The sequence below is a fragment of the Pezoporus occidentalis genome, unplaced genomic scaffold, assembly GCF_034315485.1.
Source record: "Pezoporus occidentalis ecotype Australia unplaced genomic scaffold, CSIRO_AGI_Poc_V1 ctg104, whole genome shotgun sequence".
NCBI classification, from domain to species: domain Eukaryota; kingdom Metazoa; phylum Chordata; class Aves; order Psittaciformes; family Psittacidae; genus Pezoporus; species Pezoporus occidentalis.
In genome coordinates, this window is record NW_026912822.1 from 1,493,327 (window position 1) to 1,634,652 (window position 141,326).

The following is a 141,326-nucleotide window of genomic DNA, read 5'->3' on the forward strand; positions in this document are numbered from 1 at the left end:
ACAGAAACCAGGAGCTGGACATGTCCTTCACAGGGAGCCCTCAGGAACAGTGCCACCAACATGGATATCCTCACTTACTTACCCACCTAAATCTCCGTCTCCGTAAAGCCTCACCGGACACCACTCTCCAGTGCCTGAGACACGAGCTCCCTAAGCGCCGGTGTCCAGACCCTACTCCTAAGCCTAATGAGTTAGAACAGAAAGATATAGCTGGGCATATTCTACAGAGGGATCCCTCCAGAACAGCGGTACCGACATCTGTATCCTCACTTATTTACCCAACTCACTCTCGATCTCTGTCAAGCCTGAGTAGACACCACTATTGGGTGACCGAGACACCAGCTCCCTAAGTGCCAGTGTCCAGACCCTGATCCTAAGCCTAATGTGCTAGGACAGAAAAAAGTAGCTGGACACATTCTATGCAGGGAGCCCGCCAGAACAGTGCCTCCAACATGGGTATCCTCACTTACTTACCCACCTCAAACTCCATCCCTCTAAAGCATCACTGGACACCACCAACCAGTGACTGAGATACCAGCTCCTAGTGTCCAGACCCTGCTCCTAAGCCCAATTTGCTAGGACAGAAACCAGGAGCTGGGCATATCCTACATATGGGTCTTTCCAGAAGAGTGCTTCCAACATGGATATCCTCACTTATTTGCCCACCTAAAACTCCATCCCTGTATAGCCTCACTGGACACGACTCTGGTGACCGAGACACCAGCTCTCTGCGTGCAAATGTGCAGACCCTACTCCTAAGACTAATGAGTTAGGAGAGAAACCAGGAGCTGGGCACGTTCTACACAGGTTGCTCTTGGAATAGTGCCTCCAACATGGATATTCTCCCTTACTTACACACCTAAAACTCCATCTCTCTAAAGCCTCACTGGACACCACTCTCCGGTGACCAAGACACAGGCACCTGAAGTGCAAATGTCCAGACCCTGCTCCTAAGCCTCATGTGTTAGGACAGAACCCAGGAGCTTGGCTTATTTTACACAAGGTGCCTCTGAAACAGTGCCAGGACCATGGATATCCCCACTTAATTACCTGTCTATAACTTCATAGAAAACTCTCTAGAAATCCTCCTTGGATAGCACTCTTTGCTTAACCAGAAACCAGCTCCCAAACTGCGAACGTCCAGAACCTGATGCTAAGAAGAAAATGCCTCAACAATTCAAACCTCAAATGACTGTTAGGAACAGCAAAGACATCTCTGTATGGCTGAATGGAATAGAGGAGCTGTTCTTCTCCCTTCTCAGCACAACACGTACCTTGATCCATAGGGCACCCAGGGGAGATACAGCCTCCCGAGGGAGGGGTCTCCTCTGCACTGGTCACTCCAGGGCTCTCGCTCCTGAAATACCCCACGGTCACCGTGGTGGCCCCGTCACAATGGGCTTCTCCACTGCAACCGCCACAGCTTTGTGATGGTGGCAGCATCGTGCCGGTGGCCGGTGGGGGACCAGCCTCTGCCCAGCCGGCTCACGGAGGTCCCTCACGGGCTGCTCTTCCTCAGCGCCTTTGCTCCGGAGGTGGAGCATGCGAGGGGTCACAGCTCAACCTGGGCAAGCGGAGCGGCGCGGGGGGCCCGGCTGGGCGGCCGGAAAGAGGCCTCGGGGGCTGGGGGGAGGCGGGGGCAGTATCGCTGGGGGAAGGCTCCGGGCCGCCGAGAGGTGCCGCCGCCGCCCCTGGTGCTGCTGCCGTCGGCCGCGGCCCCGCTGTCAACGGCTGTGCCCCCGCGCTCCCCGGGCGTCCGCTGCCACCGGACGGAGCGGCCGGGGGAGTCCGTGGAACGGCGGAGGTGGTCCCACCCAGCCCCAAGAACGGGCCCGTGCGACCCCCTCCCTACAGCAGCATCCCCGATGACGAACAGCGGCGCTCCCGGTCCGAGCCCTCCGAGAGGAGCCTGTTTCTCCCTTGATCCCTTTACCCTGCGGCCTCGCCGCTTCCCGGCGGTGCCCGGCGGCCCGGGACCCCGTCCCTCCCGCTCCCCACCCGCCGCTGTTATTCATCGCGGGCAAACAGCTGTGTCGTGTCCCCCCAGCCCTCCTCCGCGGATGGCTCTGTCCAGCCTTCCCCGTCCTGGCCTCGGGGGCTGGTCCTGAGTAACGCTGCTCGGCGCCCTTTGAGGGACCTGCAGAGTCAGCCTCGCTGGGAGACCAACCGCTATGCCCAGCAGCAGCCACGCTGTGCTGTCCAGCACCTCGCGCGCTCGCAGCATCCTTCATCCCGCAATAAAGGGATGGCTCCATCGCATCAAGTGCTTCCTCTTATTTCAGTCTAAACAAGACTTCTGCATTCCCTACATTGTGCACTATTAACACAAACCCTGGCGGCTCAACACGCGGTCCTGTGGCCAGACCCAATAGCGCTCTGGGGCCAGCCGTGAGCAAAATCATGAAAAGAAGTTGAAAAGCAAACCTGGAGCAGCAAGATAAGATGGAGCAACATCTGTAGAACTGTCGTGGTTTAAAGGGGACAGAGCATAAGTCTAGGCAGGGGAAAAGAACACTAACTAGCAGTGATGCACAATACAGGTGCTCAACACCCGCTGACTGATACCCAGTCTGACCTGAGCAGTGATCTGAGCCTTCTGGGTAACTGTCCCCAGTTTCTATCCTGGGCATGACGTGCTGTGGTATGGAATACCCGTTTGGCTAGTTTGGGTCAGGTGTTCTGGCTTTGCTTCCTCCCAGCTTCTTGTGCCCCTCCTCACTGGCAGAGCATGAGAGACTGAAAAGTCCTTGAGCAGGGTAAGCAATACTGAGCAACAACTAAAACATTGGTGTGTTATCAGTGTTATTCCCAGAATAAAGCCAGAACACAGCACTGCACCAGCTGCTGGGAAGAGAATTAATTCTGTCCCAGCCAAAAACCAGGACAGTATCCACCCCTTTCATGTCATGCCAGGTCTCACACTTCCCACCATCACCTTCCCTGCCTTTTGATAGAGATACACACACATATATATATATACATATATACTTATGCACATACAGAGAGGTACCATTCCCTTAGCCTGTGGAGCATCCCTATGGAAGCTGGTTGAGTTCATTTGGTGCACAACTCGTGGCTCTCTCTGTCACTGAAGTCTCACTGGGCAGGAGAGATGGCTGGTATGTGCTGTGGGATTGCTGCACACTGAGGCCAGTTCCAGATTCCATCACCACTGCACTTAGCTGGTGGTATCAAAGTTGGTTCTTTGTTACTGTGGTGATCTAAAGGGAGTCAGGTTCAGACTGTACCAGCTACTAGGAAGAGAATTAACTCTATCCCAGCCGAAACCAGGATAGTTTGTACCCTAAAATGAGGGTTTGGAGCCCCAAAAGGAGTCTTTCAACAGCAGAATCTGAGCTTTGGACCCTAAAAATGAGGCTTTGGGACATAAACTGGGGCTTTGAGCCCTACAAGAGGGGTTTGGACCCTCCAAATGAGGGTTTGGACACTCAAGATGCTGGTTGAATCTAGAAAATGGCTGGCTGGATCCTAAAAAAAAAAGAAACCCTGGAATCTGAAAAGGAGACTTTGTAAACTGAACCTGAGCCTTTGGACCCTGCAAATGAGGCTTCGAAGCCAAAAATTAGGCTTATGAAGCAAAACCTAAGACTTCGGATAGTCAGAAGGAGGCTTTGAAAGGAGGCTTTGGACACTATAAAATAGGCTTTGGACTCCAGAAAGGAGTCTTTCCTTTTCCCATTTCCCTCTCCTCTTCTCTCCTTCCCTTTCTTCCCTTCCCCTTCCCTCTCCTCTCTTCTCCTTTCTGCTTTCATAGAATCACAGAGTAGTTAGGGTTAGAAAAGACCTTAAGATCATCCAGTTCCACCCCACCCCCCCTTGCCATGGGCAGGGACACCTCCCACTAAACCATCTCACCCAAGGCTCTGTCCAACCTGGCCTTGAACACTGCCAGGGATGGGGCAGCCACAGCTTCTCTGGGCAGCCTGTGCCAGCACCTCAGCACCCTCACAGTGAAGAACTTCCTTATATCTAACCTGAACTTCCCCTGTTTAAGTTTGAACCCATTACCCCTTGTCATGTCACTACAGTCCCTAATGAAGAGTCCCTTCCCAGCATCCCTATAAGCCCCCTTCAGGTACTGGAAGGCTGCTATGAGGTCTCCACGCAGCCTTCTCTTCTCCAGACTGAACAGCCCCAACTTCCTCAGCCTGTCTTCATACAGGAGGTGCTCCAGTCCCCTGATCATCCTCGTGGCCTCCTCTGGACTTGTTCCAACAGCTCCATGTCCTTTTGATGTTGAGGACACCAAAACTGCACACAGTGCTGCAAGTGCGGTCTCATTCTTTAATGGTATTTGTTTTGTGAGCATGTGTAAGGAGACAGGACAGGGCAGGCGGGAAACCCTTTGGTTTTCCAAAGGATGAGGTGAAGACACACACTTACAGACACCGGGAGGAGAAAGCTGCACCGGCACCCGCAGATGTGTGAGGGTTATTATGGCCATTCCTTAAATACCGCTGAGGGATAACTAAAGCGGTGTCCTGACGGCTCCCGCTGATGGTTCGGGGGCCCATCCCCACCCCGGCGGGGCAGCACCCCCCGAGCACCGCCACCAGCGGCTCCCGGCTGCCCCCTGCCGGCAACGCGGGCCCCGCCACAGGGCCCTCTGCAGGCGCCATGCGCGGCGCCCTGCCCCTTCGCTGCGTGCCCGGCGCCATGGCGTGCCCGGCCGCCGGGATGGTGCCGGTGTTGCCGGGGCTCTACGTGGGCGGCGCGGGGTCGTGCTCGTCCCCAGAGTCGTTGGCGGCGGCGGGGGTGGTGGCGGTGCTGACGGTGGACGCGGAGGAGCCGCCGGCCGTGCCGGGGGTACGGGCCATGCACGTACGGGCGCTGGACGAGCCCTACGCCGACCTGCTGAGCCGCCTGGATGACAGCGCCGCCTTCATCGGCGCCGCACGGGCGGGTGGCGGCGCTGCCCTCGTCCGCTGGTGAGCGCCGCGGCGGTGGGGGACCGGTCGCTTCCCTTCCCTCCGTGCGGCGCTCCTCACAGCCCGACCTGTCCTGTCCCGTCCCGTCCTTGCAGCCAGGCCGGGGTGAGCCGCAGCGTGGCCGTGGTGACCGCCTACCTCATGAAGACACAGGGACTCGGCTGGGAAGAGGCCTACGCCGCCATCAGGGCCGCCAAACCCGACGCCGAGTGGGTCTCTTGTCCCCGCTCCCCGGCCGCCCCCCGCCGCTCCCCGGCCGCTCGCTGTCCCCTCAGCCCGCTCTCCTCTCGCCCCGCCGCAGGATGAACCCGGGTTTCCAGGCGCAGCTGAAGCTCTACGAGGCCATGGGCTGCGCCGTGGACACCAGCAGCGCCCTCTACAAGCGGTACCGGCTGCAGATGCTCACGGAGAGGTACCCCGGTGAGCGGCGGGGCCGAGGTGCGCCTCGGCGGGAGTCGGCCTTGGGCTCTGGCGGGTGCGTGGAGGGAGGCTTCGGGCAGTGTCCCGGGGAGGGTGGCCCCTGTGGGACCAAGTCCGCCCTAAAGGGAGCACAGAAGGCCGTGTCGGAGGTGGTTGACTTGGAGCGTTGTGCTCAAAGCAATTGGGTTGGCTCGGCAAACAGTCACATTGTGCTGGCCCTAAAGGATTCCCGCTCATCAGTGGGGAAAAATGTGTCTCTGAGAGATGCCTGAGAAAAGAGGTCTGTAAGGAACCGCTCTCTTCAGCAAAATGCAGAAATGATAACGGTCAGTTTGATTTGTTTCCTGATTTTTATGTACCTGGCTGATCAAAGTGAACATCCTCTAAAAAGAAGTCAAGAATAACAAAACTGGCAAATGCAGAACTGAGATAGAGCTCAAAAATCAAGATATGAAGCAAACTTGTATACTTTGATTTGCCAGGGGTGACTGCAGTAGAAATGTGTGCAGATGTGTAATCTTATAGAACAATCATAATCCATAGCTTTTTTGCAGGATCCGAGTGTTGCATATTCAGCATGACAGTGCTGTCTCCCCTTATGTGTCATTCTCCTTAGCAGGCCCTGTTCGTGAGCTGACTTGTGTGCACTGAAAGACTGGCAGAACTGTTCTAACTCCTTCTCTGCCTTTACTTTCTAAGTAAGAACATAAAGCAAAATGCAACTATTTCACCCTTGTTAAGGCTGAAGTCTAGATCCTGGTTCCTTGTATTAAGTGAATCCCAGTCTTAGGTGTGGTGGAGCAAGGCTCCTTCATTTTTGCCTTATCTAATGAACTTGGTGTGTGGACAAATGGATGTGATGAAGGTGAGTTGTGCATGCTGGGGCAGAGGTGTAGCGCTGTCCTGTCCCACATGCAGCACAGCTGCATCCCTCTGATTCACAACTTGGTACTGACACCTCTGCAGAACTTCAAGACTTGCCCCGAGAGGTCTTTGCTGTTGATCCAACCAGTGTATGTCAGACTCCAAACACAGAGGTTCTCTACAGGTGCAGGAAATGCAGGTACTGAACTTTCTCTGTTTCTCCATAAGATGTAATTTTGTAAAGGACTCAAAAGAAAAATAGTCTGTGTAAAGCACTGTCATTGATAGGACAGGGATGAGCTCTTGCCCAAGGTTCCATGCCGTGTGTGCCTCCAAAATCAGACAAATCTTATGGAATAGAATTTCTTGTTCCTTGGGGTTGTGTGCCACTTGTGCAGCCTGATTTGCTGCCTCCTATGGACCAGCATAATCCCACTTGGCTCTAAGCCGCTTGCTCTGAGACCATAACTTCTAGTTTGTTTTTGACAGTTTCTCCAGAAGAAACTTCCTGTAAATGTGTAGATTTACTGCATTTTAACTACCTTTTATGGCTTGCTTTAAGTGAAACTGAATAATCCTGCTGTTTCCTAGGTGTAGGTTTCTTCAAACATATGAAGTTTTTGTAGGCAGGAATTATTTGAAAACAGGTCTAGATAAAAGCATAGAAGTGGGGCAGAGCCCAAAGCTACACCAATCACTAGATGTGTCAAGAGAGAAATCAGTGCCTTCTAGACTAGACGAAAACAACCCCAAACCATAGGGTTTGCAGTCGTGTTTATTTACTGGCAGGAGGTCCTCATCCTTATTTCCTGTTGTCTATAGTTTCCCTAGTAAAAACCCAATTACTTTACTTCTTTTTCCCCTCTGTGTCGCCGTGTGCAGGCGTGCTCTGTTCCGTAGTTCCAGCATCCTGTCCCACACAGAAGGAAGTGGCCCGACAGCCTTTGCCCACAAGAGGATAATGGACTCTGCTCAGCTTTGTGGTGACACCCGTGAGAAGTGTACCTCCTACTTCACCGAGCCTGTGCAATGGATGGAGCCAGCATTGCTTGGAGTAATGGAAGGACAGGTGATGGGCAGCATGCGCTTTAGTCTTGGATTTTACTCTTTCTAAGAGGCAGAACAAATTGTTTCTGTTTCCTGATGCAGAAGCCCCCACACCAGGACCTAGGTCTACCAGCCTTTCTGGCATGAATTTTCCAGCTAGTGAATAGATTCTTACATATGCTTTTACAAGGAAAGGAGCTGTTGGTTGTGTTGGGCCGAGACCACTACCCAGGGTGTTGGGCAGGGTTTATCTGCTGTTTGGTTTTAGTGTAAGAAGACAGCTTGTGGTACTTAAATCTGCTGTGGTCTTGCACTGACTTGAGGCTCTCTGGAGACTGGCAGAACTGTCCTGGAACCACACCAGGTCCAAGTAGCTGCATTTCCACACCCTCCCTTCTGCCAGCAGAGCTGCCTGCTATAGCCTAGGGCTAAACAGCCCTGCCAGGTTAGCTTTTTTTGTCAGTTTTTCACCCCATTTACCTTTTCTGAAGTGTTAAAGGGAAGGACCTGGCTCTGCAGAGGTTGTCACAATGACTGTGCCATAGAAGTACACTGAAGTAGCTCTCCATCTGCACGTGCCTTAGACTGGGTCATGCTTTCTTCTTGCAGCTGCTGTGTCCCAAATGCACGTCGAAGCTGGGCTCCTTCAGCTGGCGGGGTGAGCAGTGTTCCTGTGGCCGCTGGGTGACACCTGCCTTCCAGATCCACAAAAGTCGCGTGGATGAAGTGAAGACACTGCCGGTTGGGAACTTCCACACTGCCAAAACCTGAACTGCTTGCTTCTCTCATTGGATTTCTTACTATCCACAGAGAACTGCCAGGCTGCAGTTGCCAGGGCTGAGCTTGTCACCTCCACCCCTTTGTGAGACAGTGGAATTACTTGCATATCTGCTCTGATCAAGCTTGCTGTATCTCTAATATGTATATAAAAATAGCAAAACACTTCCATCAAAGAGGTGTTACACACTGGTCCAAACAGGTACAACAATGCCTCAATACATTGTTTTGTGTGCTGCTATTTACAGGTGGGTTTCAACACCTTATTGAAAAGGAATGCTAACTTCTGGGCTTTGGCCAGCAATGCCACAGTGATCTTCCCATCCAGAGGTCCCAGTCACTTTGTCCAACATTCATATTTAGAGATTTCAGGAGGTATATTCCAGAGCAGAGAAATACTTTAAAGAAATGCCTAAAATGAAGTAGTAAGGCTTTAAGCAAGCTGTGAGCTGTCCTGATAGTATGCTGTGTATACCACAGGGGCACAGGGCTGGTTTGATGTAATAAAAGAGGACAGACAAAACCTACTTTAAATCAATTTTATTTTCATTGACTTCAACGTATTTTTTTTTTTTACTTTTCTTTTTTACACAATTTCCTGCAACATACATTATGAAATATACAAGATAAAGTAGGTGGTGGGGTTCTGCCCATCTTTTAGTTCCTCCCACAGCTGTGGAGGGAGGACCTACAGGACACAGTGAACATCAGAATCTCAACACTGAAAACAGACACAAACCAAAAAAGACAAAAATATATATGAAACTGTTTGAACTGGTCACACTTCAGGGCCAGGTACAGCACAATAAATATTAGAACTGCATTATCATAGACATCTTCTGTAAAGTTTTTAACATCCTCTATTTAAAGAGATAACATCTGGTTTCTAGCATGAAATGCTACATAGTACAGTGGTGAGGGGTACAAACAATGAGGAATCCAGCAAGGGCTTGGACAGTGACTACTCATTCACACATGCTCATTGGTAAAATAAGCAGCATACACCAGAAGTTCAGTGAGCTGTAAACTTAACCATTCGCTACCAGGATATCGGCTGGAGGAATACGTGCTTTTGGGAGGACCAGAAGTAGTTAATCCCTTTAACTTTCAGCCTGGCTCTCCCGCAACAAACAGCAAGTTGATACTGTAATGGAAGTGGCAGCATTTGGTCCGTAGTGCAAGATCCCTTTGCGTCACTACTGTTCAGAGCTGGCAGCAATACCTCAGCGCAGAATTCATGCGCAGCGATGCCACCCGCATGGTGTCACCAACACTGGGTACTGCTTGGTGACATAAAGCAGTAAAAAACATTATCTGGAAGCCAGCTGGGTGCAGGCAAACAGCACTGGATGCCACCCGACACAAGTGAGGCAGGGACTGGAGAGGATGCAGGCATTTCTGTCTCCACAGCAGTGGGCCCCTGGAGTGTGACAGAAAGGCTGCCCTATGTTCATTCCCCACCTCTTACTAGTTTTGCCAGTCAGCAAGCCCAAGAAGCAGCGGTTTCAGCTGCTTGACAAGAGTGCTTCCAGAGCACAAGGCCAGAGTCACTGGTTTCTCTTGCATTGCCATCAACGCGGCAGGAGTAATTACATTTTGCACTTTCCAGCCTTCCCCCTGATCATCCCCCGCCCCCAGTTTAGCATCATACATTCCTCTTACATGAGAACCAGGGACCTTCTGTGCCACCACCAAACCGGCCACGTGAGCACAGGTGGAGGAGGAAGGCTGGGCACACGCTTTCCCTTCCTTAGCACCATCTGGGCATTGCACTGGGAGGCAGAGCACCACCAAGGAAGGACTGCCTGCCTGGTCCACATGCATGGCATCTCCAAATTTACCATCTACATCCTGCAGCACATGGCAGCAGTCACAAGCTTCACTAACTAAAGCAGCTGAGTGTCATGAAATCTTACGGGGTGAGTGGGAGGCAAGAAGGTCAAATTCTTTTGGAAGCTGAGCACCTATGGCTTTGATTTTAGCTGATGCAGAGCCCAGCAGTCCTATCTGTATTAAGTAGGAAGATAAAACTCTATTTCTCCAGGGTATGGAAGTACACTGGTCACTTGTACGTGCTCATCTTCTAGACAGTCACTTCTTGGAGAGATGTAGAACTACCACGTTTAAACACCAACTGACTCGGCTGAGGGCTGCAGAAGGGAAAGAGTAGTGAAGAACTTCTGGTTGTATCAATGTATCAGCAGAACACGGTCAAAACCTCTTTGAGAATAGGGAGTTCTACGTCGTGATAGTCAGCAAAGCACCAGATGTAAATGCCCTTACCCCTGCCAGCTCAGAACGTACCGCGTGACTGCATTAAGATGTATACCTCCTCTGCCAGTACAGCTCAGCTGGATACATCACAAGGTGAAAGACCAGTTACCAAGAGAGCTGGGAGAGGCAAAGTGAAATTCTTCCCACCCTAGAAGCGTACAACAGCATTTCTTCACTCAGCCAGGCCCATTCACACAACACTCACCATTTCAGACACACAAAGCAATGCCAAACACAAATTAGGAGGAATGTTTTGTAAGGACACTCTCTGAGTATGAACAGGGAAAACATAGGGCTATTTATCAACTCAAGTACTGTTGCATCATTCTTGTAAGGTAGGGAAGCAGAGGAGCTGAGATGAGGAATTGAGAGGACAAACTGGAGTGGTCACAGAGGTCAAGTCTAGTCTTCCAGACTGCGAAACGCATTCTGCATATCCTCAAACAGCTGAGCATAGTCCGCCTTGATTTTTGTTTCACCGTCTTTGACGGGGTCCTGAAAGATAACACAGGAAGTGAACAGCTCCATGAGGAAAAGCCTTGGGTACTTTAGACAACCCTGCTTTGCCAGTGCTGTAATTTCTTGCCCTTGGGACTAACCCTTGCCAACTGCAGAGCAAGCATTATAGCTCCCGTCTGTCTCACTGACAGCCACAAGGTTTGAATCTCATCCTCTTGCCACATTCAGGGAGCAGGCAGAATGGATCCTGGACAGAGATTTTCTTTCATGAGCAGTGGTTACCTTATTGCAAAGCAATTGATTTGGAGAGGATTCAGTAATACAGAGGGTCTTGGTTAATGCTGTGTGACTGAAGAGCTGCAGTGGTTAGTACAAACTCCTATCCCCAAACCAAGCGGAACAAGCCTCACTGTGACTCAGAAATGCTCTGCTGTACTTTCTGGGGTGCATCCCCTACTGAGTGAAGAAGCTACTTTGCCATCACTCGGAGGTCACTTGGTTCCAATTAAAATCTTATTGTGCAATCAGAAGCTCAAACCCCTCTTTGCACAGCTTCATTTTCTCAGAATACTTTTCATGGAAGACAAAGGCAAAAACGTTAACAATCAGCTTTGCTCTGAGGCTGCAAGGCCTTCCTGTGAGAAGCAGTAACTGCCAGGCTCTGAAACCTGCTCAGTACCTTCACCATTCCCCTCTCAGCACTACATTTCTCTGGGCCAATGCAGCTCTTGGGAAACACAGAGGACCTACATGCGTAGATGCAATCCTCGTTCGTTGTCTCTCCAAAACACACAGACTGCAGGATGCTGGGTATTTAAATTCCCATGCCTTTTAGCCTGTTACCCAAGAATGTAATTTTCCTTTCATAACTACTCCTGTATTAGAGGGCCAGCTCCCCTTAACATGCATTCTCCCCCTGGCTTCCCTTTTTCAGTCCACCATTCTGTTGTATGCCAGACGTCTTCTCGTGGCCATGGTTTGTAAAAAGTGTGTCACTTCCCCTGTCTCTATACAACCAGCCCTCAAAGAAACTCATGTCCATAATGTGCATCTTGTTGTGTTCTTGATGCTTTGAGAATATATACCAGGGATCTGCTTACTGCAGAAACAAGCCAAATAAAAAACCTCCAGGAACAGAATCCATTGGCACACCAGAACACTTAAATTTAACATAATTTTATCCTATGGTACTTGAAAGATTTGCAATGATGGCTTACAAGAGTTATAGCAGAGTAAGCATTATTCTTCACAGAGATTATTCCTTAGCTACTTTAACATCAGTTTCTTGGCATGTTTAGTCAGCATCACAGGTTACTGTCCTACCAGGAGCTGCTCCTACACCAGCATGCTCTGGATCAGTTTTAGGAAAGCCGTACCCTAAGAAGATGGCTTCTGAAGTTACCCAGAGCAGGTGCTCCAAGGCACTTGTTTTCCCTTCAGCTCACATTGAAGTCACTTCTCCCTTCCCCTCCTCCTAGTTACCTGCCTTAAGTCGTGAAGCCAAACACAGCATACATCATGTATTGCTGCAGACTGGCATTTCTTTCCTTAACTTCCATTCAAGAGTATGCCATCAGCATTTCTATCATACACTTTTTAGCACATTCCTGGATTTAAACTTGAGGCTGCTTTTATCTGCTAATTCTCCTTAGAACATATTATGATTTTTTACACAAAATTTTATCACAAATCCCCCAAATAAACAGGAAAGGTACTTGTACTAGTACCACGATACACGTCACATAGAAGAGGCTCTCCAAGATGGGAGTGCCAAGGCTATGCAGCGTGCATCACCTGCCTGGTTTCTGTACTGACCATTCTTGTGCTCACAAACTAAAACCAGTTCTTAAGGGCATTCAGAAAGTCTCTGTTCACAGACCTTTATGTGAGGCAACTGATGACCACCTTTGCCTTCCAGAGGCACTGGAAGCTCACAAAAAGCAGCACAACCCAGTTCCTTCCAAACATACCTTGAACTTCATGGAGGTAAGTCTGTAGAGGATCTCGCTCATGTTCTCTCGGATGATGGACCACGTGATTTTATTGTCACTCTGGGCTGTGGTTTCTACAGCACGGCGTGCCATGTCATAGAATGCAATCATATTGGAAAGCATTCCCACTGTTTTGTAGAAAGGGCAGAACCTGGTGGGATGCAAAAGGATTGATCAGGCATCTTGTCACAGTTAACAGGACTTTGCTCCAGCCTTCACAACTCTGAGTTCTCACCTGACAGAAGGGGCACTAGCCTGCTTTACTCCAGGCATTTTGAATATACACTGCCAAAAGACACGTTTTTAAACAAGCAAATCATAGACTAGGACAATCATATTGGAGGGAGGTTTCTGAAGTAGCACCCAAACACTGGGCAAAATAGGAGAGAACAGGAACCATGGCTGCAGAAAGTCTCACTTTTCAATCTGTGCCAATGCTAATAAGAAAGGGAAAACACCAGAGCAGCCAACGGAATTCCTCCTTCCTGTTTTGTCCATCATGGGAGCAGACTTCCTCCGAGCAGCCTGGGATGACCTGACAGCTCTGCAAGTTTCTTTGCTCACAGGAAAAGGAGTGTTTCTATGACAAGAACACTCCACATACAACCCCCTTAATTCTTAATGGGTGGATGACTGCCATGGAAGATGCGTCATTATTATTTATACCCTGCAACACCCTACTTCATCTGCTTCCCTATCACTTACAAGCATGCTTGCCCTAGTAACCTAATCAAAGGCACGCACTGCTACAGAACAATGGACATCTACATTTTTAGTGATGAAGTACTTAAGACCTCCTGATCTACCTGAGCAGGGGAGCGAGATGAAGTACAAAAGGCCCCTTTGTAAGGCTCTTAAAAACACAAAGACAGCATAGAAAGCAGCAAAGCAGACAGGGATAAATATCACACTAGGGAAAAGATCCAGTATTTTTTTTCCTATGGATCTAATTTACTCAGGAATTACGCAACAGTAACTGAAAGCAGATTCTTGCAATCCCCCATGTACGGACAGAATAACCAGGAAGACCTTGGATGTTGTCTCTGAAAATAAAGTGCTCCTCTCCTCCTAAGGAGGACATGCTATGGGTTAACTGAACAACAGATGAGGGCCTGAGAAACTCAAAGGGTGTGACAGCATTTGGAAAAGGTCTGCATACCTTGGGTAAGACAAAGTGAATACACTGTTCAGTGGCCTACCTAAGCACAGCTCTTCCATTTGCATGCTGAGTGCAATTTCCAAGTACAATGGCTGTCTATGCGGACTACACAAGCCCAAGAGGAGAGAGCAGCCAGTCAGATCTCACCTGTCATAAGGCGTATAACCGTTCTGTTGCAAGAAGTCATCTTTTATCAGCTTGGCAACCTCCAAGGTAATTTTATCTGTTTCTGCCAAGGAAGCCTAGAAAAATAAGGCACACTGTTAGTTTAGTACTCCATTCCATGAGGACATGGTACGTCCTGGCCAAGAACCGGTATCTTTCAGTACTTGTTCTCTTCCCACCCTCTTAAGATGGCTTTCAGCAGAATTCTATCTTTGGGGTATTTCTCACTCCCTGCTCTAGTCCAGCCAATTTCATTGGTTGCCAAACTAAGATGGGCCAAACAGTCACCAAGTATATCTGATGATAAACAACAGAAAGGAAGTTTCCTTTAATATAATGGGAAAGCCACCAGACAGAAAACACATGGCTTTGCTACAAGGTACGTTGAACCATCACCTTCCTACATAAAGAAATCAATTCATTTTTACCTTCCTGAATCCTAATGTCCATGGAAGAAAAACTAGATCTCACTAAGTAATCTTAAGGATTTGATACTAGCCTCCACAGCCACCAATGGGGTTTCCCTGTCTGGCATTCAAGAAGAGCAAAAGAGTTCATGACAATGCCTGTCATACTTCATGGGACAGCCACAGCCCTGGTGCACACTGCTGCTGTTGGCACCACAGGTCACTCCTCTACCTTCACTGTCCTTTTGCTAAAGGGGGCAAATTGAGTTTCGAGTACCTCAAGGCTTGCCTTCTGCACAGCAAGTCTGGACCTTCTTTCACAAGAAGACTAACAGAAATCAGAGCTAATAAGAAAAAAAAGTATCTGATTGTTTCTCCACAATTTCCCCTTTCTAAAGGTTTGTTGCACTTTTTGGCCAAGCCCAGGCTTCAGCTGTTAAAGGTGCCATCTTTGAGAATAAGATCACCAGTTCCAGTACTTCTATCATGGGAATAATGCCTTGTTGCAGACACTGGCTTATCAATATCCCCTCCCCACCAAGGAACCGATTCTACCCTGCTCTGTAAACTAGTCTTTTAGAACATGGTTTTGTAAATAGAAAAGTGCAGAAGACTCCAAGATCACATCTCCTTTTCTTCAAAGGCACATCTAGAGAACTCTGCCAAGCAAGAGGTAGTGAAGGCCTCATCTTGGTTGGGCTGCATCATCAGTGAATAGAGAGAAAACTCCCTCCAAATAACAGTAATTAATACAAAATCCCACACAGTACTACGAGCCTGTAAATCAGCACAGTTCACCCAAACCTCAGGGGATTAAGTTACTGTCAAGTATGTATTGGGCACCTGTCAGTAACTGTTTATAGTGCTAAGCTGAAACACAAGTTTCCACTAGGTCCCTTTTTTGAGGGTTCTCAAGGGAAATACTCCTATCCAAGTTCAGCTTTCTCTCCAAAATAGTGAAGCAAATGAAGGAAATTAAAGAATGCCAGTAAAGTGGAGCCATATGTCCTGTCACAAGTTTCCAGAGAAACTAGGGAATCACCAAGTCTCGGAAAAAGCAGGCACTGCTTCTGTTTCTTACAGGCCAGCTTGTAAATGCCAGCACCTCTGTTCTGCAGCTGGCAACACGGCTTCTAATAAACTGTAACCTTTCAGATGACTTCAACAGTCAAGATCAGTTTGTGCCATTTCTCTTGCAAAAATTACTTACTACTGTTAAGTTACAGTAATGGATGTTTCAGCAGAACAGGAGCATTAAAGCAAGAAGCTTCTTAACTCCAGCATTAGATGCTCTGCCAACTAATTTATATGAGAAAAGTAGCATCAAGCCAAGGTTCATCCAAAAAACTCTTTTGTTGTTAGAAGTCAAAAAAGAAGAAAGTTGGAACACAGTTAGGGGCAGGAGAGTCTGACATCTCCCAGTGGCCATCTGCCTTTTTTGCAAAATGCAATAACCATCAAATCTGATCTAAGACACGATCTAAAGCCTGTGCTAGTGGTAAGGAAATGAAGGATGGCTCACTGACACCACATTTCCTCAGAGCTGGTTACTCACCTTCCCCACAAGCTGCACAATCTCTGCAAGATCCTCTTCCTCCTGTAGGATCTCTTTGGCTTTTGTCCTGAGAGGGACAAACTCTGTAAAATGCTTGTCGTAGTACTCATCCAGGGCACGCGTGTATTTGCTGTAACTGATCAGCCAGTTGACGGAGGGGAAGTGCTTGCGTTGTGCCAGCTTCTTATCCAAGCCCCAGAAAACCTGGCAGAAGCCAGAAAGACGAACCAGTGTTCCAAATAAAATATGAACCAAACATAACTGAAGGCAATAAGTACAGAAAGCAAGTTTGCACAAAAGCAATATGGCAAAGGCTATCATAAATGAAAGCTTCAGAGAGAAAAAGAAAGCCTTCCTTATATTACCTATAGCAGTGACTTTCAAACACACTTCTCAAGAAAGGATGTACCTTCTAAACTGAGTTCAGACTTACTCAGCTTAAGACTCCTCTTAAGGAGGAAGAAGTCAGCCAATTACAATGCCAATTCCGGAGTCTAATTAAGTGGGGACCTATAAGATGTAACTCCTTTTCCTTAAGCAGGGCTGCAATCAGCGGCAAGACATTAATCTCCCAGTCATCTGATCTGAGGACTTTTCTGTGGTTTCAATGCACCTATTAAGAGTGATTCACCTTCCATCTCGGCCAACAGCAGCCACATTTGAAGTGCAGCTCAGTGGGCAGCAATCAGGAAGCATAGACAGTCCTGAGCAGTTGGCACTGGGATGAATTGCTGCCTTCACTTCCTCTTCCAAAGTGATCTCAAACACGTCAGTTCAGAGACCATCTTGCAAGGTCACCTTTTACACTGTTAGAACATTTTGCAAAGCACCCTAACAAAGCTGCCTGTGTCAAACCAAAGCTTCCACACCCCTGCCACTGGCACAAATGCACTGAAGCACGATCATTTTGGGATCAACGAAGTGGATGGAAGAGCTGAAACATTGTGGGACATACCTGAACAATGCCCAGTGTAGCAGATGTGACAGGATCAGAGAAGTCACCACCTGGGGGAGACACGCTGAGCAGGAAGAGATAAGGAAGAATCAGAGTTGCTTTCACAGTTTAAACTGAAGTACCGAACATGAGGCTGCACAGCTGAGTTATTACAGAAAACACAAAAGCCAACGTGATCTCAAGGAACAGATCACAATCTTCCACTGCAGAAAGTGTTTGATGCATACCCACACGGGTGTTGCATCAAATAGACCAGGAAATACAGCTGTATCAGTAACTCAGTGACAGTATCAAGGTATGATTTCAGTCGCCTTAGCTCCAGGAATTAACTACAGCTTGGATTATCAAACCTAACTCTATCGGAACAGATTCAGCAAGTGTGCTGAGAGAACACTGTGAAACACAGTGTAATGATTATGCTACAGAAAACTATACCCCAATTTGAAATTATTTGAGATATTCACCTATACAATAACCACTTAAATTTCATTTGGGCTTGACACCTTAATATATGCCTCAGAGAGAAAATACTTAACATCTGACTCAAAAGCACAATTCATTTGTGTATGGATGTTGTAGGCAGCAGAACTAAGCAGAGCAAAAAATGGACTCCAGATGTTCTTACAGATGCTGAAGCATCTCCTCAAAACATGTGGTGGAAAGTTCACTTGCCCACAGTATGATATACCTATATGTCACCTATAACAATGTCTGGGGACCACATGCCCATGGCAGCTTAAGATGTGCTGCTCTATGTAATACTACTCTATTTAAGCAAGAGAATCTCTTCCTGCTCTAATTGCCCCTTCTTTCCTGCTCTGAGCATGGTTTGACATACTTTTCAGTGACAGCTCTAATGACATTCTTCCCTGAGCCATTTGCTCCAGCTGCTGCAAGTGACTGCAAGTCTGCACCTCACAGAACTACCTGTCCACATTCATTCTTTCTGCCCCCACACATCATTTAGCAGCAGCTCTGGGGGAACAGAGACTAAATATCTACCTACTCAACCATGTATTTTTAGTCCTGCAGCTGCACAGAGCAATGACTTTTTTTATCTGAAAAATAGGTACTTTGAGATACAAAAACACAGAGGAAGAGCTGCACCCAACACAAAGCAAAGTGATGCAACACTCACGCTCCAACAATGCTGACACTGCCTTCCCTTTCAGGATTCCCCAGACACTTCACTCTGCCAGCTCGCTCATAGAAAGAGGCTAGACGGGCACCAAGGTAGGCTGGATAACCACTGTCTGCAAACAGCAACACACAGAAATGGAGTCAAAGGCTCAGAGTTTAAAGGATGCTTTTACAAGACTAGGCTGAGGAAAGACTACTCACCAGCTGGCATTTCAGCCAGTCGCCCGGAGATCTCTCGGAGGGCCTCAGCCCATCGGGAAGTGGAGTCTGCCATCATACTGACATGGTAGCCCATGTCCCGGAAATACTCAGACAGGGTGATTCCTAGAACAAAGACAACAGCGTGATCAGCATAAGGCTCCGGAAGGAATTCTACGCCTTTGTGTTGTCACCAAGATGCAAATAAGCCAAATTATATCCAAGTTCACATCTGGATGGAAACAGACACTGGAAATTAATTCTTTCTTCCCACTAGATCATGTCCTTGCTGTTTTTTATTATTTCTTCTCACTCTTCCCATTTTCCCTTATGAACCACTCTGGCTCATCTTACATTCCCGTGTATCTCTTTGAAGCGACATGGCAATGTCACTGATGTTACTCCTTGCATCACTGAAACCATGAACAAAGCCTCTTCTTATTGTAAAATGTCTTCTTCCCTTTCAAACTACCAGAATACAACAGTGAGAAAAGGTCATGTTTTATCTTAATGATCTGACAAGTTTTCATAACCAAGAACTTAAAAGAGCACTATGAGAGGTTGCAAAGGAAAGCAGACTAACCTGCCAACTCAGAGACTCCTAATCCTGCCCAGTAAGTGGCTGTACTTGTCAGCAAAACACTAGTCATAAACAAAAGCTTGCATAATTAAAACATGGAGACAAACCTACATGAGAGCTTGTGCAGTACATTCACCTTATAAGCAAAATCTACTCAATATTCAGAAATTATAAGTATATACCAAATTCAATTAAGATACTAGGACTTCATGCAGGCAAGGTCCAAAAGGGTTGACTTCTGAAACTAAGCAAGTTTTCTTGGTGCTGACCATCTCAGGAACTGGAAACGCTCCAGCATTATGGCTTGGCTCTATACACACAGCTTTTTCAGCCTCCTGTAAACCTTACCAGTATAGATAGAGGCTTCTCTGGCAGCCACAGGCATGTTGGAGGTATTTGCTACCAGAGCTGTTCGTTTCATGATGCTTTCTACTTTGCCATCAACTTCCATTGTTAGCTAAAATGCAAGAAAAGAAAAAAAAGGTAATGGTAGCAAAGTGTTTGTTGTTGTTTTGTGGGGTGCCTTGTTTTCACAGTATTACTCCCTTTAAATCAGGATCCTCTCCTCACAGCTACTCTACCAAGAGCAGAGACTAGAGGATACTATGCTGGTTTGCCTCCCAGATTGCACACATCTTAATTCTTTAATGCACTGCCTCATTGCATCTTCTGCAACTGGCAAATCTCTATTGATCCCATCCAAATGAGTAATGATAAACCCACTGCATCAGGAAGTACATTATCCTCTCTCAGCTTACTAGGCTGGAAGAGCCAAAAAGTTGTATCCTACACCTGTATCCTAAGACCGTTAGGAATCAGGCTAAGACCGTTAGGCTTTTTTTCCCCACCTAAAATGATCCAAGTTTGCCTTTGACAACTGGACATTAAACCACATATATAAGCCCAGCGAAACCTTACGAACACCTGAACAGAATGCATATCATGACATTTGTATAGAATTCCACTTATGAATACACTGGCATTTCCCTTTTTTCATGGCCACCTCATCTTGACTTTCCCATCTTGTAACTAACCAACACATCCAAGCCCTTTACCCCTTATTTCTGACAATGGAGTTTTCCTAACGGTTCAGACTATGGCTTCTTTCCTGTATTTTACAGAAGAACATGCCACAACTAATTCACTAACATGTAACAGGTAGAAGGATTAGTAAACCCACTGATTTTTTTGTTGTTTAACCAGGCATTTTCTACTTCCTTCAGAAGGCATTCCAAAGCCTCACGTCACACTATTATCTAGCAACTGTATCGCCACCCTGCACCCTTTAAATACAGATGCCACATTTGCTATTTATGGTTAAGTTAGAGATGTTACCGGCAAAAGATAAGGTGCTTGTAACTGTGTTTGTCTTGGCTTTATTTTAAAACAAGTTAGAAGGTACACCCAAAAACTAGTCCAGAGTTGTACTGAGGGGCCACTGAAATAATTCCTGAATGAGTCAAAAGAGATTTTTGCTACTACAGCCAGAACTTACAGCAAGGAGGCAAGAAGGTCGTTTTGAGTCACTCTGCCGATATAGTATGTTATTCAGTTACAATACCAGTACAAAAGCAAGTTTAGTCTCCATGAATTCTCCATACTAACCTCAGGGAAATCTCTCAGTACTTCAGACATCTCATTTCCTCGTTCTCCACAGCCTACATAAATGATGACATCACTGTTGGAGTATTTTGAGAGAGACTGAGAGATCACAGTCTTCCCACAACCAAATGCTCCTGGAATCGCTGTTGTGCCCCCTTGTACACACCTGAGTAAAGAAAAAGGACTCTGATTTGCAAGAAACAAAAACTCAGCTCTCTCCTATCTTAAAATACGTTTTCCAATAAACTCATAATTGAAAGCAGAACGACAGGAGCCATATTCAGTGTGCTGGGTTAGAAACACAGAGGTATTTCACTAAACCAAAAGACTAAGGTTATAAACTATCCTTTCCTTCTCCTGCCCTTGAAGTACATGAGTTATGCTGGTAAAACAGCTAGACCTTCAGACTTGAAACATAGCAGTTTTCACAGCTGGAAGCACGGACAGAATGCAAACGCTAAGAAAGGAACAACTGCACTTAGCTGTAACAATAAGCAGCACAATAGTTTAGGACCAAAATTACTGAATTCAGTGTCTTCGAAGGTAGCTGCTTAAATAAGCATTTTGCGCTACAGCTACATGCAACAGTTTCTATAAGTGGTGACCCCATAATCACTGCGAACTGTGCATCCTCAAGACCATGGAAAGCAATCCTACCGATGTGTTCAAACGGAGGTATCAAGCTTGAAAGTTGTAGCCTTTCTGTAGGCTTGGCACGATTATGTTAAGTTTATGCTTGTCCATTCTTTTCTAGATTAATGCACTAGAACTATCTTGTTAAACTTATCCTCCTTTTTCCACTACTAGGATCTCCTGCCAAATACAGAAATACGATGAATTCAGCTAAATATTTTTTTAAGATCATGCTGTGAACACACAGTGAAATCTTCGGGTCTGTTTGCCCAGAAAAAATTAAGGCCTCTTGCCTCTGATTCCCTCCAAAAAAAAGAGATTTCTTACATGCTAGAAAAGAAGAAGTAGTACTTACGGGAAGAGGGCATCCAGGACCCGCTGGCCAGTTAATAAAGGATGATTGGCTGGTAACTTCTCAGTAACAGGACGGACTTGACGTACAGGCCAGACCTGGACCATAGTGAACTTCTCCTTCACACCTTCAAACTCCAGCTCTAAGACAACATCCTAACAGACAGCACCAGACATCTGAAGTAAGCAAACAGCTGCACTGGACCAACATGCAAATTCTTGTCTCAACTACCCTGCACAGCTAGGTGTTTGACACCACCACCAACTTCTCCGAACTTCATCCGAGGTGAAAAGAGGATGATAGCTCTTTCCCATATCGTATTTACAATGCTATTGAGGGAAAAAGACATGCAAGGCAAAGCGTCACCTAAAAACATGCTTCTGAAGAGCAACTGAATTTTACATATTCATAAGATAGCGCAGATCCCCACAGGCCAGAAAATGTGGCATACTCAAGTGCCATTGGGAAGCCATACATAGAATATAATTGCACAAGATATTCATGTAATCCCTGCAGTTAGGTCAGCAGAGGTGAGCATTAACTCAAGACACTTTGTTGCATGAAACACTTTTTAGTTGTCATCATGCAGAACAGAAAGAATACATCAACCCTATGAGAGAGACATGGAATATATCAGCAACTGCTGTTTCGGAGACTTACTGAAGTGTCATAGTTTCCTGGCGGAGCAATGTATGTAACTGTACCCCTGTTCCGTGGGGGCAGCATGATTTTGTGCTTGATAAGGGAGTTTTCATTCACAATACCATAAATATCTCCACCAGTGATGTGGCTGCCAACCTGGAATCAGAAGAGGTGTATTAGTCATAAGCAAGAACTCCAGCTTTAAAAAAGAACCTTAACCTTAATAAAGTAACTATAGCTATTAAGTCTACCACTGTGATTACTCCCTTTGTAAATGCATTGTTAGAGCACAGTAACCCATTTGCATACATCATTACATTAACAGAACATTGCTAGCAACACTATCTGGGTTGAGGTGCCTTTCAAGGCTCAGACAGTAGCAATTACTGACTGATGCAAGGAATCTTCCTTGTTTCTTATACACCTCTAAGCCTAATGTGTTAAGTAGAGAAAGAATAGCATATTCTACCCTGTAGGCTTGGAAAAAAAAGATGCCACCAAGGGCTAAAGCCATGACTCTTTCCAGCTCTAAGGCTACCTTCATTTGCAAGATGTGTTCCACAGTCATTCCTTTTATTTAGTGCAATTCCATGAGCTTCTTTACAGTTTTGCAAACATATTAAAACTTTATAAGTTTCTCAGATGCAGCAGCAACACTCTGTAAGTCACACAGAGTAAGTTTTGGTGGTCCCCATCCAGGCTCATACATCACTACCACCTCCCAACACAAGCTGCATAAACCATAGCTCCCAGCAGTCCCAGCCCTGGCACTCTGCTCCAGCCCTAACTCTGGGGGTAGAGAAGCAAAGGGGGGAAGGCTTGTGAGAACCTACCCGCAGATTCTTTGAAGGTGTGAATTCCCATTTGATATCTCGGCTCAAAGCTGACACGTTGACACCTCTAGGGATATAGATACTTTTGGTCAGAGTGCTGATGTCTGAGAGAGGCCTCTGGATACCATCAAAAATAGCTCCCATGATGCCAGGCCCTAGTTCCACTGACAGGGGTTTGCCAGTACGGAGTACAGGATCTCCTACAGAGACACCAGCTAAAGATTTGTTGAGGAAAAGTTCATCCAGAGTAAGGGGAAGAAAGTACCACATTCACAACTTCATCATCTAGAACCTCCTTTCTGACTGTAAGGTCATATTTTTATTACTTTATTAACCATCATCATTTGAGAAGCATGTATGCTTTATACTCAACTCAAGCTGAAATTGCCAAAGCAACAAAGCTGCTCATTCTAGGGGTAAATACTCTGCTTCATGATCATTAGTTCAAGTCAACTGTTTGGATGAGTTTGCTGGAGTGCCAGGCATCAGGATGACAAAACATCAAGCATTTCTTACATCTTCAAACCTAGAAAACAGGTTCGATTGTTAAAGTCAGACAATGTTATGAAATATATAGATTTTTGTTTGTTAGAGAGCACAAATGTTTTGACCTTGAGCCTTCCACAGCCTTTTTGACAGCAGTCTAATTTTAAAGGGAGCTTGTCCAAGACCAGCATTATTTCCTTCCTTTCCATTATTATGTTGTCCAGTCTATGCACTATCTAACTCCGAAGATACACAATGGACTTCTGTGCAAAGGGCCAGCAGCCTGGGAAAGACCCTGCTAGAATACAAAAGAAAACCCCAAAACCCTATGCAAGACTGAAGAGATTAAATGCAAGCTGACTTCAGAGAGCCCTATGGCAGACTCCTCCCATGAGGAACTTAAGAGTAAACTATATTCAAACTTGCTTCATGTACTATTGGAAGGTTACTAGGTATTACAATGGTGATGCCATCTAAAAGGATAAATCATTAGGTACAAAGAGGAGCTAGTCACCAGTTTACCATCCAACTCCTCAGAATGAAACTTTGGGAGCCAACACAGGTTTTACCCCTAGCCTCTACAGATAGAGCCAACTCTTTAAGTTTAAAAGAATACAAGGAAAAAAAAAAGGTCTGGCTTCAAGTTTTATGACTTCTTTTCTGACATTCTCTCATTTATGTGTAACAGAAAATATATTTTATGTTAACTAGATTTTAGGATACATACTGTGTTCTAGCTGGACCAAGATTCTGTAAGCACACTGCAGAAGCAAAAATGTAACCTATTATGTCTGGCAAAGTACTCTGCCCAGAAGGCAGCAACCTGCCCTCTTACACAAGCATAGCTTTCAAAAGCAAAGAAAATAAATGCAACAAATACTGCTTGTTAGTTTTGTCATTTATAGCTGACGTTTGTGAGACAACTTCCTTAAGAATGAGCTCTACTATTTAAACTAAAATTAACTTAAACTCTAAAGCACACATTATTTGATATCCACTTGAAATCTCCTCAGCACACAGACAGGCAAGACAAGATTTACCTCACAGCCATCAGCATTTACCAAGAATGTGCAGAACAGATGTCCTGCTGGCACTGGAAGTACCCAGTGCTGGTCCCCCTCAGTTCTGGTCACCGTCTTCACCCTCATCACTCCAGTGCTCTGGACTAAGTAGTCTGGCAGGCCCAGAGGGATCAGTGGAAAGGATACATGTTTCTTCATACACCTGAACAGTTGCCAAATCACCTTCCAGCCGGATGATCTCTCCCACCAGTTCACTGTGGCCTACTCGTACCAGTTCGTACATAGCAGCGCCTGCCATGTTGCACGCCGTGACCACTGGAAACGACACGCATGTAGGTGAGTCTTTTTCTTATAGCTCAGGAAATTTACCCATCAAAAGTTAGTAATAACTGCACAGCATAAGTCTGGGATTCAACCGAATCAGAAGTGCATTCTTGATTTCACAAAAGGGGTAACTAGGCTGCCACAAATCCTGACATTTCTAGTTTAAAAGACAAAAGTTTCCTTATACTTTTCACACTGTCCCTTTATGCTCGGTAAGAGGACACTATCAGAATGTAGTAGGTCACAGACAATTCATGCCATCATCTCTTATCTGTCTTGACAGATGGTGAATGTTTAGAGTTTTAGAGACGCAGTGACCCTTGACAGACAAGTTACACAGACACTTCTCCCTTTCAGTGAGCTAGGCCACATTCCCATCTGACCAAATTAAAACATACAGGAAAATGGAAAAAGCCCACCTGATAGTTTCATAAACCTGTGGTTGGGGACTGTAATTTTCAAGTCACTCAAACTCCTGTTTGCCTTGGTAGCATTTGGATGCTCACATAATCTATTTCCATGTGTAGATCAAGCCAAGGTGCCTGCTAAAGGCAATACATACCCTTGTATCTAGAGTGGCAGACACCTACAAAGCTTTAAAGGAAACACTATTTTGCTATTTTATTTTGTAGAAAAGTGGTATGAGGGCACTTAACTTTCAACGGAAGAAGACTGTTTTACAGCATGTTTCGGGCCTTAAAACTGTTTTGGGTTAGATTTCGGCAGGTCACACATGAGGCCTAGCTGCTTTAGGACAAAATTTATTATGTCTTTTATATTGTAATCTCAATCTTCCACACAGGGTTCACATATTTACATAAAAATATATTTCCACTTTTTAGGAAATAAAGCTGTTGGTTTTAAGTAGCACTTCTGCAGTTAAGGAACTGGCAGTTAAAGAACAGGTATTTATTTAGGTAGACATAAGCCAACGATTATTACTCATCAAATAAGCTGCATTAACAAAAATACATGCTATTCTTCTGTTCTCACTTTCCCATCCCTTTCTTTACCTCTTCAAGAGCAGAAAACCTGGTAGAGTCTGCATGTATTCAAAAGCTGTTACCATCAGAGTGTAAAGAAACTATTTAAGCTGATAAAGGAGGAGGAGTCCTCCTCCTTCTCCCAGTCTTACTACCACCACACTGTGCTACGCTCCCTGACCCTTACAGCTCCTCACTGAGCTCCTCCAACCTATGGTGCAGTAACACAGAACAGCCTGACACTGGGAAGGGACTGAGTATTCCAGAGATCATAGGGTCAAACTTCATTTCAGTGAGACTGGACTATGCATCTCTCACCCTTTTAGAGAAGCACTGGGCCTGCAGATTTCTGACCAAGTGGCTTTCTCTCATACAGAAAGCTTACTACCTTTGATATTATTATCATCATTATTAAACCTGATTCTGCTCATTACATCTTTAAATAAGATGAATTAGCAGTAATATCCTGTTAGCATATTTCTTAATATTTTATCAGACCAATCAGTGATCCTTTTTAAAAAGCCTGCTCCTCCCCCACCCCAGGAAAGAGGAAAAGCTCTACTATACTTCTCCACTTCCAAGCGAAAAAGATTAACAAGACATTAGATTAAACAGATCCTATGAAATACCCACCAGGTCCTGAGACTCCATGGACATAACCAACAAAAGCCTCTCTTTCCTCATCACGGATTTTGGGTAGCTTGGAAAAGTTCATTTTGTCTCTTCAACTGTAGAGAAGGAAAAAACAAGAGTCAGTCCTGATGAATACACGTTGTAAGTTCCTCCTCTTCCTCCGTCTGTTCTCTCCTTGTTTCTAGTGAGAAAGAATTCCAAACTCACACAACCTCAAGCACCTTAACCACACTGATTTTAAAGCTATAAAAAGTTAAAAGGTAACTTATTTAGGCAAAGAAAAGAACTAACTTCCCCCACTGCAGAACACCAAGAGTGGAACATCACTCCATAATATGCTCCACAAAACACTGCTGAGTGAAATAGCTACACTCCAAAAGTGTCCCAACATTGCTGGACTGTTTCCAACCCCAATAACAGGATATTTAAACAATGGAGAATCTATTCTATCTTCCACATCTCATTTATTCTCCTTCAAAATATGGAGTTTCTATGATCCTGAGCATGAGAATGTTCTGGTGCTGCTTTACTGCCAGGGTCTCTAAAAGCAATATTATAAACATTAATTGTGAAACTTCTTTTTTTGCTATCTTAAGCTGCAGGATCAACAGCGTTCAGAAGAAGAAATACACATTTCCACAAGCACACAAACATGTGAGCTCTCTCTAGATGCCTCACAGTGAGGTATTACACAATCCTTGCTCTCAGTGAAACCCATGGAGCATTACAGGAAAATTGTGCTGAATAATGGCCCAAAACCCCAACTTGAAACAGTTAAAAACCTGACTGCCATCTCTTGCCAGTCACTGTTCAGGGAACAGGAAAAGCTGTTTTAGAAGACCTCCTTCATCCATGTTTGTCTTGTGATCGACAGTTGGGCTGGCCTGCTTCTGGTGCCGATAAGAATAATGGTTTTGCTTTGTCAGCCCTTATCCTGCTTTGTGTTACCTTGGAAACTGATTAGTGTTAGAGAACTGTGAGACCATGTCTACCACCCAGCAGTGGTGAAAGGCACAGTATGGCAGCCCCAGTGTACAATGATGTGGTTTGGTGACGTGAACCAGGTGAAGCATCTGTTGACACTCACAGTCTTTGCAAGCTTAACCTAAGCCAGCATCTTCTGCAAGGCAGCATATACAGTGGCATGCTCAGGCTTGAAAACCTGACCCATCTACTATGAGGAAAAAGACAGCTACACTGCCACCCTATCCACCATCATTAAAGGATGCTTTTCTGCCTGCTCTTCAGGAGCAGTAGGTAACAGACATCTGCTATTCTTAAAATCTTGTAACTGTTTCCCAGCTTTTTAATACTACACTAACAAGACCTCTGCCCCTCAGCCTCTTCCCCAATCTAAATGTTTTAAAAACATTGGCTCTGCTCTGTGAGAAAAAGATCAAGTGATGCCAAACTCCTATTCATCCTGAAGAAATAGCTTCTTCCAGGCTCCATGTCTCATTGGAGTGGACTGTGTTTAACATGGCTCCCACTGATTCATTTCACAACAGCCACCCTAACAGCTGATCACAACCACCAAGGAGTGGAACTGCTAACTGTTCTTAAGCTCAAAGGCAGAGTCAGATGTCAGGTATCTGTTAGACCCCCTTCCTCTCCATAATGATAGTTCAGCATTTAAACTTGTCTAGGCCCAGAAGACAATGTGAATTTCACTGCTTATTTCTCAAAAGCATCCTCTTAACAAATGGCAGAGGGGAGGCCCTTGCAAAGCAATCTGCAGTTCCTAAGGAACTGGTAAGAGTTACTTCAGATCAGACTAACGTAACTACCTCAGCTTTTTTGCTTTTAACAATTAAAACGTTGTAAAACTGGAGCACAATTACTGGTCATATGAAAAAGCAGCCTGCCTTATAAATCTACCCAAAGCATTTACTTCAACACACCACACAGAACACTCTCGAGTCCTACCACCAAAATCTTCTGTGTGAATAGAGAGCTAAACCAGATTCTCATAACTGAATTAACAACACTGTTTGTCAGTGAGACAGTACAAGGGCCCATAGAGAAGAGCTGCTTTATGAAGCAAGAAGAGGCAAGAACACCAGCCAGTTTCAATTTACAATAACTCTTCTTCCTATCCAAACCCCACAGCTCAACTGACCACCACTGCAAGCAGCTGCTTAGCTTCCAGGCAGGCAAATAAGAATCTCAGAAAAGTCATTCTGCAGTTAAACTGCAACATCCTGACACCCAGCGCCTTCAGCTCCTGTTGCTGTGGCTGCTCTGCTCACTCTCTCTTCCTACAGCCACTTTCCCAAATGATTGGCTAAGGCAGGTAAAAGCGAATAGGATTCCTCTCCTAGGCCACCTAGCAATGCACCAACAAACCCTGGTTTTGTCCTGATCTTTATCACCTGCACCAACTGCTTTTAAACACACATTTATTAACTATTCCAAGTATAAAAGGCACAGTGAATTCATCCTCACCTTTCTGTGCTCCATCTCCTATATACCTCCAAACAAAACAGAGTCTAAAAAGCCAGTCCTCACCCAGACAAGCTGACCTCTTTTTTTAATGGGCTACACATCATTTAACATTGAATGCAAACTAAGAAAACAAAATGCTGTTATTTATCTCTGCATAGTTTTCTTGTGCTAGCGTATTAGCACTAACAGATTTTCATTTTATATGGAAAAGTCCTTGAGGGCAGAAACGTTGCCTTACCTACCTACACTGTTAAATGTTTTCAGTGTTATTACTCAGATAAAATGGAGCTCCCTAAAGCACGTCAGGATTTGCTAAACACAACATGATGTATGTGCAGGCAGCATGTACTTACCCCAGAAGCCATGGTAGTTAGCCATTTTGGAAAGCTACTGAGCTCCTGTAGACTTTCAGAGGCCTATTGCCAACATAGAGTATTAGGCACTACACGCAATCCACTCCTACAGAAGTCCACTAGCACACCTACACAGGATATTAGCTTAATTTTAATTCCCTTATGAGCAAAGATGCATCTTGCATCCTTTACAACTTACATACCTGAATCTTTCTCATCTTCGACAGTTTACCAATTGATTTTAAACATGCTCTTATGCTCTAACATGGACATATTCTGCTTAGCAGTGACAGAAATCAACATATTACTTGCTGAAGAACCATCTCTGACTGAAACGTGATTTATTAAAGTAATATTTAGTCATAATTAAACAAGAAAGGGCCAACAACCCAAGTTTTCTATCTTGGTTTCAACCCCAGCACACCAATTTGGCGACACAGTAACCCCAAAAATATAACTGTCTAGCTCTCAATGCTGGAAAAACCTGTTTTCTGTTACAGTTCCTTGGTTTTGGTTCAAACATTTGATCAGACCCAGAATTTACACTATTAACTGCCTTACCATAAAGATCTCTTCATAATTAAGACTCCAGTGAGATTTTTACAAGGAGTCTTCTCACAGCATGGAAGAAAATCCATCACTATTTTATCATGCAAACAGAGATCCTTACCTTATTCTGCGGAAACAGGGAGTAACAGTGCAGCAAAGCCAGAATTCAGCAGTTAAGCACTACCACTTAGGAAATGATTGTCCTTCTCGTGCCCCGACACAGGGATGAGAAAGCCTGCTGCAGAGGGGAAAGCAATTTCTGACACACAGCAGAGGCATAACCACCTGACTTGGTGAGTCATCAGTCTCTCTCTCTCCCACCAGCACTCAGGAATGCCGCAATAGCAAATCAAGCTTCCCAGAGCCCAGCTGAACTCCCATCTGTGCACTCCTCACTGCACAGGACCCGCCAGAAGAAATTCAGTGTTCACATTAAGGGCCCCCCACAAAGCCAGTAAGCCCAATGGTGCATACTGCTACATAAAAATCCTTCAGAGAGATGCTTTCTGTTGAAATCCGTTTACCCCCCCAGCCTCCAGTCTAATATATCCATGGCAGTGAATGCTCTGTTCTGGAAGAGCTTAACAGAACTGCTTAATAACAGACTGCACAAGGAGGCACTGAAGACACTGTAATAATCCTAATTCCTTGAGTATGTAGAACAGGTATTGAGTGTCAAAACTTAGTCTTGTGGGGCTTACTTCTGCTAAGAGCCCCTTCCCCTAGTTACTGAAAGCATTGGTGAAGCTGCACAACATCCAGCACCTTAATGAAGGAGACTGATGTGCCACCTTGAGTGACAGCCAAAGCCTGATGGGCACTGACAAACTGTCCCGTATGTGGTACAGAAGACAAGCAGTTACGCTGCCTCTCCCCCAGGAAGCTGCATGAGTTGAAGAGTTCCCTGTAGTTTTCACAGCTTCCCAAGACTATCTTTGCAAGTTCTATCATTAGCAACATATCAAATTACTTAAATATACTAACTAAAATTGTAGTAAATAGCACAAGACCAGCAATTCAGAAGCTGCAGCATTACATTACTAAGTCACCAGTGCTAGCATTAATTTTGCTGTAGTAACTTCTAATTGCACTTATAGAAATTTACTAGATCTGAAACAGACTAACGTGATTTGACTTCCTAGGGTAGAAAAATTGAGTCAGAACATAAGCCCTTACCTTCAATATTCAGGGAAGCTTAATAAGCATACACATTAAAATGTAGCCAAATAAAGTTCTCCAAAGAAAAGCCCTCCTCCTCTTCATAGTAAAAATGTAGATGTTACAGGATAGTAAAGATCAGAACCCACACAGCACAGTCAGCTTAGCGTTGCATTCAAGACATGCTTTAGAATGAACACTGCCAACACACACTGTGTTCACCAGAGCAGACTTTGGTACATTGCATAAATCCCAGTGTCCAGCTGAACAAGGGCCTCACAAATAATAGGATAATCACTGTCACAGATTTCCTGTAACTTGGGCACTTTATACTTCCCCCTCCAACAGACTTTTTTAAGAGGAAGTATTAAAAAAATAGAGCCTAAGTTACTAGTCAAATGCAGAAGTTTGGCAGCATTTCTGCACTAGCGCAGGCAATTCAGGATATTGTTCCAGAAGAAACAGTATGCCCAGAACTCTAACACAGGTCACCTAGAAGGGAAGCCAAACAGGAAATCTGCACCTTCATACTATGCAGAGTTATAATTTTACTATAATACAGCAGAGAAAATTGTTCCAGATTCCAGCCACCAAATAACAGAATCACTGAGAATCACTACGGTTGGAAAGCATCTCTGGAGATCAGCTAGTTCCAAGGCCCTGCTCAGAGCAAGCTAGAGCAGGCTGCTGAGGGCCACGTCCAGCTGGGTGCTGATTACCTCCAAGGATGACAACTTCCCAGCTCTCTGGGCAACCTGTTCCTCTGTTCAGGCACAGTAGAAAAGTGTTTTCTTATGTTTAAAGGGAATTCCCTGTATTTCGGTTTGTGCCCGTTCCTTCTTGTTACTTCAGCAGATAGCACTGAAAAGAGTGGTGGCTTATCATCTTTGCTCCCTCTCATTAGGTATGTATATACATTAAGTTTCTTAGAGCCTGCTCTTCCTGAGGTTACATAATCCCAGCTCTCCAACCCTCCCCTCATCTCTCCAAACTTCAGCAGTCTTTGTGGACCTTTTCTGAACCCACTTCATTAAGCCATGACGTCCTTCTACTGGAGAACCCAGAACCAGACATAGCACTCCAGATGTGGTTTCCTCAGAGCTTAACTGAGGCGAAAAAACACCTCCCTGCACCTGCTAAGCAATGTTCTTCCTAATGCCAGGATAATCTGGCTGTCTTTGCCACAAGGACACATTCCCAGCTCACATTCAACTTGGTGGCCATCAGGAACTCTGGTCCTTTTCTGCAAAGCCACTTCACAGCTAGTCAGTCCCCAGCTCAACACAATGATATGGCTTAGTCTTCACACAAACATCACGAAGCTAATTGTACCAACCTCCTGCAATAAACTCTAAGATAGAAGTATCATTGTTTCTTAAACAATACTGACGTTCTTTCATTTAATTATTAATACAATTCCAGTTGCCACAGGGCACCCTGAGGCCGCCTCTGCTCTTGATAGGCCAGGAATCTGCTTAAGGCATGCTCAGCTACTCGCTGTGGATCCATCTGCAGCCATACAAGACAATTCATCTTTCACACCACTTGTTTCTTGAGTACTATAAAGCCTCTTCCTTTCACATGAAGTTTTCTACGCATAGCAGGGGGGTTGTAACTAGATGATCTTAAGGTCCTTTCCAACCCGAACTATTCTATGATTCTATGATTCTACTCAGTACATGTACAGGCAAATCCAAATGCATTCAAGAAAAAAGACAGGAAACAGAATTATACTGTCACTATCAGCAGAGCAGACAATGGCTGCAAAGAGAGGCTGTGCAACCTGGCAATTCATGAAGCCCATCACAAACTCTCACTGCCTTCTTCCCCAAAACGGATGCAGACTTACTTGTGGGTATGCCAATACATACAAGTCTAATACTTCAAGCAAACATCATGCCTTGCACACAAGCTAAACACATATAAAATGTATTTATATGCAGTAGATACATACAGCATGAACGACTTTCCCCTCCCATGAAGGAGTGAAGGCTGTGCAAATTCCATAACCACCAACTGTTATTCAAGCACACAAGCTTTTATTCAGAAGCTTAGGAGATTCATTCAGTTAGCCCAGAGCAGGACTAGAGGAAAAAGTGTTCAAACATAACGTGGTTAGCAGCAGCAATAAAAACAGGGAGAAAAGCAGGCAAGGCATTCATTGCAGAATTGTTTTGACCACTGAAGATTTGATCAGCTCAGACAACCGGCATTCTGTCTTCAAACGCTACTGTCATGCTGTATCTAGAACTGATAAAGATCCCAGTTTTACCTCTTACAATACTCCTGTTATTAGAAAAAAAAACACATTGTTCGTGTGGAAAAGAAAAAAAACCAAAACCAAATCATCAGCTGACTGTTTGCATGCCACAAAGTTTCCATAATAGGGTTTTCTACATCAATTCTTTCCTCTCAGCCCAAAAGGCTTCTCCAGAGGAGCTCTAGAGATGGAAACAGATGAGCCACCCCTTATTTCTTACTTCCGACACTGCTTCACAAGTTTCCTACTGCAAAAAAATTTGCTATTCCTTTCATCCTGCTACACATCCTGCCCTTGTTTGGCTTGATACACTTTCACACAAAAGATCCGAGATGGCTACTGAGATCCAAGCCATAACACAGAATACTAATACAATATTCATTTCTGTGTCCCACAGCAGCTGCCTTGATCCTGGATCTAGCTGTTAGGGCTGAAAAGTCCTGCAGCCATCTGCTTAGTGCAGTGCTCAGTCACTTCCTCTGGACAAGCAACATTTTCATTAACCTCACTAACTTACAGCAAAGATAAGATCTGCCCTTGCTTTTACTAAATGAAAGTCACTCTACTTTTAGGTGTATTTGGCATTGTTACTTGAAACACTTCTCACTGCTCTAACCTTTAAGATGACAAACATCAAAATGAGACGAACACAAAGCTATAGGTGATCACAGCCGCAACTTTACTCCAGTTTAGTAGTCATTTCTGAAGAGCTGAAGATTCTTACCAGACAAAGGTGCACAATTTCCTAACACAATTACTACTAGATTTGTAAATCAGGCTCCATTTTACATGCAGAAACATATTAGCAATTTGGGCTCATGAAAACGTCCGAGCCTCGTCATGTAACTCCTTGTACCTAAATGAAATAACTAAAATACTGAGCACAAGTTTGGAATAAGCATTTTATCATTACACTTAAGTTTTCAGATCAGTCTTTAAAGTTGGGATATTACAGAATCTTGAGTTTATTATCTGAGGTATTTGACAGCTAGCTTTAAAAGCTGATCCAGGAGTAAGTTTGCATGAAGGTCTTTGAGAAAGACTTAATACCCCGAGCAGATAGAAGTAGTCTTTTACAGCACACTGGTATAATGAAACACCTGGTTGGAATCACCACACACACTGGCACTGAATTCCAGTAAAAGGAAATTAAACTGAGGTCAAATTTTCCTGTAATGGAACGCATCATCTTTATGTTTTAAAGCAAGTTATGCCACATTTGGAGATTTTACGTTCAATCACCTTAAGTACAGCTTCTTCAGAATAACCAGAGCCCCTCCAACATACTACATTTTAGCCGTGTTTGAACTACATATTGTGATGGTTGCCTGAATACCTACCAGATGATGCAAATTCATCTCACAATAAAAAAACCAACTCAAGATTTCAAGGATCTAGAGGAAATTCACATAAGAAGAATCAGCTTTAGAAGGCCTTACCAACATTATCTCCAGTAAGCCAGAAATACCATTTTGAGATTTTTTCCTGAGGAGCTGCTTTTTAAGGTATTATACTGAGAAACAAAAGAATAATATAGCATAATAATGAGAAGGACCAAATGTTTGTCCCACTAACTGAACTTCATGAAAGATGCAGTTTCTTTCCTAAAACAGTAAAATTAGGAAAAAAAAGAATAGGAAAAAAAAGTCAAATCATTCTTCAGGCTCTTAAGGAAAACTCTCACACCTGACAGCTTCTGTCCTGCTATAATAAATTATTCTAATAAGGGCACAGTCTTGACACTATGAAGTTAATACCTTCTCCCATAACATTTCTAATCCCGTATCACACCTGACCATCCCAACCGTGACAGGACTAGTCTTCATGCTTAGGGCACAGAATGCAGACCAGCAGCACAGGCACCTCCTATCTTCTGCATAGTCTTAAAACAACAACCTGCTCCAGTAAGCAAGCATAGCTTATAGCATCCTAAAGATGGGATGCAGCATGGGAACATGGCATCTTCACAGTGCAGATTTCAGTGTTTTTCCTGGGATGCCATGTGGCAAAAAGTTATACAGCTTGGTCAGCTGAACATACCAACGTTTCATCTTAGCCATGAGAATCCTTACAATATAAGCACTCTTCAACTGATTGAGGACAAAGATAAGACCTTCACATTACAGAGGTACTTAGGAAAGCCACTTCTCTCTTAAACAACTGCAATGAGTCTATTTTCAGCAGACTTTGTAGTTCATTTAACTGTTCAGCAGGACGAGCCTCGCTTAACTGGGGTAGCAATGGTCTTCAAAATTATTCTTCTCAGGATTAAACAGATATCAGGTAGGTAATGCAGAACGCCCAGCACTATAAAAACATTTCCACGATGGCAGCTGCCCATACTAGTTTTAGTTTTTCCCAGTTACTTCAGATATGACCATTTTAAGACACCCACAATGGACTCCAAAATTCTGGCAAAATGAAAGACCTGTCAGAAGGCAGCATGCATGTATTAGATAACTGCCAGAGAAACCTTTCCTGAAAAGAGCAAGCATTAACACTGACATTTACTGTTACAAAAGCTCAGCAGGGCAATCGAGCTGATGAACAAAGAAAATAAACTCAACAGCTAAAACTGATTTTTATCTGCCATTTGGTTAAGTCACAGTAAAGTCTGTTAGACCGTGACTTGCAGGATTTAGCCATACACATCTTACTGGTTTACAGAGTAAGGTAATCCTTTCAGTAAAGACAGACCTTGTAAGGCAAAGTTTGTTATAGCAGCCATATAATACATAGAAGTCTAAAAATCTTGAGGCAAATAGTCAATCCTTGGAGAAATGGAGGCATTTAACTTGAGAATTTGACAGAACCAGGAGAAATAAATGCACAGATGAAATAAAATAACCAAACAAAAATATTTGTGAGATTGTAGAACATATGCATGCAGCATCACCAAACTCAAGAATTTAGAATAAGCTTAGCTTCCAGTTTCAAACAGGGCATAATACAAAGAACAAAAAAAACATTTTCAGAACATAGAATAAGGTACAACAATGACAACCATAAGATCAAGTCTAAGCCAGTTTTGCATGTTAGGCCTTTAGGTGATTACTGGCTTAATCTGTCCAGGAAGAAAAGGTTGAAATGTTCAGATTCATTCCACTTCCTCTGCTGGAGTAGGTCCCCACTTATTTCTCTCTCTGTCCAGCTGGAAGGTTAAAGAAGTCACATGTTTTAAGATGGTGAGTAAGAGTGAATAAGCATGATATATTCCAGTTGACTACATCGTCTTTTCCTTGGTACACTTCCAGTCTAAAAGCAAATCATGTGGATACCATTGTTGAACAATACCTCAACATTTCCAAGTCTAAAATCCCCCAAATTTCTTTGTAACTAATGATAAAGGTATGAAGGAAAAAAAACAACTATTCCAGCTCCAGGCAATGTAGCATTGGATTATTCTGTGGTTTGTTAGGGTTTAGAGGGAAAAAAAATAGAAAGAGAATGAAAAAGAGGGATTATTACTTGGCCAGCAATAGCATGCAACATCTTATGGTCAACACCAAAGTAATCAAAAACATCATACAGGTTATCCTGTAATCATTCTACTCTTTTAAAAAGCGTAATTAGGAACACATCCTTGGCTCACAAACAGGCAATATAAGAGCATGAGGGAAAAACACTGGTAGGAATTTTCAGGACTCAGGAACTCAAAGGACAGTGTTACGGTATCAAACAAAAGAGGTGAAGTGCAGTGCCTCTAAATATATCTCCAGGGGAATCATCTAATTATCTGCTGGTCTACCATAGCTTTGGATGATAACGGCCAATACCAGTACCCATGTTTGTCTGGAAGATGACTGCACAAAGTCATACTAGGAAAAATTTAGACAACAGCACACTGAAGCCTGCAAGCTCTATAAGTCAGGTTGAATGAGGTATAAAACAGTTGATATATACTTAGACCAAAAGAAGAATTAAATTTAAGCTAATGCTGTCTAAAAATTAAGCAGGTAGTAATAACCAGTCATTAGCACTATCCGTAGAAAAGGGTTCTTGATTTAGAAAATGGAAAGGCTGCATTTACAGGAAACAGATCTTGTATTACTATTGCAACACAAGACTGCAATCCCCATTTAAATAGTCAGCTGATCCCAGCAGTCATTTTCCAGCACTGTCTTAATTTCTCCTTTCCCATTCTCTCAAGTTGATGTCCATGGTGGTTTATCATTTCTGAATGCCATGCTTTGTCCCCCGATTGTAGAATCAAGACTAGGTTTTTCCCTACATAAGAGGGTAAAACTGATTTCAAGAAGACTTGACTTAATCAACTGACAGGCACAGCAAAAGTAATCTGCAATATTTTTGGTAACAGTAGACACTGATCTCACTTCACATATTCTGAAGCAGAAAACAATAAAATGTAGATACGATTATTTATGCTTGCTGTTAACTGAAAAGGCCTTTAAAAGTACTGTATAGAGAAGGTGAACATTCAACTGCTGCAGACCGGCGGAGTGCTAAAGTCAGCCCAAGTAGAGCAACTTACGATATGCTGAGGATCTGTCTCAGCTATTCAAACTTCCACTTGCAAACGCCAACCTACACTCAACACAAAGAACGGGTGGGCTAATAAACCACCTTTAGCGGTCTGTCAGCAGGTTTTCCTCCTTTTCCACCCCCTCTCCACTTCATCAAGCAGTGTTTGCTAAAGTATTGAATTACAGTGAGTAAAACTATCACCAAATTGCTTTTACTCCCAGTTGGAGTGCAAATTGTCTGTGCTGAGCTATGAAATCTTCAGAAGAAATCACTATGGGCAACTGCATTGGATGGATAGATCTCCACACATGTCATATACTCTGATGTCACAGCTATCTGTAACATGTACAATATCATCTGGAACATCGTCATGTAAAACTTCCTTCTTGCCTCTTAAGTCAGCTGTAAGTGTTAATCTATATCAGGATTATGTTACTAGCAACAGGAGTAGGAAACATTTAATTTACCATCAGCATTTTCAACTGCAAAAGAACAGGTGGACCCTTTTACTAAGGAATGGTTGCAGTCAGAAACCAACAGCAACATTTGTGTTCTATAACTTTTCTGCTCACTCACTACGCCTTGACCATAGCTGCAGGGCTATGGTCAATGCACAAAACAACTGCAAGCGGTGAACCAGTGGCACATGTTGCCCAGAGAAGCTGTGGCAACTGCATCCCTGGCAATGTTCAAGGCCAGGTTGGACAGGGCTTGGTCTGGAACCTAGTCTAGTAAAAGGTGTCCCTGCCCACAGCAGGGGGCTGAAACTACGTTATGTTTAAGTTCCCCTCCAAACCAAACCATTCCATGATCCAGTTCCACCCACCCAAAATGGTGACCCAGCACAGAAACCCAGCCACTATCCCCACGTCTCTTTAAAATGGATTCTAATACACCCATGAGGTACATCTGCTTAAGCATCTTCGGGAGTACTCAACAGGGAATAGCTTTGCTTTTCCCAGGCCTTTTCTCCAGCAGAAACGCGACGAGGAAGGCCACCGCCGCAGACAGCGGGCTCTCCCACTGCGGAACGGCTCCGCAAGGACAACGCACGCAGCTCTGCGCGCTTCAGTAGCGACAGAGGAGGCGGCAGGCTCGGCCTCTGCAAGCAACGCAGCCCTCCGCCCTCATCGCGCCCTGAAGGTCGGACGCCCCCTCTACAACCTCCCCCTCCCGGAGCCCTAGGCCGCGCGCGCTCCCTCAGAAAGCGGCTCGGCACGGAGACCACCGGGCAGGTAACGGCCACGGTTGAGGAAGGGGCGAGACGACCCCCCTCTCCTGCACACCGCCACACGCCAGGCGCATGGCAGCCTCCAGGCGTGCCTCGGGACAGGGGAGGACGGAAAGAGCGGAACAGAAACGGCCGGGGCGTCTCACCTGCGGCCGGCGCCGGCACACCCGAAACCCTTCTCCTTCCTCCGGCAGCGGCGGTGCTGGATCAGCTGATGCCAGCCCCCGCGCGCATGCGCCACTGCGTGCACCGGAAGCACCCCAGAGCGATGCGGCGCCCCCCGCGCGCGCGGGCTGTGGCGTGAGGTGAGGGGTCACGGGGGCGGGGCGGACGGGCGGGCGGACGGAGGCCCATGTGGAGCGGGCGCGAGAGTAGGAGGCTGAGCCGCCCGTGCTGCCCGGGCCGCGGAGGAGGAGGAGGCGGAGGAGGCCGGAGTTGCACCGTTAGGACCTGCACGCAGCAAGCGCGGACGTTGGTGCCGGCCAGGCCGTGGTCGCACCATGAAGGGGTGAGTGCGGGCCCGGCGCGCCCCACGGGGATCGGCCCGGCCCGGCCCGCCTCGGCCTCGCCGACTCTCTGACTGCCGAGCGGAGCGGGCCCAGGCGCGGCGGGCTGAGGGGGGGCGGCGGGAGGTGGAGATGGAGGAGCTGAGTAATGCCGTTGGCGCCTCGGGAATGGGACGGGATGTCGCTGCCGTCTCCTGCCCTCCGGGAGAGCGGCCGTGGTCTGCACCGCGCGGGGCTGGTGTCAAGGGAAGTGCCTTCGAGGGAGAGAAGCCGGCGGTCACTCGGCTTCCCTGTGGTGCTCTTCCCACTCAAAAAGTGTTCTTAGTAGGAGTTTTCTCGCCCTGAAATCTCTTCTGCTGCCGTAAGGAAAACTGATGAGCCGGTGGGACGCAGCGGCTCTTCGTGCTCCGGAGTGATTAAGGCTTGCGGACTCGAACGATCGGCAGGACGAACGGGGGGAGCAGTCGGCGCGGGGCATGCTCCTGACTGGTCGTTCGTACTCGTCTGGACATAGCAAAGAAGGGCTGTTAGGTCTGTACGAAGCTGCTACTCTCGGACGAGTGGTTTTGCTGCGCTGTTGTTTGTAACAACCTCTTGGTACTTTTGTTGGTTTAGATCTTTAGGTATTTGCGTGGAGGCTGTACAACGCAAATGGGTGAAAACGAGCTGTGTTTTGTGTCTGATTTCTGTAGCAATGCTTCTTTGGGCCTGGCTGCACTTCTCAGTGGCTCTTGAAAACCTAGAGATTTCAGACGTGGCTGACTGCAACACTCGGTTTCCTGCTCAAGTGGAGGCAGTGAGGAGCAGTGATTAAACAGGAGACAGAAGGCCTTTAGAGTCACGGTTCTGCTTAGGTGTCAGATGACCTGCCTGACCTTGCACAGGTCACATTAGGACAGGTTTTTCAATGTTGGTTAAATCACCTAATGTTTATCAATGTCAGAGTCATCTGTGTGCCACCAAACATGAACCTTCTGCTCCATACCTCAGTTCCTTCACGTTTGCAAAGGAAACTTTACAGAGCTATTTCTCAGAGGAGTATTTAACCAGTCCCCTTGAAACTGGTGTTATGAAATGCTGGGTATTATTATTCCAGTTTGGCAGCTTAAGGCAGGGTGAATGGAAGCCGAAGCATTTAAGCTTTTACTTAGAAATTATAAGGGGTTTAGCTTATTAGCAGTCATTGTGAGGTCACACAACAACGCTGCTTGGTAACAGATGCTTAGCTGTTTCTTACAGTGTGTAAGCAGCTTCAGGCATTGCAAGGTGTTGGCAGATATCTAGAGAGAAGTTCAGCAATGATTTGCAAATAAACTTACTCTAAGCTGAGACGACATAGGTGTGTTTAGGATATCAGTAAATCCTCTATTGGCCTGCGCCATCCTGCGTGAAATAGGGTGCTTCACCTCTTAGTCGCCTTATAAAGAGGATGACTGTGAGAAGAGCAACAGCAGATGAAGATGAAGTGGCAGGTGATGTGGTCACTGTTCAGCAGTGCTCCTGACGAAACCAGGTTTCTTTTATCCTCCGTTGTCAGTCCTGAGTTGAGGGGGTTACTGCGGTGTGGAGGTGTGAGGTGGAAACCGGCCCAGGCATGTCAAGTGGAAGCCGTGGAGGTCTCCTGGCAAGTCACAGCCAGGGCTGTCCACGATGCAGTGGCACTGCCCAAGGTACGTGTACCCCTCTTCTGCTTCCAGAGCACCAAAACCTTTATTTCTCTTACTTTGCTTTCACTTTGGGCAGGTTTAATCCTGATTTGACTTCAGAACCGATGTCTTTGGGTTCTGTAGTTGTGTATTTCTGCTTTTCTGATACTCTTTCATCTCTTTGAAGAGCAGCATATTCCTGTCAAAACTCTGTTAGTGCCACGCAGCAAATTTTTGTGCAGAATAAAATCTTCATATTGAATCCATGTGTTCTGTAAAAATCAGATTGGGGCACATAGGATGATAGAAACTGAAAAATAATTTAAATACAATGAGAGAATCAAAGGACTGGGTGAAGTTTTCAGAAGGAATATATTAAATTACATAGGGATACTTTGGAACAAAACCAAACTGTTTGTCAAGCTGCAAAGACTGGAGAAGATCCCTAAGAAACAAGTAGTGTCAGAAGGTGGGTCCAGATATAGATCTAAATCTTCGACTTCCAACATACAGAAGCTAATGTGCTGTTTGAAGGATTCTGATCTTTTTGAATCTCCTTTGAACAAACTGATTCCATCTTGAGTATTTTTCCTTGGAGTGTATGCATTGCATATTAACCCATGCTGCAAAGTGCAGAGAGAAGTTTGGGAGCACTGAAACCCGTAACATCAGCTGTAATTATCAACGGTCTACTTTGGCAGAGAAAGGATGACAAAAGAAACTAGCAAGTCCGCTGACAATTGGAAATTTCAGATGTGAATGTGTAGGCAACACGTTTTGCTTGCAGCCCTCCTTCTTAGCTCTCTGAATTCCAAACAGCACATAGCAATGGTAATAGTGCATAGAGAGTTGTAGAGTCTCTGTCATGGGGGTGTTTGAGACTAGGTGACTTTTCCAGAGGACCTCTGGTTTCAGGGAGGGTGAAAGATTTGGTTTTTTTGCTTTCTCAGCTGCTTTAAAATTTTGTGGGGTTTCCTTTGTTTGATGAGATAAAACCCCAGCTTCTGAAGTGGGTATTGCTTCCTTGCTACTTGGCTTTGTGTTCACTCGTTCCTCATCTTGTGAATGATTTTAATAGTTTAGAGATGAGTTAAAAAACTGAGGTAATTCACTGCTCTGTTGGTGAACTTCATGATTCTCTAGAGATTCATTCGTCTTTTTATTGTATTCCTAAATGTTATTATTGTTAGCTCTGGAATTTGAAAATCTGTTTTAGAATTGGTTTTGCACAAGGAAAAATTCTAATGGAAAGAGCTTGTTTTCTACTGTCCGTAGTAATTTGTCTGGTTTTGTAGAGCAGATGTAAATAATACTCCCTACACCTTCATGCCTTTGCAGTGTTGAGTCACTTGTTGCTCAGTGGTTTTATATTTTCAGTACAGTTGTTATGCTACTAGTTTTAAGGAAAGACAGTGGAAAATCTTGCATTGTTTCTTGAGTGTTTGCTGGTCACTGTTTGTGGCCTTGTGATGTCTTACAATAAGGGTGGTTTACTGACCCATTTCAGTAATGTTCAGATGAAGCCTGTGAGAATAGGTCATCCAGCCTTTCCTTGCTGCCCTTACCTAAAACCACATTACACAAGGGGAGAAATACAGGGTGCACATGCTCTGTCATATGCTTCTACCTGCTGTGTGACCAGGAGTATCAGATACATAAAGCATGTATCATATATAGAGCGTGTAGTGCATGTTACAAGCAGGGCCCGGTGCCTGTGATCCTGTACATATGTGTTATTCTGTCACATTGGCCAAACCTCTCTCCAGTTTTGATGGGAATGTCATGTGGCAGCATGCATGGAGCCACGTGATGAAAGATGGATTGAACCAAGGAGCAGAGAGCTGTGTGTTACACCACTGTCTTACAAAGTAACAGGGCACTACTGTTGTGTAAGGAATTTGTTAGGAGACTGCCTCTAAACTTTTATGTGTTTGCAGTGAAGTCTTAACACTTTGTAGTTTCTAAAGATCCTGACTTGCTGTGGAAAGAACCCTTCAGACTAGATGCTACACAACAGGTAGCTGCTGCCACAGAGAATTTAGTAATCTAGAGGCTCTGCAGTCTAGTGCTGTTCTAGCTTCCCTTGTAGAAGAGACACCACAGCTGGGGAGTACCAAGATAACAGAAAAACAGTAGTGGTTTTTAAAGTAGGGTGAGTCGCTATGGGTTAGCTCTGATATCTCTGTTTGTTTGGCCGGGATTCACAAAGTAAAACTCTTCAAGGTCCTGAAGTTGTGCATGTTTCTCATGAGAACAGGGAGATGTTTTTCTCTCCTGAATTAGTTTTACAGAGTTCATACTGAACTGCCGATGTTTTTCCAGTCACAAAGCACAGTGCTAAGCTTAACGTACATGAGAGGAAGTTCCAAGTTTAGGAGAAAACTGCTGAATTGTCATATACACGGCTGGCGGGACAAAAAAGGTAATTGAGCTTGAAAATCGCTGTTTGGTTTTAGGATTTTTCTGAACCTAGAAATGTCCAAGCATGAGCTATACTTTCCACATTGAATTTCATGGATGGTAAATCTAGACCTTGCCTATATGCATGCTTACAAATGGCTTAATAGCTTCTAAATTAGTCTATAAAGACTCAGTGCAGTTTATTACAGGTACTTTAACCTGATTTATAACTCTTACTGCTTTAATTCCATAACCAGATTAAGACATTCCACAGAGTAGGAAGGATTGGGAGTATAGGAAGGTAGCATAGGGATTGTAGGCGTTTTATTGAAGTACTTTAGAACCCAGTCTTAGTTTTTGAGTGGTGTTTACCCATTCACTTCATTTCACATGAGTGGCTTGTTAGGTTGTGTGAAAAATGTAGTTAATGCCAAATGCCACATACTCTGCTGCCATCTCCTGAGGATGAGGGAAATGATGCATCCTCCTTTGCCACAGTAAATCTTTTCTAAAATGGGAAATAATGGGCAATGGTTGAGCCAGAAAAATACTTTTATTCAGTGGAAATGATTCAGAACTCATAGAGCCTGCCCATTTGGCAAGCATTACAAGTGTTCAGACCAATAATCTGAGAAGGTGCTAGATATTTTTAACCACAGGAGGAGAAAAGGACAGGAGAAGTTGTGTCTTTTCATTTGTTTGGGAATTGATAAGAGAGAAGTGCAGTACCTCCGCGCATCCCATTTGCTCTAAGTGAGCAGGCAGTGTCAGGATTACTTTATGCTGCCTGCTGAAAGAGGGGAAGGGAAGAAGTGACCCCTGTGGGAGTTTTACAACAGCAAGTTTGTCAAGATAGAGGTCTGAGGTGGGGAGGAGAGGGGTTGAGAGAAGCAGTCTGTGCATAGAAGAATTACTGGTTGTTTGGAGACTCTTGGACTTGAAGACCTGAGAGTGGAGAAGCACGGCATTGAAATGGGGTAACTGTATTTGTTTCAAAGGATATTGAATTAATTCATTATGGGAAGGGAATAAAACAAGGCTTTATAGGCCTTTATTGGCCTTCGTAGAGCCAAAATCATCTACACAACACCATCACTAGGTGACTGAGCTAAGGTGTTTGAAGTTTCCCGAGAACAGAGTAATTTATTTGGGGTTTTTTAATGGATTGAAAATATGATGCTGTATGTTAAGAGCTTGATGCATGAAGTGCTTCCTGAGCTCACTTGGCCTTCGTCCTTCCTCTCCCTGTTCTTTTCCAGGCTCCATGTGTTTTTTTGGCCCATAGGAGACTAGAATCTTGATCCCTGAAAAGAAATCCCATTTTCACCATCTGACCATTATATTAATCTTCTTTTGAGAAGATGGGGTGAGACTCAGGGCAGCACTGGAAGGCTTGTGAAAGTTTTTTCTACATAGCACTTGGATTTTCTTGTCAGTAAAGATCACAAATTAGGTTGAAAACTGCAATTATAAGAGACTTGTTTGGGTTTTTAGCTTTCAGTTGAGAAAAAAAGTCATTGTTATTGAAAATTGGGAAAAGGGGAGGAGGGTGAAATAGGTTGTTGTGCTTGATAGCTTGCAATGATTGTTCCTTTAGAAGTATTTGAAGGTAGGCTCATAAAACTGACGGCGCTTTCTGTTATTTTTCCATGGTATGTTATTTATATAATGCATGATTTGAACACCTCAAACCCCCCACCAACCCTAGGGGTGAAATCTGGAGGCAATCAGGAGACCTAGAATGACCTGCTGTTCTTTCTGTACTGACCTGATGGACACGGGCATTTGTAAACAAAGGTGTTTCAGTGACCCACGGGAATAGTTTGTGAAAAGCAGCAAAATGCCTTTCTCCCGATATGTGAGTTCTATAGTTCGTAACCTAACATAAGCACGAGAAGGGCCCCTGAGATATACAGATGTATGTAAATAAGGCACTTTTTGAACCCAGCATCCTTTCTATTCTGAATTGAAAGGTAAGTCTCTGTTCTTATCATCAGGCTCTTCATCAACACTGGTTAGCAAAGGTTTATGTTCTCCTAGGAGGCAAATAAGGTTTTAGAATTGTTATGTCCAGGGGCACTGTGGGTATGGAAAGGGGCAGTAATTTATAAGATGTCTCAGGCCATTGGTAATGGAGAGACAACACTAATTTTGAGCTAAGTTGTTTCAAACTCGTGAAGTACTTCTGTGTTGCAGTCGTGGTTCAAAATCTGAATGTTCTTGTGAGCTTAGTTGACTAGTAAGTGTCTAGACCAGAAATGGAGAATTAGGCTTCCAGGCAGGTCTTTATCTACTGTATGATCACATGCAAGTTGTTTCCTCTTTCACCTGATTTTGATGCATCTGGAGTAGGCAGGTATGAAATCTCAGCCTTTACTTCATGAGGTGCTCTGAAACAGCAAAGTGTTATGGGCTACTGATGTACATATGGCTGCTTCTCTGTTCTAGACCAACTGCATTTATTTCTGATATATTGGGACTTCAGCCATTCTGTCAGCTAGGCATGGTGATTTCTGCTGTTTGTATCCAGCTGCAGAGGGAGAGAACTTTTAGTTTTCTTGGGAAAGGTTATTTTTCTTTGACACTTGTTGAGATTACCTCACTGCTTCTGCTTTGCACTTGCATACATCTGAGATGCTTTGTGATCTTCATAACTGTACTGCTACTTCAGCTTTAGGATTGTCTGGTTTTGAGATTGTTTTGAGCTTAGATTTGAAGTCTAGTACAGCTCTCAAAGAACAGGTTTGAGCTGGGAAGCCTGTGAGGCTATTATAGCATAACTTTGCTTCTTGCAGTCCAGTTTTCTGTACAATGGTCAGGTTTTTTAGGTTGAAACAGGGTGAATTATCTAAATATAATGAAGAAACCTTGAATGTAATGTGCTGTAGTTTTGGTGGGTTTTTTTTTTCCTTACAAAGGAGAGGGGCAAGGAGGGTCTGAAGTATGTTTTTGCAGAATGAGGAGGCATGCCAGTGAGACCTGTTCACACTGAGATGCATTTGAATCCCAAGTCTTCTGTGAATTCTGATTCTAAAATTGCTTAGCTTTCTTCTGACCATCAGTATGCCCTTCTACAGCCCAGCACACATCTGGGGGTAACTTCCAGCAGGGTATCTGGTATCATGCAAAGAGAGGTTTTCAGTAGTGGAGTGGAGCTAAAGAGGATTGGGGGGGGGGGGGGGGGGGCGCAGAAGCAAATTGGTAAGACTTTTCCGCATGTTAGGCTTGTACTTAATCCTTTTGGTTTTCTGACAAGTGAAGCAAAGTAGATTTACAGCCCACAGATCGTCTAGATAATTGGAAACATACCGGTCTGTCCACAAGAACTAGCCTAACTTGTGTGCCTAGCAAGACAGCTCATCTGCTTTCAAAAAAACCAAACCACCCAAAACACTAGAGAGGCTCTTTTGGCTTTGGAGTTTAATCTAAACAAAGCCACACCCTTCAGGTCTATAGCTTTCATAGCTCTGGTTTGGTTTTATTTTATGAGTGGATTATCCTGTCTAGACTCCTGCTTTGACTTGGAAGCCAAAATAGAAGCAGTAAAGCTAGCTGGCTGCTTAGCGGGTGACAAACCTTCTCTGAAGTCCTCTTAATTTGTTAGGGCCCTTTTCTCCTCTGTGCTCCTTCTCCTGACTGTTTGGTGATACCTCAGTAAGTCTTACAGGCTGCAGATACAGCTCTGCTAAATTTAGCATGCCAGATGCATTCAATAAGCCTGAGCCCAGCTATCAGTTACACTGAGATCTGTTTCAGTCAGGCACATCCCTCTCGGGAGAGACTTGCACTATTTAAAGTTGAATGAGACTGAGATTCTTACAGCATTAAGAAACTCAAAATTCCCCCTTTTTCTCCCTGATGTTGATTCTAAACTGATGTTCAACACTTGCTGTTCCCTGGGACTGAGTTTGTGTTTTCTCTTGAACTGTAACTCTGGAAATTGGCCTCCTCTTGAGCTGTCATTCTGTATAGCAGCTCTCCTTCATTATACATCAAGAGGCAAAAGGCAGCCTTAGCATAAGCAAACACTAGTGTCTTGTTTATTCTGTGTTGCTTCCACTAGTATAAATTTAAGACAGTTTAGGGAAAATAGACTGTTCAAATCTCAGCCCTGTTGTGGGCTGCAGATAGAGGAATGCAGCTGCAGTAGGACTAACTGGATTGCATTTGGTCCTACAGAAAGTGTGAGCATTTTTTTTAGCAATTGCCTGAAGGATCTTAGGGCACCAGTATGCAAGAGCAGGAGTGTTAATGCTGATGTTCTAGGCATGCAGCCAGCTTCATTAACTGCTGCATGTCACCTCGCTGAAGTTCCACTTCCATTTGGATTTTGTGGATCACTTCCACCCTTGCATTGCTGGACAGTGTTGGCTGTGTGTTTCTGAAGAACATCAGCCTCATGCACCAGAAACCCGTTCTCCTTGCTAGTGACGTCTAAGTACGTTTTTTTCCCCTGGTAACCGAGTCACAGTATGTTGTAGTTATAAGAAATGCAAATATAGTCCTAGGATATGTCAGGAAAATGCTTCTGGGAGAGATGGGGAAAACTTTCTGCCGTTGTACAGGCAATAGTAAGTACTTGGGGTGCTGTAAGCAGTTTTGGTTAGCCATGTTTAAGGAAAATTAACTTTAATCTGAAGGAATGGAAAGAAGAGCTAGTATGACAATAGTAAGAATTAAGTGCTAGTCCTAAAGGAGGAGGCCAGGAGTTTGGCTTTAGTTAGAAGTATAAAGAGATCATGGTAGCTCTCTGGAAGGCACATGGGATAGGCTGTGTGTGTGTTTATCAACACTCTTAAGTTAATGAGCAACAAGAGACAGCATATGGGTAGACCTTGAGTACCTTTAGGATGAAAATTAGAAGAAAGCCTATCTACAAGGGTAATGGTAGCTTGGGAGCAGCCTTGCAATGAGTGATGTTTAAGTGACTTCAGAGGGATGGAGCATTCACCACTTCTCTGGGCAGCCTGTTCCAGGGCCTCACCACCCTCACAGTAAAGAACTTCTTCCTTATATCTAACCTGAACTTCCCCTGTTTCAGTTGGAGCCCATTACCTCTTGTCATGTCCCTACAGTCCCTGATGAAGAGTCCCTCCCCAGCATATTTGTATGGATGCTTCAAATACTGGAAGCTGCTCTGAGGTCTCCATGCAGCTTCTCTTCTCAAGGCTGCACAGCCCCAGCTTTCTCAGCCTGTCTTCATATGGGAGGTGCTTGAGACCCCTGGTCATCCTCAGACTTGCTCCAACAGCTCCATGTTCTTACGTTGAGGACGCCAGAACTGCACACAGTGCTGCAAGTGAGGTCTCACGAGAGCGGAGTAGAGGGACAGGATCACCTCCTTTGACCTACTGCTTGCACTTCGTTTGATGCAGCCCAGGACACGGGGGTGGTTCTGGGCTCAAGCGCACACTGAAGCCGTCTCATGTTCAATTTCTCATCAACCAACACCCCCAAGTCCATGTGGGGTCTCATGAGAGCAGAGTGGAGGGGCAGGATCACCTCCTTCAACCTGCTGGTTCCACTCCTTTTAAGAAATGAGACTGGTCTGTAGTTTCCTGGGTCTTCCGTTTTCCACTTCTTGAAAACGGGGGTTATTTTTCCCTTTTTCCAGTTGTTGGGAACTTCTCCTGACTGCCATGATTTTTCAGTTATGATGGACAGTGGCTTAGAAACTTCATTTGCCAGCACACCTAGATGATGAATGATCCCTGTGCTCCCCTTGCGTAGTACTTCCAATTTAAACAGGGGCAGGTAGCGCTTCTGCTCAGAACGACTCTTTCTGCCTCTGGCAATTGTTTTCTTTAAGCTAGCAGAAGACTTGTGTGGTGAACTCAATCAGGAACCGATGTGGGTTATAACTAAACTTTTCTTTTTTTGGCTAGGTTAGTTTTAATTGGGTTGGTTCACCACATTGTTGCACACGTTTGTGCCATCAGAAGAATGGAAATGAACGACTCAGAAACACCAAGACTGATGCTTTTGGCAGCAGTGCAAGCTTTCCCCTGCTTATACTTAAGGCTCTAGTGGCACTTTTGCCACAGTATCCTTGGGCAAAGTGATGAATTCTCATGATTTGGGTTCTCCTTTCCATGTCCTCATTTAGTTTATTTACTACATGTTTTTTTGTGTAATAGATGTGGTGCTGATTTAATCAGCTAGTGTTATACATTAAAGTAATTTGTGGTCTAAGTACATACTATTTAAACAGACATATTTAGCATATTGATTAATGCTTCCTGCAGGAGGCAGGCAGAAGGAGATGGCAGGAGGCAGCAATGAGTGTGGCAAGTGGTGGGAGATAGAGTTGGGGAGCCCAAGAGCTTGAGGAAATCTGTCAACAGCACCTTTTAGCCACCTACTGCTGGAACTTGTTTCTCTGGCCTGATGCCAGCCTTAGAGGTGATGTTTTGGCTCAGAGGCTACGAGCAGCCTTAGGCTCTGCTTCTGCACTTACTTATTCTCTGCCTGAAACCTTCTTGGTGAAGGTCCATCTTCTGGCCATGGTCCCTTTCTCATCTGTCTTGTCCTGGATGTCTCTGACAATATGTCTTTGCTCTGTTGCACTGTCATCATTAATATTCCATAGTGACTGCCTTCTAATGCCTGATTTCTTGCTTCATTAATAACTAATTAATTTTAAAATAATGTTAGAAAGCACACTGCTTGATAATGTCTGTGTCAGACTTGCTCTGTAACGGCTTTGCTGTGAGTTCATCCTGAAAGTTCATGCTAGTGTTACTGATCTACTGAAGCTTGCATCTACTGATAGAAAAAAGTATCACCAAGGTTAATATACTATTAAATCTTTTTGGACAAGAGATTGAGGCTTTCAAGAGACTGAGTGTGAATGTGAGGTTTTTTTTCTTTCCTTATTGACCTCCTACTCTGTAGCTCATCTGATCTAACTGGGCAGCTGAGACCTTCTTTGGTTTCCACTCTGATACAGACTGCAAGAAAGAGGCTGCTGGGCGTTTGCTGCTAGCATGTTACTGGGGTGCTCTACCTTAGCAAAACTCTCTCCCAGCCACAAATACACCTGGAAATCCACATGCCAGTTTTATTCCTACCCTTTGTGAGGAAAAGATAGCAGGCTGAGATTGGTAAAGGGGCACAACTTGCCTTCTGTGTGCCTGCAGAAGCCCTGCTGTGCTAGGCTGAAAAGGTGGGCATAAAGCAACTACTAAAGTTACCACAGCATCTGATAACTTTGATAACATGATTGTTTACAATGGGAGTCCTTCTGTGATGTGAGGAGATGGTCCTTACTAGCACAGTACTTACTTCATTTTGGAATATAATTATCAAAGGGACTTGGACAGATGGTGATACATGAAGAAAGGAATCTTGAGAGCAAAAATAATCTAGGAGATGGAAAAGGCTGTGAAACAAAGGGCTGCTGATGGTGGAGGTCATGGAAAAGAGGTACTGCAGAGTATTTTGAGCACAACAGTTCAGTGGTTTACAGCTAGAAGCTTCAGAAATATATTCCACTGCTGTTGCTTGTAGTATGCCTGGGTATCTTGGCATGAGTGAGATGCAAGAATATGGAGGCTGTTGCTTTTTCTGTCATCCTTGAGATCATTGTTGTACTAAGTTCTAGTGAGATGTCTCTCAAGAGATTGCTGTACAATAACTGGGCAGAGCTCGGGGGCAGACTACAAGGATTAGTTGCTTTATAATTGCCCTTGCAGTGGGGGAGGAGAAAGACTGACAAGTCCAGTGCTGTATAGGGGCAGATAGATGAGGAGCTCCCTGGAACAGTTTGGAAGCAATACTGGCATGAGATGCTTCACACCAGGGGGCTTTCTAATCTCTTTGGCACAAAAGGTTAAATTCTGGAGTCAGCAAAGTTCAATATGTAAATACCATCCATTAATTCTAAGTAGTAACTGGAACATAATAATCTGATGGAGAATTGCAAAATCATCTATTAGTTAGTTGTCCATTAGTTAATACTAGATGGGTCTCTAAAAGGTGCTGTGTATCTCTAACTCAACATGCATTGGCTTTTTCCCTTCCTGCCTATTCTGGTGACCATCTGGGGAAAGAATTTTATTATCTTCTTGTTTGGGTTTTTTTCATTCTTGTAGTCGTCATTAAACCTGCCCAGCTGCAGCCAAGAAAGTGACTTGGGAATATGAACAACTAGTGTATGTGTGTGTATATATATATTTTTTTCTTCAATATATATATATATTTTCTTCTATGTAAGCAGTGTTTCTGTCAGGAAGTTAGTCTTGGAAAAGGGAGAAGAGTTTGGTTTGTTTCTTTTCAGTGTAATTCAGTGCAGTACTGGGTATCTTAAGGTTGTGATTCTGCTCTCTGTCAGCAGGAAGAATATTGATACCACCTTGAGAGTGGCACACTTGCGTATTAGGCTTCATATGAGTATGCTGCACACATTACTGTTTTTCAGATAGATGTCTAGTTATACTTTGTCCAAGTATAAGCTTTATATTGATAAGTGGTAAAATTAAGGCTGTCTTGGAAGCACAGATAAGGACTTCGTTTTCTTGGTCTCTGTTCTAGCCTCCTGTTCCTCACATCTTTTCTCTCTCCTCTCCTACACCCCTTCCCCCAGTTCCCACCCTTTTCCCAATCTTGATGAGGAAATTAATGGGATAAAGTTAAAGCTAAGACTCCTGCAGAAACTTGTGCTCTTCCTGTCTTCCATCCAATAAACCCACACATATGCTATGGTACGTCATTATGGTACATGTGTCCTGAGAACCTTCTGACTGTATAGTACAGACTGAAATTGGGTTTGGGAGTAAATAAGCCACCAATGGAAGACTTAATTGTACAGGTTGAATGTTGCAGTTCAAATATGTGTCAAGCTGATTTTTAGCTGAGACAGTTCTCTAAGCATAAATAAAATCATTAAGTTTAGGTGTGTATCAGATGTTAAGCATGTTTTGATTTGTTCCAGTAGCCGGATCGAGCTGGGAGATGTGACGCCACACAACATTAAGCAGCTGAAGAGGCTAAACCAGGTCATTTTTCCTGTCAGCTACAATGACAAGTTCTACAAGGATGTACTGGAGGTTGGCGAACTAGCCAAATTAGGTACAAATGTTCTTGCCGGTAACTGTGGTCTGTGGTGGCAGAAGTGCTCATCATTGCTATCCATAATGGTCTTGAATAGCATATTCTTCTATTCTGTTGTTTTACATAGTGAAAAAGAACTGTTTGGGAACCTCAAAAAAGCCCCAGTCTGAACATCAGAGGGTTTGTGTTCTAAATAGATTCCACTTTACTGGGAATGGGCAGGTTTTCTGTTATGACAGAAAACCTGTGATGTGTGCTGCCAGCTTACATCCTGGTGTCACTGCTAGCTGGTTTGTCAAAGCACCATTGGTAGTGTAACTCCTAGTGTTAAGCCACAAAGTATGATATCCCACTTGGATGGGAGAATTAGCAAGAGGGAAGGAAGGAAATAGGGTGTAAATGAAGGAGCTGTATGTACAGTTTGAATTTGTGACTGGTAACATTTTGTTTCCTTCCCTGGCAGCCTATTTCAATGACATTGCAGTGGGAGCAGTGTGCTGTAGGGTGGATCACTCGCAGAACCAGAAGAGACTGTACATAATGACACTCGGATGCCTGGCACCCTACCGAAGGCTAGGAATAGGTACGGAGGATCTTCTTTTGTATCTGAGTCTTCAAAGAAATCAGATTGCTGTGCAGCCTGCTAAATGCTTTTTGACCAAGATCGTTCACTTTCAGGCCACTAATTTCTCTGGAAGGGACTTTGGGGAAGGGGTATGATTTATGATGTGCTCCTTTTTCCCTGCCTTTCAGAAATGGGCTTTTTGTAGAACTTTCTAATTCAGGATTGCAGAGTATTTTAATCATGTTATCATACTGTGAAGTAAATACTCTGCTTCTGTGGATGTGAAAATTGATGCACAGACACATGAAATAACTTGTTAGAGGTACACAGCCAGTATGCAAGTCATGTATAAGTAGAACACAACATTCCTTCATTAGGTTTCTAAAGGGAAGGGGTGTTTGTATTTATCTTTTTCAATACTGATTGTCACTGCTCAGGGGCAATACCTGCTTTCTGTCTATACTGCATTTAGCTCTTTTCTCCATGTTGCAGATTTATGGGACAGACTAATCAAGACCTTACAGTAACTTGTTTGCTTTGACAAGCCGGAATGGAAAAATGACTTTATTTTAAATTATATTACTAGGTCTTTACTAGAAAACTTACCAGTGCTCTTACTGCTTTATACATTGTTTTGACCCCATAGTTGAGGCGAGTTTAGGACCTTGAAGCTAGTGTTTAAATAAGCTGCTTTATACATGTGCTTCTGGGATGGTGTTTTGTTGTTGGCTTGTTTGCATTTGGTTTTTTTTTTTCTCCAGAGAAACAATAAATTAGATTTTTGTGAGCAGTCAGAAACATAGTGAAATACTTATAAGCCATGTTTTATTTGCCTTGCCTAGTTCTCACAAGCTTGGTCATTTTAACCTATCTGCAGTTAACCTCCTTCTCCTCAAGAAAGCCCTTAGCTAAGTATAGACTTTATTGTCCACTTCCAGTTTTCTTAAGTATCTCTTTACCTTTTGGCAGGAACTAAAATGTTGAATCATGTCTTAAACATCTGTGAAAAAGATGGCACTTTTGACAACATCTATCTGTAAGTAAATGAATTCTACTCATGCATTTTTTTGAGAGATGATAAAGGCAAATATGGGAGCAAAGGGAGGGAGATCCAAGAACATGTGGGGTCACATTCTGGGCTTGTGTGATGCTAAGAAAACTAAGCCTTGCTTGCTTTAGAAGGGCTTCTGCAAATTTGCTGTATTTGGATGTAGTTTAGTTACAAATGACTTTCTGCAGCAGAGTAATGAGTATAACAAAAAAATGTGGAAGAATTATTCTATTTCTTTTCTTACCATACAGTGTCAGCCACAGAATGGAAAATGCTGCAAGTCTTGCATGCAGTTTTGGTGCATTTGCTGTCTGTCTTTTATGGCAGTACTGTGTGGGTTAGAACCCCAGATCAGAGGTGCTTGCAGGCAATATAGGTTCATGTTCAGTAGCAAGGCCCAAATGCTTATTCCTGTTCTTGCACTCTGCCAGGTCAGCTGTTTATGCAGCAACACAGTAAAGCAGGTCAGTGCCTGACCCATCTTGGGAAGCTGTTTCCAATTTTGATTCTGGGTGGGGCTGGGTTTGTTTTGTTTTTTGTTTTGTTTTTTATATCAACTGCATGTCTGCATAAACATTTGGTGTGATGCAGACTTGAGAACAAGGACTGGGGTAGAGGACAGAACTACTTAAAAGATCACTGCCGTTCTAAAGAGATCACCATGGAAATAGAGCCTGAAATCCATAGATGCCAAAGCTTTGTTTTCCCCTTTGCTGCCAGCTGCACACTTCTGCTTCTCCCAGCTCACTGGTATCTGTGTGATTACCAAGTGCTCACTTCTCTCGTCCGTCACTGCCAGTTTATACCAGTACAAACATGGTGCACTGTTAGGGATAGATTCACAGCAGGTACAGCTTGAATGGACTTATGCTGTCACAGAACTGCGCCTTCAACACTTGCTTGGACTGCTAAAAATGCTAGTGCTTGATACACCAATATCAATATAAATGGAGTGACTTTTTTCTCAAGTTTTTCCCTACTCTGCCAAGGAGATGCAGTCTTCCAAGTCCTCTACTGTTGTAGCTTTCAGCCATCTCTGTAAGAGGTGTCTTAAAGAGGAGTCTGAGTACAGCTGCTTTTGGCTTGTATTCCTGCTCTCCTGCCTCTGAAGGAGTGGTTACAAACTCTCAGATGCCTGCTAGCTGGCACAGGCTTTCATTTCTACTTTTGCATGTTTGTGTGTGCATACTGAAGAAACTGTTTGCTGGTTTTAATGCAAAAAAAAATGGATCCTTCATAATCCTTTCCACTTCCTAGAGTAGGATTCTGGGATGGTGATAAGTAGGTCCCAAAGTTGGGCATAATGAAGTTATTAGATTTTTATTACTGTCTCTGCTGCATGTGCATCTTCTGTCTGAACATACCATGTAGCTTAGCACCCAATTAGCTATCAGTGTGTAAATTTGTCATTATTATAAAGTTCCCTTTTAGCTGTTTTGTGTTTATTTGGCTTAACACTAAGATCTTTTGTTTAGTTCTGCTGTTGCTCCCAAAGTTGCTTTGGTTCTATGGTTAAGCAGCATGTTATCATGACAAAGTGATTCATGAGCTGGTGCAGTGTCCACTGACTTTTGGGAGTGTTTAATGAATGCCTTTTGTTGAGCCAAACATCCCTTTTCTCTTATTTTTATTTCAATAGAACTTGTGCAAATAAATCTCCTAGTTGCTTAGGATTAAGAACTGGTGGCTGTTGGTTTTGGAGGCCTTGAAACTCTTGGAATATGCTAGCAAGATCTGTAAAACTCTGGGGGAGATAGGTAAAAGGGGAAAAGGACTTTGTAAGTCTGTGGGGCTTTTTTTTATGCTTCCATAGCTTTTTGTGAGGAGAGAGGGGGTACTTGGAAGTGAGAAAGAGTTAAAATTGCATCATTGCCAGTTTTGTGTGGCAGCATGTAGGGATCAGCAGTCAGACAACTGTTTTGGTCACCTAAGAAGTGTCACTACAGGAAGCTAAAATTGGCTCTGCAGTCAAACTTTGTAATATATTTCCACAAAATCTCTGTCACTTTCAGATTAAGAAAAATTGGAATTATCGAGCTATTAATGCTGTTGTCTGTTATTTGTGTTCCTTAAAAGAGCTTTAATGAGGGAAAATGTTTGCCACTTCTCAGAAAGATTACTACAGCCCGTCCAGGAGCTGTGCGTTAGTTCGGAATTGATTTGGGAAGACCAAAATTTCTAGTCCTGATTTTCCACCAGCATTCCTGTCTCTATCTAGGCAGCTCTTTTCCTTATCATGTCTTTGACAGTTCTGAATGTGGAGGCAGAAGACCGAACCACAAAAAGCTCTGATCTCTGTCTCTCTCTCTCTCTTCCTTTCTGTCCCAGGCATGTCCAGATCAGCAATGAGTCTGCGATTGACTTCTACAGAAAGTTTGGCTTTGAGATCATCGAGACGAAGAAAAACTACTACAAGAGGATAGAGCCTGCAGATGCCCACGTGCTGCAGAAAAACCTCAAAGCCCCTTATCTTGGCCAGAACGCAGATGTGCAAAAGACCGACAACTGAACAAACCCCCAACGAACACTTTCTTGCACTTGCTTGTCGCCAAATAAGGAAAGAGAGGCCTCTTGAGTTTGATTTTTGGTTTTAACTCCACCCCTTCATTCTCTTTAATTTTTTCTTCTTGACCTCTCTCCAACAAAATGTAATGTAATGCTTCTTCCAAGGATTGTCCAGTCATGTTTGGGGTTGGGGTGGGGTTTTGAGCTCTCCTTTCTGATACGTTAGGGGTTGATTTTGTTGGGGTTTGGGGGTTTTGTCTGCATTTTTCTTTTTTTTTTTTTTTTTTTTTTTGAGGGGTGTGGTTTTGGGTTCTTGTTTGTTGTATTTCGTTCTTTGTTGGGGTGGGAAAAGGTGTGTAGATCTAAGTTTGAGGTGTGGAGGGCTTGAGCAGGTTATCCTGGTGACAAGCTCCCTTCACAATTATTTCTTTCAATAAGCAGAATGTAAATCCAGTGGGGGGGGAGGGGAAAGGAAAAGCAATATCTTGTCCTTTGACTCCCACATTATTGTGTTTTTTATAACCTACAGGGTACTTTATTCCCCCCCCCCCCCCAACCTTTGAATGTTACTTCAGTACTTCCCACTCTTCCTCTTAATTCCTCCCACCTCAAAAATATGTTTAGTTCTTCCCAATATTTTCGAGTATGGCTTTTTCCTCCATCTTTTGCTGAGAAGGGTGGAAGGGTGGGCTGCTTCACCATACCTTTCCACTCTGCCTGGCCTGACCTTTTTGAACGCTTTTGTTTTTTAACTACTCCTTACCCAAGCTGGTGCTACATTTCTTAACTGACCGACAGGAGAATTTAGAGTGGTCTTTGGTTTTCATTTTCATTTACCCAGCTCCCAGCAGACTTTTGCCAGAGTAAGAGCTACATCTGGTGTTGGCAAGAGTAACCTTGTAAAAATACACATCCTGAGGCAGTACCCTTGCTTTAAAAATGGGTGAAATGCTGTAGGGCTTTGATACCAGCTTTGATAACATAAACCACATTTTTTACAGCTACTAAGTGTGTGGTGACATCTGAGATGAGGCAAGGGTTGAGGAGACCAGGCAGCACGGCTGAGAAGGAAAACATAAATCCAACCCTAATCACAGAGGTTTGCAGGGGTTTTCTGGATTTTGTTGGGATGAGCTTGGCTTCCTGTGTTTATATGTTCCTTTGGGAGGAGGTGGTGAGGAACTGCACAGTTTGCCCTGCTGAAAACGATTTTCCCCTTGCCCTGTTCAGTGGTAATAATGCAGTTCTCCTCTCTGAGAGCATGTTCATGGAGCACCAGAGAAAGCAGCCTATATTAGAGCATTTTATGGGTTTGGAAAATAGGCTGACTGGCTTCTTCCTAGTACTGTAACCTCAAAGCTACAGTAAACTCTACTAAGCCTGCTTTGCATCTTTCCATGCTTTGTTTGCGTGAATGTCAGTGCTCCTTTCTATGCACTGTTGCCAGCAATCCTGTGTATGCCAATACAAATACCAACTTGAGCTTGGACTCTTCTCCAAGCACATGGGAAAGTGCACTGAGCTGAGACAACATCAACCTGCCCCATCCCCCAAGTAGATATTGAACTGCATTCCTTTCCTGTTTTTTTAAAGTCGAAGACTGCATCTCAAATGCATCTGCTTTGAAAACCTCCAGCCTCTATAGTGTGCATTGCAGCATACATCTAGTTAGTAGGTGCTGTCCTGTCATTCGAGGGTGACTTGGGAACTAAGGATTTCAAGACAGGGAGTTGTGGTGAGGCAAGGGATGGCACCCCTCATTGCACATTGTGGTCTTTGATACCCAGAGGGGTGACTATAGCTGCTCCAGAATTACTGCTCCTTTCCCAGAGGTGTGCAGTCCTTGGTGGAGTACATCTTGACAGACCTATGCTGGAAAGTGGATACTTTATTTGCTGGGTTTGCACTAATTGGGTCGTGGGGTTGGGCAGATGGCTAACAACAAAAGCCCCTCTGCATGGCCTGAGCATCTGTGTTTGCAGCACTCTGTGGCAGACTCTGGCTAGAAAGATGCAAACGGTTTCCTCAGCCAGAGGCAGCCTAGTTTTGACAAAAGCTTATTTTTAGTACTGCTAGGACCTGCTCGCACTGGTTACGTTGGCAGTTTCAGCATCTTTCTAGAAGGGGGTGTATTGAAGCACAATTAGCTTGTCATATGCCAACATAGTTTCCCTGGCCATCTGTAGACCAAACCGAGAGAAGTATGTGCAGGGAGAGGGATAGTATTGTATTTGAGGATGTTTGTGCAGCACAGCTGTAATTCAGACCATAGCTGCCTCTGGTGCCAAGCAAAGTGCTCTTCATTCTAATAGAACTAAGTGTTTGGGTTGGGTAGATGGGTGTGGGGATATGAACTCTTAGGATTTGCTGTTGTCGTAGGCTTCCACAAATCGGTGTGTTTCACAAACAGTTTTCCTTCAGGTTTAAAAGTATGAGTCTGATGTCTGAAGTTACTTGGATTAACCTTTGTTTCTGTCTCTTTTGCTTTGGGCTGCCATCATTCTATGAATGTATCCCTGAAAACAATTCTTAAAGCTCCTATTCTACAGCAAACCTGCCTCATTGTAACTCCTGTTAAAACATTTTGTAGGAGGTAGAAGAGAGAGTGACCACAAATCTAAGACTCCTTTTCCCAGGCTATTAATTCTGGAAGCCAGTTGTTTAATCTTGAATACAAGGTTTAATCTGAATCTCATAGAAAGCTGTGTTCCCTGTACATGGATAAGGGCAGGTGAAGGTCAGTAGTTCTGGGTGACAAACAGTTGTATTTTATTGGCATATCGGTCATGTTGAGCGTGGGAGGAGAATGCTGTATCTTAGTGCTGTTACCCAGAGGTACTGAAATTGTGTGAATTGTCTGCTTACTGCAGGGACCTCCAGTTAGTTTGGTCATTGCTGCAGCAGGACCTCCTTTGAGTTTGGAAATAACAGCTTATGAACAACTGAATTTTCTGAAAGTTGGGAGAAAAAAAGATATTAGCACTTCCTCTTCTGGATGAAGATAAAGCAAGAAAAATGTATGTAACTAACAGCTTTAGAGTGTAAATTGTGTATATACGAGTTATTCCTGAATCTCTGCAACTGGTTTTGTCATACATCAGTTGAAGGATGAAGATGATATCCACAAAAAGACTCCTATTAGAGGAAACCATGGTACAGGGGAAAAAGAATCATCCAGGAGAGATATCCCTCATTTTTGGGAGGGGAAAGGAGAGAATTTATTTTGTGTATACAGAAGCCGGTTGAATTTACATGATGCAGCTAATGGTTAAACCTGCCAACTAAATATGACATACTGTTACCATTGAAATAAACTTACGTTGTATTTCGTTAAATCTTGATGGTGCCCTGTGTCTAATAAAAATCTGATCCCCTGAATTGTTCTTTTCTCCCCCATGTTGTAATCCGGGTCAGCTGCTATGCACAAAGTCTGTGTTTTGTGAAGTGTTTGCTGACTTGGATGTTTCTTTTGAATCTGCAACTGCTTCCTGATTCATTTGGCTAAGGACCCCCCCCCCTCCCCCTTGGTGTCTTGAGTTAAGATTCACTAAAACTGTATACGGTTTGCAGATGCATTCTCAATGTTACAAGTTAAGTTGCAGGGGGAACAAATTCTTTACAATAAGGTGGTCCATTTTTAATCTGTATCATTGCCCTTGTACATCAGGAGCATGTTTTTGGTTTTTTCTCAAACTCTTTAGAAATACTGTTCAGAATAAACGTGCACTATTTGAGTTATGTCATTTACAATTTGTCATGTGCACTTTCTTTGCAGTCCAGCTGTTTCCCTCTGAAATCAGATACAGAATATTCCTCAGATGTTTCCTGAACTCTGTAACTGGGAAGATTTCTACCATGTACTGTGAGTTGGGCTGCTGTGGTGAATGCCATGGGTGTCTGACAGCTGAGGAGACTGGGGTCTGGTTGTTTCCCTGAAGCTATGAGTCTTTCCTCAGAAATTCTCTGTCGTGTGAGGTCAGGGGGAGGAGAGGAAGAGGAATTCTCCTGGAATAGTTTTGCATTGACTAGTGAGCAGTCTTGGAACAAACAGTCCGGGCATTAAGAACACTGCAACTGGTTTGGGGCTGCATAGGTTATATATTTGAAAGCATTCAGACGAATTGCTAGCTATTGCAAATCTTCACAACAATCTTTGATAAACTGTGATCTGTACCTGTGAAAATAACTGGTCTTAAGATGCAGTGAGTACTATTCTGCACTGATTTTTCCCAGGTATTGAAGTAAAACTCGTCTCTCTTCTTAACTATTCCAATCTCTTAAATCCATTGTTTGGCTGTAGCTCCTTTCTGTGCCTCTCCTGCTTTGACATGCCACTTACAAACTGATCAAGTTGTGCTGTGGTACAGTTTCTGGGGGGAAAAAAAAAAAATGTTACCCTTAATACTCTATCCACTTATTTACATTCCTGTGGAAACTCCTTGGTCAGTAGATGGAGTTGGTTGCGTTCATTAGGAATAGGAAAATTCATTGGAAAAGAGTTCCAGAACAGCTGCGGAAGAAAACAACTGAGGCTGGAAGTGAAAAGCTCTCTCTGTCTTACTGTGACTAGTAGTTGAATTGGGGGTTAGCAGGGGCAGAGCTGCTAATGACTGAGCCTCTAATTTAGAGGCCAAACCACCACTTTTCCGGTCAGATTTAATTCAAAAGGAAGGCGGATGAAGGGTTTCGTTCCCCAGCAGTGTCGGGAAGCTTGCACTGGAACAGCTGATGCTGCTACAGAGCCGAGGACGGCAGAGAACGCGGGCAATGCCCCTTTAAGTACCTCTGCCCGCCTATCGCCCCTGCGTGCTCCCCTTCCCGCTCTCCCCATTGGTCAGCTGAGGTGCCAGTCTCCGGCAGTTCCTGTTTCGGCCACCTTAACTTGTTGACGGGTCTCACGCCAATCTCAACCTCCGCCTTCCCTCGTCTCGGCCTTTCTGATTGGCCTCCGCGCCTCAGCCCGTGCGCTCGGATTGGCTGCCATGTGCCGCGCGTGCGAGCAGCAGGGTGGGCTGCGCGGAGGGGGGACTGGCGCGGAGGCAGCGGCAGGAGCGGAGGATGGTCCCCGCCGTGGGGTCGCCGCTGCTCAGCCCGCCCAGCCCCGCTGTGAGTGCCGGGGTGAGCCCGCTGCCTGCGCTCGGAGCGGAGCCTGGTGAGCGGGACGGGGGAGGAGGACGAGGAGGAGGAGCGGGCGCGGCAGCGGGGCCGGGGCTGAGAGGGAGCGGGCCGGGGCTGCCGGTGGCTGCCGCCCGCCCCTCCTCGCCCCGGTTGCCGTGCGGAGGAGGTTGGCAAAGGGGCGCCTCCACCCCGCGCGGGATTTTGGCCTTGTCGCCGTGGCGACCGAGGGCCGCGGGCCCTCACGCAGTCCTCTGGGAGCCGGCTGGGGCCTCCTCGCCCGCCGGTCGGGCCGGGGGTCGCTCCCCGCCCTTGTCGCCCCGGGCCTCCCCGGTGGTCCCTTTGTTTTGCCCAGTGTGCCCAGCTGCGCCCGGCCAGCCCGCGGGGGCCTCGGTAGGGGCTGCGGAGCCCCCGGCGGGAAGGCGGCTGCTCCTCTGGGGCGCCCGCCGGCACCGCCGTGCTGGTGCCGGTGACGGCCGGGGTTTGCTCCGGAGAAGTTTTGTTGTTTGCGTCGTGAGGGTTGGCCCCGCGTGAAGAAATAAGGTCTGGAAGTGCTGGTGTGTGTCATCGGGGAAAGTAACGATGGAGGGATTGCAGGGCGGAGTGCTTGTGGGTTTGAAATGTTGTGATCACACACAAGTGACCAGGAGTCGCGGTTCAGTCAGAAAGTTCACGTCGGAGACAGCAAAACGTGGGCGCTGCTTCCCGACCGCAACATCTTGTCAGCGTAGGCCAGGATACAGAACGTGCTGCGCATCACCTCTGCGTGCTGTTGTTGGGTAACAGCTCGTCCTGGAGGTTAGTCAGCTTCTGAGCGCAGGGTGAAAGTCCAGCGGTTTTATGCAGAGCTCTGTCCTTCCAAACTAACTCTTCCTTTTGGGTGTGTTTGCAGCTTGGTCTCCTAAGGAAAGAAGGCTTGTGGATGAGCTCTGTCTGTTCCTTCTCCACCTAGAGATTTGATTTCTGTGGCCTATTTCAGTCAAATTTGTCAGCAGCAGAGGTATTAGAGATTGAAGTCTTTGGTTTTATGGAAATCAACATCTGTCAAATGCAGAAGATCCTATTTCTTGTGCACGCTAAGGGCAAGGCACCTAGAATCCAGCTTCTTGTGACAGACAGCCCAGGTGAACCGAGTCCATCAGCAAACACATGGCTGAATACAGCCCTCCGTTACTATGCCCTTAGTCCAGGGAAGCTTGTAGAGAAAAGGTGAAAATAAGGTGAAGAAGAAGAGAATAGTGATGTGTTGAGTCATTGGCCATAGATACATAGAAAATCACACATCTTTATTTCTGCTTTTCACATAATAGCTTGGCCTTCTATCAGCCTCCACCCAGATATGTGATTATTAAATCATTTTAGCAAAGATAACTTAATGGTTGCACAGTTGAGCATTCAGGAGTCATGGTGATCTAATAGCTTGATTTGGAAGTGTGATGTTATCCTTTTTCATATACAGTGCATTGGGACAGTCTTACATGATTATGTTACATAGCGCTTTTGCATCCTGCAGTGTTGTCACTCATGAATTGTGTGCAGTAATCAGACGAATAGGAAGGAAAAAACTTCCCATGAGGAAATAGTCATTATAATAAGGATTTAGAATTTTTGGTTTTGACTCTCAACTAGTGCCATAATAATAATCCAGAGGCACATTTTGAGGTGAAATATGTTTGAGAACTGAAAATACATTTGTCACTGAATGGGAAATGAGCTTAGAAGATTCTCATGTTGTGAGTGTGATTTGAAGATGTGTGTATTAATAATAACGTATTGGTTATGTGAAACAGTAGGAGAACATGGCTAACTTTGAAAGATTTGGATACTTATTCCCTTAGAAACTTACTTATTTCCTTAGATTATGGATACATGGGAGGATTTTAATGGAGTAGATGCAAAATCGTGGTGGATCCTGGAGGAGTGCAACAGCTGCAAAGAGATAATCAGGATGTAAGTGCTTGATAGTGGCTTTGCTGCTTTGATTCTTGGTTTCCCAAGTAGTGTCCCCAGGAGCTGACAGGGGACAGACCAAAGTGACTGCCACTCAAGTGGTGCTGTGTTGCTTGCGTGGCATGTGCCTGCTGTGTACGCTGTTGTTTGTAGCTGAAGTTTAGTTGTAGTCTGAAATTCCAAAGACATCCTATGAACAGGAAGGTGAAAGTTCAGTGAACGTGTCCTGCTGACACCACTGACTGAGCTACTCCAGCTGCTTTTCACCTTGGTTTTTCTTGGGTGCTTCCAACTTTTTTAAAGGGTAGAATTAAAGAGCTGCCCGGGTGGTTGTGGTGGTGGTGATGGGTTTTTTCCCCCCTGTGGATGTTGAAATCATAAGAACACCTCTGGCTTTGAGGTATTGAAGTATAACAAATTAGGCAACAAAGAGATTGGGAGTAGTGAATCCCAAACATCCAAGCATGTTTTTTAATTTGCAAAGTGTGTTGATATAACATATGTGACACTGTAACCAGTCACATCCAGCTTGGATGTGAATTAATAGAGACTGTGGTTGAAGCTGAGTACTGTACAGGGTGGAAGAAGGAAAGAAAGGAAGAAAGAAAGAAGGAAAGGAAGAAATACATAAGGAAGTCAAAGGCTGGGTTTGACAAGAACCATTTTGTTGTTTACTTGTTGTGCAGTAGTGTTTGGGGTTTTGTAATAAGTGTTTAGATGCAAAATGGTCTTAAAAACAACTTTGTAAATGACATGTGCCTGAGGGGAGGGATGAGTAGCATAGCATTTGGTATGGAGGGGTTCTCAATGTACCATAGCTATTTGAACTGGAAGAACTTGGAAAAAGTATTGTGAAGTCTGTGCCACTTTGAAGGATAGGGAGTAAGTACCACAGCAGTGTTTCAGCTGAGACAGTTTTCAGTTAAAGAACAGTTCTGAATGTTGTCCCTGATTATAAAACACCAGTGGAGATGTGTGCCTAGCTGTGGGTACAAACCAGGAGATTACATGAAAATGGATGTGTAAAACGTGTGTGTGCATAGCATCTGACAGCTTTAGTGTTTCTAACCATTTCATAATGGGTCCAAGGATAGTCCTCAGGCTTCTGAGGAAGTGTTATACTTATCTCTGGACTGATTGATTGCTCACCCATAGTATTGCCAGTCACCTTACAACTTAGTTCCTGTGCTAGCATTTGTCATCTCAGTCACATTTGTGACTCCTTTATTCAAGTTAAGTCCCTCAGGAATGCATTTACTATTCTGAAGGGTGTCAATCATAATGTGAGTTGTATGTGTGTGTTGTGGAAAATCAAGTGACATCTCAGATAGAATGGTTGACCTGTAGGGCTTTCTTTGTTTCAGATTGTAGTAAAACATGTAAAGGTTACAATTCCTTGCTGTTGTGTAGTCTCCAGTTTATATAATGCTGACTGGTTACTTACTGGTTAACATGCAGGTTAAAATACAATTCCAGCTTTCCTATGTGCACATGATGTATCCAAAGTGTACTCTGGTTTGACCTTACAAGTGTAGCACTATTGTCATACTCTGAGTGATTCTGCTGTTTGCAGAGGATTGACAAATTGTGTGTAAACTACATTTGTGTCTTGTATGAAAAGCTATGGCATCGGGCTTTTAAGGTGAATGAATGAGTTACTTTTGCAACCATGACATATGATAGCAGTCTTTTACATCAGCCACGCTGTGTGCCATTGTGATTCACCTAAGAAGGAAGTAGCAGCCTGTTAAAAACATTTCATGCTTCCTGTTAACAAGTGTCTTTCTCACCCAGTTACCTGAGCTTCTGTCAGGTTAAGTGATCAAAGTGGAAGAACATGAAATGAGATCAGTGTCCTCTAAAAGCACATCTCAGTCATGTCGGTACTCTGACAGCAAAATGAGTTCTTTGTGGTCCATCTCTAGAGAGGCTGGAATGAGCAGAGTATGGATGTATTAACTTCTAGGCCTAAATACAGATCTTGTGATCTGAATGTCATTGGTGTGGTGGGCAGCATCATGAGAAAATTACCAAAACCATTGCTCTTTAGGCTGCTGACACTGTTAAAAGCAGTGTATATGGGAAGAGGAGAGCTTAACCGTGAAAAGTTTGGTTTCTTCTTCAAGTAACTGAAGTTTAAAGTGAAAAGAACATCTCTTTGGGGTGTCTGCCTGCATCTGCACTCTGGACTGACTGGTTGGCTTAAGGGACACTTAATTCATGCCAGCCTTCAACCTTTGAAGTTGGACTCTGCCTTCATGCATCAGTGAAGTTGTTAGGTAGAAACTGAATACAAATCTTGGATGGGCTGGAAATCACCTTTTGCTGCTTCGTACTACAGCTCTTCTTGGCACTTAATACAGCAATGAAATGGTGCTAGCCCAGCACTGAGCAACTCCAAATCAGCAACAAGAAAAGGAACACCATTTCATTTTTCACTGCTGAAGGATCCATAATATTCAGAGATGCTGTTTAAATATGATGTATCTGCAGTTTAAATGCTTGATTCTTCTATGGAAGTGTCTTGCTTGTAAATTCTGAGACTTTATTGAAGAAGTTTCTCTAGTTTTGGCATCATCTTGAGTCATAGTTACACAGACATTAAGCCAGTGCTGCTGCTGCAAGAAGCAACCTTGTACCAACATAAGCATCTTCAGTGTATTTGTCAGTGGAGGATCCTTTGTAATCCTTCTGCAGTCAACTTCAAGCTGAAATAATGTTCTCATCTGGCTTCCTGTGCAAGTGCTGATGAAGTGGGGGAGAGCTTAATTTTGCATGATTTTGGAGTGGGTAGGACAGTAGGGAAGGGTAACCCTCTTACTGAGTTTCTTATTACTGCTGTGAGGGCAGTTTGTTAACTAAAGAAAGTTAGGTAGCTCGTTTCACGTATGTTGCAGTATAACTCATCGACTCTGTTAGCATTGAGATTTGATAAAATAATACAAGCAAAAAGAAATCATTTTTGCAGTGCATCAGGTTGCAACTGTTCGTTGCCTTTCAGAAGCCTGTAGCTTACATCTCAACGTAAGGAGAGTTAGACTGAGGACAGGTTGAATGGCCAGGCACAGAGGGTAGTGACCACTGGCACAAAGTCTAGTTGGAGGTCAGTAACCAGTGGTGTACCACAGGGGTCAGTACTGGGTCTGGTCCTCTTTAGTGTCTTCATTACTGATCTGGATGATGGGGCAGAGTATGCCTTCAGCATATTTGCTGATGACAGCAAACCTGGAGGAGTTTCTCATATGCCAGAGCATCGTGCTGCTGCCCAAGGTGGGGCCTCAGCAAGCTGGAGAATTGGGCTGACAGGAACCTCATGAAGTTCCACAAGGGCAAGGGTAAAGTCCCCTGCCTGGGGAGGAACGATTTAATGCACCAATATATCCTGGGGGCCACCCAGCTGAAAAGCAGCTTTGCAGGAAAGGACCTGAGGGTCCCGGTGGACACCAAGTCGAACGTGAACCAACAATGTGCCCTTGAGGCAGGCGTGGTGAGTGCTGTCTTGGAACAAATTAGACAAAGTATTGCCAGCAGGTTAAGGGAGGTGATTCTTCTACTGTCTTCAGCACTGGTGACGCCTGTAGTCAGTTCTGGGATCTCCAGTAGGAGAGAGACATGGATGTACTGGAGAGAGTCCAATGAAGAGCCATGAAGATGACTAATTAAGATACTAGACCTTATCTCACCCTAGGAGAGCCTGAGGGAGCTGGGACTGTTCAGCCTGTAGAAGAGAAGGCTCAGGGTGGAATCTCATCAGTGTGTATAAGCACCAGAAGGGATGGTGCAAGGAGGAGGGAGCCAGGCTCTTTCTAGTGGTGCCCAGTGACAGGACCAGAAGTGACAGGCAACAAAATGGGATGCAGGAGGCTCCATCTGCTCTTCAAGAAACACTTTCTTACTGTGAGAGTGCCAAGCACTAGAGCTGATTGTGCAGGGAGGTTGTGGAGTCTCCATCTTTGGAGATATTCAGAAGCTGTCTGGATATGGTCTTGGGCAACTGGCTCTAGGTGGCCCAGCTTGAGCCAGAGGAAGGAGGACCTGCAGAAGCTTCTTCCATCCTCAGACTTTCTATGATTCTGTAACACCATAACATACTTCACAACCTAAGAAACTCTCAGAAGAGTGCATAAAACTAAAAGCTGACAGTATTTATAGTGCTGTAGTCACATCTGGCCTACGTGCCGTTGCTCTGTTATTGCTGTCTTTAGTTGCAACTGCAGCACTTACCATTTGTATACAAACTAATAAAAAAGGATAATATCTATTTGATGTAGTACTTACCAAATATAGTGTAAATACAGTGTATTCAGTCAGCTTGCGTGTGCTCTGTACTTCTGAGTTGCGGTTTCCTTGCTCTGCAATGTTAGCTGTGGGCTGCAGCTCTGCCTTTGTACTTCTAACCAGTGGTGCCCGTAACACCTGCACATCCATTCTTCTATCTTGGTCTCCATGGCTCAAGTACAAAGCTTCTGTTGGAGGCAGCTGTCAGGCACTTAGCTGCTGTCTGTGTCCATTTAAATGAAAGTGGGGGGAATTTGAGGGCTTCTTGGGTTTGCTTTTGTTGAAGTCTGTGAGCAGAAGTGGTGCTCAGTCTCAGCTGATCCTTTGGAGTATTAAGTATTGCCTTTATGTGAAGCAGTGATATCTGTCGAGGTCATGTTTTATACTTGCTGTGGTTGGCAACTATAGAGTGTCCCACCTTTAATTGTCTCAAGAGGCTTTCCAGTCCATCTCACTCACTTTATCTGTGGTTTTCTGGTTTACTCTGGGTGGGATGGGAAGACCCTGTGTTTCTTAGCTTGGAAACATTAACTGTCAAAGCTGTCCCTTGCAAAGCAACACAATGGAGATCTCCCACTTGGAGCTTCACTTTAAGATACTCTTGCAAAGTCAGTGTCAGGTGGCAATAAGGAGGTGATTGCAGACAATTACAGAAAAAAAACAAGATGGAGGTAAAGGCATTTTAATGTTATGGAATGGTTTTCTAATGAAGTAAAACTTGCAGGATCATGGTATCAGTCTGTCCCTTCCCTTTATTCATCCTTTTCAGACCTCTGCAAAGTAGTAACTTGGAAATCTGGCTTTAGTTTCTGCTCCATTGTCAGTTCTAAATTTCTCTAATAGTCTTATTGCTTATCTAGTGCTTTCAGAGCTACTTATTTACTCCTGGATGGCTCATGTACATTAGTGCTCCTAAGCTGAATAAGTAGTTCTGAAAGTGGTGGAAATAATGAATCCAGGTTTCCTATGGATATGGTTCCTAATGGTTCCATTTTCTGGTGTCTAACATACATTGATCTTGCTGTTAAATTTCCTCTTTGGGAGAGTTAAGAAAGTGTGCCCGCTTTCCCTGGCCAGCTCAGCTCAGGTATCTTTAGTTTGGACCTCTCTGTTAAACCTAATTGAAATAGTTTGCAGCTTTATCGCTGCCAGTGTTATTCAAAACTGTCAAACATCCAGATCACGAGTCCTTTATTCCTGGAACCGAAGCAATTGCCCAGTGGGTCCGCTTTATGGAGAAAAAACTCTGAAGAGCAGAAGTGTGAAATAGCATTGAGATTGTGAAGGAGAACTGAGCCCCCTTGTGTCCACTAAAACCCTTGGAGAGGAGCCTGGAATGAAATGTACATTGCAGATTTCTGGGGTTTTTGCTTGATTTTGTTGAGTTTGGGGGCAGAGCATGTGCTTAAATTTCATTACCGCTCGTAACAATGAAAGTACCACTGCTGGAATCATCTGCTGGCCGTCTCTGAAGGACGTGGCAATACGCTGTCTGAACGAGTGCTTTGGAAGTGTTTTCATATTGTTGCCAGTTTCCACAGTTCTGGAAGTTGATGGGAAGTTTCACTAATTCTTGTAAAGTCCACATGCTTGGAAATTATGTGTCTGAACAGTGGGGTTGTGGGGTACGTTTAATCACCGTATACATTAAAACTGAAATATTCTTTTATGGTACCTTCTACCTCAGCCGTTTTTGCCTTTAGTCCCCAAAAGATTCCTAGGAAAATCCTTTACCCTGGAAGGTCTGTGTTTGTAACCAGATCTCAGGATGGATCTCTTCTGTGTGTTGTAATGGGGCTTTGTAGTGAAGACCCGTACAATATTACTTCCTGTACCACGAATCCTTGGCAAGTTCTTAGTTTGTGTCATATTTCTCAGACCCCAAGCCTGTAAGATATTCAAGAACTTGACTGTGTTATCCTTTGTAACTTAACGACTTAGAGCTAAAAAGATGAATTAAACCCCCTGACGTATGAATTCTCTGGATGGCCTGCACATTTCAGTTCTAGGATATTTTGCACTGCTTGTTAGTTAGGGTCCTCAGGAGAGAGCAGCAAGCCAGTTTAGTGTGTGCCTGTGTGTCTAGTGTAGCTATTGAAGAATCACTTGATACCTCCTCAAGATCTTACACAGCAGGCTGAGAAAACTGAGGCTGTTCAGCCTGGAGAAGAGAAGCTGCGTAGAGACCTCAGAGCAGCTTCCAGTGTCTGAAGGGGGCTACAAGGATGCTGGAGAGGGACTCTTCATCAGGGACTGTAGTGATAGGACAAGGGGTGATGGGCTCAAACTGAAACAGGGGAAGTTCAGGTTAGATATAAGGAAGAAGTTCTTTACTGTGAGGTTGCTGAGGCGCTGGCACAGGGTGCCCAGAGAAGCTGTGGCTGCCCCATCCCTGGCAGTGTTCAAGGCCAGGTTGGACAGGGCTTCGAGCAACCTGGTCTAGTGGAAGGTGGCCCTGGCCATGGCAGGGGTTGGAACTGGATAAGCTTTAAGGTCCCTTCCAGCCCAAACTCTTCTATGTTCTTATACAATAGCCTTACTGAAACTTCATTGCTTTAAGTGAGCAAGAAAAAAAGAAAACCCAAACCAATGTATTTGAGTTTAGATCGTGCAAACAAAGGAAGTAAATTCTAAGAGCACTGATTTTTTTTTTTTTCCCATCTGTTATTTGTTGTTTATGTTTTGAAGAGGAGATTTCATGAACTAAGTTGCTGAGTGATACCTGCAAAGATGGGTGGTAGACAAGAAGACTCTTCAAACCAGTTTGGTTTTGAGTTTTCTACCCTACTTTTTCAGAACTATAGAGGATATTGGATTAAGTTAAACTTAAATCTCCAGAACGCAAAAACTCTTTTCATTTCTGGGGATGACACTGCATATAAACTGGTATTTCATTTTGACACTGGAAGAGCTACAGACAATATAAAGCTTGAGGGAGCCTTGGTACTAAATAAATATGAATGTTGTGTTGCTTCTGGTTCATCTGGCTAAAGAATTTGGAATTTGCTACGTTCTCTCTGCAAAAGACACTCGGCTGAGTCAAGTGAGAGTATTAATGTGAGTGAACTTAAAATGCATTTGCCCTTGAGTTTATAAAGCAAATACATACCTTCTGCTTTAGAGAATCAGTGAAGGAATCTCTCCATGAAGAAGTAAAGGTAAACCCATTGTCAGTGCACTAGTGATGCAACAGCTAAGAGGAAGAAATGGAGACAGTATAAACATTATTTGTGAGCCCACAGAAGTCTCCACCCAGTCAGAGCTTTGTCCTTAGAGAATAAGAATAGGAAAAAACCTTCAGTTCACCATGTTTCTTAGGGTATAGTCTCTCAGTAGAAACCCCAGAGTTGTATACAAGTGCCGTTTAACAAACTTAACCGCCTCTTTTCAGTTAGAAAATCAGCACTTGAAATACGCTGGGTTAGTGAGATAACATATACAGTCTTGATTTTTTCTTATCAGTCACACAAACCTGTTTTGAAACTTTAGGGGAAACATTGGTTGAATGGTAGACTATGATAAATTTGACTTAAATTAATTCCACATTGAAATGAAGTTAGAATAGTGTTCACTGCATTCCTGTGCCCTGTCTTCTATGTGAAATGGGCTGTAGATCCCAGTGGAACTGAAGCATATCAAACACACATTTACAGTTGTTTATGTTTGTGAGGCTTACACCCTCGGCATGTGGTGGCATCTGGCTTAAGATGTGCAGGGAATGGCATTGCTCAGAAGCAGCTCATTGACAATTTGAAAGAAGGGCAAGGGAGGAAGAAAGAAATCAGGGTTCTTTGACCCATAATAAAGATCCATTTCCTAGGATCAAAAACGGTTGGAAGCTGTGTTAATAAATTTCAGCACAAGTTACCACTAAGGCCTTGCTGATCTTCCTAAATACTACGTACAGTATACTGCTGAATCATTTCAGGGTTCTGCTCAGGGGGAAGAAATAATGGAATGCAATGGAAAATTGCATAGATCATAACTTTGAGAGATAGAGATGTCCCTATTAGGAATAAGAATTTTGCTGACTGGATATGGACCCTTGGCAGAAGCAGCTTGAATACTGGAGTATGGGGAGACTGTGTTGTTAGGGAGAAATGGGTGCTCTGACTTGGGGCACAGGGAGGATGTGGTTGTGGATGTGATCTGGACTGTGTGTTCAGAGAGCACATGGAGCCAGGACAGCTGTGTCTGTTTTGGGGAGGGTATTTGTGGGTGGGTGCTTTTTTATACCCTTTACCTTCACACAGTTGTGCATTCTCTGTAGACTTGCATGGTAGCTGGCCATCTAAATTCATGTTCTATTAAATACAGTGTATTACAGAAATGGTCCTTTGGTTCTGAAGTTGTATAAATTTGCAAGATTATAAAAGCGTGGTTGCTTGGTGAATACGTTAGTCCTTAAAAAATGCTAAGTTTACCAAAACTTAGACCTCTTCCATCTCTTTGCTCTGATTTCCAGTATACTTGGCATGGTCTAGTAATGGCCTGTAACAGATACATCAACTCTGTCCTTACAGATGGTGCAGGCAAGTAAAGAAACAGGGTACATGACTGCCACACAATGCAATCCAGCACGTTCCTTTTCCTGAGTGTAATGTTAGTGAGCTTCGTTGTACCAGAATCATATTCACATACTCTGTGTGCACATCCTTACCTCACTAAACAGAAACAGTGCTGTGTACACTAAATTAAATGGCCCCCTTTGCCCCCTTGGATAGCTGTTCTGTCTGATACATAAGGTATCATCTTAGTGATGGATATACAAGAGTGTAGCAGTAGTGGGTAGCTGCTCTGCTTCTCATGTCTTTGCTGGTAGCTTTAATGGATATAGATTCTGCTGGGCTGCTTTGACACAACTGCAATGAGGTGTGCTGACCACAGTCTCTCAGTGTATGTGTGAACATCTCTGGTTGCCAACAGTGTGAAAGATGGCTGGGCTTTAATCAGATCTACTTTTGAAGTAATCAGAATTGCACACCTGCTAAACTCTCCCAGCTAAACCCTCCATCATCATCTGATACAATGAATGCAGCTAGAATAAGTAAGTACTACTTACCATCGCCAGTTATGCACAGGAGGGATCAGTTACAGATGCCTTGGGTGGGAAACTGGCTTTCCTGGCTTTCCGAGGTGTGAATTTTCACCAACTTGGAGGACCTAAGGTCCCAGCTGGAATAGTCTTATGGTGTATAAACAGAAATAAACCAGTGAATTAAGCTAAATGGATTTAAAGGAGAAGAAATCTTGGTTTTAAGATAAAGTAACACAAGGTAATTTAAAAGAGAGTGAATGAGTGGATGAAAGCGCTGATGTTACACCACTACTTTCTTTCACAGTAAAACAATGTTAACTCTGTCAGTGAGAATGGAGGAAGCAAACCTGTGGCGAAATACAAATAGAAGATGATGCACTGCCATTGATGGGCTGGGGAAGTCTGTGGTGATTGTTTCAGATCAGCTGTGCTTAACACCCAGAGGAGTGGTGTAATGCAGTAACTCATCTCAGGGAGGATTGTGTCTAATTTTATGGTGGTGTGAACACTGTTGTGTAGGTGGAAGAGTTGAATCATGCTCCTGAAAACTTCAGGACTTTGAGTTCCCCAAGCTGGATCTATTTGCAGGATTTGCTTTACTTTAAGGTTTGCCAACATTCCCTTATTGTTGCTTTCACAGGAATAGAGGAAGTATTTAAAGAAGGGATAGAGTGGTAAACAGCATCAGCCCTGATGCTTCTCCCCAGTTAATCTTTACTGAACAAGAGCACCCTTGTTTTTAGTTAATCTTTACTGGACAAGAGCACCCTACATTTTAGACTGGAGAACAGCACCCAAATTCTGTGCTGGCACAATACAGATTATTTCTGTTGACTTTACACAAGCATGCATGCAAGCGTGTGTGCAGAGCCCTTTCCAAAGTGTGTGCTTCAGTGCTTTGGGAGCCCTATCTATATGCGGCTGGCTTTCTGTTCATAAAGATGGTGTTTTGGGGGTGGTTTTAATGTCAGTTTCAGTAATGCTCGGTTTACATTAAGAACTGCTTGGGTTTGAAAGTTATATTAAAACCCACCCCCACTTCTTTCCAGTACAAACAAACCCCCTAAAGATATGAAGCCTTAAAAGAAGCTGATGAGCTTTCTACGAGGAACCAGGGAGAGGTGAAGCCACAAGCAGTCTGAGGGCCCATGGAAAGAGTTATAGTAACAGGTTGGTTGGTGAAAGAAAGAGCAGAAACATGGAACTAAATACTTTGTTATTAGAGCTCTGCCTTATCAAAAAGCAGATTTTTGGGGGTTTTCCTGTTGTCATCTACAATATACTCTATGTTACTTCCTCTCTAAAATGAATTCCTCTGGTAGATACATGTTCAACCATCATTGACTTAATCTCATCTTTTGTTTATTTTTTTCATATTGTTTTTGTTTGTTTAAATACAGGCTCCTGATGTGTTCAAGCTGAGGCTGTTATGTATAACTTTATTTCATAACTTTAACTGAATTTTACAGACCTGACAACATAGGGTGTCATTTTTGGCCATTTTAAGATGTACATTATTCAATAGTAAGTAGATTTTGTAATTTGCTACATTAACAGCACTCTAAATTTGTATTTAATAAAATGTCCTCATTGTATCTTGTACTTTGCTAAGCATTCATGTTTTATTTAGAGCTGGGAATTGAACGCATATTCAACTAAGAAAGGCTGATGGAAGAGAATTCAGCTCTATTTCCTCCTATTCAAAGATCAATCATACACTCTATAGTTTTCCTTCCTGCTTCCTTAAAGTAGTTGGGACCATAATTGGTTTGATATTTAAAGTAATTGAGGAAATGCAGACCAGTTCATCATAGACAGGAGGGCAGGTTCACAAAACTACTCACATGAGTACTCACATGTGAGTTAATACTCACATGACCAACTGCTCTACATCAAGGTGATGGACCTGTGCGTACACTAAAGTATAGACCTGTCCTTGTGGTCAAAGGCAAAATGATGTAACAAACAGCATGTGCTGAGAATTCAGAAGAGTGCAGTTGTTAATTCCTTCCCCAATTTTCTTCAGGCTCTCTTCTCCGAAACCATGCCAGAGATGACAGAGAATGAGACACCTACCAAGAAGCAACACCGGTGAGTTGTACTTCTGTACTCTGTGGTCATGTCACAGGTGTGAAGTTTCTAGCTAAGAGTTTGCAATTGGGTATTGACAAGCAGTTCTGAGGGTTGACCAGGGTCATTATACCGTTTCCAGGTTTTTGTTCTTTTGTAGTAGCACACTGATCTAATACCTGATTGGTAGGGGAATCCTTCAGTCCCTGGTTAAATAGAGCATTCATCCTGTGCTAGGTACCCATGTAGGATCTGATTTATGATTGGAGAGAACATTGATTTGTCCTAAGATTCTTTTTCAGTATTCATGGATTTTGGGACTCTTTCTTACCCCACTAAATAGTGGTTTTTTTTGTATTCTGTATTGGTAGTGAGAATCAAAGGGCAACTGGGTGTCTCCATGAATTATTATTAGAAACTATTTAATACTAATGTCTAAGACCAGTCCTTGTGAGTGTGACTTCTGCTACATCCTTATTCACAGAGCAGAATATAATATTTAGTATTTTTACCTGTAAAGAAAATAATAGGAGAAGTATTTGTTTGTATACAGATTTCTTTTCCTTTCTGTTTCACATCACTGCTTTCCCTTTGTGTTTCACAGAAAGAAAAACCGGGAAACACATAATGCAGGTAGGAACATTATGCTTTGTTGTTTGGTCTGGAAATAAGCGCTGATGCTTTGAACTACTAAAACAGATCCTGCATGGAGAAGGTTCCTCTGAAGGAGTTTACTGCATTTAAAACCCCACCCTTCCAAACACCTTTCTGTGTCCTTGCATATCTGTGTAGAAGGGCATCTTGGTTGTTTGCTGTTTTCCATAGTACAGGGTTGCAGTAGCACACCCAAGTATGAAAGCAGGACCATCCCACTGGCTTTCCAATGCTAGTGAAGTAAGAATTAAACAATTTCAGTTGTATTTAATTCTAAAGGGAAATAAATGCACAGCATTCACACGGTAATGTGTGAAAAAACAGAGACAGATACCTGACCTGAGAGCTTCAGGGGTTCCCTGTATTAGAAATATTCCCGTAACCTGTCCCTGAGGCACCCATCTGGATGTTGGCATCCCAGAAATTCTGTACACATACTGGCTGTGTGTTGTAGGAGTTGCATCCCTCAGGCTGAGTCCTATAAAACTCAGTTTGAAAGCAGTATCAAAACCTGACTTTTGAGAGGTAGTAACAATTCCTTTCCACAAAGGAATCCAGAACATCCCCACCTGTTAAAGGTATTGCTGCTTATGTTTACAGCTCTTCATTCAGTAAGTGAGGTTTACTTTAGAGGAATTTTTTTCCCCTCTCAAGTTACTGAGGGTTCCAGTATCCCATGAAATAACGTATTTATGAGTCTTTACACTGGTACTAGTTGTGCTGCTGTTGTGGTGACTTGCCCAAGCAGATGACACAGCATGTGTTGGTTTTGCTTAGTGGAGAGACATCGAAAGAAGAAGATTAATGCTGGGATAAACAGAATCGGAGAACTCATTCCCTGCTCTCCAGCACTTAAGCAGGTGAGTGTCCATTCAGAGGTGTGTACAAGTTTCCTGTAAAATGCTTGTGCGTTTCCTTGTGCAAGGAAGTATAGTTACTTTGCTGTTTGTCTTAGGGTGAAGGCAAAACTGTGTGAATTAATATGCTCCAAAATCTTACTAGTTACTGGTATTTAAAAATTATTTGTAATAGAATTCCTTTTAGCAATTAAGAAGTGAACAAGAGGTTTTGCAGGCAAAGCAGTTTCATAAAGGGAAGATGATGAAGGGGTTATGGCATGTTTTCTTTTAACATATTCTTCAGTATATTACTTTCAAAGTTATGCATACACCTTCCTGGATAATTGTTCCTTGTTTGTTTCTTTCCTAAGAAAATATTTCCAAAGCGATATCCTGGAAATTTCATGATGTATATGTTTGTTTGTGAACACAAATTTCAGGCTGCTCAGCAAGAAATGATGCTTGTTGTTCGGGTTCCGTGGCCTTAGTAGCTACCTTTGGGTGTTGGAAAATGTCAGCTCCAGCACTGGAAATGTTATTCTGTAAAAGCTCATGGCATTGGGGTCAGTAGTATCAATGGATCTACCAACTACAGACCTTTCTCCTAATTTTATCTGCATGTTTTCTTTCAAAGAGCAAGAACATGATCCTGGATCAGGCCTTTAAGTATATAACAGAAATGAAAAGACAGAATGATGAACTTCTGTTAAACGGAGGGAACAATGAACAGGGTAAGTACAGATGCTGCTGGAGGCTCTAGAATTTCTGTCACTCGCTTCCAGTGTGTGTCTGTTCGTACGGACTAACAGCAAAGCCTGGATCAACATGCTTGGGAATTCCAAGACGTTGTGCACATACAGGAAAAACACAGTTGTTTAGAATATCCTGAAACAAGAAGCCAGCAAAATGCCCAAGTGTGTGTTCTTGTACATAGCTGAGAGAATATGGAGCAATTGTGTTGTGATGTAATTACAGAGCTTAGAGGTGATTCAGCATCATCTAGTAGATTCCATCCTGATTTAGTCTGCTGTAGTGACCAGAATGATTTCTGACAAACTTCAGTTAGATTTTTTTCCATCAAAACAATGGAGTTTGTCATGCATAGAGCCATTTTTTTTCCTTTTAGATGCTGTAAATGATAACAGCCTATTTAATAAAAATGCATCATCTCAAACCTTCTTGAACAGATGCATACAAATATTGTGATGGAGGTATGACAGAAATAATGTCAGAGCTCATTTGCAATTTGTGAGTTTTATTTCTACCCGTAGAATGGAGTCCTTGATAGTTTATTTTTATCTTGGTGGTGTAATTTGGCTTGAAAAACCTAGGTGATTTTTCTAGTTAGGTGAGCTGTCTCCAAGTGCATTGCTAGGGTTTGTGGCTGAACGTAAGTGCTTTGTATTTAATTCTGATTATCATTTTTAGAAGTAATGAAACTTAATTGTCCTGCAAAACCACGAGATTATCAATTATATACAAATGGTTTTAGTGTTTGCAGAGGAGCAGGGGAGAGAACAAGTTAATGTGCTCATCTTTCAGTAATTAAACAAATTAATGAGTGTTCAGTTTCATCTGAGTTTGTCCTGATGGTTTTTAATAACTAAATAGTTTGATATGTCTTGCTGTTGGCAATGGAATAGTGTATGAAGTTCATTCACTTTCCCACTTAAGTAGAGAGGCTTATCAGGATAAGAGTCTTCATTTTCATTATGTTACCCATTTGAAGAGGTCATACATAATTAACAACTTATTTCAATACTACATAGCATTTACTGTGCAAGTCATGCGGTAATGTTACCTAGTATTTGCTCTGGTGCTGATGTAATGGAGTGCTCTCACTGTTTTGTAGCTGAAGAGATAAAGAAACTCCGAAAACAGCTGGATGAACTGCAAAAGGAGAACGGGAGATACATCGAGCTACTGAAAGCAAATGATATTTGCCTGTATGATGACCCTACAATCCACTGGAAGGGGAATCTCAAAAATGCCAAGGTCTCGGTTGTTATTCCCAGCGATCATGTTCAAAAGAACATCATTGTCTATTCAAATGGGAGTCAACCCAATGGAAATAACCAGGGAGCATCTGTCCAGGGAATAACATTTAATGTTGGTCATAATTTACAAAAGCAAACAGCCAATGTTGTGCCAGTCCAGAGAACTTGCAACCTAGTGACTCCTGTGACGATTTCTGGTATTTACCCCACAGAAAACAAGCCATGGCCACAAACTACAGTTTCTCCAGTGGCATCTGCTCAGACAGCTCCAGCAGGGAATGTTCTTGAGCTTTCCACCCCAGAGAATGAGCAAGGCATGCTTACCACTGCTACCGCTGGCTCGCAGAGCGCATCTCAATCTGGAACAGAACAGGAACTCCAGTGTTCTTCAGGTAATGCACTACAGAATGATCAAAACCATCCCAAAGGTAAAACCGATGAGGAGGGCACTAAATTAACTAAGAAAACAGTCCTCCAGGGAATCAGCCTTCCTTCCAGTGCCTCCACGGAAGCCTCCAAAGTTCAACAAGTGAATGCAGCTTGCTCAGAAGCACAGAATTCTAGGAGTGACCTTCAGGAAAGCTGTGTCGTTTCAACCACAGACACAGCTGGTGTGCCGTCTGTGAGACTGTCTGCTGCAGATAGTTCTTCCTCTGTAAATGTCCTCAAAAGTACAGACTTAGTAAGTAGTGCTGGGATGCCTGTGACTTCTGCAGCAGAAGGAGTTAAGGCTGCGACGGCAATAAGCACTCTGCCTGCTGTTTCCCTGGAGAACTGCTGGTCTTTTTCAGGCTCTTCAGGTGTTGGCACTTCGGACTTGAAAAACATGAGTAGCCTTACACGGATGCCTTCAGCTGGAAACACACAGACCACATGGACAACTTTGCAGCTAGCAGGAAATACTGTTCAGCCACTAAGCCAAACACCATCTGGTATAATGACTGCAGTATTAAACGAGCCAGTTAATGGTGCTGGTACTGTACCTTCTGCTCACAGCAGGCCTTTGACTGCGAGTATCAGTTTGAATACTTCTCTGCCTGGGGATGGCCAGGCAGCTGAACAGATTGTAGTTACCTTGCCCTCGTGCCCATCTTTACCTATGCAGCCATTACTCAGCCAGCCACAGGTTAAAACTCAGGCTGCAGGAAATCTCCTTCCATTAAATTCAGCTATGCAGGTGATTCAGATGGCTCAGCCAGTTGCAGCAGCGGTTACAGGAGCACCGGCTAACCAGAATGTCATCATTCTCCAGCCTCCAAACCCCACTCCATGCCCTCCGATTGTGAGAGCGGAAGTTCCCAGCCAAACTGTTAGTCAGCAAATTGTGATTATACAAGCTGCTAACCAGAATCCTCTTCCCCTCCTCTCTGCTCAGCCCTCTGCTTCTGTGAGAGTTCCCATGAATGGGCCAACTGCAATTGCAAACTCCAGCAGCTCCATCCAAAATGTGTCACTTCCACAGACTTTCGGAGGGAAACACCTTGTCCATATATTGCCAAGACCATCTTCTTTACCATCTTCTAGCTCTACGCAAACGTTTTCAGTTACAATGTCCAATCAACAACATCCTCAAACTATCTCATTAAACGGGCAGCTTTTTGCATTGCAGCCTGTGATGTCTTCATCTGGAGCTTCCAATCAAGCCCCTATGCAAATTATTCAACCCACCACCAGCGAAGATCCAAATACCAATGTTGCCCTCAATACGTTTGGTGCTTTAGCTAACCTCAATCAGAGCATATCACAAATGGCTGGACAGAGCTGCTTACACTTGTCTCTCAACCATCCTTCCAATCCCACAACTGTCAGTAACCAGATTGCCACAGTTAACTGCGTGTCATTGCCAGCTTCTGTGGCAACTTCAGTACCTGCGGAGGTTTCGGTATTAACTACTGCGTCCAGTTCAATAAATGCTTCCCCCAAAAAAGCGGCTGGTGGCTTGCCAGCCAATGCAAAGTCCAGAAGGACAAACAAAAAGCCAAGTACGAAGAAACAACAAGCAGTTATCAGTAAAGCGTCCTGCCCAGCAGTTCCTTGCAAAGACGCAGGGAAGGTGGACTGTACTGCTGTGGAAACGGTGGCAAAGCATTCAAATGGCGAGGGGCTGCTTGAAACCGCTCCAGCAGCAGCAGAAGCTTTAATGACATCGCAGGCGAGTGGTACGGCAGCATCGAGTGGTGCCAGTGCTCCTGACTCTCCTTCCAAAGACACTGCACACTCTGAGCAGGCAGCGAAAACCTGCCCTGCCCCTGAGCTGAGCTCCGCAGAGGCACCCACTTCCTCGCTGCTGGAGTCTGTGGTGTCAGAGCAGCTGCCCCAGGTCCCACCGGCTGCCAAAGATGCTCCGCACCAGCAGGCCCAAGGATCTCCGAACCATCCATCAACCAGCTCTGCCTCATCAGAGTCTTCCAGACCCTGTGACCCCCCCAGCACCTTAACGTCCTCGCCTACTGAAGCACAGCCCCAGGTTGCTGGGACGTCAGCAGCACAGAGCAGCACAGCAGGTCATCTTTCCAAGGCAGGAACGGTTTCAGAGCCCTGCAGCGTTGCGCAGGATTCCTCAGCTGTGATGCAAGATGCAGACTTGCTGGAAGGACAGGGTCTAACGAAAATGCTGTCTGATCTCACAAAAGAAAGAACAACTGTGGAAAAAAACTCTTCGTTTGCCATTCAGGGGGAGCATTCTGATTTTCCCATGAAAAACTCTAAATCAGCAGAAGCAAATGTGGATTTGCCTGACAAGCAGGAACTTTTGCTAATGAACACGGAAGGTGATGCTCTCTCCCAGCATCACTCCTGCATTTCTGATCAGGAAGTGGTCAGTGCTTCCCTTATCGCTAGCAGGCAGGCAGACTCCCCCATGTCAACTAGCTCTGGCAGCAGTCGAGGCTTCTCAGTTGCATCTATGCTGCCAGATACCACCAGAGAAGACATCACTAGCAGCACTTCAACCAGCACATGTAATAGCTGCACATTTTCAGAACAGACTGACATTGTAGCTCTTGCAGCAAGAGCTATTTTTGACCAGGAAAACCTTGAGAAAGGTGGCGGAGGAATACAGGTTAACGTGAGGGATGCCATCTCAAAGTCAACTGAGGTTGCACCTTTGGAGAGAGAACAACAGCCTTTTAAACCTCAGCCAGTGAAAGAAAACAGTGCTGGGCCATTGGAAGCAGCACCAAACAAATTCAGTGCTAAAGATACAGTCCAGACAAATGTTGATAGACAGGTTGAGAATCCAAGCTGCTCTGTAGGAGGTGTGGAAACATCAAACACTTCTCTGCAGATTTCCTCTTCCCAGGCACCAAGCCTAACCAGTTTAAGCGTGAATAATCTAATACACCAGAGTCGCATTGTCCATCCCCTTGTGAGCTGCTCAAGTTTATCCCAGTCTTCAGAGCCAGCAATAGTCCCTTCAACTGTGAGCCTCTCCCTTCCATCTAGCACATATGTCAATCAGTCTCCAGGACCCGCTATGATGAGTGAATATGCTCAGGAACAACTGAATGCTATTAGGGCAAGCACCATGCAGGCTTCCCAGCTGCAGGAATCACACTTAAAGCAGCAAAATCATGAAGGTCGCAAAGACTCTGCCAAGCGGGCTGTTCAAGACGACCTTCTGCTTTCGACAGCAAAGAGGCAAAAGCAGTGCCAGACAACACCCATAAGGCTTGAAGGGATGGCGTTGATGAACCGAACACCAGAGAGTATTGCTGATCAGACACAGATGCTGGTCAGTCAGGTTCCCCCTAATTCATCCAATTCGGTGGTACCAGTGAGCAATCAAGGGCATACTGATGGCCTTAATAGGTTGTTCCCACCCAACAGCAACTTCGTGACAGGAGCTCTGAGGCAAACTGAAGTTCAGTGCAGTTCTCAGCTGTCAATTTCAGAGCAGCAAGGCCAGGCAGGGCAGCACTTGCAGCCAATTCAACACGTTCCTGCTCAAGGCATATCTCACCTTCACAGTAATCACCCATACTTAAAGCAACAGCAGGCTGGTCAGTTAAGGGAAAGGCACCACTTGTATCAGCTGCAGCATCATGTTACACATGGGGAAAACTCAGTCCACTCTCAACCCCACGGTGTCCACCAACAGCGAACAATGCAGCAGGAGGTGCAGATGCAAAAGAAGCGAAATCTCATCCAGGGAACGCAAGCCACACAACTTTCTCTACAGCAAAAACACCACGGAAGTGACCAGACACGGCAAAAAGGTGGTCAGCCTCATCCTCACCACCAGCAGATGCAGCAGCAGATGCAGCAGCACTTTGGAGCTTCCCAGCCTGAAAAGAACTGTGAAAATCCTGCAACAAGCAGGAACCACCATAACCACCCTCAGAGCCATATAAATCAGGATATTATGCATCAACAGCAACAGGATGTTAGCAGCAGGCAGCAAGGTTCAGGTTCTGAACACGTGTCAGGACACAATCAGATGCAAAGGCTGATGACTTCAAGGGGCTTAGAGCAGCAAATGGTGTCACAGGCAAGTATCGTAACCAGACCATCAGATATGACATGCACCCCTCACAGGCAGGAAAGAAACAGAGTTTCCAGCTACTCTGCTGAGGCACTCATTGGGAAGACACCCTCAAATTCAGAACAGAGAATAGGAATATCTCTCCAAGGCCCTCGCGTTCCTGACCAGCTTGAAATGAGGAGCTATCTTGATGTTTCTAGGAATAAAGGGTTGGTGATTCATAATATGCAGGGCCGCTTACCTGTTGACCATACAGTTGGCTCAGACGTGCAGCGGCTTTCTGATTGTCAGACGTTTAAGGCAGCTGGACCAAACCAACAACCAACAGGCAACTTTGATGTACAGGCTTCAAGAAACAGTGAAATTGGTAACTCTGTGTCATCCCTCAGGGGCATGCAGTCCCAGGCGTTTCGGATCAGTCAAAATACTGGGCCGTCCATAGAGAGGCAGAAGAGATTGCCCTACCAGCCAGTGCAGGGTATTCCCACTGGAAATACCCTGCCATCAAGGGAAAATGAAAACACGTGCCACCAAACCTTTATGCAGAGTTTACTTGCCCCTCACCTTGGAGATCAAGTTAGTGGAAGCCAAAGATCGATCCCAGAACATCAAAGGAACACGCAGTGTGGTGCCTCCTCCACAATCGAATACAACTGTCCCCCGGCACGAGAGAGCGTACACATCCGAAGAGATGGTGATGCTCAGAGCAGGGAGAGCTGTGACATGTCTATTGGTGCAATTAACACAAGGAACAGTTCTTTGAATATTCCTTTTTCAACTTCCTCGTCCTCGGGAGATATTCAGGGTCGCAATACAAGCCCAAACATCTCTGTGCAGAAGTCCAATCCCATGAGGATGACGGACAGTCATGGAACTAAGAGCCACATGAATACACCTGTTTCTAGCAACATGCACGGGGTTGTGAGGCCGACTCACCCTCACCCTGCAGTTTCTCATGGGAACGGCGAGCAAGGGCAACCTTCTGTTCGCCAGCCAAATTCTTCAGTGACTCAGCGCTCGAGGCATCCTCTGCAAGATAACGGAGGTTCTAAAATACGTCAGCCCGAAAGGAATCGATCCGGAAATCAAAGACATGGGAATGTCTTTGACCCTAGTCTTCCGCACCTTCCCCTGTCCACCAGCAGCAGTATGATCCTTGGGCGCCAGCAGTCTGCCATAGAAAAAAGAGGCAGCATTGTCCGATTTATGTCTGATGGCCCTCAAGTGTCTAACGACAACGCAGCCCCTGACCAACATACTCTTTCTCAGAATTTTGGGTTCCCTTTTATTCCGGAGGGCGGCATGAATCCACCAATAAATGCCAACGCCTCTTTCATCCCACCAGTCACTCAGCCCAGTGCCACTCGAACTCCGGCTCTCATCCCGGTTGATCCTCAGAATACTCTGCCGTCCTTCTATCCACCTTACTCTCCTGCCCATCCTACCCTTTCCAATGACATTTCTATCCCTTACTTTTCCAACCAAATGTTTCCTAACCCAACCACCGAGAAGCCGAGTAGTGGAAGTTTAAACAATCGATTCGGATCCATTTTGTCTCCTCCTAGGCCTGTTGGTTTTGCTCAGCCCAGTTTTCCTTTGCTCCCGGATATGCCGCCGATGCACATGACCAACACCTCGCACTTATCCAATTTTAACTTAACATCTCTGTTTCCAGAAATAGCCACAGCTCTTCCTCCGGATGGTTCAGCAATGTCGCCTTTGCTGTCCATCGCAAACACATCTGCTTCAGATTCTTCCAAGCAGTCCTCAAACCGACCTGCCCACAATATAAGCCATATTCTAGGCCACGACTGCAGCTCAGCTGTATGAGAACTGATAGTCTGACTCCTGGTCTGATGCGTCATTTATATATTTAAGAAGAAAGCGGATCTCACTGACATCCCTGAAGAGATCATTCATAGCATCACTGTTTATTTGCCTAAATGTATGTATATGGGTACTTTTCGTATTTATATACACACTGTGTTTCCATCCACCTTACTAACTTTAAAGCACCAGTGCCTATAGCAATGCTTACTTGTAAACAGTAAGGATGTAACACTGAGAGCTGTGCAAATATTGGTTGTTGATTTTCCAACAGTCAAGTTTGATGTGCAGTTGTTCCGGGGTAAGGGCCACCCTCAGTAACACATGGAGTGAGAGCATCTGTATGGGGCTTGGGAAACATGCTGCAGGTTTGGTTTTGTTTCTGTTGTGTTTACCTGAAACTACAGACAAACTTGGAAGTGGCTTGGGTTTCTCTCTTCCCTTTTGTAAAGTATCTTCAGGAGCCTCAGCACAAGTCATGGCTGTGTTAGCCAGCATTGAGAGGTAAAGGCATTTGTTGGGCAGCTTTTGGCTGCCTGAAGTTTGTCACATGAATTTGACTTAAGGCTGACCTCACCTAGCAAAAAATTCCTGTGTGTTTCCATGGTCAGTAGTTCAAAACAGGGGTTTAGAAAATTCAGATTTCTTCAACCTATGACTTTCTGCTTCTAGAAAGAATTTTGTCTGGATCCATTTTAACAGCGGCTTCAGTTACTGCTGGACGCGGTCACTGTTTTAATGTAGCTCATGACTCCTGGTGTAGTCAGCAGAGACAGCAGTTGTATTTGTTGCCATTTCAGTGTTCATATGCTGCAAGTTACCTCAGGGTGGGTTTGTACCTTGTTTAGCACCTTCTTAATGTCTGTCTTTTCTTTTTACACACACACCCACACACCCTTTTCTTTGGCCCCTGCTCAAACACCAGCTCTCTGGTTCCTGTGAGTGGCAGCCCTTTGTTGTACCAGGTAGCACATGAGAGGAGGACTGAGCCTGTGGCATCCCGCAGAATGAGCATGGGTCCCTGGGGACACAGCTTTTGCATAATGTTGCTGATAGGATCTTGCTGACGGGATTGAGCCCAAGTTAATATCAGTATTCTGCACTGGAATGCACCTTTAGTCTAAACCTGTGTGGTCGCGGCTGGCAGTGAGGAACATGAACACGTCAAGACTGAAGTGCTGCGCACCAAGAAGGTGTGATTTGAGCCCTACTAGGAAGGGGGATGCTTTGGATGTGCATGAGAGATGGAGTGAATGTGTGGGTGCTGGCTGAGTCTCCAGGACTGAGACAAATTTCAGTCCTGTTTCTTCTAAAGGAAAGGGGAAAAACTAGGTAAGTTTTATTTATTTAATGGCTCTGCAGTGTGCTTTTCCTTCAAACAAGGCAGTAATATTTGTCTCTTGTGTGCTTGGAAATGCCATTCTGGCTTTGATTCTCAAATAACATAGTCACTTCAGGTTTCCTTGTATGCAGTACTCCCGGGCTGCAAAATCTGCTCTGGTGTCTCTTCTCTGGGCGCAGTAAGTTTGAAACACTTGTGCTGCCCACCAGTGCACGGTCTTGCTGCTCCTGGAACCTGCCACAGGTTCTTCCCCAAAGCCTCTCCTAGTGGAGAGCAGGGATTTTTGTGGGGATTTTCTTCTTTGAGAGGCAAAGAGGAAGTTAGAGACCAGGACCCACAAAAAGGGACCTGATAAACATTTTGCCATAGCTTGACTGCCCAGCCTTTCTTTTTGCTAAGTCTTTTTGTAGTGATCCAGGGAAGCAAAGAGGCTTCAGCATGAAAATTCATTGGACTGTGTCTGTAGTTCATCTTGACAATGTCTCTGCCCTTGTGACCTGCGGTCTGATGTTTTTCTGCAGTTAATGGCTCTGATTCAAATTGGAATCACTTTCTAATTCAGATGAAGCTTATCTTAGGACACTAAAAAGTAAGCGATGCATCAGTTCTCTGTTTCTCTTAAATAGATTGACTATTTCACTTCACAGCAAGGCAGCTTGCCTAAGTTCAACTGAAAGCCAGGCCACCAAAGTGTGGTTACTGGCTGAATGGCAGCAACTGGCCTGTGCAGAGCAGGAGGGTCAGGAAGGATGCTCAGCCCTCAACTCCAAACCAAGGGAACTGCAGGTCTGGGTCTTACTTGATGAGGCTCTTGATCAGATTGATTTCCCAAGCACAGTAGATTCCAAAGGGGCTGCCTTGAAGTGAGTTCCATAACAATCAGTGGCTCTGTGAGTTCTGGCTGATAAAGACAGGGATATTGAAGCAGCAGCTACCTTGTGCATTACATACTCGCTGGACCTTGAGGAGGGAAGCAAAACAGCCATTCTTGCACTCTTTAAATGGCATTGTGTGTGCATTGGTGTGTTTGGCTTTCAGGACAAAGTAGTGAGAAAGCCCTGGCTTCCAGGACTTTATATAATCCTGCTCATCATTCCAGACATTCATGTAGCACCACATTAGTCCTGTGCTGAGAAAACTACTCTGCTTCATGATGTCTTTGAGAACTGGGGTAAGCATACACAGACCAGCTGCAACAGTTGAATGTTCATGTGTCCACAAGGCCCAATGGGATTCACCCCAGAGTACTGAAGGATGTTACTGTAGGACTTCTCTGAATCATCTGCCAAAGGTCTTGGCACTTTGGTTATGTCCCTGCTGACTGTGAGCTAGGCAGTGTTATTCCAATGTATGGCAAGGGTGTGAGAGAAGAACAACTTGGGGAACTACGGTGCTGCGAGTCTAACCTTAGTTGCTAGAAAAATTATGGAGAAGACTATACCAGGTATTATTGAAAGGCATTTAAAGAACAATGTAATCACCAAGGCAGTCACCATGGGTTCACAAAGGAAGAGTTCTGCTTAATTGGGTATCCTTGTACAATAAGGTCACCTGCCTAGTAGGTGAAGGGCAGGTGGTGAATGGAGTTTTCCTGGACTTTAATAAGGCTTTTGATGCTGTCCCTCAGTATCCTTCTGCACAAGTTGCCCAGCTGTGGGATGAGCTAGTCCATGGTGCATTGGGTGAAGAACTGGATGAAGGACAGAGCTCAAAGGGCTGTAGTGAATGGAGCTGTATCTAGCTGGTGACCGGTCACCAGTGATGTTCCTCGGGGTTCAGTTTTAGGGCCAGTTCTGTTCAATATATTGATCAATGATCTGGATGCAGGAGATTAATGCTCCATAAGCAAGGTTGCTGATGATACCAAATTGGCAGGTCCTATTGACTCTCTTGAGAGACAGAAGATCTTGCAGAGGGATCCAGCTAGGCTGGAGCACTGGGCAATGATTAATGGGATGCAGTTTAACAAGTGGAAATGCGGGATGCTGCAGCTGGGACAGTTGCACTGGGCACAAGTACAGACAGAGAGGGGTGGCTGGAAGCAGCCCTGCAGGAAGGGCCTGGGAGTTCTGGTTGGCTCAGTAGGAGGCAGTGGGGTGCCCAGGCAGCCCACAGGGCAAACCCTATCCTGGTACATCAAACGCAGCACAGCCAGAGGTCAAGAGAGGTGCTTGTCCCGCTGTTTTCAGTGTTGGTGCGGCCTCACCTTGAGTGCTGGGTTTGGTTCTGCACCCCACCGTGTAAGAAGGACGTGAAGGTCCTTGAATGGATCCAGAGGATTGCACCAAAGCTGGTGACAGGGCTGGAAGGCAAGGCCTGTGAGGAGGGCTGAGTGCTTTGGGCTTGTCTGGTTTGCAGAGAAGGAGGTTGAGGTGCAGCCTCATCACACTACAGCTGCCTGAGGAGGGGAGGTGGATTGGAAGGTGCTGAGCTCTTCCATTGGCTATCCAGTGATAGAATATGTGAGAAGGGTTCAGACCTGTACATTGGACATTAGGAGGCATTTCTTCACTGCATTGTGGTGGTCAGACACTGGAACAGGCTTCCTAGAGCAGTGGTCAATGTCCCAAGCCTGTCAGTGTTCAAGAGGCATTTGGACAATGCCCTTACAACATGCTTTTAAGTTCTGGTCAGCCCAGAATAGGTCAGGCAGTTGGACTAGGTGAACATTGGAGGGCCCTTCCAACTGAAATAGTCTAGTCTATGCTGTATATTTATTGTTTCATATTAATTTCATTATTCATTTTGTTGGTGTTACAGAGAGGTCAAATGTGATCCTGAGTGTTCAGCTGGGATTCAGCTTGGCTGGTTTTCTGTTAATGCTGTACATCATTTCCTAAAGAGGCAGTAGCTGTGTCAGTCACTTTCATGAGCCTCTTCTCTGTACAGAAAGACACCCAAAAAGAGTGCCCTTATTCCCAGGGTGCCTGTAGTGCAGGTAATCACAGCACAGGCACTGCAGTGATACAGAGACTATCAGGATTCGGCAGGAACTGCACCATTTTGTGGTATGTGCCTCTACAGTAATGCCCATCAGTCTTCTCTAGAGGATTGGACCTCACGTTGCTGTGACAGGGCATGGTGATTCCTGTGGCATCACCACGCCACTCTGTCTTCCTTCCCAGGGTTTCCTCTGCAACCTGCTGAGGCTAGAATGGAGAAATACCATTTCCTTACCCTCCTTCAGTTGCTACTGAAGTTCAACCACACACCAGTGTGAGTCTTTCTGTGTACCATAATTGATGCTGAATGATCCTCTGGTGTTGATGTGGAGTCAGGAATACTGCTTTGAGAAGAAAGGTGGGCTTTGAGAGCCTCATATGAACAAATTGCCTGAACTCGGTTCTTTACAGTGATGACTGGCTCTTAGATCAATTTAATTAAAGACAAACAGGCTCTGTTGTGCAGGCTTTTGGTCTAACTGACTATCCAAGATGGTCTTTGAATGCTTAATCTGGCTAGGTCCCCTGAGCAACTCACTGGTTTGCCACAGATTTCAGCTTCTCACACGCTGATATAGTTACATGCCTTTAGGAAGAACAGTGGGTATTTCACATCAAAAGAGAAGAAATTAGGTGTTAAGTAATTCTGATTAGTTTTTCATTATGAAATTGGTTTTGGTTTTCCTCTTTACCATAAACTAACCAGTCCCGTTTCACACTGACCAGGCCTCTTGCATTTAGTTTGTAGGTCCGTGTTTCTGCTTCCAACTCTTGGCCCTTTCCCAGGTCTTTGGGCTCTGCTCTTGGGAAGAAGAACAGTGGGAACATCTTTACCATTGAATGGAAACTCTTCGTCTTTTTCCTTCTTTTTTTCCTTTCCTTTTTCCTTTCCCCTACCCCTGAAGCTGTTGTGTTTCGGTATTGGGTTGTTATGATGTTAAGGAACGTTCACCTTCCCTTCATCTATGCCAGGAGAAGGGGTGAAGTTCACCAACAGATGCATTTTCTTCAGCAAAAATCTATGATGCCAACCTGGCAATCAACAGTCCCTTTGTCTTTCAAGGTATATTTGGAAAAGATCATGTGGGTTTAGTTGCAACGTGTTAGCCCAGGAATGGCATTTTGTCTTCCATAATACCTTTTAGATGGTTACTTACACTAAGTGGGGGTTTGGTTTAACTTTGAAGAAGTAAAAATACCCAGTCCTGATTAATTAAGCAAATCAGGAGCAGAAGGGAGAGTACTACCTCTAAAGTGGGACTGCCACCATTGTGGCATAGCTGTGGCTTTTAGCTTGGCCTAATGACTTCAGCAGACAATGGCAAAGGTTATAGGGCTGGATTGCATGTATGTCAATGTAGCCCTTGATCAAGCCCATTAGTAGTCTGGGAGAGTAAGAGCAGAGTCAGACCGAGCTGAAAGCAGGCAATAGGAAAGTAACGTGTTAACATTTATCTACCCTTTCATTGAGAGAAAGGACCTCAGTTAAGGACAGCTAAGGACACTGATTTGAGCTGGTGGCCGAGCCTGACTGGAATGTTTCCTGCTCCCAGCTCCAGTCTCTACACTGCTGCCCAGGTGGAAGAGCACCTCTGATAAATAAACTCACGCTGTGCTAGTGCAGAGCCTCCTGAATGTATGCCAGACACGTTTCCTACTGCACTTTAAAGCTGCGCTGCTGCTGTGGTTGGTGACTGCTGCTGTTGCAGGAAATCAGTTGTGTGGCAGGGCAACTGCAGAGGCATTACTGGAGGAAAGGGGTTGTTTCCTTATCTCTGATCTCCTGTTGTCTTTTCACCTTATCCAGAGGTACTTGCGCAGCCCTGGCTCGAGGACTTGGCCCCAAACTCCTGCTGTTTCTGGATGACTTGAGTGTAGTCAGCTGTGCTGAGAGCCATGGTCTTTTGTTAGTCCCCAGATACGTTCCATGCTCATCACTTTATAGCGCTCTCACTTGGACTGGAAAGGTAGAGCAGCATTGAATCTGCTTACACCAAATCGGTCACGTTTGTGTTGTTTTCTGATACAGTGACATAAGGATCTCCATTCTGTATTGTCATGTAACACAAGTTATCTGCTACTGCTGTTCCCTTCTCCCACTGCCACTGATGGAGCAGCCTCAAGGACAGGAGTGCTAGTGCAGACACAGGTTTGCATGTGACGGGTGTTTGCCTTTGCAATCCTTAAGGTAAATGGAAAACCTTAGAGCACCAACACTTTCTTCCCTCTGGTCACACTAAGCTCAAGTTAGTCTGAACCAGGGAAAGATTTAGCAGAGGTTTTTGGTCATGGCAATACAAAACCGTATTCTCTCTGTGAACAAGCCCTGGTTTTAGCTATACAGAAGCCATTTTTTTAATCTGCTGATACCAGTGTTTAGGAGAGAAATGTAAAATAAAATTAGGAAAAGGGCATTTCTTTCTGTCTCAGCAGAACTGTTTTTACCAGCAGGTTCCCAAGTTCGCAATACGCGCGGCTGGTTTTGGCAGTCACCACCATGAAACAACCGAGCTCGCAGTGGGTCGTACCCCTGCTCTGCCCGCTCGCTGTGAGAGAAGCAAAGATGGATTTTGCCACAGGAGATTAATCAAAGATGCAGTTGCCCTCCATGATAAATTATTTATATTCAGTCCAGTGTTTTCTGCTGTGCTTCTGTTTTCTACAGCTTGCATACAGTCCCACGGAAAGTCCTTACTATTTTGTAATGGCAAAAAGGAACTCTGCAGTAGAAATCTGTAATGACTGAACAGGAACATCACCTTCCTCTTGTAAATAAGATCTTGTCCTGTTTATTTTGACAGCTTTTTACAACTGTGTTGCATTCAGGTGTAAATATCCCAAACCACGATCTTGTTCAGAGTTCGGAGATTTCTATTGTTAAATGTAATACTTTGTTTAATAGTTGTAATAATTATTTGTATAGATATGAACATGATAGTATTTTATTAAAAAAGAAAAAGGAAAACCCTGGGAGTTGTGTGTCCATGTTGATGCAGCTCCTTTCCCCAGGGAAAGCCGTGTCACGCTGCGAGATATAGGTAAAAATCAAAGCTTTGTTTTGAGCCTGGGAACGTACAGTTACAGCTCTGCACTGCTCTATATTCTCTGTGTACACCAGAGTTACGCACCGCCTTATTTGGCTGTATAAAATCACCTGATCCCAAAGAAACCCAGACTGATAATGAAGTACCTAAGTAACATTCTTGTGGACCCAGAAGATGCCATTATGAAAGGTTATGTTTTCTTTAATTAAAACTTAGTATTATGATAGATGAGCTTCCATTTTGTTCCTTCAGTGACAGGCAGTAACTGCAGTTTAATGATGGCAGTTGTTCAGAGCTCACTGGGGTTCAGACTATCAAGAAGCTGTGTGCAGGACTACCAGTGGTCTCTGAACAGCCACAGTAACCAACTCCCAGCCTGTCTGCCCAGCCTTGAAAGGGCAGTTCTGGCCCAAGAGGTGCCAGGGAGGGCTGGTTAACTGCACCCAGCACTGCCCAGGAGCATCAGCCCCAACGTCAGCGGCAGCATGCTGCCAGCACCCTGGTAAAGGTGGCATTCCTGCCGTAGCAACCTGCTCTGTCACAGTAAAGGGAGGGGAAAGAGGACAGGAGCCATGGGCTGATGCCCTCACCCCTGGCTAACTGCAGTGGGTACAGTGATGTGTGGGACATGGAACAGGGCTGCTGTTGCAGTTTCTGTGAGACCCCAGCAGCACCCAAGGGCAGTGAGGTCCAGGCTGAAAGATGCTGGGGGTGAGGAGGGCCCTCAAGGCTCATACAAACACGTGGTGTGGCCACATGCACATGAAGGAAACCATATCCAGAAGCACAAGTGAAACAGGCTCAAAGTGTTTCTTCTCCCATCTTAAGCTGGAGCTGGAACATAGCCCCAGCACCACACCTCAGTCTCAAATACACCCTGTTAACAGCACTGCTAAACTCAGTTCATGTTGCCGTCACTGCTAACCCCAAGATCCTTTTCCCTCAGTTTAACAAGCACAGATAGTCTGTATTTAAGATCTCCCCTAAAACCATGCCCTCACAGTTCAAAATGTATTGTGCTGCCCCTGCCTTGGCTGTTCTGCCATCTCAGAGGTGGTGGTACTGGCTGTAACAGTGTCAGTTTGTGTGATCCTCATAATCCATAATTCACTTTTCTAAACTGTGAGGGAGTATTAGTATTATTATACAAAAGCTCTTTTTGTCACCTTTGAGTTGGCAGAACAACAACTTTGCCTCCATTTCCTGATGCAACAGGGAGCCTGGGATGGTGGTACCCGCCGCCCCTGCGTACCCAGGGCAGTACAGCTCTGGGAGAGCAGGAGACACCTTCAGGAACTGTGGAAAGAGAAGAGCACAGAACAGGGAAGAGACGGGGGGGGCAGGTAGAGCAGAGCCTACTGATCTCACAGCTGTGGAGCACCCAAAATCCCTTGACCCAACCACAGCACTGCACTTGGACAGGTGGGGGAGGCCCAGGGAAGGCGCTGCAGGAGCTGTAACACAACAATTATACTAAGCTGAGTGTTAACAGGGTTTTTGCTTGTAAAAACCAGCAAACATCAGCTTATTTGCCAAATCACAAGATGAGTATTTAATGAGGAACTGCAAGCAGCTTTGGGCAGTCATTCCTGCTCAGGAACACTGTTATGCTGGCAGCCACCATTCCCAGACAGGCCCGTTCCTCAGCCCCTACAGTGAGATTAGGAACAATTCCTTCCCCAGAGGGTGCTCAGGCATTGGAACAGGCTGCCCAGGGCAGCGCTGGAGTCACCGTCCCTGCAAGTGTTCATAACCAGCATAGACGAGGCCCTCAGTGCCATGAGTTAGTGGTGGCCTTGGCATTCCTGGGGAACGGTTGGACTGGATGGTCTTAAAGGTCTTTTCCAACCTGGCTGATTCCATGATTCTCTGATTCTACCTTCCCTGAGGGCAGTCACCTGGAGGAGGACAGAAGCACTAACAGCACACGCTGCTGGTCAGGGGGGCTGCAGAGCAGAGCTTGACACGGAGCTGCCCGAGGGCCCAGCCAGGCACCCACCAGGCAGAACCATGAAGGCAGTGCTGCAGCCGCTGAGTCAGGCTGGGCCTGAAGAGCTGAAGTACAAGCACAGACCAGCAGACAGGGCAAAAGTGGAGGCACAGAAGCAGCAGGGAGACAATTCCATCCCTTTCTCCTGTCTCTGAGGCTAGAGCTGCCTTTCCTTGTATTTATTTAAAGTTACTGCATGTTTTCCTGCTTGTTCTGTGCTGTTCTCTGCCCTCCCTCCCTCACTACTACCACCTTCCCCTTTTTATACTGTGCTCATCCTTGCTTAGCTCAGTGAGCCCATATGTTGCTCTTCTACCTCCTACGTTGAGCCTTCCAACTGCTGTTCAACGTGAGTTTTTTCTGACGTCCCTATTTATTGAAGATACCGGCTTTCCAGCTAGAAAGAAAACAAGCTTGGAACAAGGTCTGAGATTATAAACTATGGAAGACGCACAGAGAAGGAATTAAAACGCACCCCCAAAACTGGACAAATTTTGAGGCACACAAGCCGTTCTTCAGTCTGGCACAGAAATGATTGTCCTACTATTCCAAGACCTTATCCCATGTCCTTGATGTCTGCACACCACAAAATATACCAAGAGCAGAACATACTTGTAGAAGAGGAAAAGCTGCTCAGCCTTCTCCACACCTAAACACAGGGTAAGGACAGTCCTGCAAGGCCAAGAGCCCATCCTGTACCTGACTAAGCAGGGGCATGAAGACAGCACAGTGAGCAAAGAGCACTTCAGGTTAGACTCACGAACAGCAGGATCCAACACTGGATCCTCCAAGTCTTGCTCTCCACTCACCTCAATACCTGTTTGCTCACCGGTTCTGACCATCTGCCAAGACCAACGTGTGTTTGAACTAGTGCCGCTCTTCTCCCCATCTCTCTGTCTCAAGGGAACTGAGGGAGGCAGGATTTGCTAATTCTCATAAGAAACCACACAGGAGTCTCTGGCCAGACTTGTCCACTTCATATGAAGGCATTCAGTGAGCTCTGGAGCACTTTACAGCTGCAAGATATGACTGGTGTATGGACACCGGAGAAACCAGGCAGTTACAGGATTAAAAGGTAGTGAAGCTCCTACAGGAGGCAGATGCTGTAACTGCTGAGCCTCATGCAGCAGCAGGGCAGTATCTTCACTTCAAGCACCTTTAATCACCCCAGAATTGCCTCCCATCTTTGTCAAGCTCCCACCTTAGATGAGATCTACACATCTCCCTCCAGCTCCCAGAGGAGCAAGACAAGCCTTGACTCCAGTGGAGGCTTCCCTTTGGTTTAGCACTTATTGGGAGCTGGTGCTGAACCTGCTAGTGCTGGCAGACACTTTCTGGGAAGAAAAGAAGCTGTGGGCAAGCCCGACTAGCCAAGAACATATGGCAAGGCTGCAGGGTGGCTGAATGCAAAGTGTGGGCTACCCTAAGCTTGATGCTCCTCTGCTGGTGCTACTCAGACAAAAGCAAGCGTCATCTCCTTCCCTGCAGCCCATGTTAATGCTGTTAAGGAAGAGAAGCTTGTCCTTTACAACAAGCCTGAGAAATATGCTGCTATTTCCAACAAGAATCATTCACGACTCCATCCACATGGCAAACCTCCCACGTCATGCCCAAAGCACTGTAATGTAAGGCAGCACACAAGGACCACCACCTGCTCGTTCTGGCATGCCCTGCCTGAAACACAGCTCCATCTCTGGGAAGGTTAACAGCCAGCAGCCTCTTGTGTCATTCCTCCTCCAGCCTCTCCTCACCCTGCTGAAGGGGCCTCAGTGAGAAACAAGTGTCTGTTCTTTACTCTATTTAGCCTCACAAAGGCAAGCAGGTCATCTGCACCTACGTTCAGCTTTGTGAGGGTCCTAGGGATGACAGCAGCTGTGTGACACCATTGGTACCCCTCTGCCCTGAGTGCTCTCGCTGCTGCTGCTGAAAGCTGGAGCAAGAAGAATTCAGCTCATTCTGCAGAGCAGAGAACCAGGAACATTCATTTTATTGACCGTCTTGACAAACACCAACTTAGGAAAAGTAAAATAAACACCAACCGGTGCAAAACCTTACCAGGAGATGCAGACTTCTCCAAGTAGAAAATTACCACCGCCTTCTGCTTCGGTAAGCACAAGTGGAATGGAGCCTTTGCATCACCAGGTACATGCACATACTCCAAAGGAAAAATGCTCAGACAATGACAAGAATAAGGACAGCAGGCCTCAAAGAATACTTTTTTAATTCAAAATTAGCAAAACAGGTCACATTTTAAGTGCAAGGCCTGAAATAATTCACACCTTATTCTTGTTTTTTAAATAACTAAGAACTGAGGAAGAATGCAGAAGCCATTTAAAAACTTATTCCAGATGCAGAAAAGTTGGAGAGCAGGGAAGTTTGGTCCAGATCTTTAGCCAAAGAGCTCAACCCCAACTGCCCCAAAACCTCCTCCACATTCCCAGCCCAAAAGGGATCCTGCTTTGCCAAGTTTACCTAAAGCCAGCTTGTGAAAGGAGAAAGTCTGAGGCTGCTGGATGGCCTCTCCCTTCCACCTTGTTCCTTCAACAAGCCCACACAGCAGGAACCAAGGGCACAAGGCTGCCCAGGGCACAAGGCTGCAGCCTCGCCACACTTTCTTAGGGCCCCTTGAGGACAGCAGTTCTGGTGTTGTGAAGGATACCATCACACTAAGTGCCTGCGTGGAAGTCACCAGAGAGAACTGATGCTGTTCAACACAAGTAAGAGAGGGGCTGCAGGAGCAAAGCGGGAGGTTCTGCCTCTGGCAGAGCACTGGTGGGCAACCCGAGTCCATCATCTCCCTGCAACACTGCAGTGGTTTGTTACCATGGCTCCCCACCAGCTACAGGAGCAGCATCCCACTGCCACCTCAGTTTGAAGTCCTTTGCTTCCTTGGCAGCTGCAGGACAGGAACCGAACACTCTCCCCATGATGCCAAAGGAACTATCAGAGGGCAGCAGCCTGCAGGGCACAGGCCACCAGCTGCCAATGCAGGAGGACCTGCACTGCACTTCTCAAGCCCGCTCACCAGACAGGAAGCGGAGCACATCAGCAGGGAGGAAGGGAAGCCAAGGTCTCAAACACACCTCCAGTTTCCTCCCTCTTCACTGGCTCCAGCACCTGCTGCACCTACAAGCCAAAGGGCTGTGCACGGGCTTCAGCGCTGGGTCACGCCTGCCCCAGAGGATGTGCTGAGAAAGGAGAAAATGGCATCTTCCCTCCCAGTCCCACCTCAGTTACTGCAGCACCTTCACGCTTGCTGTGGGATCTGGCTCCCCTGCTCCCACAGGGCTGTTGGCCACAGGAGCAGGCTCATTCCCCACAGATGCCAATGGCCCAATGGCTTTGGTTGAGCAGTTTGGGACGCCCCTGCGCCCCCATCCCCTAGCATTCAGAACACCGGGATCTTGTCCCTGCGCACCACATCCAGGTCATCATCCAGGGTCAGCAGGACCTGAGGAGGAAAGCACGAGGCAGCTTCAGGTCTCACTGGCCAGCCCACAGCTGGGGAGACTGACCAGCTCCTCACAGCATCTCATCACAGGGGGGTTCCACCTGGGCCACATCTCCAGCATGTACAGGTGTCACAACTGCAACCCATGGAGATAAGCCAGATTCATTTTGCTTCTGTAATGCTCCTAGCAAGTCACTCCAGCAGCACAGCTGACAGGTAGCTCTGCCTACAGTGCTGCCAGAACCTGAGCAGGTAATCATGCCTCAACTATGACAGGGATGCTGCTTGTAAACTGGTCCTAGCCTCTGGAGAGCCATCCAGGAGGCAGCAGGGTGGGAACTGCTTGACCACAGCTCAGGCATTGCAAGTGGCCAGGCAGTTCCTTCACAGTTTGCACCTTGTGCAGCTAGGGTTAAGGTCCCCCTTTTTACTTCCCCAAAACAATATGCTCTGACCCCATCACAGGGGATGCCTCCACCTTTGCCACTGCACAGACCATCAGGCCTGAAAAGAGGTTCCAAGTAAAGGAGCATAGGAGACAATTATGGAAGTGATGGAAAGCTGAGGAGAGAGGTGAGCTCCACACCAGTGACTCTACTGCCTGGGTCAAAGGGGGTAGGGTCCCTTCCTGGGAGGTCCTCACAAACCTATGAGAGGGTTGATCACACCAGCAGCCCCTTAGCTTCCCCACAATAGCTGTGCGACCCACAGCCCAGAGGGAATTTGATGTCAGGAAGCACAGGGAGCAACAAGCCAACTGACAAAGCCTGATCCTACTGTGAAGGGTGTCAGGAGGCAGAGCCAAGCAGAGAAGTTGAGCACTTCTGTGGGGTCCTGAGGCAGCCACAGCTCCATGTACACAGAGGGACATGAAGGAAGAGGAGAGAGTGAGACCACAGAGCAGAGTGGAAGGCCCAGCAGGACTCACCAGAAAGGAGAAGAACAAGGCAGCTGCAGAGAGGAAGTGCCAAACATCATGGTCATCGAAGAAGCCCAGCAGGATGCACGGCCGGTTCTTTTCCCGGGACTCTGCTGGAGTCTCCTAGGGGAGCAGACAAGGGGTCACTATCCAATAGCCACTCATACAGGGACCTTTCTGGCCATGTTGGACCCTCTGGAGAACGCCCCGTCTTAGCTCTCCATGCAGAAGCCAGGAAAAAGGACAGTGCTGGCTGGACATGTGGCAAGAGAAGGGCAGGAATGCAACGTCGTACTTAGACCTGGAGATGAATCTGGGGCCACCGCCCACATCTGGGTGTCCCTCTGGTCTCCACACCTGAGGTTCCGCATAGCATAAGCTACACAGTCCCCACGCAGCTTCCCACGCTCCCATCCCAGTCTGCTGAAGGGGTTGAACCCTTTCAGCTCTCCAGGAGCAGCCCAAGACTCTTCCCCAGAGTATCTTTTGTGTAAAACAAACAACAGGAAGGAAGAATGATGAGACAGAGATGGACAGGAGGTCAGGGAAAGGGAAACTTTACCTCCCAGCTGCTGAGGGTCTGGAAGAAGAAGTACAGGGCAGCTGCCCACACCACTGCTGTGGCCACAATGCAGAACATGGGGACGGGCAGGAGCTTCTCAGAGCTGCGGAGCTGCAGATAGGTAAGTAGCCTAACATCATGCCCTGAGCCCTTCCCAGCGTCTGGAGGCATGCACAGGAATGACATGCCAGCCAGGACCAGCTGCAGCTACAAAGGGCGCCCCATCCCAGGGAAATACAGCCCAGCCACCCCAAGATGGCTACACAGCATCCCTCCCCAACACCAACACCTTGTCGCACCCTTAGCCCCACAAAGACCCATCCACATCCCTCAGCAGCACCACAGGAACACAAACTGCAGCCAGATAAAGATACCCATCCTTTCCCCTTTGAGACAGGTGCCCCAGGGACAGGACAGCTACAGCTGCCTCCCTTTACCTTCATGATGATGTAGAAAGCCAGATATAGCAAGAGGTTACAGATAAAGATCCCCAGTATGTAGGAGGCGAAGTCTCTGGGCCTATACACCAGCCCAAAGATGGCACTAAGAGAGAGGGAAGAAGGGATGTTAGACAGCCCTTTACACTGGGGACAGGGTACATCCCCAAACTGACAGCCACCCACTGCCCACCAACCACAAGGCACAACAACACTGCCACAGCTTCCCAGTTCCCTGCAGGAATTGCACTGTTTGCCTCTGCTCCCTGCCAAGCAAACTTGGCCATGGTCAATGCCTGAGAGCAACCGGAGACCCCAGAGGACAGGCAAGGGCCCTGGGTTGCTTCCAACCCACAGCCAAACCCATCTTGCCCAATAGGAGCTGGCTCCACACCTGTAGGTTTAGCAGAAGGCATGTCCCCGAGAAGCACCTTTTAGTGAAAAGCAAGAGCTTTTCATAATGATCTTAGGTCTCATCCAAGAGCTAACTCCTCCCATCCACACAGATACTGCTGAGCCAGGCTCTGTGACTGTGACTCACAAGTGTCTGTCAAGTCTCCTGCACCTTGGCTGCGCCACCTTCCAGCTACACAGAAAGCACATGTACAGCATAGTACCAGACAGCCCTACACAAGCTCAACCAGATGCAAGCCACCAGCTGAAATGCTCAGGGATGCCTCACTAGCTCTGTAGTGCTGTACTGCATCCTGTGATAGGCTGAGAACATTGGGGCTGTTCAGCCTGGAGAAGAGAAGCTGTATGGAGACCTCAAAGCAGCTTCCAGTGTCTGAAGGGGGCTACGAGAATGCTGGAGAGGGACTCTTCATCAGGGACTGCAGTGATAGGGCAAGGGGCAGTGGGTTCAAGCTGAAACGGGAAGTTCAGGTTGGATATAAGGAAGAAGTTCTTTACTGTGAGGGTGGTGAGGCACTGGCACAGGTTTCCCCACCAATTCAGGCCACCTGTATATCACTATCCTGCTGCCCACGTTTACACAGGACACCAGCACCCCACTACTTACAAGGACCAGTTGACCAGGTTTCCAACAATGAGCAGCACCATCCTGTCCTGGGAGAGAAGACACCGGTGATCATATGAAAGCAGAAGGAAATGCACAGAGGTTTCTGCCTCAGGAATTCATGATATCATTATGTGAGGATTTGGAATCTGGCTCCTGCAAACACATGTGCACCTGGCTCTGAAGTTTGCGCTGCAGGAGCTTTTTCCAGATGGAAACTGCTCTGGCCTTTGCAAATCTGAAGAAAGCATTGCAAGGAGACTAAATATCTAAAGAAGCACAAGCCTAGCACTTAAGAATCAGCCCCAGGAGGTTCTGCAAAGCCTTTGACTGTTTCCACTATTTTTCTAGCAAGATTCCTTCCCTCCCTCCATTTCACAGAAAAATTATTGCACAGAGGGAGGACGTGCTTGAAAGAGGCAGCAAGGGAAGCTTTGCAATACCATCCTGCACATAGCCACAGGGCCTGTTTTCATCCATCTCATCATTAGCTAGGGAAGCCCTGGAACTGCAGCAGGCAGACATATTAGATCTGTGGAGCGCGTGCATTTATGCTTACAGCTGCTTTCATTAAGGTCCTTTCCAACCCTAACTATTCTACGACTCTAGGATGCAGCTCTTTCAGTCCAGCCAGCCTTACTTTATGCCTGAGTGTACCAAGTTTGCTTGCAAAACTTGGGCTGACACTTATTCAGAGATAGGGGAGTACATTCATTGAAAAACATATAAACAGGATGCTCATGGATAAAGCTTCATTTGGCTTCAAGCCCTCATTAGCACCCTGTGCCAAGAAGAAAGTCATCAGTGGGACACAAGCTAGCAGCTACCATTTCTTACCTTTTCTTGCTGTCTGCCCTGAGGTGCTGTAGAAATAGCAATAGCTATTGATTAAGCCACTGAACAAAATAGTCACTGCCCTCCCCAAAGAGGCTGCACTGCACAGAGCCTCATAGCCATCCCTTTGAATTTTGGGGAAAGCAAGGAGGGGAAGCAGGGAGCATCATCCCTCAAACAGCCACATCTCTTTCCTCTGCACATTGCCTAGAAAATGAGCAATTGCTAAGAGAGGTGCCAAGGTGACAAATCACCTACCATATACATTGGTCGACTGCACCGCTGGATACAGTCTGTGTACAGCACCATCACTGCCCGTCGAAACATCCCCAAGTCTGTCAAAGAAGAGGATAAAAAGCCAGAACAGCCAGCAGAGTGAGCTCTGAAATGCCTATGGGGGAAGACACAGACACCCACTAGCTAGCTGACAACAGAGAACCCAGCCTGTGGGTGGTCAAGGTGTCAGCAGATTCATTTCTTGCCCTTTGGGAGCAGAAGGGAAGCCTCCACAGGATGTGGATGGCATGTGGCCAGAACAACAGGTAAAGCTTTGCAATCTCATCTCTGGAAGAGATGTTTGTGCAGGAAGGGGGGGAGAAAAATAATCACCTTCCACGGAACAAGCTGCCAGAGCAGGGAAACATCAGGAACAGATCCCACAGCCCTGAGAGGGTCCTAGAGGGCCAGAGCAGACTCAAGACACTCCTGCTCTGAAAATCACTGCAGGAGCTTCACTGGAGAGCCATCAGTAGCAGCGGGATTGATAGACATGCATACACACACACCAACCACAAATGTGGAGCTTGAAAAGGCTCCTGCACGAAGATCAGAGCTCTCCTGTGCTGCATCAGCACCTTCCTGCCAAGGAACAGGACTGGCAGTGCTGCTGGCAAACTGACTTCGCTTCTCAAGAGCCCGCCCCAGGTGGCACACGAGCCTGCCTCCCTACACACATCCATGCATATCTGGCTGCTACACCCCTGCTCGATCAGTTCAACAGAGAAAAAATGAGTGCTGCTGACAGTTACCTGATTCAGAGCCATCTGAGGCAGACAGGAGCAGAAAAGGAAGGAGAAATACATTTGCAAGCAGAGCACAAGAGCCAGCTTCCCCACCAAACCCTCTTCCCTCTCATCCCATGATAGGGTTTTATGTAGCTCACTACTCTGAGCACAGTGCTAGGGAGAGCTGTAGCTGAAGGGCAGGCACCCTCAGAGCCCAGCTCTTTTGCCCCCACAGTGCAAACAGGTCCTGCTGACTCCCATGGGTATGGGAAGCAGCAGCAGCGCACTTCAGAAGATGCCAGAAGAGCATCAGATGGATAAGAGGACAGGATAACCCAGAATACAAGCACAGGACATGAGACTGTGCTCACAGACATGCTGCATAGGCAACTCATGCAGCTGAGGGCAGGAGGCACCTGCACACCTGGGAGCAAGCTGGTTCAATCATAGCACTTACCGATCTTGAAGCGACCCATGTAGTAGATCTGTGTGCTGAGAGCCAGCGAGGCCAGAACATGGATTATTGAGAAAATGACCCAAAACCAGATGTCATTTTTCCCAAACACCTGAAAGCAAAGAGCTCAGTTATCAGCAGCCTAATCCTTTCCTGTCCTATATCATTGTGGGGCATTAGACAACCTCACTGAGTGTGGAAGAGAAACCCCTAACCTTCCAATCTGAAAACAGATCTATAAATGCAAAACAAAGTTCAGAGAAGCAAGAGGAGCTCAGTATTCTGGAGAGGAGACCATTCTTTCTAAACACCCCTTCAGTGAAAAACAGCAGCTGGTTCAGGGAGCAGAAATGGAGGGACCCTCAGGCCAGGGAAGTTTTTTCTGCTGAGCTGGAAAGGAGCTGGATTTCTACAAAGGCTGTCAGGGAACCAAACATTAACAACTGCACTGCAGTAGACCAAAAGGCACAAAACTGCCCTGCAGGCAATTGCTCCACACTTTCACTTTAAGATCTGGAAGTGAATTACAAATGCATGTTAATGCTATATTAAAACCTTAGTTTTTCATTATACATTAAGGAGTCCAGAAACTCAGGTCTGCCATCAGGCTCTCACCACACACTCCCCTGGGGCACAGCACTCACCTGAACTTTGGTGGGGGAATCAAGCAGAAAAGCCACCTCTATATCAACAAAGCAAGGGAAACATGCAGCTTACAAGCTCCACTGAGCAGCTTAAAAGTATCACACAAGAGAAGATAATAATCCCATAATAAAACCCCAGTGTTTTGAACCTGAATGTACAGATCTACCAGAGCTACCAAGAGATTCTTAGAAGGTCTCAGGTTCACTAGGTGCTCCTGCATGCCTTATTGGACAGTCTCCTATTCAGAGGCCTATGCAGAATCAATTGATACTCTGCTTTACGTGTGGTAGTAAGGGGCTGACAGCCCACTGGGATCTAGCTGCTGCTTCAGAGCACCTGAATGGAAGTAAGTCCTTAAAAAGAAGGGAAGCAGAGACCTCCAAGCACAGGTTGGGGATTCATGCAGGCCCAGCTCAGTAATTGCAATGCTACGAGCAAATGGGCAAAGCCCTGTACAAATCTGACCTGTCTGTGACTACTGGTGCACAAGAGCAATTCTAGTGACTCCTTTTGCTCCAGTGCCTTCTACAAGCAGGTCCAAGCCAGAAACTTGCCTGGGAGCCCGCAGGCTGTTATTGCAGCCCTGCACTTCCCCAAAAAGAGGAAGGCCAACTGCAGGAGTTGTGCCCAGAAAACACAACGTTTTCCAAAGGGCAGAAAGAGGCACAAGCAATTTGGTAGGGCTTCTCCTGGAAGCTCAGCCAGCCTCAGCCTCCTCCTCCAAGTTGAGCCACCATGCAGGAGACCAGCTGCATGCCTGGACACACACACACACTGGATGCACAAATTTTTCCTCTTAAGAAGGTAGGCATGTGGTGGTCAAAGCCCAAAAAGGAGCCCAACTAGAGAAAACTGCTCTGCTCTTCCCCCCCCTGCAAGCCCAGGGGAAGGAAGAAGGAAAACCCAGTGTACCAGAAATTCAAATGCTAGCAGCTGCTTAACACGCCCGTATCGTACTCTGCTGCTCTCCCCAGTCACTTGCCCACTTAAGCACATCATCTCCTTCCCACAGAAGCAGGTAGGTAAGAATGACCCATACCACTCCAAGGACGGCCAGACAGATCACCACAGCAAATGAGGCATAGGCAGAGTAGGCACTGGCATTGATGTCTGGGTGGCGAGTCTGGTAGAGCTTCAGCATGCACAGTCCTGCGATCATGTACATGAAAGAGGTGTCTATGGAGGGAGCACAACAGGAACAGTTAAAACAGGTACTGCCAGTAGTACATTTTCCTGTGTTCAGATGGAGTTTCCTGTGTTTTAATCTGTGGCCATTGCCTCTTGTTCTGCCACTGGGCACTACTAAGAAGAATCTGGTTCACACATCTTCATTCTAATTGGGTATTTATGCACATAGACAAAAACCAGCCTCAGTCTTCTCTTCCTCAGGAAGCCAAAGGAGCCCACAGAGGAAATGTTCCACAGAGATGGCAAACAGACGCTTCCTAGGCTTGAGCACTTTGCCACTCAAGCTGTTTGCTTACCGTCTTCAAACACTGAGCTGCAAAAGGGAGATCTTGCCAGCAGTGCACTACCAGAGTCCCAGGGTCTGGAGAGGAGGCTGAAATGTGTTAGTCCCCAGCATCCGAAGCCAAAGACTCACTGCCTCCTGACTGAGCCCTGGAACAGGCAGTCTCCAAGGAAGTTTGCAAAGGTAGAGGGGTGTGAAAAATGAGCAACTCGGCAGAAGACAAAGCATGCTAAATCCTACCTCCAGCTCAAACGCTTGAAGGAAATTCAGCTTACCAAACTGGAAATTGGAGTAATTAGGGCAGACGTGATAACAGGCACTGAGCACCCCTTCCATCATCAGAGCAATGCCCATAGCATAGAAGAGACCAAAATGCTTTGGGATCCCATAGTCCTGGAAGAGAGCAGAGCTGTATAGCAAGTACCCTCACTGTTCTGATGTCAAGCAAGCTTCCACTCTCCCCCACTCCACCCCTTCTAAACCCTACACACATCCTTCAGTCACCAGTGCAGCACAGAGACCTCTACTCATCTCCTTGTCTTTGCAAGCCCAGGCTGGATCACTAAGGCAGTATGGACATACTGTAAACAGCCAAGTACTGGGGTGTGCAAGAATGTAAGCATCCCACTGAGACCCTTTTCCAGCGTTGGAAAAAAGAGGAGGATTGAATTCTCCAGCAAGGAAGGCAAAGGGAAACCCACTGTGCATCACTCTGCTTTGCAAGCTCTCTCTGTCTTTTCTCCCTCCACTCAGCTCCATGCAGCCGTGCTTCCTACCAGCGTATAGACATCTTTCATGTCCATGGCGCGACGGTGGAGAATGTCCCTGCGCAACACAATGAGGAGGAACAGAAAGCCCAGCAGCATGTGGCCCACATTGCTGAGGATGTTGTTGAAGGCACTGCAGGGAAAAAGAAGGTTTAAGACAAAGGCAGCACAGCAGCAGGAAGCTAAACTCTGAGCCCTGATAAGCTGAATCCATTTTGCTCCCCCCCTCCCATCCTCCACCTCAGCAGCTACCAAACACCTGCCAGTTTTACACCCTGGATTGCAACTTTAGGTTGAGTAGTTCACTTGCAGAGAGAGTGTTAAATGCACTGGGGCAAGATCCCAACTCTGAGCTGTCTTTGCACTCCCACATTAGTTCAGAGGAACACTGCACGGTAAGGTCTCATCTGAACTTCTTTGCTGCTCATTGGATACAAATGAAAGTGTCCGGAAGAGCATGGGAGCACCTCTCTGCTGTGCCATAGGTTTGATAGGAGAACCCACATGCCATCTGATCCTGGATGCATGTGTCTCACTGCAACAGAAAGCCACTACTGAGCAAAAGAGAAAGCTCAGAGCCCTAAACTCTCAGTGGTCTAAATACTCTTATTATGAACCTGGCAAGGATAATATCCTGATCTGGGCTCAGCACAAACTCTCAGGAGGCACAAGACAATAATGCAGTGACCACAGGGCTCACTCACCTCAGCACCCCAAGGGGATGAGCACACAGAAAGTTGTAGTAGCAGATGTCCTGATTGCCTGTCACATTCACTACCTGGACAAAGAGGAGGTGCAAGACCCAGTATTAGCATATCCTCCTTGTTCTGTGGGGTTTGCTTCATCCAAACACAGCATGTAACACAAGGTGTACCAGGACACAGCCTAGCTCTAACACTGGTGCAGTGGGGTACTTACATCTGCAGTGAAGCTTTTCGTGGGTGGACAATATTACAGAGGGGCTGGACTACATGACCTTTGAAGGTCCCTTCCAATCCAAACTGTTCTGTGATTCATAGAATCATAGAATGGTTAGCGTTGGAAAGGACCTTAAGATCATCCAGTCCCAACCCCCTGCCATGGGCAGGGACACTTCACACTAGACCATGTCACCCAAGGCTCTGTTCAACCTGGCCTTGAACACTGCCAGGGATGGAGCACTTATCACTTCTCTCAGCACCCTGTGCCAGCCAGTGCCTCACCACCCTCACAGTAAGCAACTTCTTCCTTATATCTAACCTGAACTTTTCCTGTTCTAGTTTAAACCCATCACCCCTTGTCCTATCGCTGTAGTCCCTGATGAAGAGTCCCTCTCCAGAACCCTTGTAGCCCCCTTCAGACACTGGAAGCTGCTCTGAGGTCTCCAGGCAGCTTATCTTCTCCAGGCTGAACAGCCCCAAGTTTCTCAGCCTGTCTTCATACGATAAGATCTTGCCACAGGCCACAAACCTGACAATGGACTTCAGAGGAAACACATTTTGTGCTCTCAACCCCACCACTAAAATAGATCTGCTTGCAGATACCTGAATAACAGCAGGATAGCAAGGGTGAGGAGAAAAGAAATCGCTCATATCATAGCAAACCCTACTTGCTTTCAGTTGTCTTTTAGATGTAACAGCAGATTCCTCCTGCCTTTAAAATGAAGACATCAGATGAGCAGGAAAGCCAGCTACACTCCCACTTCCCAAGCAAAACTAGCAGAACTCAAGCTTGGAAAGCCATGCTACACTTGACACAGAGCAGAGAGAGCAGCTAAGGTAAGCTCCTCAGCCTAGCAGGATTCCCGGGTTTCACTGTGACTGCCACACTTACACCATGCAACCACAGAGCAAGTTAAAGGACAAGAGGATCCAAACAAGGGGGACAGACAGAACCCAACTCACCGTCTGGTAAGTGATGACAAGTTGGATGACTGGCAGGGCATAAAACACTGCAATGGTGATGATGTTCCTGCAGAGAAGAGACAGTAGCAGCAGCTACACACACCAAAACAATTGGTGCACACCCAGGACAGATCCTCACAGTGCTTGTAGAGGAAGGTGTACACTTTGATGCCTAAGGGCACAGACCCTGCAAGATTTATACCTCTGGCTATGATCTTCTGAAGCAGGAGATTAAACAAACGTGAGGCAAATGCTAAAGGCACAAGAAAAAGCAGCATGTGGACCACAAACTCACATGTTTGAGAGCCAATTTCTCCCCTCCCCCAGTATGTTCCAGCACACTGGTTGTTACCACACTTTAAAGCAATTATGCAAATGAGAATCCATTGCCAGGATCACATGTGCACTGGTCCACAAATATCCTTATTTGAGGTATGTGGATCTGCAGTTACTGGTTGGAACAGGGTCAGAACGTGTAGCAGGGTGGTTCAAGGAATACCATCATGTCTAAAGTGTTGGTCAGAAGGGCATGTGGGCAGACTTCACAACCAGAGACTGGTTCCAGAGCTTGGGCCTTATCAGTTTGTCTTCTTCTTACCAGAAATAGATTTTGTATTTTTTGCTGACAATCCTTCGGTCCTTCCTGGACAGGTCTGACAGATAGAGGAACACCTAAAATGTTAGTGGGAAGCAAAAGACAGAACAGAAAAGAACTAATAAAGACTACAGAAGTATTGGGACAACATGCAGCTTGGTGTTATCTGGACCATTTTTTAAACAGTAAGCTCATTGTGTCCGTTGATCCTATGGGGAATGAGTTCTGCAAAACCCTCTGACCTCCAGGAATGGCTCTGACCACATGGAGCAGCATGGGTTGACAAAAGAAGGCATTTTGAGAACTGCTAGCTTAAAGCTCATCTGCATATCCACTGTAGCCACACTGCTCATACCAAGTAATGACCCACTATTGCATATTATTTTCTCCCTATGTTCTTGCACCTCCTTGGACTTTCTGGGACACTCTGTGCCTCTTCCTCCTTTCTCAATAGTTCCCAATACATTCTGATTTTCCACACTAAATTGCTCATTTCAGCAACACAGTACAGCATGAAAACTTTCTAGACTCTGACAAACCCCACTAAGCAGCACATTCAGCTTTATTAAATTAGATCCACCTAAAAGAGAGAATCTGAAACTGAAGTGACTAGTGCTGGTCCTGGCACAGGTGTGTCCATGGCCCAGCATCACGGCCACAACTGACGTGCCAGCCGTACCTTAGTGCGGATGATGTTCTTATCACTTTCAATCTCTGGCATGGTGTCAAAGTCACTCTCCTCCTCCACAGAGCTGTCTGTGTCAGAGCCAGCCCGCGGCCTGCCCTCTGGGGAAGAAAACCGTCGTCCACCACTGGAGCTTGACTCATCTGGAGCAGAGCGAGGAGAAGGAAACCGGCAGGGTAAAGGCTAAATCCCTCTGTGCATAGCAAGAAGAAAGCTGCCAAGCTCCCAGCCAGCCCATTGCTCATCCTCACATGAGCAGAACAGAAGTTTCTTCTTCATTTCCCAAATGCTTTTAAAGCGTTTCCTTGGGAACTGGGGAAGGGGGACAGGATGGTGCTGAAGCCCTCTATTCCAGGACTTAAATCCTCCTGAATTTTTCCAAAACCCCATGAAGTATCAGTTCTGTGTTTCTTTGTCAAGCATTCAGAGATATCACACCTTCACAGTCTAATAACTGGATGACATCTGGAGTATCAGGGCTGACTTTATACCACAGTGAACAAATGCATCCTGAGCAAGGACCAAAAATTACACCGATATGAGCAGCTGCCTCATGCTGCCTTGGACCTGCACCACGGGTCCCCAGGCTGTCAAATTCAAGGATTAAGCTCAGAAGCCCACAACACTGAGCTACTCAATACCAATCCCTCCACAGGAGGGAAAACTGCTGCTAAGGACTGAGAAATACTCTGGCAAAGGAAGGCACTGCCTATCATCTCTGATCAACAGGACCATTGAGAGGTTTTCTTCCTCCTCTGCTACAAGGGAATAGTTCATCTGTGGACAGAATGACATTATTTCTCCTCTAATGAAATCACAATAAGCTGTGATTCTGTCTTGCCTTGCAGCACACACCAACACTTATCAGGTGACTGAGATGAACGTTTCCAGCAACAGAACCTCTCTGGGCACCTCTTCCAGAGATGTGTCACCTTTCTGATGTAGATGTTTTGCCCTAAAGTGCAACCTGAACTTCCCAAGCTGCTATTTATTTTTGTTTTCCCAAGTAGTTGCAAGCTGCTCCTAAAACAGTTTGCTGGTTTACTCCTTTCTGGCTTTAAAGCACCTTAAAGTTTCTTCTGCTCCAAACAGAACCCTCCCCATGTTCTCAGTTCTGGAAGATACTGTACCAATAGCACCATAGCTGCTTCCCTCAGGGGTGCTGGCTGTGATGGGTTGTGAAGGCGTCATGATCCCAGATCCTGCCATGGAAGCAGACCCAAAAGGGACAATTAGTTTCACATCAATGCTTCGAATCATATCTTTGGGGTGAATATGAACAGCTTGAAGAGCTGGAGGGCTTGGGAAATTTCTCCAAACAAGTGGCAGTCTCCCTCTAGGGGCATACTGTGCAAAAGGGAAACCTCTGCTTTGCAATGAGAAGCAAACCCATCTCTTTCAGCCTCCCCACAGGCTGCCAGTTCAACTCACAGAAGTACAGGCCTCCCTCCAGCTCCCTGTAGGGATCCCATTATGGGGCTGTAAGACATAGCAAATTCTAGAGCAAGTCTCCCAATACTCAGAGCACCCTTCTGAATTTCTAATTCTTCTCCTTCCCCACCTCATGCATTTGTCCATTCAAGTTCAAATTACTGCTTTCCTTCGACACATTGACTGCACTGCTTGGGCTGTAGAGAGCTGGTTTCCATTTCAGCTTCTCTACCCTCCTGCCCCATCTCTCTGATCAGACAGTGAACAGCCCTGAGGAGCATCAGAAGTGGACAACATGGCACGGACTGAGAACAGAAGGAAGGCTCTGGCACACTGCAGTCCCCCATGTGACACCCCTTCAGCCCTGAGCTGGGATTAGCAGGATGCCGTTGTAGGTTGCCACAGGAGCAAGATCCACCTTCTACTCATCACCCACTGTGCAACCCTCCCTCTCTCATGGCAGTTTTTCCTGTTGCTTTAAAGTCACTTGGAAATCCAGATCACTAGGAAGAGGCTGAAAGAAGCATTACCCCATGTTCATGGCACCATGCACAATTCCTGCTCCTGTCCGTTCTACCCCATAGGAATGCTCCCTCCTAATTTGAGACCAGGCTTTGCCCTCTCAAGTGACCTCTCAACCTTCTCTCCCAAGTAACCAAGGGAAGATTTAAATCTGGACAAAGCAGGAATGCCAGGGGGAAGTGGTGCTCTGCCCCATCTCTAACAGCTGCTCTGGACCCAGCTCAGCCACTAATTTCAGTCCCACCTCACAGTGTGCAAGTGAGTCAGCAAAGTAAATGTACCACACTAGGTGTGGTTCCTCCACCTACTGCCTCTACCAGGTAGTGATGATGTGGAATGGGAGGCATGCCATGAGCTTAGATAAAATTTAACCGTAGAAGCTGGGCATAAGGTGGGTGCAAAGGAGCTTTTGCATATGTCCCTTTGCATAAGGAGCAAAGGGGCATATGTTGTTACAGGATATTTGAAAACAAAGGGCAGAGACAGATTGCTCAGCACCTCCATCCACACGTTCTTGGTTGGAGAGGGGAAAGGAAAGGGGAGCAATGAAGGTAACAAGATCAGGGGTACTTTAGAGGAAGAGAAATTCCAGTGGGTGGGAAGAGAAAAAAAAAACAACAAAGCAAAACAAAAGAAAAAAAACACAAGAGAGAAAGCCAGCATGCCCTTGGTGATGTGGAGGACAGGGGGATGCTAGTTACCATTTTATAGGCATCAGTCAGATACACACCCTGCAGAGACACAATAGAGAAAGCAACAGCATGTGGGTAGGACACGGTTCCTCCCCAGAGGAGACGTGGCTCTGATGTGCAGTGCCAAGCATGTGAAGGTGTCAGAGTACAAGGAACAGGACAGGTCACAGGAGAGATACCTCTGGGAGGAGCTGTGAAGGAACTGTGCTCCTCTGTCCTGTCACAGGGCTGGTGTTCAGGACTCTTCCCTGCCCTGGAACCCTCCAGATCTGTGCTGAGCACAGAGTTTGTGCCCTGCAGCTTCTGGAGGGACTTCCCAACCACCAGAATTTAACTTGCACCTCTCTCCAGGGCAGCTTGGAAAGCAGCTTCTGAGCTGCCTTCAGCACAGGAACCCTCAGCTCCAGCACCAGCAGCACTCCTTGAGGCTCCTGGTCTCAGGCAGCTGAGGCTGTGCCTCCTTGCCTTAGACAGTGATCCTTTGTCACCACCCTGGAGCTCTTTCATAGCCTCCAGCCTCTGCCAGGTCCCTTTGGCTTTCCCAAACTCCCGACACACAGGCCCTTCCCATTTTTCCAGTGGCTTAAGACCTACTGTTGTCTCACAGCAGGATCCATCCCAAATGACTTAAAATTAGACTATTTTTAAGTACATCTTTTACAGTCCCCTGCTCATTTGGTTGTGAAGAAAACCTTTACACACATTCCACATACAGGGATGAATATGTGGATCTCAGTGGCTGAAGAATCCATATATCCTCAGGTCCTCAGCAGAAACATTAATCCAAGCAATGCCAGGTCAGAGTGAAGCTCCACTGCTGATCTTTTAAGTACAGCTCAGTTATAATCATATGCTTATCTGGTGGCATGCAGACCAGAGAGACTGAAGGAGCTGAGGATTAAAGAAGGGAACACACCAAGAACCTTTCGATGCTGCCAAAAAACATCTTCCCTTTCTCCAGGAGAAGGGTACAAATGACAATGTCCTTAACACCACCAGTGCTTTGAACTACTCTGCAGGCACTAAATATTTAAACAGCCTCCAACACTGCTCCGAAATGCAGGAACTCCCAGTGCCCCTCCTCACATGAAAATTTCCATCTTCCACTGGTAGCCTCTCAGCTGCAGCTATGTTTGTATAAAGCAGAAATCTGCAGCACGTTGAAAGGTGGGTGCAGGATAAAGTAAACTGAATCCAATACCACAAGTAAATACACAAGCAGCACAACCAAACTGTATCAGTCATTCATTCACTTGTTAAAATATTTTCCAGTTAAAAACAAACTAAAATTTAAATTAAATTTAAAAAATTAGAGACCCTATGCTTAAAGCAGGGAGATGAAATCTTAAAACATAAGAGCTGGCTACTTCAGAGTGCCCTGCTTAGAAATGAACAGACCTGGCATCAAGAACATTAGTTGATAACAAGATCTAGCCAAGGTTTACCCTTCATCTACCCCTCTAAAAGCCAGCTCCTTGGGGTACGGGGTCAGGACCAGGTTCAGGGGAGCCTGCTTCAGGCACCCTTGTAAGGGCAGAGAGGAAGCTCTAACATCTTTTATTAGCACCAGGAACTACTTGGTACGTGTACAGGGGAAAAAGCTAGAAGGGACAGAATGTACTTGTTGTGCTATTCATTTAAAAGTTGTCACAGAGGAAAGAAAAACCTTACCATCCTCAGGACACAGTCTCCCAGCTGAAGCCTTCCTCTGAACCCTGAAAAGGAACACACAGCACTCATGAGATAGCCAACAAACCCCATCACCTGCCAGCCATATCTAGGACGCCAATAGGTAAATATGGTACAACCTCTACAAAACAAACCAACCCAATATAGATAAACCATAAAAGAAACAAAAGCAATAAAAAAGGAAAACACTGGACCAGCCATGGTTCAGCCATGACTGCCTGCTACCCACCTCTCCCATTTCCAAAGCAACAGAAGGGATTCTACCCTCTCAACTATCCAGCAGGACAACCAGTTACATGACCATCCCATCCTACACTGCTCAGCATGGTGGGAGAGATTTTATTTCCCCCTCCTCCCCCTTTTTTTTTTTCGCCCTAGAACAACCTGTCATGGTACCTGTGCCCAAGTTCACTTCAGACACAGATATTCTCCTCACCACAAGCCCAGGCACCAAAGTCTGGGGCAGCGGACACAGGTCAGGAAGGAAACTAGCACTCTCAGGACTCCAGGGCCCTATTTGAGTCACTGCCACGTATTGCAGTACTCAGTCCAGCACTGTGAAGTACCTTTTCTCCACAGTGCTCTGGCACACTGTATCACACTGCCATGATCCCCATCTGGCTCATGGTCAGTAGGTCCGAGTAGTCATGGACTTCTTTCACTGCTCTGTTCAGATGCTTGCTGCCCCACTGGCCCCAAATGTACTGCAGGGTGAGGCATCTCCGAGATGAAAGGTTGCTCTTGTATAACCCCTCAGCTCACCTGATGTAGTGCACAAAAGCAACAACCACTGAGCCCAGGTAAAAGGAGAGGAAACTCAGGAAGCTGAAGAACATGGCCTGGACATAAACAGACTCTGAGGAAAGAAACAGCGTTATCAGTCAACACAGAGCAGAGACAGCTCCTCACAGAGCCAGAGCTCCCATCCTGCTCTTCCCACCACCACCTGGTGGCAACACCCAACTCAAAACAGCCCCCCAAAGCCCATCTGCTTTCCTCAAGAGGAATTGCCAGAACCTGTTGCAAGGTCTCCCCCCATTTCTTCACCCCAGCACTAGCTGGTCTGCCCACGAGACCACCCTGTGCCACACAGCACCTCCTGGAAGGGATCAGGGCTGCAGCTGGGTTTTGACTCCTTTGCTAGTGCTTTCTTCACCATCCCACCAGAGGGCTGCCAGCCCAGCCATACCCTTCTACACAGAAGGGCCAAGTAAAGTTGCATTGCTCTGCCCAAAGGCACTGACTTTTAACAGAGGGCACAATTGTCACTTGAAGGTTCTTTGTCCGCTGCAGGTTCCAGGTACGGTTGACGTTCCCTGTGAGAGGCAAAGTGTACAGCAAATATAAAACCAAACATTAAATCCCTGGCTCTGATCTTGGTTCTCTGCACTTGCAAAAAACACCAGCATCTGGCTTTTCACTATCACCTCTGTGTGGTTTTGCTCTAAACCTTACTCAGACGTATCAACATACAGCCTTTACTTTCCCTTCCTCCCTACCCACAGCCTGGTTTTCAGATGAGAAATCCCTCCTCGACCCTTCCATACACTGTTCAGGTCTGAATGCCTGAATCCAAAGAGCATCTTATCTCCTATTCAACTAGTCCCCAAAGGGCTCTTTCTCCCACTACAGGTACTGTGACACCATTTTTCTTTTGGCCAAAGCTCTGCTGGCAAATCACTTCTGTGCAGGTTGCCACACTAGTGCCTGGCTCTGTTTCAGCAGGGCTCAGCACACCCTGCCAGTACAACTCTACCTGATCCTAAAACTACCAGCAAAGACACCCAGAAGGTGCCAACTCTTGTTTTAAGGGTGCAATTGGGAGATAGGTAGAAGGAAGGGGCCGTAGAGGGAGCCCAGTATATTTATTGGTTGCAGTCTAGCTTCTCATACAGGAGGAAGCCATCTGGCTTTGAGGATACAAATGTCCCCACTCCAGCTACAGCCACCACATCAGTGGTGAAGGCTTTGCTTTTACCACTGCACAGGAAGTGAACACAGTGTTTTCTGGTTGGGAAAGGCAATAGATTTGTTGATTTGTTCTACTGCCTTTCCCAACCAGAGAGACTTTAAAAATATCTGTGAAATTATCATCCTAAAATGACTAACTTTTCCAAAAAGCTGTAAACAGCACTCCCTGGCCATCTCCCAAGACTCCAGTGACTCTTCTGACAAGCGCATAACCCTAGTAAGCCAGGCACTGTACCAGCCAGCCACCTCCTGTATTGGTCAAGACTTGTAACCTATCCAACAATATCAAGTTTATACTTCACTCTTCCTCACAGGTATGTGGAAGAGACAGAGCTATAAGACCAACCTGTGTCCTCCCACAATAAGATTCCAAAGGACTCCTGCTGCTCCAACATCAACCAAATCCACCCCCTAGCACAACTTACCATGAGCAGAAGAAGGCACAGAACCCCCACAGGCATAATCCTCTGGCTTGATGACGAATACAACGAAGAACTGCTCACCTGGAAAATCTTTTCTCTGCACAGAAGGATAGAAGAGGACAGACTCCATAAGATGTGAAGGAGCCTCTCCCTCCAATGCAAAGCAGAGGCAGTGCTCCAAAAGGCCAGAAATCAGGTTTTAGTCACTAGACAGGCAGCAGCCTTCCAGAGATCTGCCTGTTCTGCACAGAGCTTGGCTTCTGGGGGTGTTCCTCTCCTCCTTGCTGACAATAAGCTGACTGAGTTCAACACTATGCCGTACAGCAGTGCCCCAGTACAAGCAAGCCAATACTAATACATTTACCTAAGCTTTGCTTATTACGAAGGCTCTACTACCACCACTCAGTGGTAGAAGAGCCAGGTTCAAACAGAAGGCACCTGGCTGCAGCCACTCTGATCTAGAACCTCAGTACCTAAAGCACAACACACCTACCTAAGCAAACATAAGCAAGGTTTTGTAGTAAAAGGTAATATCACTTCTTCCACTTAGATCAGCCGACCTAAAAAGCAAAAGCTCACAGCACACCAGCATCAAAAGCAAGCTAGGAATGCATAGGACAAGCCAGTAAAACAGACAAACAAAACCAAAGCCAAAAATAACCCAAAACAGCACTGGGACAAAAATCAGCATCTTACCTGCACCGTTATGGCTGCCTGCTTAGTCATAGACTGGTAAACACCATTGAACTCCACATTATGATCCAGGTCATATACTGGGCACTAAAACAGACACAACTAAGGGTTAAACCAGGGGCAGAATCTGAACTAATTTCACAGGAAGCCTGCAGGAGAGCAGACAATGCAGAACAGCAGAAAAAAGGCCCTGCTCAGGATAACAAGGGGAACAGAACAACCAGGACCCATTCAGAAGTGAGGAAAGCTGCTCTGAAGTCACCAGTTGTGGCCTGCACTTACTGATCTTGGCATTATCACAAGAGGGCTGCAGTTTAATCCTAGAAGCATTCAGCCAGATTGATCACTTCATCATTCCCACAGGGCAGTGCATATGCTCAGCTGTACACTGGTTGTGTCATGCTTTGCAGTCTGTACTATATGCCAAGTGCTTGCCCTCATTTTACTCTTTCCCACTATTCTTAATATCTAGTAGGTTGAAAATCACCTGTCAGTCTCCACTCCTGCCCTTCTACCATTCAAACACAAGGATGTGGGCAGGAGTTGATGTTACTCATTCCTCTCCTCACCACAGGTATTAAAGGTCACTGCCAGGATTTCAGAGCCAGCAGCCAAGGCTGCTGCACCTCTGTGCAGCACCATGCATCTCTGTCACCATCATGCTGCTTTCACAGTGCAGGCTCTTGCATCATTCAGGGAGCTGGGAAAGGAGGATAAATATGGGGCTATTCCCGGCTACAAGCAACAGCCAACTTCTACGGCAGGGAACAGCTGATCTCCCCTTCCCACAAAAAGGGATGAGTAACTGCATAGAGAGGAAATAGAATGGGAAAGCAGGAGACACCTGTCTGGAAGTCAGAAACTCCCCATGCTGCCCTGAGCAAGGAGAAGGCTCCATCAAGGGAACAGCACTGTCCTCCCTCAGTCACCAGCATTCCATCCAATACCACTCCACAGAGACAAAGACCCATATCACAGTGCAGCACGATATTAAACCTTACAAGGAGAACATAACAAATGCCCTGTGTACAGGCTGGAGACAAACAGCTTGTTCATCTGTTTACAATTATTATCTGGGTATAAGCAGCCCTGTCTTCGCCTCCTTCCCACAGTTTCTGTTCCTCTTTCAGGGAACCTCTCTTCACCACCACCACCACACTAGGGCAAAGCCCTAGTGAAAAAGACCTAGAAAAGACCAGGTCTTTTCCCTCTGTTGGAGCAGAGCCCCCTTCACAGCAGGACACAATGCTCCAGCAGGCAACTCTTTACTTTTCTCTGCTCAGGCTTACCACAATGTCCTGGACGGAGACAACGGAGCATGGATAGATGGCATCAGACACCACTTTAATGATGACTGAATCGACATCCTGAGGAAATCTGTACAGAAAATACTGAGGAGAAAGCAGAGCGCTGAGAGTTACGGTCCAGAAATCCCCCTTGCCAGGAGCTTCATAGCCTCCCTAAGGTACCTCTGCACAGCCAAAGCTGGGCTTTGGCCTTGGATGTGAAGGCCTCTCACAAAAATTCAGATTTCAAATAATAGGACCTTATGCTACAGAAGAGCGGATTAAATACGTACAGACAACTCCCCCCCTTGCACAGCACGCTGTTAGACACACACACCTTGAACATGCAAGATACAGCACAGCTTCGGCTCCCCTTAAGCTTTTTCCTACCTGATGAAGTTAAAGTGACTTCATTTTATACCCTACTCCATTTTATGTTGCTATGAACAATTTCCAGATGTTTCCATACTGCTAGCTGTACTTTATGAGGAACATATCATAAGAGTTTCTCTCAGATGAATTGCCTCAAAAAGAGACTGGGAGAAATATTAGGTCAAATGCTTGAAACTCTGTCAAGTGTTTCATAAATAAACTGGTATTAGTTGTAGGATTTAGGATTTTTGGGTTTGAGGGCAAAGGGTAATGGGGGTTTTCTCTTATCAGTTCAGCTTTAAAAATAATTCAGCTATATCTCTGAAAAAAAACTGGGAGATGCTAACACCTGCCAATATTCCTACTTTTCCTCTGGGGGCAAGGAATGGTGAGGTTTGTGCTCCCATACTTTCAGCAGGCCCACAGGACAGTCTGTAGCATCAGGAAATACCCTTCCTTGTCCTAGCAAGGGTCTTTTCAGATCTGGGCAAAAGATGTCCCAGGAAACAGCGTTATTTGCATCTTCTTCCATTAAAAGTTTGATGTCCTACACCAACTTGCTGCTGAAGGAGGAGGGTGTTTTGTGCCAGCAGGCAGGCTCGTCACAAGGGCTCCCATCAACCTACCTGAAGCCCAGATGCGGCTGCACAGGCTCACAGCCACAGTTTCCACAAGGGGCTGATGGGCACCTCACCCCAGAGTTTACCCTTAGGAAGTTTTAGGTCCTTGAAGAAGTCACCCATGAGGATTTCTCTATCATCATCTTTTTAAGCCACGCTTATACCAGAGTACAGAATTAACATAAGGGGCATTGACACCTACAGTTTTCTGCTTCATAGGCTGTGTGTGGTATAAACACATTCAGGCAATACTCCTGACCTATACAATCACTTCTAATTTCTCCTTCTGCCCTAAGGCATGAACTGAGTTCCAGACAACAACTCCTTCAGTTGTCCTTCAGTTTTTTTCCAGTCTTAGGGCTATTCCAACACCCATATAGTTTTTGAATTGCCTTTTTTCCCCCTGAAAACTACTTAATACTTTGATATACAAAAGCCTCAGCACTATAGGAATGAAGAAGCACCTTCTGCTCTCTAACATCTGGTCTGTAATTAAAGTCATCAATCTCATATTATTAACTGTGATAAATAACAGACCAAACTCACAAAGTTAATTCCAGGCCACATCCTAAAGACTCAACATTCAAATTACAAGATCCTAAGTAACAAGGGTTTATAAAGAGTCACCACCATTCCCTATTGCTTCTATAATGTAAAATACTGCATGTAACTGCAAACCAGCTTAAGACATTTGACAGCAAAAAAGATTAGCTGGAATGCCTGGTAATAGGAAACCTAAAATTAAGTGGTGTTACTAACAGTGATAGCACAAACAGAACTGGGGTACCAGACAGCCTGAGTAAATTACATACTTCCCCAGTTCTAAGAGCTCCTGTATCACTATAGTTACTGCCAACAGCAGTTTCATTCAAGAGAGGACTTGTAGTATCTGCAGGGCTCTAAACAGAGCTGCTCAGCTGGATGTGCTGAACATGTGTGCACTCTTCTGAAGTAATAATGAGGCATTTAGTTTAGCACCTCCCAAGTCACCTTGCTGCCATGAGCAAGGAACAGCAGTCTGAGTTCTGCTGTATCATTAGCTTATTTATTTAGGTATTTATTTTTCTCCAGTAAAGACTGCGTCTTGGCAAGTCACACTTAGGCAATTGAACCAGCAATGGCTGGAACAAGATACTGGTGCACACCATCTCCTTTCCCATTAAGTGTAGCAGTCCAATGGCCTCTGGCCTTCTGTACATTTCTGGAATTTCCTGAACTACAGACACTGCTCGTTTGCTCTGGTCATGGTTTTTTGGTTTACTTAACTGCTTTGCAAGAGGACCCAACCATGCCCCTAGAGGGGCTAAAGCACTGTTACCTCTTCACTATATCCACAGAAAATTTAAGAGGAAGGAAGTTTCCCTGCATCCTAAGAGAAATAACCTAGTCATGTAAGGTTTTTGCTATCTCTAACAAAGGACTGCATCAACCATTTGGATGTGGTAAGACACACAGTACACCTCCTTACCTGGGGTTGAGATGGGCTGGCAGTGAAGTTAAAGGCTTTGTTGGTCCTACAAAAGAAATGCCAGCATGTTGAAGTCTAAAACTTTCAGAGCTGGAACTCAAAAAAAATACCTTTAGATTAAGCAAAATAAAACATAATCTCCTTTTGTTGTTCTTGGAAGGAAAAAGGGAAGAGTCACAGCAGATTAACCAAATCCCTATGGAACAGATACATGAAGAAATTACATTTGTGTTCTCACATCCCAGCTTACTCAAGTTGGAAGTTCTCAAGCCTGGTGACTAGTAGCTCATACGCAATATTAAACGGTGCCATGGAAGCAACGTCCACAAATATGATCTGGTCAGCAGATCCTGTCTCAGGTGTTGGCTCAGAAGGACAGAGGGTACGACTCACTTCTTGGTAATTGTAGGTCCTCTGATAGCTACAACAGCCAGGGGAAGGAAGGAAGGGGAAATTGGATGGAAAAAGAGAGAGAAAGCAGTTAAAAAGTTCCTTGGCAGTTCCAAGAATGACATAATCCCCTGCTTGCATAACTGAAATACTAATCTGAAAGACCAAGATCATCGAGCCTTTTATTCAGAGCTCAAACTCCACCTCTGTTGCATCTTGTGGTTTGTATAAGGGAGTAGCCATCCCCAACATTTCACTTCCCTCAAGGCTGCCTGCTCCATCTGCAGATCTAGCACATCTGCCATTTGCTGGAGGTAGAGAGAGCAATGGCAGCCCAGGACAGCCATCAGGCAAAAGACTGCAGGGTATCTGCTGCCAGGCACCAGCATTTCAGTGGCAGGATGAAACTTCCCACCTCAGGTGGTCTAAGGTGCTTGCAACGTCTCAGTACTTGCAGCCTGATGAGCTTTGAGATTGCTGAAGATACACATCAGCATCACTTTCACAAGGAAAATATTCCCAAAACAACCACCAGCAGCCATAATAGACTCATCTTAGATGTACCTGGGGTGAGAAACAGAGGAGAGCCCTTATTGCCCAAACGCACTGTAACACAGCAGTTAGGGTGCTCTTCTGAGAGCTTGCTCCAAACCTGAGCACAAGAACTGCTTGCACATACCGTAAGCAACTGTGGAAGTGACAACAGTGCTGTGTGTTGGATTCACTGACTAGCAATACAGGCAGATCTCCAGCAGACATATATGAGAAACCAAGCAGGCTGCCAACTAAGAGGTTACCTACCAAATCCTAGTCTTCCTGTGTTCAGCTGACAATTAGCAATCACACTTTGCAACCAAGCCCTGTGGTCTACACAAGCAGCAAGATGTAGCACTTGAGGAAGGCTGATGAGGGATACAGCTGGCAGACAAGTGTGTTACAAGGAAGAGACTCCAGTACTTACAGGCCTCGAAAAATTAGTGGGACCTGCCATGACAGCACTCCCTTCTGTTGGCGAACTACAAACAGGACAGGATATTGGAGGTTCTCAGAGCTGCTGTTCACATACACCCGCACTGCATCAACCTGTGGGAAGAGAAAGGAAAGTCAGATGGGTGTTAGCCGAAGGGAAAGAACAAGACAGCTTCAAATCCAGGTGGGAGAAGCCTGCCCCCTTCCTCAGTCTGACCTAGATGCTGGCAATATCCACAGGGAGATCAACACTGTCACTGCACTGGCTATTCATTCAGATCCAGAGGTCATTTATAGAAATGCCTCCTCGCTGCTGCTCTAATCCAGAATCACAGAGGGGACTGTCAGACAAGACACAATGGACAGATGCAGCAGATGTAATAAGACATTCACTTACCCAAATGGGAGCAACCTGAATAACTTGTGCTATGAAAGCAAGCAAACATACACACAAAACAGCGAGATGACCATAACCCATACATACACCACCTAACAAAACAAGAATACACTGCTGACTGCCCTCAGCTACACAAGGAAGGCTGCTTCAGGTTGTGAGCAAGGGTTTTAATGGAACCCACTGCACCAGCAACTGGAGTTTCTCCTTACATTATCTGGCCACCACACAGTTGCAGAGGTAGTATGGCTGTGGAGTAGAATGCCCTCAGTTTTCTATTTGCTTTGAGAAGCAAGCAAGCAGCCTGTATGCACCAAATGGCAATGCCACCATTTCCATTTGAAGAGAACAACCCTTCAGCTCTCTCTCCAGAGCTGCACACGTCGCTAAAGAAAACAGGGTATGAGAATGCATAACTTATCAGAAGAGACAGCACACCTCTGTTGATGACATTGATGACTGATGATATATGGATGATATGATGTGATATGAGAGCATATGAAGTAGATAAGACACACACATTCGAAGCCCACCACATCTTGAAAAATTAGTCTGTCAGTTGATCAGTGAAACACAGATATCTTAACTGTATGTCCTCCAAGAACAGCAAAGTAGAAAAAACATCCAGAGGTAGCAAGGTAGCAGAAGAACAGCTACTCTGGATGGCAGCTTAAGCGTACATTGAGCAAGTACCTTCACAGGTAGCTCACCGTTCGATGAGACAAGCCCTTAAATCCAAAGAGGACAGGCAAGCCTTGGAGCCTAATTTCCTTTGGAGCCTCTATCAAGAACCCATTTTGAAACAGCAATTCCTGCCCTTGCAGGAGACAGTAATTCACAGCACCTAACATGACACAAGCATCCCATCCTCACCTTTTGTAAATTTACTGTATCTTGCTCAAGGCAAAGTTGCTCAGGGCTCAGTCAGGTTCTGGATATCTCCACAGATGGAGACTCCACAACCTCTCAAGCAATCTGTTCCAGTTTTTGACTGCCCTCACAGTTACGAAAAAAGAAAGAACAAAAAAAGTTCATGCGGAATTTCCAGTGTTTCATCTTATTGCCCCTTGTCCTGTCGCTAATACCCATGGACCCATTGAGAAGAGGCCAGCTCCCCCTTCTTCCATCGGGTGTTTATACACAGTAATGAAATCCCCTCTTCGCTGGGCTGAACAGTGCCAACCCTTGCAACCTCTCCTCATAGGACTGGACTGGCAGTAAGTCCATACAATTGCTGTATTGAGGAGAACTAGACACAGTATTCCAGGTGTGAAAGCTTTGTAACTGCCCAAGACAAACCTGGGGAGCATGTGACCCCCCCATCTTTTACAACACAAGGCCACCTCTGTAAGAACTTCCTAGACAAGCCCAACAGTTCAACTGCTCATACAGGGACTCATTAGTGCTCCATTCACACACACTTTTACCCAGACACCCTCCTGCTTGTCTTAATGTCCACTGTTGAATCTAGCATCATCTGGGCCAACCTTTCTAGGCACTGAGGATTTCTTTTTTGAGATCTTAAGCCTGCCCCACATAGTCTAAGCAGTCAATTTTCTTTCGAGGACGGGAGGGGTGGGGAGAGAGAAGGGAGGGAGAAACCTGCCTATGAATCCAAGCCTATTAGACATTTACTTCACTAACAATAAGCAATGCCAAGACTAATCCATGCTGTTAAAGACTGATCATCTATTTCCATGCAGCCCTGCTGTTGTGGCAAGTGCCACACAAGATGCCTGCAGGGCCTGCTCAGGTAAGCAAAGACTTTTGTGAGTTTTAGCTTCCCGCATATAGTTACTATGCACTACTGAAAGGTCTCTTGATTCTGCAATGACATGCTATAATCATCTCCATTCTACAGATGCCAAGACTCAAGTGTGCAAGAAGAGGCAGAAGGGCACAAGCAACATGTTCAGAGATTAACTTGTGGTGGTGCCCGAGACATTCAAAGCCCAAGATCTGCTCCCTGTATAGTTTGTACTGCATGACCCTCAGAAACATCACGTTAAGTGGGACGGTGTCATAAAGCCTGCAGCTCACAGCTCTGTCCCCTTCCTGCTGCAGTACTGAATGGCCGAGAAGCCACTACATTTGCAGCTACCTGGGGTGCATATTTCCCTCCCAGGTCACATCCCTCCGGCTCCTTCCAGCAGTTGCCCAGCAATACTCTGCTCCCCAGATGACAGATCTGTAGTCTCTCTTCTGGGCAGCACTCAAGCAACCCACTCTCTTCCTTCATGCTCTGCTGATATCTCACCTGGAGCCCCTTGCCTGTTTTTTGAACCCTGGTGCTCCCCAAAGCTCCAGTGTTTGCAAACACACCTCCAAGCAATTTTGTTCACGCAATTCCACAAATTCTCATCCCAAGGTTGTTATAAAATTAGTGGAAGTGACCTCCTCAAGACGAAACCTCCATTTAGCCTAATCTTTGATCCTGATGACCAAAGCTTGTGCAGGATGACTCTTGGAGGACACTCCTTTTGCACCGAGGCAGGGGCAGGACCGCTTCAGAGACTTCTGCTCCTCACATTCCTTCCCATTGCCAAGCCTCTGCCATGTGTGACTCCCCTCCTCAACATCCAAGCTGATTGCATTTTTGTTTCTCAGATGAATGACCTTGAGGTTTTTCCTGTATTTTGAGGTGGCCAGAGCAGTCAGCTGAATAAAGAGAGCGCTCTCAGCACTATATAAAAACGTGTTAGACCAGGAAAGACAAATATTTGTACTTTGTTTCTATCACCACCCTGGAGATAGGGGGAGGGGGGAAAAAGGAAAGAAATAAACATATCTGGATTCCATACTCTAGATCGGAACAGGCAGAAGGAGCCGGGGCCTGAATTCACACAGCTGAACAGGAGCAACACAGCTGCAAACATAAAGGAGAACAAACCGGACTCTTGTTGACATAAAGAGTCCTTGAACTGTTTATTAAGTCTGCATTTCTCACAGAGATTACACATCAGCTTAAGACTGTGGGGATATGAATTTAAGGGCAGGCAGGAGGTTGCAACAAGAGTTCCTGCTGCAAGCAAAGCTTTTCGAGAGCTTTCCTGTGGATTCCTTTCCACCACCTCACACCAAGCAAAGCCTTCGAATCACACCAGGGCTCCACCACGTTCTCTGCCACACCTACACACAAGCCACTCCTTGCAAGACCTCTGGGGATTATCTGTCCAAATTGCAACAGCACTTGGGTATGGACCTGAGAAGGCATCAAGCCAAGCCAGTGGGCAGGGAACGCATCCAGCAAGCACACAGGGAGGCTGCTAGTTACAATGGAAGGTCTCAGTGCAGGGTGCGTCTACAAATGCCATGGAACTGCTGCTGTTGCACAAGAAAGAGGTGCTTCATCATACGTAAACCCCAAAATTAAGTGAAGTAGGACACAGTTGGATGGGCTACAGCAATTGAAGCAACGAATGAAGTACATAGTTGTCAGTACCAAACTAAGCTGCTCTTCCCACTGACAACACAACAGTGGGAAGCTGAGACCCTGAAGGAATAGATACAAGACAGTGACAGGCATTACAGAACCTCTTTCCTGCCCTCTTATGAGATATGAGCACTCCTTCTGTCTGACAGCAAAATAAATGGAGCTCAGAGGAGCATTCCCTTTCAGCCTTTCTCTGTCTTTGTGCCCTAACATCAATAAGTCTTAATTGCCAAAAGCCATCTGTCAAATAACCTTGGCCCACAGTTTTCTTCCAGCATTTCTGCCAGGAGAATTAAATACCCAAAGCAGCATAAACTAAGCAGCAGACTCAGTGTGTCAGGCACAGCCACAGCCACATTAATGTAATTGTTCCAGGATTCGTATTTTTCATTTCAAAGTTCCACTTTGCGCAAACATGCTCTGTGGATTTACTGTCTGCCGTGGTCATTCCCAGGAGTTCACTTGTTTGCAAGAGTATCTGTGCAGCATAAATGGAAGACAAATACAAAGCATGTTAATATTTACCTTTTCCTGGTTTTGAAATGTTGTCCTCTAACCAATGTCACTAGGGAGCCTCCAGGACAGCCAGAAATTAAAACCAGGAGCAGGCATGCTGGATGAAGGAGGTGCCTGTTCCTGACTACCCTCAGGCTTCGGGAAGACATTAAAAGAAAATAAGTTCTTTTTTTGAGGAGCCAGTTAAGAAACAAACTGTTCTCTAATAAATAGCATCTTCCTAACCCACAGGAGCTGGAACTCTGGGTTAGGGCAACCCTTGAAACAAGTGTGTTTAGAATCTTCCCAAATCTGCTGCCACTCCAAGCTCACAGCAATAACTCCAGGGATTACGGTCACAACATCAACATCTGTTTTTTTTTCTTGGCTCCCAGGTTCTTCACCTCAGTAACACTTCAGATGTGGACTGAGTTACATATCCTACATGTTGCCTTCATCTCTTTGTTTAAAACCGTTGTTCATTTGTTTTAAAACAAACTGAAGTAGCTGTTTCCATGCCCAAAGAAAAACATAAGCATAATGAAATGAAGGCCGTTTCTGAAATCCTGTGTTTCTCTAAGTACACACAGCAGAAAATAACATTTGCTTATGCAAACACACTAAACTACATTCTCAACCCAAGCAGATGGCACACCCTTGCAATACAGCTTTTACAGGCTGCACTTTCATTCCCTAAATATCCCCCAAAAGAGCAGATGAAGTCTGTGTAGGAAAAGCTTTCTACCCAACAACTTCTACACAAGTTATTTAAGGACATTTCAGGCTCCACTTTCAATGCAAATGTTTGTAATACAAATTGCTGCACTGTTCTTGGAAAGGGTTCAAACCCAGGGGGGACACTTTGATGAAGTTACTCTTATTCAGCAATTTTTAGCGTTTTAATCGAAACATTTTGGGGGTGGGAAAGGGGTGGCAGGGGGGAGGGACACAGACAACAAAACCTGAGTGTCTTTGATTTCAAACAACAGAGCAGCCCAACAAGAGAGTGATTTGAAGATTAAGAACAAAATTCAAAAGAGATGCTTCAGTTCAATGGCAAGTTACCAGGCTTGACAGCATCAACTTACACATTGGAAATAAAAGTAAAGTACTTGCCAGCACCAAAGCGACCATCCGAAGGTCTGCAGGCCACTCTGCAAGAAACCAGAGTGGATCTCAGGCGTTTTTCTTAAAGCCTGCAAACTGATATCCTCCTTCAAGATGTGCTCTCTTTTTCCCCTCCAGGTAGGGAAACCCAGAAAGAACAAAATCCTACAATGTTAATTAGTAACTTCAGTTGAAGTGATTTAAGGTGGGCACACAATCTCCTCCCCAGCTCAAAGCTAAGCAACCTCCCATGTCGCTCTTTCACTGAGGATTTCCAATTGTTGCCAGAGCCAAAGTTTCCAAGACTGTGTTTTTTCTGCTGCAGAAAACAACAGTCCAGCTTGTGTTTTCAGTACATCCCCACTCCACTTCTGTCACAGTGTACTTTTGCTTTCTTCTGTAAGCAAGAGCTTTTCACACAGGGTGAGGAGCAGCCAAGAAACCCCGCTAAGAAGCAGCAAGAGCATTCCAAGTGCTGTGTGCTCTACACTGCTATGCTGTCATCTCCTAGGGTTGGTTGTTTCCTTTAAAGGAGATTAATTAGATATACAAAAGTTATTCCAAAAGGATTCTGTTGAACCTTGCTTGGCTTCAGACTTTATATACTAGAACTTGCTTTGGTTTTCCTTGATCTGACATTGTGCCAACATTTCTACCTCGTAAGAAATTTAATACTAGGCTCCAGAAATGGTGTGCTGAGGCCCTTCCAGCATCCTGTGGTGAACAGACTAGTTCCAGCAACTGAAAAGTAACTGTGTTCAGGTCCTGGAGACCCTGCAGTAACAAAAGCTCTACTGACCTTAGGAGATCTTCTTGTTCAAACATTCATAGTCGTCCCAACTTGTGTTTTACCTCCATCTTTGTGGCTAAAATGCTGGGCTTCCACTCAGCATTACTGGAAGACAAAACCTTACCTGTGCTCCCCAATATAGCTAAGGTTCAGCCACCCCCAGACAGAAGATAACAGTTTTATTGTATGCATGGAATAGCTGTAGGCTGAAACTTGAACTAGAGCCAAGATTAACATTATGGAGAAGGCACACAGGAGAGCAAGGGAATGCTTTGAGGCAGTTTAGAAGAGTTCTATACATGAAGCCCAAAACCAGGTGAAAAAATGGTTTCTAGAGGTTTTTATAATGAACATGGCTGCTGCTGGAGTGGGACCTACATTCACCTGTGAAACAGAAGATTTAATCACTGCCACTTATTAAACCAGACTGCCCTGTAGCAGATCAAGGAGTTTCCCTATAGCTATGACAGATGGCTTTGGTCTGAGCAAGTGACTCATCACAAAACCCCAGAGGGTGAATTCCATTTCTGGCTCTTTGCCCAGAGCAAAGGAAGTGCAGCTGCTATCTACACCTGGGATATAAGAGACCCATTCACTAGGGAACAGAGGAATCCAAATGCATTATGCTCTCTGGGCTGGAAAAAGCACTTGGTCTCTATTAGAGGGTCACAAAGCTTAAGACATCTAATTAATAGAATTCTGTTCTTCCTAGTGTTGATTCCCCTCTTCCTTTAGATCACCCAACTTTTTCACATCTGCATTCATAAAGGAAGGAAAGGTAATGATGTTAGCAACTCTCCATGGTGGCACACAGCCTCTGTCACTCATTCACTGAGAGTAATTCTTTCTTACTTACCATCCCTCAGACAGACTCCATATAGGAAAGAGGCACTCCAGAGCTACCCATCCTCACAGGGCACAAGAAGACACAGCTTAATCTACTGCCAATCACAGCTTACAGTAAGGCTGGGCCATATGGTAACATACTGAGGCTCTGTTCCTAGTCCTGGCAAGGGAAGAGGAGGAAGAGGAGGAAAATATCACCCACTCTTTCTCCTAAAATAGGTGCAGCCCACTGCTCAGCTTGAGCTCATCATATAGGTGCAAGCCCACTGCTCAGCTTTTGGGCTTATCACAACGAAGATGCACTGCATGAATGTCCAAGAGCTGTGTCTGGATTACAGCCGCTTTGCTTACAAATGGAAAGATGGAAACTTGTTCTCCCGAGAGATACCTGGACTATAGTTAGGAAATCAAGTATTTCCCAAATCATGCCTTCAGCTGACCTGAGCTCCAACTTAGGAAGAGCTTTTGTTGTCTCCAGCAGTCTTCTTCCTCATAATACTGTCCTACGCCACTTGGGACCTGGTACAGGAGATACTCACATACACAATATTAGTGGTATTTGTGTTTTCAGCAAATCAACCACTAGCAACTACCAGAGCTTACAGAGGTGGAAAGAGTCATTCACTTCGAATTCCTTTGGTACTCCCACACACTCATTTTTTGCCTTTTGCAAGCACAGAACTAAGCAGGGTCTCTGACTTGTCACAGAAAGGTTTCTCCAGTCAATGGTAAATCTACCAGAAACATTCTACAACTCTTGTTCAGTCTTCTGGGTAGGAACACACTGCACAGGTAGCCCCAGCAAATCCGTTCTCCTTCCTTCCACCCTCCCAAGTTGAGTTTGTTGAATTGGAGATGTTCATGAGTGTGCTCATTTTTTCCCCATCCTGACTGACTCCAGTTTAAACAATACTAAAATAAGTAATCCTATTTGCTCAAGTAACTGTTAACCAGACTTGTGATAGTGCACATCTGCCTTTGCTGTTAGAACAGGGGTGCAGTGACAGGCACAACAGCTGGGTTTATTACTGTCCTTTTTACACTCACAGTTAAACATTAAACAAACAGCTGTGCAGAGGGGAAGATTCCCAAGTGCAGCCAGGAGGAGAAGGGAACTAGAAATGCAATAAGGCTACCTTAGAACAAATGGAGACTTTCCACCATGAGGAAGCAGTTTCTCACATCCCTCTGTTCACAGGCCATCTTGAGAAGACTTGCGGCACAGGTGGCTGTGCTTCTCCTTACACAGCTTCACCCTACAGCTCCACCTCAGGAATTAAGTCCTAAATCCTAACTGCCAAGTACAAAAAAAGCCTGACACCTCCTGCTTCAAGACACAAGATGAAGCTTGCATAGCACGTAGGATTTCTCCCGCTCCACACACACAGAGACCTGGCAACATATATGTGCATCAGAGTTCCAGCTAGGTGACTTGAACAGCATACGAGTAACCTTATTTTCATTTTACACATCCAAGAGCTGCACAGAAGGGAAGTCATCTGCCTGTCTCAAAGCAGCTGTGCTCCAGAGGCCTAAGTTGTACTTTCTTAACCTTGTACGCATCTGCTCGTCAACAGTCTGATAGGACTTGCTTTTCCCTTTCCCTTGTGCATGCATACTTGTATCCCAAGGAGTAAGGAAGATTATGTGGATGAAGAACATCCTTTGAGATCAGGCAAGCACAACACTTCTCACAGAGTGGTAACTCTCTAAAGCACCAAACAGGATGCCCCATCCCTGGCAGTGTTCAAGGCCAGGCTGGATGGGGCTTTGAACAACCTGGTCTAGTGGAAGGTGTCCCTACCCATGGCAGGGGTGGTTAGAACTAGATGAGCTTTAAGGTCCCTTCCAACCCAAACCATTCTCTGATTATATGGTTTTACAATATAATTACTTCCTTTCTCTCATCCATCATTCAAACACTTGCTATATCCAGCTGCACTGTCACATGTGCCCAGGCAGCCATAGCACATGTGCAACCAGAACAAATCCAAAGAATCATGGGTTCTCAGCTCTTACATCTTACCCTTGGCTCCATGTCATCCCTTGCTTTGTAGGCCTGCCCTCATGAGGGAGAACAATAGAGAGGGCAAAACCAGCAGAACTTACAGCTCAGGGAAAAAAAAAATATCCATTTCAGAGCCAGACCACTCTGGCCCTGACTTTGCTTCAGAGGGAAAGCCATTAAACTCACCCACTGCAACCCTTCCACATAGAAAATGCTCTTTTTATTCAATTATATTTCCTGTAACTCAGGTTAATGGTCCATGTGGTATCTGCCTCAAGGCATCAGAGGCTTCTGGCTGACCTGCCATCAGCACAGACAGGAAGAGACTGAGAAAGCCCAAGATGAGTAGAGAGCTTGCAAGTGGCAGGCAACCGGCAAACTATGGCTGACATTTCACTCACTAAGAGTTCAAGGCTAAAGATTACAGTGGAAGGCAAACACCAGTACAATGAGTTTTTGCAGGACTTACATTCCTTCAGAAGACTCAATAACTACCCAGAGGACAGCACCTCCCTAAGTATCTACACGACTTTTGCACAAGAAATACCTGCCCACAAGAGCATAGTACCAGATTAAAATCAAGATTTCCACTATCAAGCTTCTAAACCTTAAACAACCCTCATCAGCAGGGAGGTGCAGGATCACCAGAACAGATCAACTTCTGCTTCTGACCAGGCTGGCAAGAGGAGACCCAGCCGTGTTTGGCTCTCATTAGTTCAGGGCTGTAGTGGGAAGGGGGCTGTGCATACCTGCAGCCATTATCCCAGTTATGCCAGACACCTTCTTGCAGGCTTCTGCTTCAGCTCAGGAACAGCATCTGTAGGGCTTCTCAGTGAGGAACCATAGAATGCTTTTAGTTGGAAGGGACCTTTAAAGATCAGCTACTCCAAACACCCTGCCATGGGCAGAGGGACATCTTCACTAGATCAGGTTCCCCAAAGCCCCGTCCAACTTGATTTTGCATGCTCCCAATGATGGGGCATCCACAACTTTTTAGAGCAACCTGTTCCAGTGTCTCACCACTCTCATTGTAAAAAAATTTCTTCCTTGCATCCAACTCAAATCTATCCTCTTTCATTTCAAAGCTGTAGCCCCTTGTTCTATCACTACAGACTTGTAAAAAGCCTCTCTTCATCCTTCTGATAAGACCCCTTTATATACAGAAAGGCCACAATAAGGTCTCCCTGGAGCATTCTCTTCTCTAGGACCTTCTCTATCCTCATAACCTGTTCTGGGCATCCCATGCCAGAAAGCCTGGGACTGTCAATCTTTAAGTGGCCTTTCTCCTCCAAATTAGGTTTCACAGCAGGAGCTGGTTGCATGACCCTTTTAAAGCACATTCCTGGCAGTGCTTAGAGAGTTCTGCATTAAAAAAATATTAAGCCTCAAACCAGAGGTTTCCCATCTTAGATATGCCCTTGACCTGCTCAGCATCTCTGCAGAAATTTCACGTTCCAGCACACAGGAACATGGGGATCAGTCCACTCAAGTTTATGCTTAAATGCAGCAGCAGTCTGGACTAGGTGGCTCTTCACAGACATAGGAATGGTCTAGTGCCATTGAGCAGCAAATGCATTTCAATGCCCACAAACACCACGGAGCAGCCATGTGCTCCCTGACTGCCTCCTCCCACTCTGCATCACCCTAGATCTCCTTCTTTATGGAAGGTGTCTGGCAAATACACACTAACAGACATTAAATCAAAAGAACTAGATTCATTTTGGCTGCAGACAGTACTTGAGCTGTCACTACTAACAAGCCCCACTAACACATGGTCTGCCAACAGACTCTCATCCTAATACCCAATACCTGTAACACCTGAAAAAGCCTAATGCACATCACCATCAGCTTCCACACAGAGGCTCATGCCCAAAGCATGCTTTTGACCTACTGGGTTCAGTAGTGACACCTAAGAGGTAAGTAATGCTGGGCTCAGTTGCATCACAGCCCTGACACACAACTCCTGCCCCATAAATACCAGCTGCATTTTATTACATAGTAACATACATAAAGAGGAGTCTTTAAAGCTCTGGAATTTCAGAGTAAAGCAAAGCCTCCCAAAGGGATGGTTAACACTATCTCCCCCTGCTTCACCTCCTCCCCCTTTTATCATGCTCTGCACCAACTCCCTTCATATTGAAACATGACAAATACAGTGTGGGAAAAGCAGTATTTTCTGATTTTTCGTGTCCTGTGCAGCTGAGGACAGGAGCAAAGATTCGTTTGCCAGGTTCACCATCTTTTTGGTTCATCAGAACATCCTGCCCAGCAATTAAAACCCAATCCAAACAACGGGGACAGTTTCCAAGGTACCACTTAGCTCCTCAGATAAACACGACATTAAAAAGGGGGGGAAGGGGAAAAAAGCCGCAATAGCTATGAGAGGTTTCCTCCCCCCATCACTAAGCCATGGCTTTAGCAGTGCTGCTGGGCAGCCTCCTCACATAGCACCTTACTTGTCTCACCTTCCAAGGGAGCACACCCTGATCCTACAGGAGTGTTAAAGCGTGGGAAATGGTATTTTAAAAGGCTTATTAACTGCACAAACACACACCCCTTTTATATAGATATATGTATTTTAGATAGTACTATTATCCTCTTAATTCCCTTCTAGACTTTAAGACCATGTTGCTGCTGGCAGCACTGGCTACCAAACCCCCATGTGGGAAGCTGTACCGCCCACCCTGTGTCCTCTGGCCCCTCAGCCCCGTGTCCCGGCCGTGCCAGGTAAGCCGGCGGGAGGACGAGCGGAGCCCACCGGTGCACCGCGGCCGGCTCCCGCGGAGGCAGGAGGATGCAGGCAGGACCCCCCGGCCGCTGAGGGGCAGCCCGGCCCCCTCCCGCAGAGCGGCGGAGACGCAGCGGCGCCGGTTCCCCCCACCTCCGGCCACATCGGCGGGAAGAGGGCGAGGGGCCCCGGTACACGTCCCTGCCGCGGGGAAGCCGGCGCTCCGCGGGAAGCTCCTACCTGCCCAGGCTGGCTGCGGTAAGCGAAGGCGTAGACCCGCTCCGCGCTGATGTTCACGTTGCCCCGGTAGACACGGCCGAAGGCGCCGGGTGCGGGGCTGCCCTCGGGGCCGGCCACCGCCGCTGCCGCCGCTGCCCAGAGCAAGGCGCAGAGCGAAGCCCCGGAGGCCGGGGCCGTCCCCCGGGCCATGGGCTCGTCGTCGGCGCCGCTGCCAGTCCCACGGACCAACCTCACGCCGGCCGGCCGACCGGTGCAGCACCCGGACCCACCTCCCGCCAGCTGGGCGGGCGCTGAGCCGCTGTATTTGCAATTTAAATGAACAGCTCGGCCACACGAGGGGGGAGCAGTCCCACACCCCTGCCCAGAGAGGGACCCTCTGCAGCCCGGCCGGAGGCGAAGGGGAGGGAGGAAAGGGAAGGGAGTCCGGCGGGCTGGCCCCGGGGAGGAGGGTCTCCTGCCTGTGCCCGGCCCCAAATTCTGAGCCGGCTTTGGCAGATGGTTGTCAGGGAGCATTTCCCCCTGGGGAGCTGTGCTGTGAGCTCAGGGGCACCGTCAGACACATGGATACGGGGCCGCGGCAGCGGCATCCGCGAGGCTTCAACACTCCCAAGCCCACCGAGTCAGCGCTCTGCCGGCTTGCACCTGCAATGCATCTTGCACGGGGCCGTCCCCAGCCTTCAGTTTTGGCTGCTCGTAACTTTGGGATAAATGCCCTCGTCTTTTAGTTCTGTCCGAAGGTGTGAGAGGCTGCAGCAAAACGTAATTTCGTTAATTCAAGCATGGCTTGGTACATCTTGCATTGAGTCGTTCGTGAAACTGGTATGACTGTGATACCCTTAACCTTTTTCAGCAAGGTGGGAGAGATACTGTTGGGCTGCGAAAGCTCCAGGGGTCTCTTGCATGGCTTAACCCTTCTGTGTTCTGCTGAAAACACATCTGGGAAATGTGTCACATGCCATGGCAGAGATGCACTTCTAAGAGAAGATAGAGCGTTACTAGAAGGCAACCAGAAAGGTTTTTCTGACTGAGGATGAACTTGCAGGAGACCCCGTTTTATAAAGCCAGTCTGCAGTCTCCAACGGTGGTGATGCTGGCCACAGAAGTTTTACAAGCTTAGGTTTTGGCTTCAAGACAGAGATTTCCTGGGGGTCACTTGGCATCTTCAGAGGAAAAGTTGCAAAGCTCAGTAAAACGAGCCAGCATGTGTTACGCTGTAGTTTTGATCTTCGGGCCTTTGTGTAATATCTGCCAAAAGAAACAAAACCAAAACAGTTGTCAGTGATTTCCAGTGTTTGTCCTGAAGCAGGCTGCTGTTCAAGTCACCCTGCCTTTTGGCAGAGTCCCAGGAGGGGGTAGCATTGAGGGCAAAAAAATATTTGGGCTCTGCTAGAAGATGGACACTCAAACAGGAAGGTTTTGCCTCTCAGCCTGTATTATTATGCTGTGCATACCAGGAGACTTGTGCAATGTCACCTCTGAGCTCTTGTGACTCTGTCTTGCCTCTTACTGGGACACAGTATGACCTGTCCTGAGGGACTTCAGGCAGTGGTGGCACTGGGAGACTTGTGGCTTCCCTTCCTCACCCTGTGGAGACCTGAGCTCCTGAATCTATAGCTCCCTTCTCACCCACTGCCCTCTGGCAGGGTGAGCGGCCCTTTAGCAACATCTTTTCCCAGAGAAGAGAGGCTTCATGCAACAGGAGGAGGTATGGCACAGGGAGAGCACATCAGAGCCATGACAGGTTGCTCAGAGCAGTATGACAGATGGCACAAGGCCAGTATTCTGCAAATCAAGGTAGTTTTGACTGCTGCAAATGATTTTTGTGTCATTTGGTGCTGTGTGTATTTCAAACTGGGAGATCACTGTGTTATCAGTGCACTGTCCCTTCCCAGTCATGCTGTCCTCATGATGAAGAAGTGGCTTTTTATATAGTCCACATTTTCCAATGTATAATTACAGATTTCTTAAAGTACTTGCCCTGAGAGGATATACTTTTTGGTATCTTACCAAAGGCTTCACATTTTTTTCTTGTTTTAAATTTGAGAATTCAGCTTTTAGAAGTGTAATACTTTGTTCTTGTCTTCACTGAGTTTCATCTCACCGGTTTGAGGCTCTTTCTGCCATTTAGTGATGTTAAACTAATGATGTTCAAATCTTTGCCTCCAAAGTGTGGTACTGCCTGACTCCCTGTTATTTGCAGAAGTTTGACATCAAAGGTCAGTCACTAGTTAAAGTAATCAATCCTAGCAGACAGATCAGATCTCATAATTTGATGTACCTTCCTATAGACAGCAAAATAGCCACTGCTACAGTTTGGGAATTGTTTTTCAATGATACATACCTCTCATGTTAATACCACCTGAGACCTATTTGCCTTTAGGAGAGTGGTGTTCCAGGCAATGTCAAAAGCCCTACTGAAGTCAAAAGACATTTCATCTATTCCTTTCAGGACCTACTTAGTCAGTTATCTCAGCAAAGAAATAAATTAGGTTACTTTGACATAATTTGTTCTGGACAAACGCACACTGCCTGTTTCTCATTACTTTATTGTTATTTAATTGCTTGCACACTGATTGCCGAACAGCTTGTTCCATTATCTGTTCAAATAACAAAGGGAGGTCAGTTGCTTTATAACTCTTCACTCAGACCCTTTGATAAAGATGGGTATACTGTTTTCCCTTTTCACTTCTACCTGGATCTTGTTCTTGAATGGCAGCATGTATTCTGGAAAAAAAGAACTAGTCCTGTAAGAGACAATATGCTGATCTAGACAAACCATGGGTCTGAGGAAGTGGCCTGGTATTCCTGTATGTGCCACAATACTCTGGCATCAGGGGACAGTGAGGGCCAGCTGCTCTCTAAAGGACAGGGAGCTGAGTGCTGGGACATGGCCAGTGGAGCACAGACCTCACTGGCCAGGGCCTCATCCCACAGGATCTGTGCAAGGTGAGCAGGGCACGCCTAGAAAAGGCAGCTGGGGTCAATGGATAGTCCAGATTGCTGGACAAGTACATGGTGACGGGATAGGTCTGATGAGTCAGGTCCAGCGACAGCAGTTGGTGCTGGACGCAGCCCCATGATCAGCAGGCAAGTCCATAGCAGTGAAGCAGGTCTGAGATCTGGCCAAGAAGCTGGTCAGCAGGTCCAGGGAGATACAGGCCTGGCTGTCACAGAGCTGCAGTGGTAGCTCAGGCAGAGCCCAGCACCAGAGCCTCCCTGAGGTCTCCCTGCAGCCCTGCCTCCAAGGTTGCTGCAGGGAAAGGGGCAGCCCTCAGCTGTACTATCTCTGTACTATCAGTGAGCCCAGGGTGTCAGACCTCCAGGAAGGGGGTGATGCTCTCAGGGCCCTTGCCTCTGACTGTGTGTGGGGCACGTATTTCCCAATGTGGCCTGTTTTTCCAATATAAGCAAATCCTAGGGTTGTGAGTGTTTCAGGAGAAGGAGGAACTGTGCTGAACCAGAGGCTCACAAGAGAGTGGGTTTGGTGGTTTTTTCCCTTTTATTTCTTCTTTCTTCTTTTTTTTTTCTTTTTTTGCTGTAGCACAAAAGTAGAAAATCTCGTTGCTACTGGGGAGAAAAAAAAACAAACCAACACAGCTGAGAAATTACATTTCTCCTGGTAACCAGGGCTGCAAAAACATCCAAGATAAAGGAAAGATCTTTGTTACAAAGGAATTCCCCAAATCATACTAGCTTGGAAGGGGGGTGAGAAAGAGTATAAATGTATAACAAACCAAATGGTTTGGTTTTAAATCACTGCTCTTTGAGTATGTTGTCTGCATCTTATGTAAGCTCTGCTGTGAGTTAATAGATGCTGTAGATGCTCAGCTGGCTTCTGCAGAGATAAAGCAACATTTTCAGACTTTGCTGTAGATGCATGTGAAGAACAAGAAGAACTCAAGGGTAAACAGGCTTTTACAACATCTGATAGGACCTGCTCCCCATTTTCTTATAGGTGGCTGGAGTGTTTGAGAATAGGGTGGGTGAATGAGAAATACCTCTGTCTTGTATTAAGTATTTAATGTTTATATTTGACTGTAAATAGTACTCGCAGAGAGGTTTAAGGGGATTCAAAGTGGATGGTGTGTTGATCTATTTGTGACTTTATAACTTTCTTCTTTAGTAGACCTTATTTTTTAAGACAGTTTAAGTCCATATAGAATCATAGAATCATAGAATAGTTAGGGTTGGAAAGGACCTTAAGGTCATCTAGTTCCAACCCCCCTGCCATGGGCAGGGACACCTCACACTAAACCATCTCACCCAAGGCTCCGTTCAACCTGGCCTTGAACACCGCCAGGGATGGAGCATTCAACTTCCCTGGGCAACCCATTCCAGTTCCTCACCACCCTTACAGGAAAGAATTTCTTATATCTAACCTGAACTTCCTCTGTTCAAGTTTTAACTCATTACCCTTTGTCATGTCACTACAGTCCCTAATGAAGAGTCCCTCCCCAGCATCCCTATAGCCCCCTTCAGACACTGGAAGGCTGCTATGAGGTCTCCACGCAGCCTTCTCTTCTCCAGGCTGAATAGCCCCAACTTTCTCAGCCTGTCTTCATATGGGAGGTGCTCCAGTCCCCTGATCATCCTCATGCCCTCCTCTGGACTTGTTCCAACAGTTCCATGTCCTTTTGATGTTGAGGACCCCAGAACTGCACACAATACTCCAAGTGAGTCTCGCGAGAGCAGAGCAGAGGGGCAGGATCACCTCCATTTGACCTGCTGGTCACACTCCTTTTGATATTAGGAGAGAACTCCAGGTACACCCTTGATTCATGCTTTTTGGCTCCAAATTTTCAAGCAGGGAGTAATTAATCCAGTTCATTCCCTTGCACATGTGCCTCAGAGCAAGGATTTGTTTTACCGCAGGTGTTCATATGTTCAGTTTCAGGTTGTGAATGGTATCTATGTCTAGTGCCTACGCAGAAACTGAAGTTCAGATGCAACCTCCAGTATTCACGAAGACTTAGCCACGTTTGCAGCACTTCAGCACAGGCAACTGCTGATAGTATTTCTCTGTCACTTTTTTCTCCCCTCATAACTTCAACCTTTTGTATCACATGCAATGCAGTTCCTTCCCTTGGCATATTAACCCCTCACACCTTCACATGAATCTTCCCACAGTGATGTTGGTAAAGCCAGAACAGGATAGATGAGGACCTCAAGCACCGGGAAACCCTGGTGAAAGGGAGTTTTTAAGGAAGGTGTTTTGAATGAAAGGCTGATCAATCCTATGTCTTCACTTTCCAGCTCCCACAGACAAAACACTAAGCTCATACCGTAATACAAGATGTTAATTCTAACCCTTCAGGGTAATTTACATTTCCAGGTATGTGACAGGGAGGTGGAGGATCTGTTGCTTTTCTGTGGGGCAAGTCTATAGGAAATACACTGTGTAAGTTAAATGACTTGTTTAAAAACAGCCAGTTGCTTTGTGGAAGCCAGAAATGCCTTGTGGATATGGAAGTACACCCTTCCCCAGCGGCATAGCTAATGGGATCTATTCATTAATACACTGAGGGCCACTCTTTAATCTGATGGGCTCTTAATGTAATAGTTTGTGTGATGTCCTGCTCTCAGTCATCCCTAATAGGATCTGAAATACATATTGTTGCATGGGGAAGTTTCCAAGGCTTCCTCAGAAGAGGCCTGGGAGGGTGTTTGCAGTGAAGAGGGCTATAAATGAAAGGAAAATTAATGCCGGAGGCGGGAGACATGGCTAATTGACAGTGCTAGGAGTAGCTCGTGGGTTTTCCCTGTGGAGTATAAAGAACCCTGTCCATCCAGGGCTGGAACTGCCAAGGCGCTGCCCTACTTCAGAGGCGAGGGAACCGGGGTTCCCTCTGCTCCCCTGCGGTACTGCCCAGCGTGGGGGGCAAGGCAGCGGCTGCTTCCCCACAGCAAACCGGTGACGGGAGGGGAGCCGCAGGCACCGGCGATACCCACCCCCCTGGAGGGGCCGGCGGGGGGGACACGGCGTGAGGTGAGCGCCAGCGAGGACGGCGGGCGGGTAATGGCGCCGTCCCCATGGCGACGGCGGGAGGCTCCAGCCGCCGCCGCGGTGCCGTTGCGTTCCCGCCCCCTTCCCGCGGCGGGGCTGGTCATGTCGCTGCTGCGCGGGCCGCGGCCCCGCGGCGCCGGCAGGAAGGGCCCTAGGAAGCCGCTGCCGGTGAAGCGGGACTGGGACGTAAGTGCTTCCCCCTCCCCGGGCCTGCTCCCGCCTGGGCGGTGTTTCCTCGCGGGCAGCACAGCGGGCCCGGCGGCGGGGTTGTTTGAGCCGGGTGACGGGGAAGACGGAGCTAAGGCCTCTGGCCGGCTGGGGAAGGGCCAGGGAGTCTCCGTGCCCAGCGAGGTGCTGGCTGGGGTGGGGGGTGTCACATTCGGGACGTTCTCGGTTTGTGTGTGGATTTGGCTTGGGAAGGGTGTCGGTTTTGCTGTTTGCCTGCCTCGCTGACGGTGGAATGCTTTACAGGGGCTTAAAAATTCACAGCTCTATACTGTATATGATAATTATATTATAATTTAGAGTTTCGTTTTGTATTTTTAAATGAAAGTTGAAAAAAACCCTAGTTTGTACTCAGTTCTGGCTTTTGATGTGTTCTGTGGTTCCTGTTTGCAGAGCACCGTCCATGATCTGACGGTCCACCGTGCAACTCCTGAGGACATTGTAAGTGTAATAGCAGTTGCTGCAGCAAGGAGATTTAGCTGGTTATCTGACATAAATGTTTACCATACTTTGGGGGGATATTTCCCCCCCGTTTAAGCTTTGGAAAATACTCTCTCCTTAGTGTTCGTTCTCTGTTCATGATACCATGCATCCCCCAGCTCTGGTGGTTGGTGGTTTTCAGTTTTGTGTTTCCCTGGGGAAGCAGTAGCCATCGTTTTTATTTCAGTAAACTGTATCCCATCTAAAAACATAAAACCATAAATGCATAAAAACTCAGTGGGTTTTGAAGTTAACTCTCATCTCTGCTGGAAGGACTGAAAGCCATGCTTTATTTTAGGAATGTCTCTAATTCAGAGTGTATTCAATTTTCATTTAATGGCTTAACGTAACTTCTTTATACTGAAAGGCCTGCTCATCACAAAATATGTAAGCTCTATTTCATTTTCCTTGATCTCACAGATTACCAGGATGGAATAGCAATATGAGCTGTTGTTGCTTATGAATTTTGACAGGTTAGTCAGGACAGAGGGACACAGTAGCAGAGAGAGGCCTGGTTCTATAAATGGTTGACTTCATAGCTTCCAGAAACTTTAGTAAGTGTTAGAAGAGAGAATATTGCTGGTGACTGACAGTGTTAAATCAGGAAAATGCATTATGTCTTTTTATGTGTATTAGAGGTAAAAGTGTTTGGGTTTTTTCTCCCTTTTCAGCTGAGACAACTCTTGCTGAGTCAGTGGTGTGGAGCAGGTGAAAACTATGAGAATTTTCCTATTCGTCTTCAGACCCACTAAATTTGACTGGTACTGATGCCATTGTAAGCTTCTAGATGCTTGTGAGGCTGTTATCGGTACTACCATGAAGTTAACTTAAACAGTATTCAGCGAATGAATGGTAAAATCAAGAAGAGCTAGTTAGCATCACCCTGCAAATTCTGCTTTAGATCATCCCTTGATTTTTGAAATGGTTTCTTTCATGTTTATGTAGCTGCGTCGCCATGAAATACACAAGTCAAAAAACAAAGCACTGGCGCAGCTGGAACTGCAAGAGAAAGCACAGAAAAGAAAATGGAAGAAGCAAAAGGCCACTGATTCCTTGGAGAAAAGAAAATTGATTCTGATGCGCGAGGTGAGAGCTAAACCCA

The 141,326-nt window shown here is 45.7% G+C and overlaps 6 protein-coding genes across 23 annotated transcripts in view; 4 read left to right on the forward strand and 2 right to left on the reverse strand.

The window, feature by feature from the left end:
* The first annotated feature begins 4,627 nt into the window (after window positions 1–4,627).
* Window positions 4,628–8,238, forward strand: DUSP12 (dual specificity phosphatase 12). The gene is made up of 6 exons (XM_062618344.1): window positions 4,628–4,949; window positions 5,045–5,158; window positions 5,251–5,369; window positions 6,336–6,432; window positions 7,116–7,302; window positions 7,890–8,238. The coding sequence occupies exons 1-6, from the start codon at window positions 4,639–4,641 to the stop codon at window positions 8,049–8,051; spliced, it is 990 nt and encodes a 329-aa protein (XP_062474328.1). The 5' UTR covers window positions 4,628–4,638; the 3' UTR covers window positions 8,052–8,238.
* Window positions 8,239–8,582: 344 nt separating this feature from the next.
* ATP6V1A (ATPase H+ transporting V1 subunit A) lies at window positions 8,583–39,191 on the reverse strand. 2 transcript variants are annotated; one of them, XM_062618326.1, is made up of 15 exons: window positions 39,078–39,191; window positions 26,451–26,545; window positions 24,697–24,825; window positions 23,003–23,217; window positions 22,188–22,325; window positions 21,531–21,682; window positions 20,546–20,708; window positions 19,289–19,397; window positions 18,364–18,486; window positions 18,161–18,275; window positions 17,023–17,086; window positions 16,068–16,271; window positions 14,088–14,182; window positions 12,761–12,932; window positions 8,583–10,826 (listed from the first exon to the last, which is right to left on the reverse strand). In XM_062618326.1, the coding sequence occupies exons 2-15, from the start codon at window positions 26,530–26,532 to the stop codon at window positions 10,734–10,736; spliced, it is 1,854 nt and encodes a 617-aa protein (XP_062474310.1). In that variant the 5' UTR covers window positions 26,533–26,545; window positions 39,078–39,191; the 3' UTR covers window positions 8,583–10,733. The 2 variants fall into 2 exon arrangements, with proteins under 2 accessions (XP_062474310.1, XP_062474317.1); XM_062618333.1 differs by lacking the exon at window positions 39,078–39,191 and adding an exon at window positions 29,919–30,080.
* Window positions 39,192–39,287: 96 nt separating this feature from the next.
* On the forward strand, window positions 39,288–57,155 carry NAA50 (N-alpha-acetyltransferase 50, NatE catalytic subunit). 4 transcript variants are annotated; one of them, XM_062618356.1, is made up of 5 exons: window positions 39,288–39,439; window positions 52,416–52,552; window positions 52,998–53,117; window positions 54,069–54,135; window positions 56,479–57,155. In XM_062618356.1, the coding sequence occupies exons 1-5, from the start codon at window positions 39,432–39,434 to the stop codon at window positions 56,657–56,659; spliced, it is 513 nt and encodes a 170-aa protein (XP_062474340.1). In that variant the 5' UTR covers window positions 39,288–39,431; the 3' UTR covers window positions 56,660–57,155. The 4 variants fall into 4 exon arrangements, with proteins under 4 accessions (XP_062474340.1, XP_062474349.1, XP_062474358.1 ...); XM_062618365.1 differs by having other exon boundaries at window positions 52,419–52,552; XM_062618374.1 differs by lacking the exon at window positions 39,288–39,439 and adding an exon at window positions 43,582–44,460.
* Window positions 57,156–61,658: 4,503 nt separating this feature from the next.
* On the forward strand, window positions 61,659–85,325 carry USF3 (upstream transcription factor family member 3). 4 transcript variants are annotated; one of them, XM_062618389.1, is made up of 6 exons: window positions 61,659–61,761; window positions 75,063–75,127; window positions 75,711–75,739; window positions 76,538–76,620; window positions 77,234–77,330; window positions 78,452–85,325. In XM_062618389.1, the coding sequence occupies exons 1-6, from the start codon at window positions 61,714–61,716 to the stop codon at window positions 84,907–84,909; spliced, it is 6,780 nt and encodes a 2,259-aa protein (XP_062474373.1). In that variant the 5' UTR covers window positions 61,659–61,713; the 3' UTR covers window positions 84,910–85,325. The 4 variants fall into 4 exon arrangements, with proteins under 4 accessions (XP_062474373.1, XP_062474383.1, XP_062474391.1 ...); XM_062618399.1 differs by having other exon boundaries at window positions 61,674–61,807; XM_062618407.1 differs by lacking the exon at window positions 61,659–61,761 and adding an exon at window positions 62,131–63,720.
* Window positions 85,326–96,428: 11,103 nt separating this feature from the next.
* Window positions 96,429–133,718, reverse strand: SIDT1 (SID1 transmembrane family member 1). Of its 9 annotated transcripts, XM_062618448.1 has the most exons (26): window positions 133,516–133,718; window positions 121,467–121,588; window positions 120,366–120,536; window positions 120,116–120,161; window positions 117,659–117,760; window positions 116,373–116,456; window positions 115,680–115,773; window positions 114,528–114,599; window positions 114,046–114,139; window positions 113,266–113,309; window positions 110,080–110,151; window positions 108,944–109,092; window positions 108,268–108,341; window positions 107,670–107,736; window positions 106,491–106,564; window positions 105,796–105,919; window positions 105,295–105,412; window positions 104,588–104,724; window positions 102,907–103,015; window positions 102,474–102,488; window positions 101,704–101,780; window positions 100,615–100,661; window positions 99,594–99,699; window positions 99,157–99,267; window positions 98,604–98,717; window positions 96,429–97,675 (listed from the first exon to the last, which is right to left on the reverse strand). In XM_062618448.1, exons 1-26 carry the CDS (start codon window positions 133,702–133,704, stop codon window positions 97,613–97,615), a joined length of 2,475 nt encoding a protein of 824 aa, XP_062474432.1. In that variant the 5' UTR covers window positions 133,705–133,718; the 3' UTR covers window positions 96,429–97,612. The 9 variants fall into 9 exon arrangements, with proteins under 9 accessions (XP_062474432.1, XP_062474442.1, XP_062474451.1 ...); XM_062618458.1 differs by lacking the exon at window positions 102,474–102,488; XM_062618467.1 differs by lacking the exon at window positions 99,594–99,699.
* Window positions 133,719–139,284: 5,566 nt separating this feature from the next.
* Window positions 139,285–141,326, forward strand: part of SPICE1 (spindle and centriole associated protein 1) — a 27,750-nt gene continuing 25,708 nt past the window's right edge. Inside the window, exons 1-3 of one of the 3 annotated variants that reach the window (XM_062618765.1) lie at window positions 139,285–139,705; window positions 140,138–140,185; window positions 141,170–141,310. In XM_062618765.1, the coding sequence (XP_062474749.1) occupies window positions 139,532–139,705; window positions 140,138–140,185; window positions 141,170–141,310 (363 nt within the window). In that variant the 5' untranslated portion in view covers window positions 139,285–139,531. The remainder of the gene's footprint in view (window positions 139,706–140,137; window positions 140,186–141,169; window positions 141,311–141,326) is intronic. The other 2 variants (XM_062618747.1, XM_062618757.1) reach the window with 2 other exon arrangements.

Bases quoted from the DNA above. Each gene is read 5' to 3' on its own strand.
- DUSP12 (XM_062618344.1), top strand. From the start codon at position 4,639: ATGCGCGGCGCCCTGCCCCTTCGCTGCGTGCCCGGCGCCATGGCGTGC. The intron at 5,370-6,335 runs GTGAGCGGCGGG...ACACCTCTGCAG, and splicing joins GCTCACGGAGAGGTACCCCG to AACTTCAAGACTTGCCCCGA. The intron at 6,433-7,115 runs GTACTGAACTTT...CGCCGTGTGCAG, and splicing joins TACAGGTGCAGGAAATGCAG to GCGTGCTCTGTTCCGTAGTT.
- ATP6V1A (XM_062618326.1), bottom strand. From the start codon at position 26,532: ATGAACTTTTCCAAGCTACCCAAAATCCGTGATGAGGAAAGAGAGGCT. The intron at 17,087-18,160 runs GTGAGTGTTGCA...CTTCCTGCTCAG, and splicing joins AGTGTCAGCATTGTTGGAGC to CGTGTCTCCCCCAGGTGGTG. The intron at 12,933-14,087 runs GTGAGATCTGAC...GCATCCCACCAG, and splicing joins GGTTATACGCCTTATGACAG to GTTCTGCCCTTTCTACAAAA.
- NAA50 (XM_062618356.1), top strand. The intron at 52,553-52,997 runs GTACAAATGTTC...CTTCCCTGGCAG, and splicing joins TGGCGAACTAGCCAAATTAG to CCTATTTCAATGACATTGCA. The intron at 53,118-54,068 runs GTACGGAGGATC...ACCTTTTGGCAG, and splicing joins CTACCGAAGGCTAGGAATAG to GAACTAAAATGTTGAATCAT.
- USF3 (XM_062618389.1), top strand. From the start codon at position 61,714: ATGGTCCCCGCCGTGGGGTCGCCGCTGCTCAGCCCGCCCAGCCCCGCT. The intron at 75,128-75,710 runs GTGAGTTGTACT...TGTGTTTCACAG, and splicing joins CCTACCAAGAAGCAACACCG to AAAGAAAAACCGGGAAACAC. The intron at 75,740-76,537 runs GTAGGAACATTA...GGTTTTGCTTAG, and splicing joins CCGGGAAACACATAATGCAG to TGGAGAGACATCGAAAGAAG.
- SIDT1 (XM_062618431.1), bottom strand. From the start codon at position 133,704: ATGGCCCGGGGGACGGCCCCGGCCTCCGGGGCTTCGCTCTGCGCCTTG. The intron at 120,162-120,365 runs GTAAGCTGGGAT...TTTCTTTTGTAG, and splicing joins CTTGAGAACTTCCAACTTGA to GACCAACAAAGCCTTTAACT. The intron at 115,774-116,372 runs GTAAGATGCTGA...CCTTCTGTGCAG, and splicing joins AGGCAGCCATAACGGTGCAG to AGAAAAGATTTTCCAGGTGA.